At 56.6% G+C, this 139,123-nt stretch overlaps 3 protein-coding genes across 5 annotated transcripts; 2 read left to right on the forward strand and 1 right to left on the reverse strand.

Moving 5' to 3' along the window:
• Nucleotides 1-2,181: 2,181 nt before the first annotated feature.
• On the forward strand, nucleotides 2,182-62,205 carry LOC103166668 (protein mono-ADP-ribosyltransferase PARP14). 2 transcript variants are annotated; one of them, XM_029063304.1, is made up of 19 exons: nucleotides 2,182-2,381; nucleotides 3,499-3,623; nucleotides 10,544-10,577; nucleotides 13,993-14,196; nucleotides 14,876-15,142; nucleotides 15,464-15,697; nucleotides 18,023-20,229; nucleotides 22,907-23,143; nucleotides 27,013-27,237; nucleotides 29,406-29,496; nucleotides 32,741-32,866; nucleotides 33,255-33,317; nucleotides 44,462-44,629; nucleotides 49,083-49,298; nucleotides 52,439-52,923; nucleotides 53,987-54,098; nucleotides 58,078-58,220; nucleotides 60,119-60,293; nucleotides 61,740-62,205. In XM_029063304.1, the coding sequence occupies exons 1-19, from the start codon at nucleotides 2,195-2,197 to the stop codon at nucleotides 62,027-62,029; spliced, it is 5,589 nt and encodes a 1,862-aa protein (XP_028919137.1). In that variant the 5' UTR covers nucleotides 2,182-2,194; the 3' UTR covers nucleotides 62,030-62,205. The 2 variants fall into 2 exon arrangements, with proteins under 2 accessions (XP_028919137.1, XP_039769501.1); XM_039913567.1 differs by lacking the exon at nucleotides 58,078-58,220 and having other exon boundaries at nucleotides 61,740-61,866.
• An 11,471-nt stretch (nucleotides 62,206-73,676) lies between these two features.
• On the forward strand, nucleotides 73,677-102,210 carry LMLN (leishmanolysin like peptidase). The gene is made up of 17 exons (XM_029071266.2): nucleotides 73,677-73,987; nucleotides 80,625-80,725; nucleotides 80,815-80,845; nucleotides 85,151-85,233; nucleotides 85,395-85,512; nucleotides 87,366-87,544; nucleotides 88,841-88,946; nucleotides 90,105-90,199; nucleotides 92,121-92,238; nucleotides 92,414-92,521; nucleotides 93,423-93,499; nucleotides 95,783-95,893; nucleotides 96,006-96,138; nucleotides 96,594-96,756; nucleotides 99,375-99,505; nucleotides 100,270-100,483; nucleotides 101,079-102,210. Exons 1-17 carry the CDS (start codon nucleotides 73,712-73,714, stop codon nucleotides 101,177-101,179), a joined length of 2,145 nt encoding a protein of 714 aa, XP_028927099.1. The 5' UTR covers nucleotides 73,677-73,711; the 3' UTR covers nucleotides 101,180-102,210.
• LOC114813849 (glycerol-3-phosphate dehydrogenase [NAD(+)], cytoplasmic-like) lies at nucleotides 102,093-118,632 on the reverse strand. 2 transcript variants are annotated; one of them, XM_029071230.2, is made up of 8 exons: nucleotides 118,498-118,632; nucleotides 115,554-115,731; nucleotides 112,616-112,756; nucleotides 111,033-111,171; nucleotides 107,917-108,029; nucleotides 107,367-107,600; nucleotides 106,239-106,345; nucleotides 102,093-103,343 (listed from the first exon to the last, which is right to left on the reverse strand). In XM_029071230.2, exons 1-8 carry the CDS (start codon nucleotides 118,536-118,538, stop codon nucleotides 103,247-103,249), a joined length of 1,050 nt encoding a protein of 349 aa, XP_028927063.1. In that variant the 5' UTR covers nucleotides 118,539-118,632; the 3' UTR covers nucleotides 102,093-103,246. The 2 variants fall into 2 exon arrangements, with proteins under 2 accessions (XP_028927063.1, XP_028927057.1); XM_029071224.2 differs by lacking the exon at nucleotides 118,498-118,632 and adding an exon at nucleotides 117,418-117,539.
• Between the last annotated feature and the right edge of the window lie 20,491 nt (nucleotides 118,633-139,123).

Below are 139,123 nucleotides of genomic sequence, written 5' to 3' on the forward strand. Positions count from 1 at the left end.
ATTCTGCAGAATGGTCAACCTTTCCCCACTTCTGGGCCGTAGCAAGACTCCGAGTAGAGTTTTAGTTTGGCTTTTAGAGGGACAGGAAAACCAACAGTACGGTTGGTCCCGTGATTGAGCGGTGGAGAGGGAAGTACACAGATTAACCCCGATTTACCCCAGCTTGGGCACCAAGAGGCTCGGCACTTCCCAAAAAGCAAGTATCTTTCCCAGAAAAGGGGCCCAGGAGCTCAGGGGCTCCAGGAGGCAGTTTTTCATAGAGAAAGGAAAAGCAAGATGGAGTTGCTTGTGCTAAGACAGACCCTAACACTCATTCATTCAGTCGTCTTTCTTGAGCGCTTACTGTGTGCAGAGCACTGTACTAAGCGCTTGGAAAGTCCAATTCCACAACAAAGACAATGCCTGCCCACAATGGGCTTACAGTCCAGAAGGGGGGAGAAGACAGACAGCAAAACAAGTAACAGGATCCACCCCAGTGTTTAGTACAGTGGCTGGCACGTAGTTAAGCGCTCACCAAGTCTGCCAAATTCACTCTCTTCCCCCCTTCAAAGCCTTACTGAGAGGTCACCTCCTCCAGGAGGCCTTCCCACACTGAGCCTCCCCTTTTCCTCTGCTCCTCCTCCCCTCCCCATCGCCCCGACTCCCTCCCTCTGCTCTACCCCCCAACCCCTCCCCACGGCACCTGTGCATATTTGTATATATCATTTATTACTCTTTTTTTTAATGATGTGTATATATCTATCATTCTATTTGTTTTTATTGATGCTATCGGTGCCCGTCTACTTGTTTTGCTGTCTGTCTCCCCTCTTCTACTAATGTCGGTATCTGTTAAGCGCTTACTGTGTGCAGAGCACTGTTCTAAGCGCTGAGGTAGATACAGGGTACCGTTGGTATTTTTTTACTGTTGGTACTTATTAAGCGCTTACTATGTGCAGAGCACTGTTCTAAGCGCTGGGGGAGATACAGGGGAATCAGGTTGTCCCACATGAGGCTCACAGTTAATCCCCATTTTACAGATGAGGGAACCGAAGCACAGAGAAGTGAAGTGATTTGCCCACAGTCACCCAGCTGACAAGTGGCAGAACCGGGTTTCGAACTCATGACCTCCGACTCCCAAGCCGGGGCTCTTCCCACTGAGCCACGCTAGACTGTGAGGCCGCTGAGGGCAGGGACGGTCTCTCTTTATTGCTGAGTGCTCTGCACACAGTAAGCGCTCAATGAAGACGATTGAACGAAATACCATAATAATAATGATGATGGTATTTGTTAAGCGCTTACTCTGCGCCAAGCACTGTTCTAAGCGCTGGGGGAGCTACGAGGTCATCAGGTGGGGCTACACAGTCTCCAATCCCCCTTTGACAGGTGAGGGGCCCGAGGCCCAGAGAAGGGAAGCGGCTTGCCCAAGATCACCCAGCGGGCGAGCGGCGGAGGAGGGTTGCCGATTTGTCCATTCCAAGCGCTTAGTACAGTGCTCTGCACCTAGTAAGCGCTCAGGAAATACTATTGAATGAAGGAATGCCAGGCCCGGGCTCTCGTGCCGGAGCCTCGCTGCTTCGGGGGCGGGATGGGGACGGGGTTGAGGGGGAGGGGGAAGGGATGAGCAGAGCCGGGCTTGGGAGTCAGAGGTCATGGGTTCGAATCCCGGCTCTGCCCCTTGTCGGCTGTGTGACTGTGGGCGGGTCACTTCACTTCTCTGGGCCTCAGTTCCCTCATCTGCAAAATGGGGATGAAGACCGGGAGCCCCACGTGGGACAACCTGATTCCCTTGTGTCTACCCCAGCGCTTAGAACAGTGCTCTGCACCTAGTAAGCGCTTAACAAATACCGACATTATTATTATTATGAGCAGAGCCGGGCTTGGGAGTCAGAGGTCATGGGTTCGAATCCCGGCTCTGCCCCTTGTCAGCTGTTTGACTGTGGGCGAGTCACTTCACTTTTCTGGGCCTCAGTGACCTCATCTATAAAATGGGGATTAACTGACAACCTGATGACCCTGTATCTCCCCCAGCGCTTAGTACAGTGCTCTGCACCTAGGAAGCGTTTAACAAATCCCAACATTATTATACTGAGGAGGGATGGGAGGGATCGGGGAGGGATGGGGAAGGGGCGGAGACCCGCGGGTCCCGGGAAAGGAAACTGAAAGCGGCCCCGTAGAGGAAGAGCCTGCGGGCTCGGAGGAGCGGGCGTCGCCGACCATGGAGCCTCCCGACCCCTTCCCGCTGCTGGTGGAGGGACCCTGGGGTCCCCGGCCCCCCAAGAAGCTGCTCAACAAGCTGCGCCTCTACTTCCAGAGCGGCCGGAGGTCCGGCGGGGGCGAGTGCGTCCTGCGCCTCCAGCCGGGCGACCCCCCGACCCTCCTGGTCCTCTTCGCCCAGGACCACGGTAGGCCTGGGAGGGGTCTGGGGGGGAGGGTCTCTAGGATGGGGGAGGGTCTGTCGGAGGGGTAAGAGATTTCTAAGATGGGAGAGGGTCTCTAGGATGGGGAAGGGTCCCTCGGAGGGAGGAGGGGAGGGTTCCTAGGATGAGGGAGGGGAGCTCTCTAGGTTGGGAGAAGGTCTGTCGGGAGGGGTAAGGGGGTTTCTAAAGGGGGGAGGGTCCTTAGGATGGGGAGGGGTCTGAGGGAGGGAGGAGGGGAGGGTTCCTAGGAGGAGGGAGAAGAGCTCTCTAGAATGGGGGAGGGTCTGTCGGAGGGGTAAGAGGGTTTCTAAGGTGGGGGAAGGTCTCTAGGATGGGGAAGGGTCCGTCGGAGGGAGGAGGGGAGGTTTCTTAAGATGAGGGAGGGGAGCTCTCTAGGTTGGGAGAGGGTCTGTCTGGGGGGTAAGAGGGTTTCTAAGGGGGGGGAGGGTCCTTAGGATGGGGAGGGGGTCCATCGGAGGGAGGAGGGGAGGGTTCCTGGGATGGGGAAGAGGAGGTCTCTAGGATGGGAGAAGGACCGTCAGAGGGGTAAGAGGGTTTCTAAGGTGGAGGAGGGTCCTTAGGATGGGGAGGGGTCAGTCGGAGGGAGGAGGGGAGGTTCCTAGGATGAGGGAGGGAAGGTGGGTTGTGGGGGTGGGCCTGTCGGTGGGGTTGGGGGAGGTCTCTAGGATGGGAGAAGGTCTGTCGGAGAGGTAAGAGGGTTTCTAGGGTCGGGGAAAGCCCGTCGAAGGGGTGGGGGTCTTTAGGATGGTGCAGCGGCAGCAAGGGGAGCCTGATGGGGGTGAGGGAGAAAAGGGAAAGGGCCGAGCTGGAAGCCGGCGGTCTGGGAGGGGGAGTGACAGGCCCTGGGTTGGGGGGTGGGGGTCTGAACCCAGGATTCGGGGTGCCTGCTCAGGGGTGGGGGACGGGGGGCGTTTTTCATTCATTTCCCGACCTGGCGGGGCCCACCTGCCCCAGAGGACTGGACCCCCGGCCGGAGACAGGAAACCAGGGGCCCACTGGAGCGAGCCGAGGGCCCAAGGGTGGGGTCCCCCGGAACCCCCCGCCCACCCACGGTGGGCCAAGCCTCGGTCTCCCCGACCAGTGAGAAGCCGCGTGCTGCAGCAAGCCAAGCACGAGGCAGTGCTGCTGGACGAAGAGACCGTCCGCTTCTCCGTCCGCCTGCCCGATCACCACCGCGAGACCCCCCGGGAGACGACCCCCGCCCAGGTGAGGACCCCAGGACCCTCCCCGCCTCGCTACTCTGCGCCCCGACACGCTCCCCGCCCTCGAGGAGCTTCCAGTCTACTGTGTGCAGGACGCTGTGCTGAGCGCAGGCTTATAGTACATTGTAAGCTCCTTGAGGGCAGAGATCGTGTCTACTCACTCTACTGTCTTCTCCCAAGCGCTCAGTACAGCGCTCTGCACACGGTGTACTGAAAGCTCCTTGTGGTCAGGGGTCGTGTCTATTCACTCTGTCTTCTCCCAAAGCGCTCAGTACAGCGCTCTGCACACAGGAGACTGTCACCTTTTTGAGGGCAGGGATTGGGTCTACTAATTCTCTCGTCCTCTCCCAGTCGCTCAGTACAGTGCTCTGCACACGATAGGCTGTCAGCTCCTTATAATAATCATAATGATGGTCTTTGTTAAGTGCTTACTATGTGCCAAGCGCTGGAGGGATTCATATCTACTAACTCTTGTCCTCTCCCAGGTGTTCAGTGCGGCCACTGGAGAAGCCGCACGGCGTAGTGGATAGAGCCCGGGCCTGGGAGTCAGAAGGTCATTTGGTTATTCATTCAATTGTATTTATTGAGTGCTTATTGTGGGCAGAGCACTGTACTAAGCGCAATACAACAGTCACGTTTCCTGCCCACAACGAGCTGACAGTCTAGTTGGAGGGGTACAGGCGTGAATAGAAATAAAGTAATGAGGGAGATGGACGTAAGTGGCGAAGGACCTGGGAGAGGGGATGAAGAAAGGGAGCGAGTCAGGGCCAAGCAGAAGGGAGTGGGAGAAGAGGAAAGGAGGGTGCAGTCAGGGGAGGCTTCTTGGAGGAGGTGGGCCTTCACTAAGGCTTTGAAGGAGGGGAGAGTCATCATCGTCTGTGGGATTTGAGGAGGGAGGGCATTCCGGGCCAGAGGCGGGATGTGGGCCGGGCGTCGGTGGTGAGACGGAGGCCCGGGGAGGAGGTTGGCATTAGAGGAGCAAGTGCACGGGCTGGGTTGAAGGAGACTAGTGAGACGAGGTAGGAGGGGGCCAGCTGACGGACGGCTTTAAAGCCCGTGGTGACCAGTTATTGTTCGATGCGGAGGGGGATGGGCAACCATTGGAGTTTTTTGAGGAGACGTGTCCTGAACGTTCATGTAGAAAAATGCTGCGGGCAGCAGAGCGAAGTCCGGACAGGAATAGGGAATGACGGGAGGCTGGGAGGTCAGCGAGGAGGCCGGAGAGGATGAGTGACCGCATGAACGTGGCAGCGGTTTGGATGGAGAGGATTTTAGCCACGTTGCGAAGGTGGGGACCGACAGGATCTGGTGACGGATTTAGTTTGTGGGTTGAATGAGAGAGAAGAGTCAAGGATAACGCCAAGGTTACAGGCTCGTGATGCAGGAGGGACGGCGGTGCCGTCTACGGTGATGGAAAAGTCAGGGGAAGGATGGGGGCTGGGTGGGGAGACAAGGAGCTCTGTTTTGGACATGTCTGAGGTGACGGGAGGACATCCAAGTAGAGATGTGTTAAAGGCAGGAGGCGATGCGGGCCTGCAGAGAGGGAGAGAGATCGGGGCCGGAGAGGGAGATTTGGGAATCATCCGCAGAGAGGTGGGAGTTGAAGCCGTGGGAGCGGGTTAGTTCTCCGAGGGAGCGGGTGGAGACGGAGGATTGAAGGGGACCCAGAACTGAGCCACAGTTAGGGTGGGAGACGGAGGAGGCCGCAAAGGAAATTGAGAGTGAGAAGTGGCTTGGTGGCAAGAGCCCGGGCTTGGGAGTCGGAGGTCGTGGGTTCTAATCCCCGCTCCGCCACTTGTCAGCTGTGTGGCTTGGGGCAAGTCACTTCACTTCTCTGTGCCTCAGTTACCTCGTCTGTCAAATGGGGATGAAGACTGTGAGCCCCACCTGAGCCAACCTGATGACTTTGTATCTACCCCCGCGCTTAGAACAGTGCTTGGCACATAGTAAGCGCTTAACAAATGCCATCATTATGCTGCATGGGCCTCCTTTCTGATCTCCCAACCTCCTGTCTCTCCCCGCTTCAGTCCATACTTCACTCTGCTGCCCAGATTTTCTTTCTACAGAAAGGCTTTGGGCCTGTCACTCCCCTCAAAAACCTCCAGTGGTTGCCTATCGACCTTCGCGTGAAGCAAAAACTCCTCACTCTTGGCTTCAAAGCTGTCCATCCCCTGGCCCCTCCTCCCTCACCTCCCTTCTCTCCTTCTCCCTCCCAGCCCGCACACTCCGCTCCTCTGCCCCCGCTCACCTCCTCACGGTGCCTCGTTCGCAACCGTCCCGCCGCCGACCCCCGGCCCGCGTCCTGCCGCTGTCCTGGAAGGCCCTCCCTCTTCAAAGCTGCCAAACTCACTCTCTTCTCCTCTTCAAAGCTGAGAGCTCACCTCCTCCAGGAGGCCTTCCCAGACCGAGCCCCCCTTTTCCTTTGCTCCCCCTCCTCTCCCCATCGCCCCGCCCCGCCCCCTTTGCTCCACCCCCACCCTACAGCACTTGTGTATACATGTACATACTTATAATTAATTTTTATTACTGATGTATACATATCTATAATTCTGTTTATTTATAACGATGCTACTGATGCCCGCTTACTTGTTTTGATGTTTGTCTCCCCCCTTCTAGACTCTGAGCCCAATGCGGGCAGGGATTATCTCTATTTGTTGCTGAACTGTACTTCCCAAGCGCTTAGTACAGTGCTCTGCACACAGTAAGCACTCAATAAATACAATTGAATGAATAAATATAAATCCGTAAAATTACAGATATATCCATAAGTGCTGTGGGGCGGGGAGAGGGGGGAAGAGTAAAGAGAGCAAGTTAGGGAGACACAGAAGGGAGGGGGAGATAAGGAAATGTGGGGCTTAGTCAGGGAAGGCTTCTTGGAGGAGATGGGCCTTCAGTAAGGCTTTGAAGCGGGGGAGAGTCATCGTCAGTGGGATTTGAGGAGGGAGGGCGTTCCGGGCCAGAGACGGGACGCGGGCCGGGGGTCGGTGGTGAGACGGGCGAACCGGAGGCACAGGGAGGAGGTGAGCGGCGGCGGAGGAGCGGAGTGTGCGGCCCAGGCTGGAGAAAGAGAGAAGGGAGGTGAGGGAGGAGGGGATGAGGCGATGGACGGCTTTAAAGCAAATGGTGAGGGGTTTTTGTTTGATACAGAGGTGGGTAGGCAACCACTGGAGATTTTTGAGGAAGGGGGTGACGTGTCCTGAAGGTTTCTGTAGAAAGATAATCCGGGCAGCCGAGTGAAGTATGAAGTGGAGTGGGGAGAGGTCAGAAAGGAGGCCGATGCAGCCATCTTGGCGGGATAGGATGAGCGACTGTACTAACATGGTAGCGGTTTGGATGGAGAGGAAAGGGCAGATTTTAGCCGTGTGGTGGAGATGGGGCAATAACTGGAAGGAGCCATGGGATCAAGGGGGGGAGGTTTTGGGATAGGGAAGACATGGACATGTTTGAAGGCAGTGGGGAAGAAGCCACTGGAGAGCGAACAACTGAAGATGGCTCTTAGGGAGGGAAGAAGGGGGGGGGGGGGGGCGAGAGTTTGGAAGAGGTGCAAAGAAATGGTGCCCCATGAACAGTCCCGATTAGACTGTAAGCCCGTCTAAGGGCAGGGACTGTCTCTATCTGCTGCCGACTTGTTCATTCCAAGCGCTTAGTACAGTGCTCTGCACATAGTAAGCGCTCAATAAATACTATTGAATGAACAGGGGGAGGGGGTGGATTTTGAGAGGAGGCAGGAGATGTCCTCCAGAGAAAATGCTGGAAAGGATGGGAGAGTTGAAGAGGTGGCCGGAGCTGGGAGGGACTGAGGAGAGGCAGGGGAGATTTTAGGAAAATCACACTTGATAGTGTCCATTTTCTTAAAAGAAGTAGGTGGCCGGGTCTTTGGGGACAAGGGATGGGAGAGGCGGGGGGACAGGGAGCCTGAGGAGGGAGTTAAATGTCTGGAACCACTGGCGAGGGCGATGGGTGTGGGGGTCAATTTTCAAATCCTGGCTCTGCCATTTGTCTACTGTGTGACCTTGGGCAAGTCCCCTCACTTCTCTGGGCCTCAGTGACCTCATCTGGAAAATGGGGATTAACTGTGAGCCTCACGTGGGACAACCTCATTACCCTGTATCTCCCCCAGAGCTTAGAACAGTGCTCTGCACATAGTAAGTGCTTGACAAATACCAACATTATTATTATTACTAAGCACTTACTAAGTGCCAGGCACTGTACTAAGTCCTGGGGTGGATAAGAAGCAGCGTGGCTCAGTGGAAAGAGCCCGGGCTTGGGAGTCAGAGGTCATGGGTTCGAATCCCTGATCTGCCACTTGTCAGCTGTGTGACTGTGGGCAAGTCACTTCTCTGGGCCTCAGTTACCTCAATTGTAAAATGGGGATGAAGACTGTGAGCCTCACGTGGGACAACCTGATTACCCTGTATCTGCCCCAGCGCTTAAAACAGTGCTCTGCACATAGTAAGCGCTTAACAAATACCAACATTATTATTACAAACAAGTCGAGTTGGACGCAGTCTCTGTCCCACATGGGGCTCATAGTCTTAATCCCCATTTTGCAGGTGAGACAACTGAGGCCCAGAGAAGCAAAGTGACTCTCCCAAGGTCACACAGCGGACAAGTGGTGGAGCCGGGATAAGAACCCACGGCTTCCTGACTCCCATACACTGGTGGTCCACTACATATGGTGGTCCACTACACCGTAGTGCTTCCCTAATGGAGATCGAGGCTGTGAGTCCGACATGGGACAGGGATTGTGACCGATCCGATTTACCTGGATCCACCCCGGCGCTTAGAACAGTGCCTGGAACGTATTAAGCGCTTACCAAATGCCAAAATTACTTCTATTATTATTTGGTATCTTTTTCCAGATCTGGGAAGGGAGTTTTGAGTATTGACGCATTAAGGAATGTCTCAATTAATAGATGGGGTGGAGCTGTTTGGGAAGCAACGTGACGTAATGGATAAAACACAGACCTGAGAGGCAGAAGGACCTGGATTCTCATCCCGGCTCCACCGCTTGTCTGCTGTGTGACCTTGGGCAACTCACTTCACTTCTCTGGGCCTCAGTTCCCTCATCTGGAAAATGGGAATTCAGTACTTATTCTCCCTCCTACTTTTTTAATGGTATTTGTTAAGCGCTTACTATGTGCCAGGCACTGTGCTAAACGCTGGGGAAGCTACAGTAAGCCATGTACGTGAGAAGCAGCGTGGCTTAGTGGAAAGAGGCCGGGCTTGGGAGTCAGAGGTCACGGGTTCTAATCCCGGCTCCGTCACTTGTCAGCTGTGTGACTTTGGGCAAGTCATTTCACTTCTCTGTGCCTCAGTTACTTCATCTGTCAAATGGGGATTAAGATTGTGAGCCCCACGTGGGACAACCTGATGACCTTGTATCTCCCCCAGCGCTTAGAACAGTGCCTGGCACATAGTAAGGGCTTAACAGAGACCATCATTATTATTATTACGACAAGCTAATCGGGTTGGACACAGTCCCTGTCCCACATGGGGCTTACAGTCAGTGTGGACTAGTTCTCGTATTTATTGAGCGCTTACCTCCCCACCCCCGTTCACATCTGCCAAACTCGCTCTCTTCCCCTCTTCAAAGCCCTCCTGAGAGGTCACCTCCTCCAGGAGGCCTTCCCAGACTGAGCCCCCCTTTCCCTCCGCTCCTCCTCCCCTCCCCATCGCCCCGACTCCCTCCCTCTGCTCTACCCCCCTCCCTGCCCCACAGCCCTTGAGTATATTTGTATATATCATTTATGACCCTATTTATTTTATTAATGATGTGTTTATATCCATGATTCTATTTATCTTGATGGTAGTGAGGCATCAATACCTCAATGTTTTGTTGTCTGTCTCCCCCGTTTACACTGTGAACCCATCGTTGGGCAGGGATGGTCTCTATCTGTTGCCGAATTGTACATTCCAAGGGTACGATGCTCTGCACACGGTTAGCGCTCAATAAATACGATTGAATACAGAGCCCCTGGCTCTGTGTTTGAGAAAATATAATACAACACTAAACAGACTCATTCTCTGCCCACAACGAGCTTACAGTCTAGAGGCGTGGCTAGAGCCCTGGCCTGGGAGTCAGAAAGATCGGGGTTCTCATCCCGGCTCCGCCACTTGTCTGCTTTGTGACCCTGGGCAAGTCACTTCACGTGCCTCAGTTGCCTCATCTGTAAAATGGGGGGATTAAGACTATTATAATAATGTTGGTATTTGTTAAGTGCTTACTATGTGCAGAGCACTGTTCTAAGCGCTGGGTTAGATACAGGGTAATCAGGTTGTCCCACGTGGGGCTCCCAGTCTTCATCCCCATTTTACAGATGAGGGAACTGAGGCACAGAGAAGTTAAGTGACTTGCCCACAGTCACACAGCTGACAAGTGGCAGAGCAGGGATTCGAACCCATGACCTCTGACTCCCAAGCCCGTCCCCATGTGGGATAGGGGCAGTGCCCATCCTGATTAGCTTCTATCTACCCCGGCGCTTAGAAGAGTGCTTGACACCTAATAAACAGCGTGGCTCAGTGGAAAGAGCGCGGGCTTGGGAGTCAGAGGTCACGGGTTCTAATCCCGGATCTTCCGCTGCTCAGCTGTGTGACCTTGGGCAAGTCACTTAACTTCTCTGTGCCTCAGTTCCTTCACCTGTCAAATGGGGATTAAAACTGTGAGCTCCACGTGGGACAACCTCATCACCTTGTATCCCCCAGCGCTTAGAACAGTGCTTTGCACATAATGAACGTTTAGCAAATACCACAATTTCTATTTATCTTAATCCCCATCGTACTTAGAATGGCTGTCCAATGTGGGACAGGGACTGTGTTGGACCTAATCGTCTTGAGTACCTACCCCAGCACTGAGCACAGTGCTTGGCACAGAGTTCATGCTGAAGAAACAGCAAAATCATTGTTGACCTTGGTCTTTTTCAGGAATCCACGCCAGATGATGCGGCCCCGAATCCAGGTAAAGACCCTAAAGACCCCCTCTCTGCCATGTCAGTTTATTGTTGTATTGGACTCTCCAAAGCGCTTAGTCCAGTGCTCTGCACACAGTAAGCGCTCAATAACTATGATTGAATGAGTTGAATGAATGAATGAATGAATGGTGGTGTGCCTCAATTCCCCGTGGGCGAGGACCTGGGGTGGGTGAGCTGTGCCCCGGCCTGGCGGGTTGTCTCCCCCATTCTTTTTTTAATTAGTGTTTGTTAAGCGCTTACCGTGTTCCAGGCACTGTACTAAATGCTGGGGTGGATTAAAGCAAATCAGGTTGGACACAGTCCCTGTCCCACGTGGGGCTCAGCGTCTCATTCCCCATTTTACAGAAGATGGAGGAGGGAGGGAGGAAAATCGAGGAGGGAAGATGGAGGGAGGGAAGATGGAGTGGGGAAAGGAAGATGGCGAGGGAGGAGGGAAGATGGAGGAGGGAGAGGGAAGATGGCTGAGGAAGGAGGGAACATGGGAGGAAGCAAGATGGAGGAGGAAGGAGGGAAGATGGAGGTGGGAGGAGGGAAGATGGAGGTGGAAGGGTCGAGGAGGGTGGTGGAAAGGTGGAGGAAGAAGGAACCAAGATGGAGGAGGGAGGGGGAAGGTGGCTGAGGAAGGAGGGAAGATAGAGAAAGGAGGAAGCAAGATGCAGGAGGGAGGAAGGAAGATGGAGGAGGAAGGAGGGAAGATGGAGGAGGAAGGAGGGAAGATGGCTGAGGGAGGAGGGAAGATGGAGGAGGGAGGAAGAAAGATGGAGGAGGGAGGGGGAAGGTGGGAGAGGGAGGAGGAAAGATGGAGGAGGGAAGAAGCAAGGTGGAGAAGAGAGGAAGGAAGGTGGAGGAAGGAGGAGGGAGGGGGAGCAGAGCTGGATCCCACAGCATTTAGGTCCATATCTTTAAATTAGATAGAATCAATTATTGATTTTTATTAGCATCTCCCTCTAGATTGGAAGTTCACTGTGGGCAGGAAACGCGTCCGCTAACTCTGTTGCGTTGTCCTCCCCCAAGCACTCAGTTCAGTGCTCTGCACGTAGTAAGCGCTCAATCGATACCATCGATTGATGGATTGGGGCTGTCCTGTTTATGCTGACCCCTATTAATAATAATCATAATTATTATTATTATGGTATTTGTTAAGCACTTAACTATGTGCCAGGCATTGTAGTGAGCATTGGGGTGGATACAAGCAGATCAGGTTGCACCCAGTCCCTGTCCCACCTGGGGCTCACAGTCTCCATCCCCATTTTCCAGATGAGGGAACTGAGGCCCAGAGAAGTGACTGGCCCAAGGTCACACAGCAGACAAGTGGCGGAGCCGGGATTAGAATCCATGACCCTCTGACTTCCAGGCCCGGGCTTTGGAGTCAGAGGTGATGGGTTCGACTCCCGGCTCTGCCACTTGTCAGCTGTGTGACTGTGGGCGAGTCACTTCACTTCTCTGGGCCTCAGTGACCTCATCTGGAAAATGGGGACTAACTGTGAGCCTCACGTGGAACAACCTGATGACCCCGTATCTACCCCAGCGCTTAGAACAGTGCTGTGCACATAGTAAGCGCTTAACGAATACCAACATTATTATTATATGCCGAGCACTGTGCTGGGTGCCCGCCTCCTCTGTGCAGAGCACTGGCCTGGACATCTCCTGAGCGGAGAGCATTTGCTGGGTGCCTGTAGTGTGCAGAGCTCTCTGCTGGGCACCTGCTGGGAGGAGAGTGCTGTACTGAGCGCCTGCTGGATGTGGAGCACTGTGCCGGGTGTCTGTTGCGTACAGAGCCCTGTGCTTGCTGGCTGCTGTGTGCAGAGCACTGTTCTGGGACCCTACCGTGTGCAGAGTGATAATAATAAAAATAATTACGGTATTTGTTCAGCACTTAGTCTGTGCCAAGCACTGTTCTAAGCGCTGGAGCACTATGTACTGGGCACCTCCTCTGGGCAGACCACTGTTCTGGGCACCTCCTCTATGCAGAGTGTGGAGTGGGTACCTACTGTGTGCAGAGCTCAGACCCCTCTGGACTGTCAGCTTGTTGTGGGCAGGGAATGTGTCTATTTATTGTTCTATTGCCCTCTCCCAAGTGCTTAGTACAGTGCTCTGCACACATTTTGAAGCAGCGTGTGTAGTGGATAGAGTCCGGGCCTGGAAGTCAGAGAGCCGTGGGTTTTCATTCCGGCTCCACCGCTCGTCTGCTTTGTGACCTTGGGCCGGTCTTTTTGGACTTTTTAGAGAAGCAGCGTGGCACAGTGGAAAGAGCCCGGGCTTGGGAGTCCGAGGTCATGGGTTCGAATCTCGACTCTGCCCCTTGTCAGCTGTGTGACTGTGGACGAGTCACTTCACTTCTCTGGGCCTCGGTTCCCTCATCTGTAAAATGGGGTGAAGACTGTGAGCCTCACGTGGGACGACCTCATTCCCCTGTATCTCCCCCGGCGCTTAGAACAGAAGCAGCGTGGCTCAGTGGAAAGAGCACGGGCTTGGGAGTCAGAGGTCATGGGTTCGAATCTCGACTCTGCCCCTTGTCAGCTGTGTGACTGTGGACGAGTCACTTCACTTCTCTGGGCCTCGGTTCCCTCATCTGTAAAATGGGGATTAACTGTGAGCCTCACGTGGGACAACCTGATTATCCTGTATCTACCCCAGCGCTTAGAACAGTGCTCGGCACCTAGTAAGCGCTTAACAAATACCAACATTTTTACTGAGCGTTTGGAAAGTACAATTCAGCGATAAAGAGAAACAATCCCTGCCCACAGTGGGCTCACAGTCTAGAGGAGGGGGAAACAGGCATCAAAACAAGTCAACAGGCATCAATAGCATCAATAGAAATAAATAGAATTACAGATCTACTTGCATCTTTAATAGAAATAAATAGAATTATAGATCTATCTGCATCATTAATAGAAATAAATAGAATTATAAACATGAACATATATACACAAGTGCTGCGCCTCTGTACCTCATCTCTGTAAAATGGGGATGGAGACTGTCAGTCGCCCGTGAGAGAGGGACCGTGTCCGATCCAATTTGCTTGTATCCGTCCCAGCGCTTAGTGCAGTACCTGGCACGTAGTAAGCGCTTAACAAATACCGTGATTATTGTCACTACTGCTGGGTAAAGAACACTGTACTGGGCCCCTACTGAGCTCAGGGGCTCAGACCCCTTTAGACTGTAAGCTCGTCATGGGCAGGAAATGTGGCTATTTATTGTCCCATCGCCCTCTCCCACGCACTTAGGACAGCGCTCTGCACACAGTGGGCGTTCAATAAATAGGACTGACTGACTGACAGGACTTGTGCCGGGCGGACCAGCCGAGGGAGGGGGTTCCAGGCGTAGGGGAGGAGAGAGCCGCACGGCGGACGTTTGTGGGGGTCCGGCCCGGTCCTCCCGCCGGCCCTTTTCTGCCCGCAGGAGCCCCCGGGGTGGGCACAGAGGGCACGGAGGAGGCGGCGGCGGGCACGGCGGTGGTGGTGGTGAGCGCCGTGGGTGTGGAGGAGCCCCCCCAAACCCTGGTGGAGCTCTATTTTGAGAGCAAGAAGCACTCGGGCGGTGGCCCCATCCGATCTTGTCGCCCCGGGCAGCAGGGCCTCGTCGTCACCTTCGAAAACCCCGCAGGTACCCGCGGGTCGTCGAGGGGAGGGGGGGTCCGGCTCGGCGGGGCTCGGCCCGACTGTCGGCCCGTCCCGGGCGGGGAGGCCCCCGATGCCCTCCCAAGGGCTCCGTACGGTGCTCAGCAAGCAGTGAGCGCTCAATAAATGCCATCGACGGATGGATCGACGGGGCGCTGGGGTCGCGGCCGGGTTCAGAGCGGGGCTGACGGGGGGCTCGGGCGGGAGACGGGGGGCTCCGGCCTCCCCTCGCTTGGCCTGGATCAGTCGATCGATCGATAGCGGGATCTGTCGAGCGCGCGGCCTGGTGGCCAGAGCCCGGGCCTGGGAGTCAGAAGGTCACGGGTTCTAATGCCGGCTCCGCCACTTGTCCTCTGTGTGACCTTGGGTGAGTCCCTTCCCTTCCTTGGGGTCTCAGTGACCTCATCTGGAAAATGGGGATGGAGACTGGGAGCTCCACGGGGGACAGGGACTGTGTCCAAGTCGATTTGCTGGTATCCTCCCCAGCGCTTAGTACGGGGCCTGGCACGTAGTAAGCGTTTAACGGATACCATCGTGATTCTCATTACAACGGCGGGCTGCGGAGTGCCAGGGCCGGGCCGGGGGAGGGTCCGGCTCCCAGGAGCCCCTCTCTCTCACCGGGCCCCTCCGTCTCTCTCTGGGCGTCTCTGGGGGCGGCGGTCTAGACGCGCAGCACGTGTCGCGGAGAGGACGGCACGTGGTGGACGGCGTGGAGCTGTGCGTGCGGCCGTGGCCGGAGCCCGAGCTCCCCGAGTCCCCCGAGCCGGGACCCCCGAGGAACGTGGCGTTGCTGGACATCCCCAAGGAGGCCAGGCCCGAGTACCTGGCCATGCTAGTGGAGCGATACAGCGGACTGACCGAGGAAGACGACTTCTTCCTGGAGATGGTGCCCCAGCTGAGTCTCGCCGTGGTCACCTTCCGAGACGGCTCAGGTCGGCCCCGGCCCCCGCCGCCCGGACCCTCCGCACCCCCGGGGTGGGGGGCGCCGCCCCGCGGCGGGGGCCGGCCCGGCCCTTCGCCCAACGTAGACGACCGTTACTTTCTTCAGGGCGGGGATCGTGTCCACCGACTCCGTTGCCCTCCCCCGAGTGCTCAGTAAATAATAACGTTGGTATCCGTTAAGCGCTTACTATGTGCCGAGCACTGTCCGAAGCGCCGGGGGAGCTACAGGGTCATCAGGCGGTCCCACGTAGGGCTCACGGTCTTCTTAACCAACACCCCGGTTAGTGTGATTGTCATTATCCACCCTGTAGGGGTGGAGGAGTTCACCCGGAATTTCAACGAGAGGAAGAAGAACCAAAATCAAATCGTAGCAAAAACCCTGGAGCCCCTGGACAGCGTGATGGTGGAGGGCCTTCCCCCCGGCTCCTTCGAGGACTACCTCACCATTTACTTCGAGAGCCCCAAAAACGGCGGCGGCTCCGTCAGCGGCGTCACCCTTGACCCCGAGGAGAATTCGGCCATCGTGACCTTCGGCGACCCCGAAGGTAAGGGGATCCCCGGCCGGAGGAGGGGACGGGGCGCCCGACGGGGGGGATCTGGGGTCTCGTTTTCTCCACCTCCCGGGAATTGTCCTCAGCCCGACGCAACCCATCTCCCCCCACGCCCGTCCCGTCCACCTCGGAGGACTCGGGGTGAATGAGAGTAATAATAATAATGATAATAACGATGGTGGTATTTGTTCAGCGCTTACTACGTGCCCGGCACTGTACTGAGCCCTGGGGGGGTACAAGCTAATGGGATTGGACCCAGTCCCCGTGCTTCGTGGGGCTCGTGCTCTCCATCCCCATTTGACAGATGAGGAAACTGAGGCCCCGAGAAGTGAAGTGACTTGCCCAATCTCCCACAGCAGGCAAATGGCGGAGCGGGGATTAGAACCCAGGACCTTCTGATGCCCAGGCCCGGGCCTTTATCCACCAAGCCTTGCTGGGAGAGACTGGAAGTAAGAGGGCCTAGTGGCTAGAGCCCGGGCCTGGGAGTCAGAGGACCTGGATTCTAATCCCGGCTCCGCCACTCGTCTGCCGTGAGACCCTGGGGATGTCATTTCACTTCTCCGTGCCTCAGTTCCCTCATCTGTAGAGTGGGGATTGAGACCCTGAGCCCCATGTGGGACAGGGACCGTGTCCAAGCTGATGATCTCCTATCTACCCCAGCGCTTACTACAGTGCCTGGCACGTAGTCAGTGCTTAGCGCAGCGCTCTGCACACAGTAAGTGCTCAATAAATACGATCGAACAATTGAATGAATTAACAGATGCCCTAGCCGCCCCCCACCGCGCCCCCGCAAAGAAACACCCTGTTTTCTGAAGCAGTGTGGCCCAGTTGCTAAAGCCTGAGCCTGGGAATCAGGAGGTCGTGGGTTCTAATCCCAGCCCCGCCACTTGTCTTCTCTGTGACCTTGAGCAAGTCACTTCTCTGTGCCTCAGTTCCCTCATCTGTCAAATGGGGATTGAGACCCTGAGCCCCATGTGGGACAGAGACTGTGTCCGGGCTGATTGGCTTGTATCTGCCCCATTGCTTAGCACAGAGTCAGGCAATAAATTCAGTTGATTTTATGGAGCGCTTACTGTGTGCAGAGAACTGTACTGACCCACTGCGGGGGTGACAATAATGATAGTAATAATGTTGGCATTTGTTAAGCGCTTACTATGTGCAGAGCACTGTTCTAAGCGCTGGGGGGAGATACAGGGTCATCAGGTTGTCCCACGTGAGGCTCACAATCTTCATCCCCATTTGACAGATGAGGTCGCTGAGGCCCAGAGAAGTGAAGTGACTCGCCCTCAGTCACACAGCTGCCAAGCGGCGGAGCCGGGATTCGAACCCCTGACCTCTGACTCGCAAGCCCGAGCTCTTTCCACTGAGCCCCGCTGCTTCTCTGACGATTGAATGATAAACGCCCACAACGAGCTCACGGTCTAGATTACGGGCAGCAGCGTGGCGGAGAGGAGAGATCCCGGGCCTGGGAGTCACACAAGGTCATGGGTTCTAACCTCGCCTGGTCCGCTTGTCTGCCGTGTGACCGTGGGCCGGTCATTTTACTTCCTTGTGCCTCAGTTCCCTCATCTGTCAAATGGGGATTGAGCCCGTGAGCACCACGTGGGACAGAGGACCGTGTCCAACCCGCTTAGTTTGTATCCACCCCGGCGATTAGTTGTTGGGTAGGGATTGTCTCTCTCTGTTGCCAAAGTGTACTCTCCAAGCGCTTAGTACGGTGCTCTGCACACAGTAAGCACTCAGTAAATACGATTGAATGAACGATTAGTACTTCGCCTGGCGCATAGTAAGCGCTGAACAAAGACAAAATAATAATAATGATTATTGTTATGATTATTATCACTGAGCCAGAGAAGCAGCGTAGCTCAGTGGAAAGAGGCCGGGCTCAGGAGTCAGAGGTGAGGGGTTCTAATCCCGACCCCGCCACCTGGCAGCTGTGTGACTTTGGGCAAGTCGCTTCACTTCTCTGGGCTTCAGTTCCCTCATCTGGAAAAGGGGGATGAAGACCGGGAGCCCCACGTGGGGCAACCTGATCACCTCGTATCCCCCCAGCGCATAGATCGGTGCTTCGCAGATACTAGGTGCTTAACAAATACCATCCCTATCATGATTATAATCTTATTAGCGGTAGATTGAACGAATGAACAGATACCATAAACCCGCCTTGCGGAGAAAGCCCCCGCTTTCCGAAGCAGTGAGCGGACGGGTGGGGGCGGAGGGGCATCCGGCGGGGGGACGGCGGTGGGGGGGTCTCTCCCAGCGCCCCGGCGGACCCGGGGGCCCGGGCGGACCGACCGACCGGCTCCCTCGCTTCCGCAGTCCTGTCCGCCGTCCTGGCGAAGGAGCACTTCGTCAACAAGAAAGCGGTGTCCGTGCACGCCTACTGCAGGTCCCTGGGCACCGCGCTCTACGGGAAGGAGGGTCCCCCGCCCAGGCTGCCGGCCCCGCTGCCCCAGCCCGTGTGCCCTCACGCCTGGCGCCTCTTGCACCACGACGCCCGTCTGGCCGCGGAGCTGGAAGAGGAGATGCGCGCCCGTCTCTGCCTCCTGGAGTGGGCCCCGCCGGACGGCGCCCGCCCGGAGATCACCCTGCATCCGGCGCCCGCCTTGGCCGGGGAGAGGGCGGCCGCCATCCGGGGCTGGACGGAAGCGGCGGCCGCCGCCCTGGACGGCCACCTCGCCCGCTTCCGGGCGGCCCGGCTGGCCGTGACGCCGGCGGCCTGGGCGGCCGTCGGGGGCCGGCTGAGCGCCGAGGGCGTCCTGACCCTGCACGACCCGGAGGGGCACGTGGTGACCCTGGTGGGGCGGCGGGAGGACGTGGACCGGGTGGAGCCCGAGTGGCGGGCGCTGGTGGACAGGGAGCAGCGGAGCTTCGCCGAGGCGGTGGCGGTGCCCCCCGCCCAGCTGGACCTCCTGCGCCGCTGCGGCCTGGAGGAGGACATCCGCGCGGCCGGCCCCGACCTGCGGGTCGGCTTCGACGCCGGCCACGTGGCCCTGACCGGCCTGGAGGCCGAGGTCTTCCGGGCCAAGTGCCACATCCTGGAGCGGCTCCAGGGCCTGGCCCGGGGCCCGTGCGACCTGTGCCCCCGCCTCGTCAGCTTCCTGCGGCGGGTGGACAGCGCGGCCTTCTCCCGGACCCTGTTCGCCCCCTCGGGGATCTTCGCCTTCTACGAGCTGGACGGAGAGGCCGTGGTCATCACGGCCTCCTCCCCGCAGGCCCTGGCCGCCGCCCGGGAGGAGATGAGGAAGGGGGTGGGCTCCCGGTCCATCCCGGTGGCCGACCCCACCGTCCTGGATCTGTCCGGCTGGCGAGAACTGGTGGACGGCCTGCCCGGGCCCGACTCCCAGAGCCCGGTCCTGGTCGACGACCTCTCGAAGGGGCCGGGGGCCGAGGTGGTGGTCACGGGCCACTCCCCGGCGTTGGAGGCGGCCTACGGCCCGCTGGCCGGCTTCGTGGACGGCAACACCCTCGACTGGAGGCTGGTGCCCGTGGCCCTGCTGGTGACCCTCCGCTACCTGGAGCAGAGGGAGAAGCTCTTCTGGGACAAGCTGGAGAGGGAGGGCCTGACGGTGGCCTTCGTCCCCGACGCGGGCCGCAGGGGCGTCTTCCTGAGGGGGCCCCGGCTGGCGGTGGCCAGCCATCTGCCCCGCGTCCAGGAGGTCGTGGCCGCCCCGGTGTTCCGCGAGGTGCCCTTGGAGCGGCCGGGCGAGGACAGGTTCTTCAGGGACCAGGAGTCCCTGCTCACGGCCCTGGTCAAGGAGCAGTTCGGCTGCCTGATCCACCTGCGGGAGGAGGGGGAAGATCACCCCGGCGGGGCCGGCGGCCCGGGCCCGGTCCTCCTGCTCAAGGACCTGCCCGGGGGCGTCCGGCTGGTGGTCCGGCAGGGGGACCTGGCCCGCTACCCGGCCGACGCGGTGGTCAACCCGTCCAACGAGGACCTGAAGCACAGCGGGGGCCTGGCCGGCCACCTGGCCAGGCACGCCGGGCCGGAGCTGCAGGAGGCCTGCCGGCTCCTGGTGAGGAAGTCGGGGCCCGTGCCTCCGGGGGAGGCCGTGGCCACCGGGGCCTGGAGCCTCCCGTACGGCCAGGTGATCCACGCCGTGGGGCCCAGGTGGAAGCCGGACGACCCCAAGGGGTGCGCCGCCCTGCTGGGCCGGGCCGTCCGCCAGAGCCTCCGCCTGGCGGACCTCGGCGGCCACGGCTCGGTGGCCGTCCCGGCCCTCAGCGCGGGCATCTTCGGCTTTCCCCTGGCCTTGTGCGCGGAGACCATCGTGGAGGCCGTGGCGGAGACCTCCCGGGGCGGGCTCCGGGCCGTCCGGGAGGTCCATCTGGTGGACCTGTCCGAGGAGACCGTCCGGGCCCTCGCCGTGGCGGCGGCCCGCGGCCCCGGGGAGTTGGACACGGCCCCCGTCGCCGCCCCGAAGCAGAGGTCCCACCTCCAAGGTCAGCTGGAGGTGCTCTCTACCCTGCGCACCCAAGGAGGCCTGAAGATGGTCCTGGAGAGCGGGAGGATCGAGGCCGCGAAGGTGAACGTGGGGGCCCCGGGAGGCGGGGGGGGGGGCGTTGCGAGGTCCGAGACCCCCGCCCCTTACCCTCACCGCTTCTCTGGGCGGTGGAGGGATCCCGGGCCCCGGGAGTCGGAGGGACCCGGCTTCTAATCCCCGCTCCGCCACTTGTCTGCTGTGTGACCGTGGGGAAGTCGCTTCACTTCTCTGGGCCTCGTCTGGAAAATGGGGACTAAGAGGGTGAGCCCCTTGTGGGACTGTGTCCAACCTCATTAACTTGTCGTTTACTTGCCGATAATTATCGTTATTTTGATTACGGTGTGACCTTGGGCAAGTTCCGTCGCTTCTCTGGGCCTCAGATCCCTCAACCGTAAAATGGGGATTAAGACCGGGAGCCCCGTGTGTGACGGGGACTGTGTCCGACCTGATCGGCTTATATCTACCCTAGTGCTTAAAACAGCGCTCGGCACATAGTGAGCGCTTGAAGCAGCGTGGCGCAGTGGAAAGAGCACGGGCTTTGGAGTCAGGGCTCATGAGTTCGAATCCCAGCTCTGCCACTTGTCGGCTGTGTGACTGTGGGCGACTCACTTCACTTCTCTGTGCCTCAGTTCCCTCATCTGTAAAGTGGGGATTAAGACTGTGAGCCCCACGTGGGACGACCTGATTCCCCTGTGTTTACCCCAGCGCTTAGAACAGTGCTCGGCACATAGTAAGCGCTTAACAAATACCAACATTATTATTATTATTATTATTAATAAGTATCGTTATTATCATTATTATTATTACCGTTATTGCTGTGTGACCTCGGGTAAGTCTCTTCACTTCTCTGGGCCTCAATTCCCTCATCCGTAAACTGGGGATTGAGACCGGGAGCCCCGTTCTCTTGGTGGGCAGGGATCACGTCTACCAACTATGGACTCTCCCAAACGCCTAATACAGTGCCGTACACCCGGTAGGCGCTCAGCAAATAGTGGTACTTGTCACCGTGTGCCCCGCCCGGGGACCGTGTCTAGCGCGATTATCTCGGATAATAATAATAATGTTGGTATTTGTTAAGCGCTTACTATGTGCAGAGCACTGTTCTAAGCGCTGGGGTAGACACAGGGGAATCAGGTCGTCCCACGTGGGGCTCCCGGTCTTCATCCCCATTTTCCAGATGAGGTCACTGAGGCCCAGAGAAGTGAAGTGACTCGCCCACAGTCACCCAGCTGCCAAGTGGCAGAGCCGGGATTCGAACCCAGGACCTCGGACTCCAAAGCCCGTGCTCTTTCCACTGAGCCACGCTGCTTCTCGGATCCACCCCCAGGGCTTGGAACGGTGGCCTGGCACATAGCAAGCGCTTAACGAATAGCGTACTCTGTTCTGAGCGTGGGTTAGATGGACGATAATTGGGTTGGACAAGTCCCTGTCCCGCACGGGGCTCCCATCCTAAGTAGGAGGGAGTAGGATTGAATCCCCGAGGCGAGGAAACCGAGGCCCAGAGAAGTGGGGTGACTATCCCAAGGTCACACAGCAGACAAGCGGCGGAGCCGGGATTTAGGACTCGGGATCTCTCTGCTAGGCCGCCCCCTTCCCATAAATACGGCTGATCGATTATAATGATAGCACTCGTTAAGCACCTACTGCGAGAAGCAGCGTGGCTCGGTGGCCCGGGCCGGGGAGTCAGAGGACGTGGGTTCTAATCCCGGCTCCGCCACTCGTCCGCTGTGTGACCTTGGGCAAGCCGCTTCTCTTCTCTGGTCCTCAGTTCCCTCGTCTGGAAAGTGGGGATTAAGACCGTGAGCCCCAAGCGGGACAACCTGATGACCTTGGATCTCCCCCGGTGCTTAGAACAGTGCTTGGCACATAGTAAGCGCTTAACAAATGACATTATTATTCTGTGCCAAACCCTGTCCTCCGCTCCGGGGTAGATGTAAGATAATAAGAATTATAATAATGAGCAGCGTGGCTCAGGGGAAAGAGCACGGGCTTTGGAGTCCGAGGTCATGGGTTCGAATCCCGGCTCTGCCACGTCAGCTGCGTGACCTTAGGCAAGTCACTTGACTTCTCTGTGCCTCAGTTACCTCATCTGTAAAATGGGGATGAAGATTGTGAGCCTCACGTGGGACGACCTGATTCCCCCCGTATCTACCCCGGTGCCTAGAACAGTGCTCTGCACATAGTAAGCGCTTAACAAATACCAACGTTATTATAATAATTATAGTATCTCTTAAGTGCTCACTGTGTGCCAGACACTGTACTAAGCCCTGGGGGCGAGGGGGATACAAACAAATAGTGTTGGATACGGTCCCCGTCTCCCACGGGATTCCCGTTCTCAATCCCCATCTTACGGATGCAGTAACTGAGGCCCGGAGAAGTGAAGCGACTGGCCCAGGGTCACCCGGCAGGCGGGTGGCGGAGCCGGGATTATTCATTCATTCATCCAATAGTATTTATTGAGCGCTTACTGTGTGCAGAGCACCGTACTAAGCGCTTGCAATGGACAATTGGGCAACAGAACCCAGGTCCTCCTGGCTCCCAGGCCCGGGCTCCAACCACTAGGCCCCGCTGCTTCTCTGGGATCGTTTGGCGGGAAGAAAGGCGACGGGCGGGGGGATCCGAACGGACGCGTGCCCGGGCGTGGGGCCGGACGGTGGCCGCGGGGTCGGGGCGGGGGCTCCGGCCGCTCACCTCAGCTCTGTCCCCGGTGACCGTGTAGACGCAGGTGATCGTCAGCGGCGTGGCCCCCGATCTGCGGCTGGGGAACGGCGTCCTGGGTTCCGCCCTGCTCCGGGCGGCCGGCCCAGAGCTGCAGGTCCAGCTGGAAAGCTACGAGGCCAGAGAGAAGGTGGTCGAAGGGTCCGTGTTCCCCACCGTAGGCGGGAAGCTGTGCTGCACCACGGTGCTGCACGTGGTCATTCCCCAGTGGGACAACGGAGCCGGGACAGCGGAACAGGTAGCCCCGCCGGCCGGCCAGGGAAGCCTGGGGAAACGGGAAGACCCGGACGGGCGGGCCTGGGGGCGGGGGTAGCCGTCACCGGTCCGTGCGCGGTCACTGGGGGACGGTCGGGGCGGTCGCCCGCTCTACTGTATTCATTCAGCCCTTATTCAATGGTATTTATTGAGCGCTTACTATGTGCAGAGCACTGGACTGAGCGCTTGGAATGGACAATGCGGCAACAGGTAATGATAGTGTTGGTATTCGTTAAGCGCTTACTAGGTGCAGAGCGCTGTTCTAAGCGCTGGGGGAGATACAGGGTCATCAGGTCGTCCCCCGTGAGGCTCACAGTCTTCATCCCCATTTTACAGATGAGGGAACTGAGGCCCAGAGAAGTGAAGTGACTTGCCCACAGTACCTGGCACATAGAAAGCACTTAAATACCATTATTATTATTATTATTATTATTCCCACTCAAAGCCTGTCCTCTCCCGACTTTTCCATCCCTGTAGACGGCATCACCATCCTCCCTGTCTCGCAGGCCCATAACCTTGGCGTTCTCCTCGAACCATCTCTCTCGTTCCACCCACATATTCAACCCATCACTCAGTCCTGTCGGTTTGATCTTCACAACGTGGCTAAAATCTGCCATTTCCTCTCCGTCTAAAGTGCTACCACATTAATCCAGTCACTCCTCCTCTCCCACCTGGATGACTGCATCAGCCTCCTCGCCGACCTCCCTGCCTCCCGTCTCTCCCCACTCCGGTCCGTATTTCACTCCGCTGCCCGCATCATTTTCTACAAACCCGTGCAGTCGACATTTCCCTTCTCCTCAAGACCCTCCACTGGTTGCCCATCCACCTCCATATCACAGAGAAACCCCTCACCGTCGGTTTTAAAGCCGTCCATCCCCTGGCCCCCTCCTACCTCGCCTCCCTCCTCTCCTTCTCCAACCCAGCCCGCACACTCCGCTCCTCTGACGCCAAACTGCTCACTGTACCTCGTTCTCATCCATCTCGCCGCTAAACTCTGACCTCCATCCTGCCTCTGGACTGGAACGCCCTCCCTCCTCAAATCCCCCAGGCAATGACTCTCCCCCTGTTCAAAGCCTTCCTGAAGATCCACCTCCTCCAGGCGGCCTTCCCTGACTGCGCCCTCCTTTCCTCTTCTCCCGCTCCCTTCTACGTCGCCCCGACCCGTTCCCTTCATTCATCCCCCCCTCCCATTCCCACGCCACTTATGTCCATCTCCGTCATCTATTGATTTAATTCAACGTCCGTCTCCCCCCCCTAGACTGCCAGCTCGTTGTGGGCAGGGAATGTGTCTGTTGGTTGTTCTATTGTCCTCTCCCGAGCGTTTAGTACAGTGCTCTGCCCACTAGAGATGCTTGACCAAATGATCCAAGCACTTATTAAAATCCCATCTCCTCCAAGAGACCTGCCCTGACTAATCCCTCTTGGTCAGGGAAGCGGCACGGTCTGGGCGCTAGAGCCCGGGCCTGGGAGTCAGAAGGTCTTGGGGTCTGGTCCTGGCACCGCCACTTGTCACTTCGCTTCTCTGTGCCTCAGTTGCCTCATCTGTAAAATGGGAATTATGAATTTGAACCTCATATGGAACGTGGACTGTGGACCTGATTACCTTGAATCTACCCCAACACTGAGTACAGTGCCTGGCACCCAGTAAATATCAAATATCATTTATCAAATATTTTTTTAAAAAAACACAGAAATGCCTCATTTCCTCTTCTCCCGCTCCCTTCTGCCTCGCCCTTTCACTTGGTTTTGCATTTATTCACCCCTCCTTCAGATCCACAGCACTTAGGTCCAATATCCCGCGTTCATTTATTTCTTATTAATGTTTGTCTTCCCCTCTAGACTGTCAGCTCCTTGTGAGCTGGGAACGTGTCTACCAACTCTCTTCTACTGGACTCTCCCTAGTGCTTAATACAGTGCTCTGCGCACAGTAAGCACCCAGTAAATACCATTGATTGACCGATTGACTGAAGACCACTGTGGGCAGGGAATGTGTCTACCAACTGTGTTGGGTTGTCCTCTCCCAAGTGCTAGGCCCAGTGCTCTGCACACACTAAGCCCTCAATAAGTACAACTGATTGATGGATTGAACAGACCATTATTATTATTAATGAAAAAAAGGATCAATTACAGTCATAAATCATAGCAATAATAGTGATGATAAGAAGAATTTTTTAAAAATCATGGTATTTGTTAAGTGCTTACTATGTTCCGTACAAAACACAGGGGTGGGTGCCAGCACATCAAGTTATTATTATTATTAATATTAATAATAAAGTTAAACACAGTCCCTGTCCCATAGGGGGAGCTCACATTCTCAATCCCCATATTACAGATGAGGGAACTGAGGTACAGAGAAGGGAAGTGACTTGACCAAGGTCACACAGCAGACAAGTGTATCTCTATATTGTGTTGCTGTATTATGCCGTATTGCTGTATTGTGCTTCCATTCATTCAGTTGTATTTCATTCGATCGTATTTATTGAGCGCTTACTTTCATTCATTCAGTCGAGTTTATCGAGCGCTTACTGTGTGCAGAGCCCTGTCTTAAGCGCTTGGAACGTACGATTCGGCAACAGATAGAGACAATCCCTGCCCAGTGACGGGCTCACCGTCTACCAAGCTCTTAGTACAGTGCATTGCACACAGTAAGTGCTCAATAAATATGATCGAGTAATAATAATAATAATGGTGGTATTTGTTAAGCGCTTACTATGGGCCAAGCACTGTTCTAAGCACTGTGGTGGATTCAGGGTAACGAGGTTGTCCCACGTGGGGCTCCCAGTCTTAGTCCCCATTTTCCAGATGAGGTCACTGAGGCCCAGAGCAGCGAAGTGACTGCCCAGAGTCACCCAACTGACAGGTGGCAGAGCCGGGATTCGAACCCACGACCTCTGCCTCCCAAACCCGGGCTCTGGCCACTGAGCCACGCTGCTTCTCAGTGAATGAATGAATGAAAGTGGCAGAGCGGGGATCAGAGCGGAGGACCCCAGGCCCCCGCTCCGTCCACTCTGCTGTGCCGCTTAACGCATCCACCAGCACACAGTAAGCGCTCAATAAATTCATGCATTCATTCATTCAGTCGTATTTATTGAGCGCTTACTATGTGCAGAGCACGGTACTAAGCGCTTGGCACGTACAATTCAGGGCCCGTCCCTGCCCAGTGACGGGCTCACAGTCTAATCGGGGGAGCCAGACGGCAGAGCAGGACAGAACGGAACAAAAACAAGACAACGTTATCACGATAAATAGAATCAGGAATAAATACCATCGATCGATCGATGGAATGAAGATCGCTGTGGCCAGGGCACACGTCCACCCTCGCTTTTCTACCGGACTCTCCCCAGGGCATAGTACGGTGCTCTGCACCCAGTAAGCGCTTCCGGACCTACGGTCGACGGATGAGTCAGAGGTCATGGGTTCGAATCCGTGGCTCAGTGGAAAGAGCCCGGGCTTCGGAGTCAGAGGTCATGGGTTCGACTCCCGGCTCTGCCACCTGGCAGCTGTGTGACTGTGGGCGAGTCACTTCACTTCTCTGGGCCTCAGTTCCCTCATCTGGGAAATGGGGATTAACTGTGAGCCTCACGTGGGACAACCTGATGATCCTGTATCTACCCCAGCGCTTAGAACAGTGCTCTGCACATAGTAAGTGCTTAACCAATACCAACTGCACTTCTCGGTGCCTCAGTGACCTCATCTGTAAAATGGGGATTAAGACTGAGCCTCCTGGGGGACGACCTGATGACCCTGTATCTCCCCCAGCGCTTAGAACAGCACTTAAATACCAACATCATTATTATTATTGCTGGATTATTATCATTATTGCTGGATTGATGGATACCTGTGGCCTTTCAGATCCTCAAGGACGTCACGAAGAAGTGCCTGGACATGACCGAGGGGCTGTGCCTTCAGTCCGTGACCTTCCCGGCCATCGGCTCGGGAAACCTGGGCTACCCCCCGGCCCTGGTGGCCCGCACCATGGTCGAGGAGGTCGACCAGTTCAACTGGCTCAAGCAGTCGCTCGGCACGCTCTCCGAAGTCCGCTTCGTCGTGTTCCCCGAGAACGAGGAGAGCATCCAGGTACCGGCCCCGGCCGTTTGTCTTCCCCTCTGATAATAATAATAATGATAATAATAATAACGTTGGTATTTGTTAAGCGCTTGCTATGTGCAGAGCACTGTACTAAGCGCTGGGGGAGATACAGGGCCATCAGGTTGTCCCACGTGGGGCTCACAGTCTTCCTCCCCATTTTACAGATGAGGTAGCTGAGGCCCAGAGAAGTGAAGTGACTCGCCCACGGTCACCCAGCCGACGAGTGGCAGAGCCGGGATTAGAACCCATGACCTCTGCCTCCGAAGCCCGGGCTCTTGCCACTGAGCCACGCTGCTTCTGTATCATGAGTGTGGGCAACTCACCTACCTCATCTGTCAAATGGGGTTGAAGACCGTGAGCCCCACGTGGGACAACCCGATGACCCTGTATCTCCCCCAGCGCTTAGAACAGTGCTCTGCACATAGTAAGCGCTTAACAAATACCAACATTATTAGGATACCCAACGCTCGGTACAGTGCCTGGCACACAGTGAGCGCCTAACGAATACCGCAGTTCTCGTTGTCGATAATGATAACGTTAATAATAATATTGTGGTATTTGCTGAGCGCTGACTGTGTGCCGGGCACTGTACTGCTCTCTGGGGTGGATCCAAGCAACTGGGGTCGGACACGGTCCCTGTCCCCCGTGGGGCTCCCAGTCTCCACCCCCGTTCGACAGATGAGGGAACCGAGGCCCAGAGAAGCAAAGCGACTTGCCCGAGGTCACACAGCAGACGAGCGGCGGAGCCGAGATTAGAACCCGGGACCTTCTGACTCCTCGGTCGTGCTCTATCCTCTCTGCCCTGCTGATATTTGATATACAGTCATTCATTCAATCGTGGTTATTGAGTCCTTACCGTGTGCAAAACACACACGAGAAGCAGCATGGCCTGGTGGATAGAGCTTGGGCCTTGCAGTCAGAAGGTCATGGGTTCTAATCCCGGCTCTGCCCCTTGTCAGCTGTGTGGCCTTGGGCAAGTCACTTCACTTCTCGGTGCTTCAGTCACCGCATCTGTAAAATGGGGATTAAGACTGTGAGCCCCAGGTGGGACAGGGACTGTGTCCAACCCGATTTAAGTGTAGCCAACCCAGCGCTTAGTACAGTGCCTGGCACAAAGTAAGCGCTTAACAAATACCACCGTTATTATTATTATTACTGTACTAAGCGCTGGGGAGAGTACAATATAACAACAGACACATTCCCACGATGAGCTGACACTCTAGAAAGTCTATTTGATATTAATAACAATAATAATAATGGCATTCGTTAAGCAGCATGGCGTAGTGGATAGAGCGTGGGAGTCGGAAGGTCATGGGTTCTAATTCCGGCTCTGCCCCTTGACTGCTGTGTGGCCTTAAGCAAGTGGCTTCACTTCTCTGGGCCTCAGTTACCTCATCTGGAAAATGGGGATTAAAAATTCGAGCCCTATGCGGGACGGGGACTGTGTCTTGCTCACTTTGCTTGCATCCACCCCAGTGCTTAGCACGGTGGCTGGCACATAATAAGCGCTTAACAAGTACCATCATTATTATTATTACTGTTAAGCGCTTTTATTTCATGTCAAGCACGGGTCTAAGGTGTGGACGCAGTCCCTGTCCCTCGTCGGGCTCACAGATTTAATCCCCATTATGCTTATTATGTGCCAAGCACTGTACTAAGCACTGGATCCCCGTCCTGTGTCTAACAATAATAATAATGATGGTGTTCGTAAAGTGCTTACTATGTGTCAGGCACTGTAATAAGTGTTGGGGTGAATACAAGCAAACTGGATTGGCTACAGCCCCTGTCCCACATGGGGCTCCCAGTCTCAATCCCCATTTTCCAGGTGAGGGAACTGAGGCCCAGAGGAGGTGAAGTGACTTGCCCAAGGTCACACAGCAGACAAGTGACGAAGCCGGGATTAGAACCCATGACCTTCTGACTCCCAGGCCCCGGGCTGGAGCCACCAGGCCGTGCTGCTGTGACTGGGAGTCCTGTGAGCCCTATGCGGGACGGGGGCTGTGTCCAACCCAATTTGCTTGTGTCCACCTCAGCGCTTAGTACAGTGCCCGGCGCGTAGTAAGTGCTTAACGGGTACCATAATAATAATTTGTCTTGTCTTGTCTCATGCGATAAGTACTATTAATCATTATAAGTCACTATGTCTCCGTCTTTAGGCCTTTTCCTCCGAATTCCACAGCAGGAAGGGCAACGCTGTCCTCAAGCCCCAGCCGGTCCCCAGGTCCCTCAAGGCACCAAGTAACCCAGGTGACAATCAATCAATCAATCAATCAATCAATCAATCAATCCATCCATCAGTGGTCTTTATTGAGCACTCACTGTGTGCAGAGCACTGCACCGAGTGCATGGCAGTTAGTATGCCTACGATGAATTTAAACTGCTGGACTCTCCTGCCCTCATGAACCTCTCAATAGGGATGAAGCGGCGCCGTCTAGGGGAAAGAGCCTGGGCCCGGGAGGCAGGAGGACCCGGGTTCTAATCCCGGCTCCACCACCCGTCTGCTGTGTGACCGTGGGTGGGTCGCATCGTGGGTTCTAATCCCCGCTCTGCCACTTAGGTGTGTGACTTTGGGCAAGTCACTTCACTTCTCTGTGCCTCAGTTACCTCATCTGTAAAATGGGGATTAAGACTGTGAGCCCCATGGGGGACAACCTGATTACCTTGTATCTACCTCAGCGCTTAGAACAGTGCTTGGCACATAACAAGCACTTAACAAATGCCATCGTTATTATCACTTCTCTGGGCCTTTAGTTCCCTCATCTGTAAAATGGGGATTCAATCTTCCTCCCTCCTACTTAAACTGGAAGTCCCATGTGGGAACAGGGAACGTGTCTGACTTATCTGGTATCTAACTTAGTGCTCAGCACAATGCTTGGCACATAATAAACACTTAGAAAATAGCACTATTATTAATAGTATTATCCCTCTGCCTCTCCCTCTTCCTCCCTTTCACTCTCTTTAGGTCTCTCTAATAATAATAATAATAATGTTGGTATTTGTTAAGCACTTACTATGTGCCAAGCACTGTTCTAAGCACTGGGGTAGATACAGGGTAATCAGGTTGTCCCACGTGAGGCTCACAGCCTTCATCCCCATTTTACAGATGAGGTCACTGAGGCCCAGAGAAGTGAAGTGACTTACCCACAGTGACACAGCTGCCAAGTGGCAGAGAACGGGATTCGAACCCACGACCTCTGCCTCCCAAGCCCGGGCTCTTTCCCCTGAGCCACGCTGTTTCTCTATGTCTCTCCCTCACCCTTTCTCTCCCTCTGTGTATCTCTGTGTCTCCCTGTCTCTCTCATTAAACTGTGAGCCCCACGTGGGACAACCTGATTATCTTGCATCTACCTCAGCGCTTAGAACGGCGCTCGGCACATAGCGAGCGCTTAACAAATACCATAATAATAATTATTATTATATCATCTGTGTCTCTGGGTCTCTTCTCTTTCTCCCTCTCTCTTTCTCTCACTGTGTCCCTCTGCCTCTCTCATTCTCTCAACCTCTGTGTCTCTCACTGTCTTTTTCTCACTCTGTGTCTCTGTCTCTCATTCTCTCTGTCTCTCTGGGTGTCTCTCACTCTGTCTTTCACTGTCTGTGTCTCTCTGTGTCTCTCTGTCTCTGTCTTTCTCACTCTGTGTCTCTGTCTCTCATTCTGTCTCTCTGGGGGTCTCTCTGTCTTTCTCACACTGTGTCTCTGTTGCTCATTCTCTGTGTCTCTCTGTGTCTCTCTCTTTCTCCCTCTGTGTCTCTGTCTCTCATTCTCTCTGTCTCTCTGTGCATCTCTCTTTCTCACTTTGTGTCTCTGTCTCTCATTCTCTCTGTCTCTCTGGGGGGCTCTCACTCTGTCTTTCTCTTACTCTGGGTCTCTCTCTCTCTCATTCTGTCTCTCTGGGTCTCTCATTGTCTTTCACTGTCTGTCTCTCTCTCTGTCTCTCTGGGGGTCTGTCTTTCACTCTGTGTCTCTCTCTCTCATCCTCTTTGTCTCTCTGTGTGTCTCTCACTCTGTCTTTCACTCTGTGTCTCTCTCATTCTCTCTGTCTCTCTGGGAGTATCTCTGTCTTTCTCCCTCTGTGCCTCTGTCTCTCATTCTCTCTGTCTCTCTGTGTGTCTCTCTTTCTCACTTTGTGTCTTTGTCTCTCATTCTCTCTGTCTCTCTGGGTGTCAGTCACTCTGTCTTTCACCCTGTGTCTGTCTTTCTCTCATTCTCTCTGTCTCTCTGTGTGTCTCTCTGTCTTTCTCCCTCTGTGTGTCTCTCTCTCATTCTCTCTGTCTCTCTGGGTGTCTCTCACTCTGTCTTTCTCTTACTCTGGGTCTGTCTCTCTCTCATTCTCTCTGTCTCTCTGGGGGTCTCTGTCTTTCTCATTCTGTGTCTCTGTCTCTCATTCTCTCTGATTCTCTGTGTGTCTGTCTTTCTCACTGTGTCTCTGTCTCTCATTCTCTCTATCTCTCTGGGGGTGTCTCTGTCTTTCTCACACTGTGTCTCTGTTGCTCATTCTCTGTGTCTCTCTGTGTCTCTCTCTTTCTCCCTCTGTGTCTCTGACTCTCATTCTCTCTGTCTCTCTGGGTGTCTCTCGCTCTGTCCTTCTCTTACTCTGGGTCTGTCTCTCTCTCATCTTCTCTGTCTCTGGGGATCTCTCTGTCTTTCTCACTCTGTGTCTCTCAGTGTGTCTCTGTATTTCTCACTCTGGGTCTCTTTGTTTCTTTCCCTTTCTCCCCATCCGCAGCCCCCGTCTTTCTCTCTGTGTCTCTCTCCCTCTCGTTCTCTGTATCTCTTTCTCTCTCCCTTTCTCTCTGCGAGTCCCTCACTCCATCTTTCTCTCACTCTAGGTCTCTCCGGGTGTCTCATGCTGTCTTTCTCTGTGTCTCTGTTTGTCTCCCTCACTCCATGTTTCTCTCTGTGTCTCTCCGCCTTTCTCTATGTCTCTCCATGTGTGTCTCTCTGCCTCTCTCTCTGTCTCTCTGCCTCTCTCTGTCTCTCCATGTGTGTCTCTCTGCCCCTCTCTCTGTCTCTCTGCCTCTATGTCTCTCCATGTGTGTCTCTCTGCCTCTCTGTCTCTCCGCCTCTATGTCTCTCCATGTGTGTCTCTCTGCCTCTCTCTCTGTCTCTCTGCCTCTCTCTATGTCTCTCCATGTGTGTCTCTCTGTATCTCCGCCTCTTTCTATGTTTCTCCATGTGTGTCTCTCTGCCTCTCTTTCGATCCGCCTCTATGTCTCTCCATGTCTCTCCGCCTCTCTCTATGTCTGTCTATGTGTGTCTCTCTGCCTCTCGTTACCTGGGGAAGGTGAAATGAGAAGTTTCTTTGCTGTCAGAAGGTGCCCAGAGGGAGAGGGCCCGTTCCTTTGGGGAGGGATCACCCCTCCGCCACGTCCACATCTTTGGTATTTGGATGGGGGGGGTCCCCTCCGTTTCTGCCCATGGTCTCCCCCAGCAGGGTCAGGGGGTGGGTGACCTCTTCTTCGGGGGGCTTGAACTAACCCCTCACCCCCTCAGGCCACGTGGGAATCTGCAAAGCGGTGGTCGGGCCAGTCCAGCTGAAGGTGTCCTACGGAGACATCACCTGGGAGAAAGGGGACGCCATCGTCAACATCACCAACGCCTCCCTTACACTCCGAAAAGGTACCGCCTCCGGCCGGGGCCGCGGGGCTCTTGGGGTCAGTGACCCGGGGGGGGGGGGACGTGTGGGGAGGGGCAGGGGGCACGGGGAGGGCGGCACCCCCGCAGCCGCCCCCAGCTGCAGGCCGCGGGCCTGAGGCGGCCTGCCGGGCCTCACTCGGAGGGCAGGCCTCAGAGGAGTCGGGGGGCACTGGTGGGCGTTCCCGGGACTGGGTTGGGGGCTTCCCCTCATTCGCTTCACATGCGCGTAATCTTGTGCCTCGACCCGGCCCGACCCCGACCCCGGGCGTTGCCCCCCGACGCCCTCGCGACCTCTGAACTGCCCTGTGCCTGCCGGCGGTGCCCAGACGAGATGCCCCCCGAACTAACTCGGGTCTTGTGGTCCCCTCAGGCGTTTCCAAGGCGATCATGGAGGCTGCGGGCCAGGCCATCGTGGACCAGTGTGCCCAGTTGGGTAGGCGGCGGGGCGCCCGAGGGGTTCCGGGAGATCCGTTTTGGCCGGCCAGGAAACCGAGGCCGGCCTCGCCGCAGTGCCTGGCGTGGAGGTGGCCGGAGCCCCCACGGTCCCGGGCCCTGGCGGGGGGGCAGGGAGGCGGGGGTGTCCTTCGGGTGGTCGGGGGGGTCGACCGAGTCCACCCTGATCATCTTATATAATAATGTTGGTATTTGTTAAGAGCTTACTATGTGCAGAGCACTGTTCTAAGCGCTGGGTAGATACAGGGTAATCGGGTGGTCCCACGTGGGGCTCACAGTCTTCATCCCCATTTGACAGATGAGGTAACTGAGGCCCAGAGAAGTGAAGTGATTTGCCCACAGTCACCCAGCTGACAAGTGACAGAGCCGGAATTCGAACTCGTGACCTCCGACTCCCAAGCCCGGGCTCTTTCCACTGAGCCACACCGCTTCTCTATACATCCCTTTATATATCCCCTCGAAGGCTTCGCACATGGCAGATTCTCAGCTCCCGCCATTATTATGATCGCTATTATTGCGATTAGTAGAGAAGTGGCGTGGCTCAGTGGAAAGAGCCCGGGCTTGGGAGGCAGAGGTCATGGGTTCGAATTCCGGCTCTGCCACCCGTCAGCTGTGTGACTGTGAGCAAGTCATTTCACTTCTCTGGGCCTCAGTTACCTCATCTGGAAAATGGGGATTTAAGACTGTGAGCCCCACATGGGACGTCCTGATGACCCTGTATCTCCCCCAGCGCTTAGAACAGTGCTCGGCACACGGTAAGTGCTTAACAAATGCCAACATTATTATTATTATGAACTGGGACCGTCAAACCGAGGGTGTGTTCATTCTATCATATTTATTAAGTTCTTACTGTGTGCAGAGCACTGTACTAAGCACTTGTTCTATGTCGGGATTGGGTTGGGAGGCGGGCAAGTGGGGAGAGCCTGAGGACCCTGGAAGAGAGGTCAGGAATTTGCTGGTGGTCTTGGTTCATTCGTTCTTTTAATCGGATTTATTGAGCACTTACTGGTTTTAGATTCTAATCCCAGTTCTGCCACTTGCCTGCTGTGTGACCTGGGATGAGTCACTTCACTTCTCTGTGCCTCAGTTCCCTCATCGGTAAAATGGGGACTGAGAATGTGAGCCCCACATGGGACAGGGACTGTGTCCAACCCCATTTGCTTATGTTCACCTTAGTGCTTAGTACAGTGCCTGGCACATAGTAAGCGCTTAACAAATACCATAATAATTATTATTGTTATTAATTATATAATATTGTTATTATCATTAGATGCCAGAGCAGTGGTTGGGTGGATTCCAGTGGCTACATTTCTCAGAAGGCTTTCAATAAATACCGCTGATTGATGGCTCAGTCAATCAATGGTTTGGATCAGGTGCCTTTTCAATGGTATTTGTTAAGCACTTACTATATGCCAGGCATTGTACTAAGCACTGGGGTAGATGCAAAGTAATTAGGTTTTGTGCAGAGCACTGTACTAATAATCACTGTGATATTTGTTAAGCGCTTACTGTGTGCCAGGCACTGTACTGAGCATTCTAGAGAAGCAGCGTGGCTCAGTGCAAAGAGCCCGGGCTTGGGAGTCAGAGGTCATGGGTTTGAATTCCGGCTCTGCCCCTTGTCAGCTGGGTGACTGTGGGCAAGTCACTTCACTTCTCTGGGCCTCAGTTCCCTCATCTGTCAAATGGGGATGAAGACTGTGAGCCCCACGTGGGACAACCTGACAACCCTGTATCTATCCCAGCGCTCAGAACAGTGCTCCGCACATTGTAAGCGCTTAACAAATACGAACATTATTATTATTAAAGTCATTTGAGGGAGACAGGCACTAAGAGAAACCCCTTTCTCACCTTCCTTCTCTCCTTCTCTCTGCCCACTCTGATCCTTGGAGACTTCAACATCCATACGGATGTACCCGACGACTCCTCTGCCGCCCGCCCGCTATCCCTCCTCGACTCTGCCGACCTCCTCCTCCACCATACCGCGCCCACTCACCGACTCGGTCACACCCTCGATCTTGTCATCTCCTACCGCTGCACTATCTCCTCCCTCACCGACTCTGAAATCCCTCTCTCGGACCATAACCTTCTCACCTGCCTCATCTCTCACACTCCCTCCCCCTGCAAATCTTCGCTACTGCCCCACAGAGACCTCCGCTCTCTCGATCCCATCCGTCTTTCCAATAGCATCTCGCCTCACCTTGCCGCCCTGTCCTCTCTTCCCACTCTCGACGATCGGGTCTCCGCTCTCGACTCCACCCTCTCTACTCATCTCGACTCTCTCGCCCCCCTTTCCCTCCGCCGCTCTCGCGCCACTAACCCACAGCCCCGGATCACCTCCTCCGTCCGCCTCCTACGCTCCTATGCTCGAGCTGCCGAGCGCCGCTGGCGAAAGTCCAAGCACCGAGCCGACCTCACACACTTCAAATTTATCCTTTCCTGCCTTAACTCTGCCCTCTCCTCCGCCAGGCAAAGCTTCTTCTCCTCCCTCATCGACACCCATGCCCGTCACCCCCGCCGATTGTTCCGGACCTTTAACTCTCTCCTTAGGCCCCCTGTTCCTCCCCCTCCCCCATCTCTCACCCCTAATGATCTGGCCACCTATTTCCTCACGAAAATCAACACGATCGGGTCTGAGCTCCCCAAAGTCACCCCTCCGCCTCTCCCCTCCCCCCAACAACCCCCTCCCCTACTTTCCCATCCTTCCCCGCAGTATCCTCAGAGGAGATCTCCTCCCTCCTCGCAAGTGCCACCCCCTCCGCCTGCGCCTCGGACCCCATTCCCTCTCACCTTCTTAAAACCATCGCCCCTGCCCTCCTCCCTTCCTTAACTTCTATTTTTAACCACTCAATCTCCAAGGGCTCCTTCCCCTCTGCCTTCAAACACGCCCACGTCTCCCCCATCCTAAAAAAACCCGCTCTTGACCCCACTGCCCCCTCCAGTTATCGTCCTATCTCCCTACTACCCTTCCTTTCCAAAATCCTAGAACGAGTCGTCTACAATCGATGCCTAGAATTCCTTAACTCCCATTCTCTCCTAGACCCCCTCCAATCTGGCTTCCGTCCCCTCCGCTCTACCGAGACTGCTCTCTCTAAGGTCACCCGTGACCTCCTTCTTGCCAAATCCAATGGCTCCTACTCCATTCTGATCCTCCTTGACCTCTCTGCTGCCTTTGACACCGTCGACCATCCCCTCCTCCTCCATACCTTATCTCACCTCGGCTTCATGGACTCTGTCCTCTCCCGGTTCTCCTCTTACCTCTCTGGCCGATCATTCTCGGTCTCCTACGCTGGAGCCTCCTCCCCCTCCCATCCTTTAACTGTTGGAGTTCCTCAAGGGTCAGTTCTTGACCCTCTTCCGTTCTCCATTTACACTCACTCCCTCGGTGAACTCATCCGCTCTCACGGCTTTGACTACCGTCTCTACGCAGATGACACACAGATCTACATCTCCGCCCCTGTCCTCTCCCCCTCCCTTCGGGCTCGCATCTCCTCCCGCCTCCGGGACGTCTCCACCTGGATGTCGGCCCGCCACCTAAAACTCAACGTGAGCGAGACTGAGCTCCTCATCTTCCCTCCCAAGCCCGGTCCGCTCCCAGACTTCTCCATCACCGTGGATGGCACGACCATCCTTCCCGTCTCTCAGGCCCGCAATCTCGGTGTCATCCTTGACTCGTCCCTCTCGTTCACCCCACACATCCTATCCGTTACCAAGACCTGCCGGTTTCACCTCTACAATATCGCCAAGATCCGCCCTTTCCTCTCCACCCAAACGGCTTCCTTACTATTACGGGCTCTCGTCATATCCCGGCTAGACTACCGTGTCAGCCTTCTCTCTGACCTCCCTTCCTCCTCTCTCGCCCCGCTCCGGTCTATTCTTCACTCCGCTGCCCGGCTCATCTTCCTGCAGAAACGATCTGGGCATGTCACTCCCCTTCTTAAACAACTCCAGTGGTTGCCTATCGACCTCCGCTCCAAACAAAAACTCCTCACTCTAGGCTTCGAGGCTCTCCATCACCTTGCCCCTTCCTACCTCTCCTCCCTTCTCTCTTTCTACCGCCCACCCCGCACGCTCCGCTCCTCTGCCGCCCACCTCCTCGCCGTCCCTCGGTCTCGCCTATCCCGCCGTCGACCCCTGGGTCACGTCCTCCCGCGGTCCCGGAACGCCCTCCCTCCTCACCTCCGCCAAACCGATTCTCTTTCCCTCTTCAAAACCTTACTTAAAAATCACCTCCTCCTAGAGGCCTTCCCAGACTGAGCTCCTCTTCCCCCTCTACTCCCTCTGCCATCCCCCCTTTACCTCTCCGCAGCTAAAGCCTCATTTTCCCCTTTTCCCTCTGCTCCTCCACCTCTCCCTTCCCATCCCCACAGCACCGTACCCGTCCGCTCGACTGTATATATTTTCGTTACCCTATTTATTTTGTTAATGAATTGTACATCGCCTTGATTCTATTTAGTCGCCATCGGTTTTTACGAGATGTTCTTCCCCTTGACGCTGTTTAGTGCCATTGTTCTTGTCTGTCCGTCTCCCCCGATTAGACTGTAAGCCCGTCAAACGGCAGGGACTGTCTCTATCTGTTGCCGACTTGTTCATCCCAAGCGCTTAGTCCAGTGCTCTGCACATAGTAAGCGCTCAATAAATACTATTGAATGAATGAATGAATGAATGAATAAAATGAGGGAGAGGGACATAAGTGGTGCGGGTCCGCGAGGGGGGATGAATGAAGGGATCAAATCGGGGCGATGCAGAAGGGATAAGAATATAATTATATATATATAATATTATATTATATATAATTATATATTATATTATATTCTTATAATATAATAATATTATTAGCATTATATAAAGGGGGACAGGGGTTCCAGGCCAGAGGCAGGATACAGGTGAAAAATCGGTGGTGATGTCGAGGTGCGGTGTGTAGGTTGGCGTTAGAGGAGCGGAGTATGCGGGCTGGGCTGGAGGAGGAGAGCAGCGAGGTGAGGTAGGAGGGGGTGACCCGATGGACGGCTTGAAAGCCGATGGCGATGGGTTTCTGTTTGGTACGGAGGTGGACGGGCGACCACTGGCGGGTCTTGACGAGGGGGGAGACGTGGACTGAATTGTTCTGTAGAAAAATGATCCGGGCAGCAGAGTTGACATCCAGACTGGAGTGGGAAAGAGGCAGGAGGCAGGGAGGTCGGCGAGGAGGCTGATGCAGGAGTCGAGGTAGGATAGGATAAGTGCATCGGTCAGCGTGGAAGCATTCATTCAGTCAGTCAGTCGTATTTATTGAGCACTTACTGTGTGCAGAGCACTGTACTGAGCGTCAATTCTGCAGTAGAGACAATCCTTGCCCACAACGGGCTTACAGTCTAGAGCGGGGAGACAGGCATCAAAACAACTAAACAGGCATCGATATAAATAAGTAGGATTATAGATTATATACATATCAAAACCAGAAAATAGGCATCAATATAAATAGATTTATAGACATATAAATGCTGTGGGGAGGGGAAGAGCAAAGGGAGCGAGTCAAGGTGACGGGGAAGGGAGGGGAAGCTGAGGAAAAGGGGGTCAGTCTGGGAGGGCCTCTTGGAGGAGGTGACCCTTCAGGGGGACTTTAGAGGGGTGAAGAGTGACTGTTTGGTAGATTTGAGGAGGGAGGGAGTTCCAGGCCAGGGGTAGGATGTGGGCCAGGGGTCGGTGGCGAGACAGGTGAGATGGAGGCCCGGTGAGAAGGTTTGCACCAGGCGAGCAGATTAGCAGTTTAGATGGGGAAGAAAGGGCAGATTTTAGCAGTGTCGTGAAGCTTGAACTGATAGGATTTGGGGAACGGATGGAATATTCATTCATTCATTCATTCAATAGTATTTATTGAGCGCTTACTATGTGCAGAGCACTGTACTAAGCGCTTGGAATGGACAAATCGGCAACAGATAGAGACAGTCCCTGCCCTCTGACGGGCTTACAGTCTCATCGGGAGAGACAGACAGACAAGAACAATAGCAATAAATAGAATCGAGGGAAGAACATCTCATTAAAACAACAGCAAATAAGTAGAATCGAGGCGATGTACATCTCATTAACAAAATAAATAGGGTGATGAAGATATATACAGTTGAGCGGACGAGTACGGTGCTGAGGGGGGGGGAAGGGAGAGGGGGAGGAGCAGAGGGAAAGGGGGAGAAGAGGGTTTAGCCGCGGAAAGGCGAAGAGGTGAGGGGGGGTAGAGGGAGCAGAGGGAAAGGGGAGCTCAGTCTGGAATATACGGGTTGAATGGGAGATGAGTGGAAGATAATGTCAAGGTTACCGGCTTGTGAGGCAGGAAGGACGGTGGTGCTGTCTACAGTGATGGGAAAGTCGTGGGGAGGACAGGGTGTCGGCGGGAAGGTGAGGCGCTCTATGTCTGTTGTGTTAAGTTTGAGGTGTCAGCAGGACATTCAGATAGAGCTGAGGAGGGAGATTTGGGAATTTTCCGCATCGAGATGGGAGTGGAAGCCATGGAGCAAATGAATTCTCCAAGGGAGTGGGTGTAGACGGAGACTAGAAGGGGACCCAGAACTGAGCCTTGAGGGACCCCCCACAGTGAGGGGACGGGAGGCAGAGGAGGAGCCCGCCAAGGAGATGGAGAACGAGGGGCCGGAGAGCTAAGAGGAGAACCGGGACAGGACAGTGTCCGGGAAGCCGAGGTTGGACAAGGTTTCCAGGAGAAGGGGGTGGCCCACAGTGTCCAAGGCAGCCGAGAGGTCGCAGAGGATTAGGATGAAGTAGAGGCCATCGGAGTGGAGAAGAAGGAGATCTTCGGTGACTTTCGAGAGGGCGATTTATGTGGAGTGAAGGGGACGGAAGCCAGATTGGATTGGTCAAGGAGAGAGTTGGAGGAGAGGAAGTGGAGACAGAGCGTTTAGACAACTCAGTCAAGGAGTTTGGAGAGGAATGGTCAGAGGGAGATGGGGCGAAGAAGGGGTTTTGAGGAAAGGAGAGACATGAGAGTGTTTGAAAACAGTGGAGAAGAAACCAGTAGAGAGTGAACAGTTGAAGATGGCGGTAAGGGAGGGGACAAACGCTTTAATAAACTGCGAAGGAGTGGAGTCAGAAGCACAGGCGGAGCAGGCAGATTTTGAGAGGAGGTAGGAGATCGCCTCTTGAGATCCTGCTGGGAAGGATGGGAGAGTCAAAAAAGGGTGGGAGGAGGGACAGGATGGAGAGTAAGCCCACTGGGAGCAGGGAATGTGTCTGTTGATTGCTGTATAGTAATAATAATAATAACGATGGTATTTAAGTGCTTACTATGTGCTAGGCACTGGGTGGATATAAGCAAATGGAGTTGGGCCCAGCCCCTGTCCCATGTAGGACTCACAGTCTCAATCCCCATTTTACAGATGAGCACAGAGAAGTGAAGTGACTTGTCCAAGGTCACACAGGAGACAAGGGGCAGAGCCGGGATTAGAATCCATGACCTTCTGAATCCCAGGCCCGAGCTCCATCCGCTACACCAAGCTGCTTCCCAAGTACTCTCCCAAATATTGGAGAGAGTATTGGAAGAGTATTGTCCTATCCCAAGTGCATAATAATAACAATTATTATTATCGGATTTGTTAAGCACCTACTATGTGCCAAGCACTGTTCTAAGCGCTGGGGTACATACAGAGTAATCAGGTTGTCCCATGTCAGGCTCACACTTTTAATCCTCCTTTTACAGATGAGGTAACTGAGGCATAGAGAAGTTAAGTGAGTTGCCCAAGGTCACACAGCAGAAAGGTGGCGGAGCCGGGATTAGAACCCACATCCTCTGACTCCCAAGTCTGTGCTCTTTCCACTGAGCCACAACAGTGCTCTGTCCACAGTAAGGGCTCAATAAATACTATTGAATGAATGAATGAACGAAAGAGAGGAGCCGTGGAGATTTTAGAGAGATCATGCCTGGTGGTTTCCATTTTTTTCAATGAAATAGACGGCTAAGTCATCAGGGGCAAGGAAATCAGGGACTTTGAGGAGGGAGTTAAACATTTGGAACAACTGGCGAGGGCAATCAGCAAGGCAGTCAGTAAGAAGGGAGAGATAACGTTGCTGGGCGGAGGAGCCCGGGCCTGGGGGTCAGAAAGACCTGGGTTCCAATCCCGACTCGGCCACTTGTCCGCTGTAGGACCCCGAGCAAGTGACTTCACTTCTCTGGACCTCAGTTCCCTCACCTGTAAATGGGGGATTAAAACTGTGAGCCCCGAGGGGGACAGGGACTATGTCCGATCCGATCTGCCCCTATCCACCCCAAGCGCTTAGGACAAGTGCCTGGCCTAGAGTAAGCGCTTAACAAATACCACAATTCTCTTTCTCCGTGTCTTTCTAAGGCTCCCAGTGAACTCCTTAGAGCTGAATTCAGAGGGCGTTCTAATCCCCTAATCCTCCAAGCGCTCGATAAACCCCACTGACTGATCGATAATCCCTCTTGACCTCTCGGCCATCTTTATCTCTGGGACCACCTCCTTTCCTGTGAAGCACTCGGGTGGGCCTCGATTTTATCCTGGTTTGCCTCCCTCCCTCGTCTATCACACCGCCAACCTCTCCCCCAAATCCTGCCTCTGTCTCGGAATTGCCTCCCTCCTCGTATCCGACAGACGATGACTCTACCTGCCTTCGAAGCCTTCCTGAAGGCCCGTCTCCTCCAGGAGGCCTTCCCCGACTGCACCCTCCTCTCCTCTTCTCCCGCTCCCTTCCGCGTCGCCCCGACTCGCTCCCTTTCTTCATCCCCCCTCCCAGCCCCATCCCGCTTACGTCTATCTCCCTCATTTATTTATTTCTTTTCATGTCTGTCTCTCCTCTAGACTGTCAGCTCGTTGTGGGCAGGGAATGTATCTGTTCGTTGCTATATTGTCCTCTCCCAAGCGTTTAGTACAGTGCTCTGCACCCAAGAAGTGCTCAATAAATACGACCGACTGACTGGCTGGCGGACTCCCTCTCCGATTGTTCCCGTCTCGGTCTCTGGGCCTCCCGCCCCTCGCCTGGGGCGTCTCCCCCGGTCCCCCCAGGCTCTGCTCCAAATCCTCTCCTCGCTCTGCACTCCCTCTCTTGAGTCTTGAGGCGGACTCTCAATCTGCCTTGCGTCCAAGCATTTGGGCGTTGGATATTCCTTCGCCCCACCCTCATCTCCCCGGCACTCAAATTATATATCAATAATTGTGGTATTTGTTAAGCGCTTACTATGGAAGCAGCGTGGCTCAGTGGAAAGAGCCTGGGCTTCGGAGTCAGAGGTCATGAGTTCGACTTCCGGCTCTGCCACTTGTCAGCTGTGTGACCGTGGGCGAGTCACTTCACTTCTCTGTGCCTCAGTGACCTCATCTGTAAAATGGGGATTGACTGTGAGCCTCACTTGGGACGACCTGATGACCCTGTTTCTACCCCCAGCGCTTAGAACAGTGCTCTGCACATAGTAAGCACTTAACAAATGCCAACATTATTATAATTATTATTATTATTATTATTAAGTGCTTAACAAATACCAACATTATTATTATTATTACTACGTGCCAGCCACTGTACTAAGCGCTGAGGGCTGATCCAAGCCAATCGGGTCAGACAGAGAAGCAGCGTGGCGCAGTGGAAAGAGCACGGGCTTTGGAGTCAGGGCTCATGAGTTCGAATCCCAGCTCTGCCACTCGTCAGCTGTGTGACTGTGGGCAAGTCACTTAACTTCTCTGTGCCTCAGTTCCCTCATCTGTAAAATGGGGATTAAGACTTGTGAGCCCCACGTGGGACGACCTGATTCCCCTGTGTCTACCCCAGCGCTTAGAACAGTGCTCTGCACATAGTAAGCGCTTAACAAATACCAACATTATTATTATTATTAGACAGAGTTCCTGTCCCCCGAGGGGCTCGCAGTCTCCATCCCCATTGTACAGGTGAGGGAACTGAGGCCCAGAGCAGTGAAGTGACTTACCCAAGGTCACACGGCAGACGGGTGGCGGAGCGGGGAGAGTGCTCTCTAGAATGTCTCTACTAACTCTGATGGACTCTCCCAAGCGCTCCATACAGTGCTCCACTCGCGGTAGACTGTCAGCGCCTTGAGGGCCGGGGTTGAGGCTCCTGATGCTAATGTCCTCTCCTGAGCGCTCAGTACAGTGCTCTGCATCCAGTAATCGGGAAGCTCCTGGAGGGCAAGGGTTGTGTTGGCTAACTCTAAAATCCTCTCCCAAGAGCTCAGCGCAGTGGCCTACACCCAGTAGACCGGTAGCTCTGTGAGGGCGGGGGTTCCGTCTCTTAAGCAGCGTGGCTCAGTGGGAAGAGCCCGGGCTTGAAGTCATGGGTTCGAATCCTGGCCCTGCCACCTGTCAGCTGTGTGACTGTGGGCAAGTCACTTCACTTCTCTTTGCCTCAGTTCCCTCATCTGTAAAATGGGGATGAAGACTGTGAGCCTCCCGTGGGACAACCTGATGACCCTGTAATAATAATAATGATGGCATTTGTTAAGCGCTTACTATGTGCCAAGCGCTGTTCTAAGCGCTGGGGGAAATACAAGGTAATCAGGTTGTCCCACGTGGGGCTCACATTCTTAATCCCCATTTTACAGATGAGGTAACTGAGGCACAGAGAAGTGAAGGGACTGGCCCAAAGTCACACAGCTGACAAGTGCCGGAGCCGGGATTAGAACTCACGACCTCTGACTCCCAAGCCTGTGCTCTTTCTACTGAGCCACGCTGCGTCTACCCCAGCGCTTAGAACAGTGCTCTGCACATAGTAAGCGCTTAACAAATACCAACATTATTATTATTAGCGTGGCTCAGTGGAAAGAGCCTGGGCTTCGGAGTCCGAGGTCATGAGTTCGACTCCCAGCTCTGCCACTTGTCAGCTGGGTGACTGTGGGCGAGTCACTTCACTTCTCTGTGCCTCAGTTCCCTCCTCTGTAAAATGGGGATGAAGAGTGTGTGAGCCCCACGTGGGACAACCTGATTCCCCTGTATCTCCCCCAGCGCTCAGAACAGTGCTCGGCACCTAGTAAGCGCTTAACGAATACCAGCAAATACCAACATTATTATTATTAAGTCTAATGTCCTCCCCCAGGCGCTCAGTACAGCCCCCTGCAAGGACCTACACGGCGCGGAGGGCCGGTAAGAAACTCAGCCGTCTCGTCTTTGTCTTTTGGTCCCCCAGGGGCCCAATCCCCCAGGAGAATCGTGGTCACCTCAGGAGGAGCCCTGCCTTGCAAAAACATCATCCACCTCATCACCCAGGGGAACGTGAAGGCCATGGTCACCTGCGTGCTCCAAGAATGCGAGAAGTGCAATTTCAGCTCGGTGACCTTCCCGGCCATCGGCACAGGTCGGCGGGGGCGCGGAGATGGGCTCGGCCGGGCTAACGGAAGCCTCCCCGGCCTGGCCCGGGTCACCCGTTCGGGGGCCGGGTGGGAGACGGGTCCAGCGGCGGATCTGGAGCGGGCGGGAGGGAGGGTCGGGGGAGAATCGGGGTGGGCCGGGGGCAGCTCGGGGCCGGGCGGGGCGGGTTGGAGCCCGGGCCTGGGTAGCAGAAGGTCGTAGGGGCTCATCCCCCCTCCGCCCCTCGTCTGCCGTGCGTGACCTTGGACAAGTCACTTCACTTCTCTGGGCCTCAGTTCCCTCATCTGGAAAATGAGGATGGAGACTGGGAGCCCCAGGTGGGGGACGGTCTTTACTCGATCTGCTTCTAATGATGTTGGTACTTGTTAAGCGCTTACTATGTGCGGAGCACTGTTCTAAGCGCTGGGGTAGATACAGGGACCCCAGCGCTTAGTACAGTGCCCGGCACATAGTAAGCGCTTAACAAATACTATAATTCTCCTTATTATTATCATGATTTTTAAGTCATCACGTAGTAAGCACTTAACAAATACCATGGTTATTTTTATTATTACTATTATTAAGTCACTCTGCTTCTCTGGTCTCAGCTACCTCATCTGGAAATTGGGGGTTGAGACTGTGAGCCCTGCCTGGGACAGGGACTGTGTCCAACTTGATTTGCTTCTATCCACCCTAGCGCTTACTACAGTTCCTGGTACACAGTAAGCGCTTATGACATATGATCATCATCATTATTATAATTATAATAATAATAATGTTGGTATTTGTTAAGCGCTTACTATATGTCGAGCACTGTTCTAAGCGCTGGGGTAGATACAGGGTCATCAGGTGGTCCCAAGTGAGGCTCACGGTTAATCCCCATTTTACAGATGAGGTAACTGAGGCACCGAGAAGTTAAGTGACTCGCCCACAGTCACACAGCTGACAAGTGGCAGAGCCGGCATTCGAACTCATGACCTCTGACTCCCAAGCCCATGCTCTTCCCACTATTATTATTTTCATTAAGTTAAATGAGCACACAATAAGCACCTAACTTATTGTGTCCAACTTGAATTGCTTCCATCCACCCTAGCGCTTACTTCAGTTCCTGGTACACAGTCGATTAGACCGTAAGCCCGTCAAACGGCAGGGACCGTCTCTATCTGTTGCCGACTTGTTCATTCCAAGCGCTTAGTACAGTGCCCTGCACATAGTAAGTGCTCAATAAATACTATTGAATGAATGAATGAAGTAAGAGCTTATCACATACGATCATCATCATTATTATTATTTTCATTAAGTTAAACGAGAGCACAATAAGCACCTAACTTATCGTGTCCAACTTGAATTGCTTCTATCCACCCTAGCGCTTACTACAGGAGGAGCAGCGTGGCTCAGTGGAAAGAGCACGGGGTTTGGAGTCAGGGCTCATGAGTTCGAATCCCAGCTCTGCCACTTGTCGGCTGTGTGACCGTGGGCGAGTCACTTCACTTCTCTGTGCCTCAGTTCCCTCATCTGTAAAATGGGGATTAAGACTGTGAGCCCCACGTGGGACGACCTGATTCCCCTATGTCTACCCCAGCGCTTAGAACGGTGCTCGGCACATAGTAAGCGCTTAACAAATACCAACATTATAATTATTATTATTACAGTTCCTGGTACACAGTAAGCGCTTATCACCTACGATCATCATCATTATTATTATTTTCATTAAGTTAAATGAGCGTACAATAAGCACCTAACAAATACCACCGTTATTTTTATTATTACTATTAAGTCACTTCACTTCTCGGGGCCTCAGTTCCCTCATCTGTCAAATGGGGATGGAGACGGTGAACCCCACCTGGGACCGGGATTGGGTCCGACTCGATTCGCTTGTATCCACCCCATCGCTTAGTACGGTTCCTGGAACATAGTAAGCACTTAACAAAAGCTGTCATCGTTATCATTATTATTATTATTATTATTAGGTCAGAGGTGTTTCAGGGCAGGTTGGGGTAGGTTGGGGGGAGGGTGAGGGGCATACTTAGAACAGTGCCTGGCACATAATAAGCTCTTAACAAAAACCATAATTATTACTATCAGCGAAGCAACCTGGCTTAGCGGCAAGAGCCCGGGCTTGGGAGTCAGAGGACGTGGGTTCTAATCCCAGTTCTGCCACTTGTCTGCTGTGTGACCTTGGGCAAGTCACTTCACTTCTCTGGGCCTCAGTGACCTCATCTGTCAAATGGGGATGAAGGCCGGGAGCCCCACGTCATTAGACTCTAAGCCCATCAGTGGGCAGGGATTGTCTCTATCTGTTGCCGAATTGTCCATTCCAAGCACTTAGTACAGTCCTCTGCACATAGTAAGCGCTCAATAAATACTATTGAATGAATGAATGAATACCCCAGCGCTTAAAACAGTGCTTGGCACATAGCAAGCGCTTAACAAATAGAGTTATTATTATTATTATTACTCCCAGGGTGTGTTCAGCAAATGCCACCATGCTCAATTCTACTCTGACTAGATTCATTCATTCATTCAACCGTATTTATTGAGTGCTTACTATGTGCGGAGCACTGTAATAATAATAATGTTGGTATTTGTTAAGCGCTTACTATGTGCAGAGCACTGTTCCAAGCGCTGGGGGAGATACGGGGTAATCAAATTGTCCCACGTGAGGCTCACAGTTAATCCCCATTTTACAGATGAGGTCACTGAGGCCCAGAGAAGTGAAGTGACTCACCCACGGTCACCCGGCTGACAAGTGGAAGAGCCGGGAGTCGAACCCATGACCTCTGACTCCGAAGCCCAGGCTCTTTCCCCTGAGCCACGCTGCTTCCCACTGTACTAAGCGTGTAGAATACAATACAACAATAAACAGACACGTTCCCTACCCACGACGTGCTTACAGTCTAGAGGGGGAGATTGATATAAATAAATGACAGAAATGGACGTAAGCGGCGTGGGGCTGGGAGGGGGGGATGAAGACGGGGTGACGCAGAAGGGAGCGGGAGAAGAGGAAAGGAGGGCTCAGTCAGGGAAGGCTTCTTGGAGGACAGGGGTCTTCAATAAGGCTTTGAAGTGGGGGAGAGTCATTGTCGGGGGGATTTGAGGAGGGAGGGAGGTCCGGGCCAGAGGCGGGACGTGGGCCGGGGGTCGGCGGTGAGATAGATGAGATGGAGGCCCAGGGAGGAGGTTGTAATTAGAGGAGAGTAGCGTGCGGGCTGGGATGTAGTAATAATGTATTTGTTAAGCGCTTACTATGTGCAGAGCACTGTTCTAAGCGCTGGGATAGATACAGGGTCATCAGTTGGTCCACGTGAGGCTCACAGTCCTTTCACATATTTTACAGATGAGGTAACTGAGAGAAGTGAAGTGACTTGCCCACAGTCACACGGCTGCCAAGTGGCAGAGCCGGGATTCAAACCCATGACCGCTGTCTCCCAAGCCCGTGTGGGGTGAGGGAGGAGGGGGAGAGGTGAGGGACGCTTAGATAGGCACAGCCCTGGTGCCTCCGCCCGGCCCCACCCCATCGCGGCTCAGAGCATTGCCCTGTCCCCCCAGCTCGCCGAGCACGGGCCCAAACCGTATCCTCTGGCGGCTGGGCTGGGGCAAAACTCCTGGCCAAGTGTGGAGAGCCCGGACCTGGGAGTCAGAAGGTCATGGGTTCTGATCCCGGTTCCGCCACTTGTCTGCCGTGTGACCCTGGACAAGTCACTTCCCTGGGCCTCAGGGACCTCGTCTGGAAAATGGGGATGAAGACTGGGAGCCCCAGGTGGGACAGGAACCGTGTCCAACCCGCTTTGCCGGTATCCACCCCGGCGCTTAGAACAGCGCCTGGCACATAGTAAGTTCTAAACAAAGGCCACAGTAATATTGTTTTGGTATTTCTTAAGCGCTTACTATGTACCGAGCACTGTTCTACGCGCTGGGGTAGATACAAGATAATCAGGTTGTCCCACGTGGGGCTCACCGTCCTAATCCCCATTTTCCAGATGAGTTCCCTGAGGCCCAGAGAAGTGAAGCGGCTTGCCCAAGATCACACAGCAGATGAGTGGCGGAGCCGGGATTAGAACCCACGTCCTCAGACTCCCAAGCCCGAGCTCTTTCCACTAATAATAATAGTGTTGGTATTTGTTAAGCGCTTACTATGTGCTGAGCACTGTTCTAAGCGCTGGGGGAGATACAGGGTCATCAGGTTGTCCCTTGTCAGGCTCACAGTCTTCATCCCGTTTTACAGATGAGGGAACTGAGGCACAGAGAAGTGACGTGACTCGCCCACAGTCACACAGCTGCCAAGTGGCAGAGCCGGGATCAGAACCCATGACTTCTGACTCCCAAGCCCGGGCTCTTTCCACTGAGCCGTGCTGCTTCTCTCTTATTATTATTATCATTATTATTAAAACTCCTCCCAAACAGTGCCTGGCACAAGGTAAGCGCCCAACAAATACCGCAATTATTATCTCGTTCTGCAGGGGCGGCTCAACTGAACCCGGAAGAAGCAGCCGACAGCATGATCGGCGCCATCTTCAAATTCGTCGAGACCCAGAGGCTCCAGGCGTTGAGGAGCGTGAAGATCGTCATCTTCCAGCAGCATCTGCAGGCCATTTTCTGCGCTTCCTTGCAAAAACAAGTCGGGTTGCTCAAGCCCTCCAAGCCAGAGGACTCAAAGTTGAAGATCAGTTTTCCGTGTAAGTACACGCGAGGCCCAGCCCAGAGCGTCCCCCCTCCCGAAGGGTCACCTGTCCCGTGGCCGACCCTTCCCTCTCCTTGCATCACGTTTCATTCATTCCTTCATTCGATCCTATTTATTGAGCCCTTACTGAGCGCAGAACACCGTGCTAAGCGCTCGGGAGAGGACGGCACGTCAATGAACGGTGACATCCCCCGCCCCCGATGAGCTCCCCGTCCAGTGGGGGGGGGGGGGAGGCAGACGTGAATAGAAATAAATAAAATGGCAGCGATGGACATAAGCGGTGGGGGGCGGGGAGGGGGGATGAATAAAAGGAGCAAGTCGGGGCGACGCAGAAGGGAGTGGGAGATGAGGAAAAGCGGGGCTCAGTCTGGGAAGGCCCCAGCTTGGAAGGCGGGGAGAGTAATTTTGCTCCCTCTTTTCACCCCTCCCTCAGCCTCACAACGCTTATTCGCACGGATCTGTCGTTTATTTATTTATACTAATGTCTGTCTCCCCCCGCCAGACCGTAAGCTCCATTTTTTTTAAATAGTATTTGTTAAGCGCTTATTAGGTGCCTGGCACCGAAGTAAGCGCCGAGGTAGACGCGAGCTAATCGGGTTGGACGTAGTCACTGTTAAGCGCTTAGTACGGCTCTTTGCACACGGTAAGCGCTCAGTAACTATGATTGACGGTTCATAGTCTTAATCCCCGTTATACAGGTGAGATCACCGAGGCCCAGAGATGTCAAGTGACCGCCCAAGGTTACAGAGCAGAGGAGTGGCAGAGTGGGGCGATATGTTCTCGAGGGCAGGGAACTTGTCCACTCTGTTCTATTCTCCTCTCCCAAGTGCTCAGTCCAGTGCTCTTTCCCTCTGCTCCTCCCCCTCTCCCTTCCCCTCCCCTCAGCACTGTGCTCATCTGCTCATTTGTATATATCTTTATTACCCTATTTATTTTGTTAATGAGGTGCCCATCCCCTTGATTCTATTTATCGCTATTGTTTTTGTCCGTCTGTCTCCCCCGACTGATAGTAATAACGTTGGTATTTGTTAAGCGCTTACTATGTGCAGGGCACCGTTCTAAGCGCTGGGAGAGATACAGGGTCATCAGGTCGCCCCACGTGAGGCTCACAATTAATCCCCATTTTACAGATGGGGTAACTGAGGCCCAGAGAAGTGAAGTGACTCGCCCACAGTCACACAGCTGACGAGTGGCAGAGCCGGGAGTCGAACCCATGACTTCTGACTCCCAAGCCCGGGCTCTTCCCACTGAGCCACGCTGCTTCTGACTAGACCGTGAGCCCGTCAGTGGGCAGGGATGGTGTCTATCTGTTGCCGAATTGTCCATTCCAAGCGCTTAGTACAGCGCTCTGCACATAGGAAGTGCTCAATAAATACTATTGAATGAATGAATGAATGCTCTGCAAAAAATAAACACTCAGTAAATAATAATGTTGGTATTTGTTAAGCGCTTACTATGTGCCGAGCACTGTTCTAAGCTCTGGGGTAGACATAGGGGAATCAGGTTGTCCCACGTGGGGCTCACAGTCTCGATCCCCATTTTACAGATGAGGGAACTGAGGCCCAGAGAAGTGAAGTGACTCGCCCACAGTCACACAGCCGACAAGTGGCAGAGCTGGGATTCGAACTCATGAGCCCTGACTCCAAAGCCCGTGCTCTTTCCACTGAGCCACGCTGCTTCTCCACTGATCGACTGATATCCAGACATTCTCCCATTTCCCCTATGCCTAATTTCTTTTAAGAGAAGCAGCAGGGCCTAGCTCATTCATTCATTCACCCGTTCAATAGCATTTATTGAGCGCTTACTATGTGCAGAGCACCGTACTAAGCGCTTGCAATGGACAATTCGGCAACGGATAGAGACCATCCCTGCCCGATGACGGGCTCAGGGTCTAAGCTGGGGAGACGGACAGCAAAGCGAAACAGAACAGAACAAAAACAAGGCCACATCAGTGGCAAGAGCCCAGGCCTGGGAGTCAGAGGACGTGGGTTCTAATCCCGGCTCCGTCACTTGTCTGCCGTGTGACCTTGGACGAGTCATTTCACTTCTCGGGGCCTCAGTGACCTCATCTGTCAAATGGGGGTTTAGTCTGCGAGCCCCACGTGAGACAACCTGATGACCTTGTGTGTAAGAGAAGCAGCGTGGTTCAGTGGAAAGAGTCTGGGCTTTGGAGTCAGAGGTCATGGGTTCGAATGCCGGCTCGGCCACTTGTCAGCTGTGTGACTTTGGGCAAGTCACTTCACTTCTCTGTGCCTCAGTTACCTCATCTGTAAAATGGGGATTAAGACCGGGAGCCCCACGTGGGACAACCTGATTCCCCTGTGTCTAACCCAGCGCTTAGAACGGTGCTCGGCACATAGTAGGCGCTTACCAAATACCAACATTATTATTACCCCAGTGCTTAGAACAGTGCCTGGCACATAGTAAGCGCTTAACAAATACCATAATTATGAATTATTATCATTATCATCATTAATGTCGGTCTCCCCCTCTAGTCTGTATGCTTCTTTCAGGCAGCGAACACGTCTACCCACTCTCTTATATTCATTCAATCGTATTTATTAAGCGCTTACTGTGTGAAGCGCACTGTACCAAACGCTTGAAATTATGGTATTTGTTAAGCATTTACTCTGTGTCAGGCAGTGTACTAAGCGCTGGGGTGGATACAAGCAAATGGGATCGGACAAGTCCGCGTAGGGCTCACAGTCTTATTCCCCGTTTTACAGATGAGGTAACTGAGGCCCAGAGAAGTCAAGTGCCTTGCCTAAAGTCGCACAGCAGACAGGTGGAGGAGCCGGAATCAGAACCCATGACCTTCTGACTCCCAGGCCCGGGTTCTAGCCACTAAGCCTTGCTGCTTCCCCAAGTGGGACGGGGACTGTGTCCGACTCAATTATCTTGTATCTACCCCGGCGTTTAGTACGGCGCCTGGCACCTAGTAAGCGCTTAACAAATACCACCGTTATCGGCACCTTCCGCTCACTGCGGGCAGAGGACGTGTTACTGGGGTACCGGACTCTCCCAAGCGCTTAGTGCTCCGCAGACAGCACGAGCTCAATAAATAAAAGGGAATGAGTCCTTACTCGGAGCGAGCGCGCAATAAAGACGACCGACTGAACGATCGATCGATTGCAGCTCGGCTCCAGTCCAAACAAACCCAGAAGGCTGCTTCGAAAAAGAAAACCTTCCTCCAGAAGGAGTCGGAGGGGTCGGTCTTCCAGCTCTGCGGCCCGACGGAAAAGAAGGTCGACGCCGCGGCCTCCTGGCTCCGAGACCGGATCCTCAAGGAGTCGAGCGAGAACACCATCTCCGACGACTTGCTGGAGGAATTCGACCCCGGGGAGGAAGCCGCCTTGAAGGAGCTCCAGGAATTCCACCGGGTCCAGCTGAAGGAGGACAGCCCCACCTCCCTCCGGGTCTCCGGCCTGACCCGGGACGTCCTGGTGGTTTGCAACAAGATCCAGGAGCTGCTCAGGCAACTCCGGACGGCCAAGGAGGAGGAGGCCAAAGCCGAGCTCTGCTCCAGGTTGGTGAGGTGGCAACGAAGCGAGGGGGGCCAACCCGTCCCCTTTGACAAGCTGACCAACCTGGCTTTGGAGACCGCGCACAAGGAGGGCAAGGTAAGGGCGATACCCACGGTCGTCGTTCGGCGACCCCTCGGGAAACTCTCCCGGTCTCGACCTCGGCAGGGAGGGTCGAGCGGAGGCCGACCCGGGGCTAGCGGGCGGCAGGCCGTCTGCTGCAGGTCAGAACTCCCCCCGGGGCTCGGGAGAGGGTCCGGGGGCTCGAGCCGACGGCGGGGAAGGAGGCCACGGGCAACCGCTTCCGGATTTTTCCCGAGGAATCCCTCCGGATCCATCACCAATTCAATAGTATTTATTGAGCGCTCACTATGTGCGGAGCACTGTACTGAGCGCTTGGAATGGACAATCCGGTAACAGATCGAGACCGTCCCTGCCCGGTGACGGGCTCACGGTCCAATCGCGGGAGGCGGACGGACAAAAACGAGACAACGTAATCACGATAGATAGAATGAAGGGGATGGACACCTCATTAACAAAATAAATAGGGGGATAAAAACATGTACAAATATATACGCTGGGGAAGCAGCGTGGCTCAGTGGAAAGAGCCCGGGCTTGGGAGTCAGAGGTCAGGGGTTCGACTCCCGGCTCTGCCGCTCGGCAGCTGTGTGACTGTGGGCGAGTCACTTCACTTCTCTGGGCCCCAGTGACCTCATCTGGAAAATGGGGATCAACCGTGAGCCCCACGTGGGACCACCTGATTACCCTGTATCTACCCCATCTACTCAGAACAGTGCTCGACACATAGTAAGCGCTTAACGAACACCGACATTATTATTACAAATGAGCAGAGTGCTGAGGGGAGGGGAAGGGAGAGGGGGAGGAGCAGAGGGAAAGGGGGGAAAGGGGGCTTAGCTGGGGGGAGGTGAGGAGGGAGCAGAGGGAGAAGGGGAAGCTCAGTCTCGGAAGGCCTCTTGGAGGAGGCCTTCTGGGGAGAGAGTGGGCCGTGGCGTCGCCGCGGGTCGGACGCGGCGGCGAAAGACAAGTCGTGAAGCGCTGACTGTGTGCCAGGCGCTCTGCGGAGCGCCGGGGCGGGGGCGAGCAAATGGGGTCGGACGCGGTCCCCGTCCCACGCGGGGCTCACGGTCTCCTTCCCCATTAGGTCATCAGCGTCCTGGTCAACCAGCAAGAGCTCCAGGTGGACTTTAGTGCTATGCAGGTCACTGGCTATCAAGGGAACAGCTGGCCCATTCAGCGAGTCTCCCTGCAAGGAGGTGAGTCGGAGATAGCCGTTTGAATAATCGTAACGAATAATCACGGTACTGGTTATTGTCGTTATTAATGCTATAGTATTTGGGGAGCGCTTTCTATCCGCCTAGCACGGTACGAAGCACTGGGGTAGATCCAAGGTGATCGGTTTGGACACAGTCCCTGTCCCACATGCGGCTCACAGTCCCGATCCCCGTTCTCATTCCCACTGGGAAGCAGCGTGGCTCAGTGGAAAGAGCCCGGGCTTCGGAGTCAGAGGTCATGGGTTCGACTCCCGGCTCTGCCACTTGGCAGCTGGGTGACTGTGGGCGAGTCGCTTCACTTCTCTGGGCCTCAGGTACCTCATCTGGAAAATGGGGATTAACCGGGAGCCTCACGTGGGACGACCCGATTACCCTGTATCTCCCCCAGCGCTTAGAACAGTGCTCGGCACATAGTAAGCGCTTAACAGATACCACCATTATTATTATTATTCATTCTACAGATGAGGTAAACCGAGGGCCAGAGAAGTGAAGCGACTCTCCCCAGGTGACACAGCAGACGAGTGGCGGATCCGGGGTTAGAACCCAGGTCCTCTGACTCCCAGGCCCGGGCTCTATCCACTGAGCTGCAGTGCTTCTCTTATTTGGTTTTGAGGGGATGTGTGAAGCGCTTACTATGTGCCAGGCACTGTGCTAAGCGCTGGGGTAATAATAATAATGTTGGAGTTTGTTAAGCGCTTACTATGTGCAGAGCACTGTTCTAAGCCCTGGGGCGGTTACAAGGTCATCAGGCTGTCATTCATTCAATAGTATTTATTGAGCGCTTACTATGTGCAGAGCACTGGGCTAAGCGCTTGGAATGGACAAATCGGTAACAGACAGAGACGGTCCCTGCCCTCTGACGGGCTTACATCCACGTGGGGCTCCCAGTCTTCATCCCCATTTTAATAATAATGTTGGTATTTGTTAAGCGCTTACTATGTGCACAGCACTGTTCTAAGCGCTGGGGGAGATACAGGGTTATCAGGTCGTCCCACGTGAGGCTCACAGTTAATCCCCATTTTACAGATGGGGGTCACTGAGCACAGAGAAGTTAAGTGACTCGCCCAAGGTCACACAGCCGACAAGCGGCAGAGCCGGGATTAGAACCCACGACCTCCGCCTCCCAAACGTGTGCTCTTTCCACTGAGCCACGCTGCTTCTCTACTAAGCGCTTGGGAGAGTACAGCATACTAGCATCGTGAGAAGCAGCGTGGCGCAGTGGAAAGAGCCCGGGCTTTGGAGTCAGGGCTCATGAGTTCGAATCCCAGCTCTGCCACTTGTCGGCTGTGTGACTGTAGGCAAGTCACTTCACTTCTCTGTGCCTCAGTTCCCTCATCTGTAAAATGGGGATGAAGACTGTGAGCCCCACGTGGGACAACCTGATTCCCCTATGTCTACCCCAGCGCTTAGAACAGTGCTCGGCACATAGTAAGCGCTTAACAAATACCAACATTATTATTATTATTATTATTGCCACTGAGCCACGCTAACCCCTGGAGGTTCTTAAGGGGTGGGAAAAGATGGCCTGAACGCTTTCGAAGGGCAATGATTAGGCCAGCACAGTGGAATCTGGACTGGAGTGGGGAGGGACAGGAGGCAGGGAGGTCAGCGAGGAGGCCGATGGAGGCATCGAGGCGAGGTGGGAGAGGTGCTCGCGTTAACGTGGCAGCTGTTTGGACGCAGGGGAATTTCGCCGATGTCGTGACGGTGGAACTGACAGGATTTAGTGAGGCCTTCGATAAGTGGGGGGAACGAGAGAGAGGAGTCCAGGAAAACGCCGAGGTGCGAGACGGGAAAGACGGTAGCGCCTTCGACGGGGACGGGAGAGTGAGCGGCAAGACGGGGTTTGGGTGGGGAGATAAGACGGTCGGTTTTAGCCCTATTAAGTTGGAGGTGGCGGGAGGCCATCCACGTAATAATAATTATTACGATAATTATTAATGGATAATCACGGATATTATTGGATAATCCTTGTAATAATAATATCGTTATGGTATTTGTTAAGCGCTTACTATGCGCCGAGCACTGTTCTAAGCCCTGGGGGAGATACAAGAGAAGCAGCGTAGCTCAGTGGAGAGAGCCCGGGTTTGAGAGTCAGAGGTCGTGGGTTCGAATCCCGGCTCTGCCACTTGGCAGCTGTGCGACACACCTTATTAACAAAATAAATAGGGTAATGAATAATAGACACAACTTGCCAGCTGTGTCTGTTATTTGTTACCCTATTAATTTTGTTAACAAGGTGTGTATCTCCTTGATTCTATTTAGAGAAGCAGCATGGCTCAGTGAAAAGAGCCTGGGCTGGGGAGTCAGAGGTCATAGGTTCGAATCCCGCCTCTGCCGCTTGTCAGCTGGGTGACTGTGGGCAAGTCACTTCACTTCTCTGTGCCTCACTCCCCTCACCTGTAAAATGGGTATGAAGACTGTGAGCCTCACATGGGACGACCTGATGACCCTGTATCTACCCCAGCGCTTAGAACAGTGCTCGGCACATAGTAAGCGCTTAACAAATACCGACATTTATCTTGATGATGTCTTGTTTTTGTTTTGTTCTCTTTCGCTCTGCTGTCCGTCTCCCCCGTTTAGAACGTGAGCCCGTCAATGGGCAGGGACGGTCTCTCTCTGTTGCCGAATTGTCCATTCCAAGCGCTTAGACCAGTGCTCTGCACATAGTAAGCGCTCAATAAATACTATTGAATGAGTGAATGAATCCAAACAAATCGGGTTGGACCCAGTCCCTGCCCCACATGGGGCTCCCAGGCTCAATCCCCACTTTCCGGATGAACGATGCAACCTCATGACAGGCAGGGAACGTGTCCACCGGCCCTGCGATACTGTCCTCTCCCAGCCGCTTAGTACAGTCCTTCACACACAGTAAGGGCTCAATAAATATGATTGATGAATTGAGGGCCTGCTGAGGAGGACGAGGCAACTGCCAGCCATGCGGCCCCTGGCTCCTCCCTGGCTTGAAGGCCCACCTCCTCCAAGAAGCCTTCCCCGACCGCGCCCTCCTCTCCTCTTCTCCCCCTCCCTTCCGAGTCGCCCCGACTCGCTCCCTTTCTTCATTCCCCCCTTCCAGCCCCGCACCGCTTACGTCCACATCCCCCATTTCTTTCTTTCTGTTCATGCCCATCTCCCCCTCTAGCCTGTCAGCTCACTGTGGGGAGGGGATAAGCTCGTTGTGGGCAGGGAAGGTGTCCGTTTATTAGTGTAATAATGATGATGATGATGATGGTATTTAAGCCCTTACTATGTGCCAAGCAGTGTTCTAAGCACTGGGGTAGATAGAAGGTCACCAGGTTGTCCCACGTGGGGCTCCCAGTCTTCATCCCCATTTTCCAGATGAGGTCACTGAGGCCCAGAGAAGTAAAGTGAGTTGCTCCAGGTCACACAGCTGACAAGTGGCAGAGCTGGGATTAGAACCCACGATCTCCTGACTCCCAGGCCTACACCATGCTCAATATCATTGTCCTCTCTCCCAGCGTGGCTCAGTGGAAAGAGCCCGGGCTTGGGAGTCAGAGGTCATGGGTCGATTACAGTCGATTAGACTGTAAGCCCGTCGATTAGACCGTAAGCCCGTCAAACGGCAGGGACCGTCTCTATCTGTGGCCGACTTGTTCATCCCCAGCGCTTAGTACAGTGCTCTGCACATAGTAAGCGCTCAATAAATACTATTGAATGAAAGGTTCGAATCCCAGCGCTGCCACTTGGCAGCTGTGTGACTGTGGGAAAGTCACTTCACTTCTCTGGGCCTCAGTTCCCTCATCTGTCGAATGGGGATGAAGACTGGGAGCCTCACGTGGGACAATCTGATGACCCCGTATCTACCCCAGTGCTTAGAACAGTGCTCGGCACGTAGTGAGCGCTTAGCAAATACCAATATTATCATTATTATTATAACAACGCTCTGCATAGGGTAAGCGTTCAATAAATCCGATCGAATGACCCCTTTTCCGCTGTGCAGGAAAACTCTTTGAGTTGCCCAAAGAGTGGGAGGACATGAAGGAGCAGGAAGTGAAGGTGGTCCCACTGCGCCAGGGAAGCCGGGAATACCAAAACGTCCAGGCCAGATTCTGTCAGACCTGTTCAAAGTTCCGGATCATCACGGTAAAACGGCGGCGGGTGGGGAGACGCGGAGCCGGACCGCTGGTGCTTTATTGGGCTCCCCCCCGTCCCTTCTTGTCGGGCCTAGAATTGGACAGGGAGCAGTGCAGCCTGGTGGCTAAAGCCCTGGGAGTCAGGAGGACCCGGGTTCAAATCTTGGCTCCACAGCTTGTCTGCTGTGTGATCTCGGGCAAGTCACTTCACCTCTCTGGGTCTCGGTGGCGTCATCTGGAAAATGGGGACGGGGACTGGGTCCGACCCGATTGGCTTGGATCCATCCCAGCGCTTAGAACAGTGCCTGGCACATAGTAAGCGCTTAACAAATATCATTATAATAACAATAACGGGGTGGCCGACAGAGGATCCGGCCCGGAGTCAGGGTCCGGGCGTCCGTTACGTCTGCCCGTCGAGAGAGAGATCTTTCCGACTGAATTATTATTTTTTTGGAGGTATTTCATTCATTCATTCGGTCGTATTTAGTGAGCGCTTACTGTGTGCGGAGCACTGTACTAAGCGCTTGGAAAGTACTATTCGGCGTATTTGTTAAGTGCTGTAAGTGCCGGGGTAAATACAAGTTGATCACTCTGAGCACGATCCCTTTCCCACAGGGGGTTCACAGTTTAGGAAGATAGGGATTGAATCCCCAAGCTCACTGTGGGCGGGGAATGTGTCTGTTTATTGATATATTGTCCTCTCCCAAGTGCTTAGTACAGTGCTTTCCACACATTAAGTGCTCAGTAGATACAAATGAATGAATGAATTTGACAGATGAGAGAACTTGGGCCCAGAGAAGTGAAGCGATTCGCCAAGGTCACCCAGCAGACAGATGGCGGAGCCGGGATGAGAAGCCAGGTCCTCTCCCAGGCCTGACCTCTTTCTACTAGGAATATGTCTGTTTATTGATATATTGTCCTCTCCCAAGCGCTTAGTACAGTGCTTTCCACACATTAAGTGCTCAGTAAATACAATTGAATGAATGAATTTGACAGATGAGAGAACCTGGGCCCAGAGAAGTGAAGCGATTCGCCAAGGTCACCCAGCAGACAAATGGCGGAGCCGGAATGAGAACCCGGGTCCTCTCCCGGGCCTGACCTCTTTCTACTAGGCCACGCTGAGTGACTTGCCCAAGGTCACCCAGCAGACAAGCGGCAGAGCCGGGATTAGAACCCAGGTCCTCTGACTCCAAGCCCGGCGCTCGAGCCACTAGACCACACTGCGATGGAAGAGCCGCGGGTCAGAGAGTCGGACGTCCCGGGTTCTAGATCCGGCTCTCATGTGCGTTCCCTCTGCGGCCTCCGGCAAGTCACTTAACCTCCCCTTGCCTCAGTTTCCCCAGCTGTAAATTGGGGGTAATACTAACTAAATCCTACTTTCCCGGGGTGTTTTGAGGCGTGAATAACTAATATAAGGTGCTTTGGTAATACAAGCCCCACCTAGAAACACAGCGTGAGAAGCAGCGTGGCTCAGTGGCGAGAGCCCGGGCTTGGGAGTCAGAGGGAGTGGGTTCTAATCCCGGCTCCGCCACTCGTCGCTGGGCAAGTCACTTCACTTTTCTGGTCCCCGGTGACCTTATCTGTCAAATGGGGATTAAGAGCGGGAGCCCCACGTGGGACAAACTGATGACCTTATATCTATCCCAGTGCTTAGTACAGTGCTTGGCACGTAGAAAGCACTTAACAGATACCATTATTATTATTATTATTATGCGTACAGTAGGCAGATCCCCGCTCCCTGTTGGCGTTGTAGGGGAGGGAGTTCTTCCATTCGCTAAGGGGGGTTGCCCAGGGGCTCCCGGGGCCTCGCGGGAAGGGACGAGGGCGGCGCGGGGGAGGAAGCGGGCACCGGGCCGTGGGACCCGTGTCCGCGCTCGGCAGCCCGCTCTCTCTTCGATGCCCGCGTAGATCGACCGGATTCAGAACCTCTACCTGTGGCAAAGCTACCAGGTGAAGAAGCAGAGCATGGACACCAAGAAAGACGGAGCCAGCAACGAGCGGCAACTCTTCCACGGCACCGCCCCCAATACGATCGACCACATTAACAAAATGGGCTTCAACCGAAGCTACGCGGGCCTGCACGGTAAAGGGGCCCACCGGGCCGACGGGCAAGGGGGCCTTAGTAATAATAATAATGACGATTATTATTATTATTATATTTGCTAAATGCCTATCATGTGCCAGGACCTGTATTAGGCGCTGGGGTGGACACAAGCAAATCGGGGCTCATGGTCTCAATCCCCATTTGACAGATGAGGGAACTGAGGCCCAGAGAAGTGAAGGGACTTGCCCAGGGTCACAGAGCGGACCAGTGGCGGAGCCGGGATTAGAACCCCTGGCCGTCTGACTTCCAGGCCCGTGCTCTAGCCACTACGCCATGTTGCTTCTCCATAATAGGAATAAGAATAATAATAATAATAATAATGGTACTTGTTAAGCGCTTACTACATGCCAAGCACTGTTCTAAGCCCTGGGGTAGATAAGCAGCGTGGCTCAGTGGAAAGCGCCCGGGCTTGGGAGTCAGAGGTCATGGGTTCGAATCCCAGCTCTGCCACTTGGCAGCTGTGTGACTTGTGCCTCAGTTATCTCATATGTAAAATGGGGATTAACTGTGAGCCTCCCTTGGGATAATAACCTGATGACCCTGAATCTACCCCAGCGCTTAGAACAGTGCTCTGCACAGAGTAAGCGCTTAACAAATACCAACATTATTATTGTTATTATTATAAGAGAAGCAGCGTGGCTTAGTGGAAAAAGCCCGGGGTTGGGAGTCAGAGGACATGGGTTCTAATCCTGACTCCGCCTCTGGTCGGGAATTTGGGCAAGCCACCTTACTTCTCTGTGCCCCAGTTCCCTCATCTGTAAAATGGGGATTAAGACTGTGAGCCCCGCGGGGGACAAGCCGATGACTTTTTATCTACCCCAGCGCTTAGAACACTGCTTGGCACATAGTAAGCGCTTATTAAATACCATTATTATCATTACTGTTTTTACTAAGAATACATACCCAGTGTGCTGAGCACTGGGACGCACACATCTTGAATGCTGGGATGGTGGAGAAGAGGAGGAGGGAGGGTTTTACAGTCTAAGGGGGGGGAACAACAAGATCAAGCAATCAATGATATCTATTGAGCACTTACTGTGTGCAGAGCACCGTATTAAGCGCTTAGGAGAGTCTAATATAATAGAGTAGAGAAACACTTTCCCTGTCCACAACGACCTTACGGCCTAAGGGGGAAGAACCAAATCGGAGGACAAAGAACAGGGATCGAGTCCCCATTTTACAGATGAGGAAACTGAGGCCCAGAGAAATGAAGGGTCTGGCCCCAGATCACCCCACAGACAAGTGGCGGAGCTGGGATTAGAACCCAGGTCCTCTGACTCCCGGGCCCGGGCTTCTTCCGCTAGGCTGCACTGAGCGACTTAGCCCTGGTCACACAGTGGACCGGTGTCCCTCAGGTGGAGTGTGAATGGGGCGAGCACCTGACGTCACTGATTTCCCCTCTCATTTCCCCCCACCCCACCACAGCAGCCTTGTTGGGGAACGGTACTTACTTTGCTGTGAACGCCAACTACTCGGCCAACGACACGTACTCAAAACCCAACATACAGGGCATCAAGTTCATGTATCTGGCCCGTGTGCTCACCGGAGAGTTCTGCGTGGGATGGCAAGGACTCATCACGCCTCCGGCGAAAAACACTCAGGACCCCACGGACCTGTACGACACCGTGACCGACCAACTTACCGCCCCGTCCATGTTCATCGTCTTCAACGACACCCAGGCCTACCCCGAGTACCTCATCAAGTTCACCAAGTGACCCGGCCCTCCGATCGATCGATCGATAGATCGATCCGGGGCCGCCCGGCTCTCCCATCGGCCCGGGAGCCCCTCCGGGCCGGAAACCGGACCCACGAACTCACTTGGAGTGTCCCAAGTGCCTTATGCATTTTCTCCGCTCACAGTAACCACCCCCAATAAATGCCCCTGAATGAACAAGCAAGTCCTCTCTCGAGGGGAGGGACGGGGTTCAGTGACGTGATTCTATGTCTTACGAGTAGAGCGGGAAGGGCTAACACCGGCCACGCACCAAATAGGCTTTCTATTTATCCTATTTCCTGTGGCCATGGCTCAGCGGTACCGTGATCGTGGGACGATGAGCACCGACCAACAGAACCTTCGCCCTCGGGGATTTCCGACCAAGACCTTCTCCCTCAGGGGTTTACGGTCCAGGACCCTCTCCCTGAGGGTTTACAGACCAGGACGTTTTCTTTATGGGTTTAGAGGTCAGGGTCTTTTCCCTCGGGGGTTTACGGGTCAGGACCTTTTCCCTCAGGGTTTACGGACCAGGACGTGTCCCGGCCAGGACATTTCCCCCAGGGCTTAGGAGCCGGGACTTTTTCCCTCAGGGGTTTATGAGCCAGGACCTTTTCCCTTAAGGTTAGCGGGCACGGACCTTTTCCCTCAGGGTTTAAGGACCAAGGCATTTCCCCCAGGACATAGGGGCCAGGACCTTTTCCCTCAGGGTTTATGGGCCAAGATATTCCCCCTCAAGGTTTTAAGGGCCAGGACCTCTTCCCTGAGAGGTTTACGAGCCAGGACATTTTCCTTCAGGGTTTTACGAGCCAGGAACTTTTCCCTCAGGGGTTTATGAGCCCGGACCTTTCCCCTCAGGGATTTACCAGCCAGGACCTTTTCCCTCAAGGTTTGAGGACCAGGAACTTTTCCCTCAGGGTATACAGACCAGGACATTTCCCCCAGGGCTTAGGGGCCAGAACCTTGTCCCTCAGGGGATTAAGGGCCAGAACCTTTTCCTTCAGGGGTTTACGAGCCAGGACGTTTTCCTGTAAGGTTTGTGGGCCCAGACTTTTTCCCTCGGGGGTTTACGAGCCCGGACATTTTCCCTCAGGGGTTTACAGACCAGGACATTTTCTCTCAAGGTTGGTGGGCCCAGACCTTTTCCCACAGGGTTCACAAGTCAGGACTTCTCCCTCAAGGTCTGTGGGCCCAGACCTTTTCCCTCAGGGATTCACAAGCCAGCAACTTTCCCTCAAGGTTTGCAGGCCTGGACCTTTTTAACCCCAGAGCTTAGGGGCCAGGACCTTTTCCCTCGGGGTATACGGGCCAGGACGTTTTCCCTCAAGGTTTTAGGGACCAGGACTTTTTCCCTCAGGGTTTACCTTTTCCCTCAGGGGTTTACGGGACAGAACCTTTTCCTTCAAGATTCATGGGCCTGGACCTTTTCCTTCAGAGTTTGAGGACCAGGACTTTTTCCCTCAGGTAGGTGGGGAGAATCATTGTCTATCAGATAGGAAGAGGGATATGTGACTCTCCCCCATTGACCCAGCATGGACCATCCCACACCCCCTGATCCTCCCCTCTCCATCCCTGACTCTCCTCCAAGGACCCAGCACTGACCATCCCACACCCTCTGACTGTCCCCTCTCCATCCCTGACTCTCCCCAGTGACCTCCCTCAGACCATCCCACACCCCTGATTCTCCCCCGGTGACCCAGCATGGACCAAAGGGCCAGAGTTTGTCATGAGGTGTGGGGGGGCCTCCCCGGCCTCAGGCCCCCACAGCTGCCTCAATTCTCTCGGGCACAGAGGTCATGGGCTAGTCTGTCCTGGGGCTGGGCATGGGCATCTAGACTATAAGCTCCTTGTGGGCAGGTAACGTGACTGCCAAACCCTGTTGTATTATCCTCTCCTAAGCACTTAGTACAGTGCTCTGCACACAATAAGTGCTCCATAAATACTATTGACGATGACCATCTGCCCAGAATCTGCATGGGGACTGACAGTCATTCGTTCAATCGCATTTATTGAGAGCTTACTGTGTGCAGAGTACTGTATTAACCACTTGGAAAGTAAAATTCGACAACAAATAGAGACAATCCCTACCCAACAACGGGCTCACAGTCTAGATGAGTCCCTACTGTCTCCCGCTCTAGACGGTAAGCTTGTTGCGGACGGCGAACGTATTTACCATATTTTCTACTTCGCTCTGCTGCCCGGATCCCTTTTCTAGAAAAACATTCAGTTCATGTTGCCCCACTCCTCAAGACCCTCCAGTGGTTGTCCCATCCACCTCTGCGTCAAATAGAAACTCGTCACCATCCGCTTTAATGCCCTCCATTCAGGTCTCCCCCTCCTACCTCACCTGGCTGCTCTCCTGCTCCAGCCCGGCCCGCACGCTCGGCTCCTCCCACGCCAACCTCCTGGCTGCACCTCGATCTCATCTATCATCTATATCATCTATATTTATCAGGAGCAGCGTGGCTCAGTGGCAAGAGCCCGGGCTTGGGAGTCAGAGGTCATGGGTTCGAATCCCGGCTCTGCCACTTGTCAGCTGTGTGGCTGTGGGCGAGTCACTTCACTTCTCTGGGCCTCAGTGACCTCATCTGTCAAATGGGGATGAAGACTGGGAGCCTCACGTGGGACAACCCGATGACCCTGTATCTACCCCGGCGCTTAGAACAGTGCTCTGCACATAGTAAGTGCTTAACAAATACCAACATTGTTATTATTATCTCGCCGCCAACCTCTCGCCCACGTCCCGTCTGTGGCCTGGAACGTCCTCCTTCTTCATATCCGACAGATAGTGACTCTCCCCACCTTCAAAGCCTTAAGGCGGGCACATCTCCTCCAAGAGGCCTTCCCTGACTAAATCCTCAGATTTGCATCCTTTATTGACCCCTCCCTCCGCCCCACCGCACTTACGTGCAGTCGCTGTGGGCAGGGATTGTGCCTGTTCATTGCTCTGTTGTCCTCTCCCAAGCGCTCAGTACAGTGCTCTGCACACAGTAAGTGCTCAAAAAATACGAATGTACGAATGAATTATGTTTATATCCATAATTTATTTAAATTAATGTCTGCCTCCTCCTTCAGACTGTAAGCTCATTTGGGGAAGGGAATGTGTCTACCAACTCTGTTGTATTAGAATATCCCAAGTGCTCAATACAGTGCTCTGCACACAGTAAGTGCTCCATAAAAACTATTGATTAATTCATCAACCTTCTCATTCTCCACTACTTCAGACTGTAAGTGCTTTGTGGTCAGGGAATGTGTATCCCAACTCCGTTGTACTGGACTTTGGCAAGCACTCAAGAAATACCTGGACTGGTTGTTTTTTTTTATGGTATTTGTTAAGCGCTTACTATGTGCCAGGCACTGTACTAAGCGCTAGGGGTGGATACAGCAAATTGAGTTGGACTCAGTCCCTGTCCCATATGGCGCTCACAGTCTCAATCCCCATTTTACAGCCCATTTAGACTGTGAGCCCGTCACTGGGCAGGGATTGTCTCTATCTGTTGCCGAATTGTACATTCCAAGGGCTTAGTACAGTGCTCTGCACATAGTAAGCGCTCAATAAATACTATTGAATGAATGAATGAATGAAGATGAGGGAACTGAGGCACAGAGAATCGAAGTGACTCACCCAAGGTCACACAGCAAAGTGGCGGAGCCGGGATTAGACTGGTTGATTGCAGAGCACTGCTCTAAGTCCTTGGGAGGATCCAATTCATTCATTCATTTGTAATCGTTGAGTGCTTACTGTGTGCAAAGCAACTGTTCTAAGCGCTTGAGCACTGTACTAAGCACTTGTACAATCCAACAGAGTTGGGAGGCAAGTTGGGGGACATGATGGCCGAGTAAGCGTCTCCAGGTCGGAGCGCGAGCCCCCAGTGCTCCCGGGACCGTATCTCGGGGCCTACGCGGAGAACTTTGCATAGCCAAACCCGCCCAGTCAACACCTCAAGTCGCCACAGGCCCGCCATGCCGATGGGATGCCAGCGACGACAAATTCGTTCAGTGTTCCGCCTTTCATTCATTCATTCAACCGTACTTTTTGAGCACTTACTGTGTGCAGAGCACTGTACTAAGCGCTTGGGAGAGGACAATACAACAATAAACAGACACATTCCCTGCCCACAACCAGCCCCACACCACTTATGTATATATCTGTCATTTTATTTATTTATTTTCATGCCTGTCTCGCCCTTTAGACTGTGAACTCGTGTGGGCAGGGAATGTGTCTATTATATTGTTATAATATGACGGTCTAGTGGCGGGGAGACAGACGTGAATAGAAATAAATCAATGAGGGATATGGACATAAGTGGTGTGGGGCTGGGAGGGGGGAGCCCGTCGTTGGGCAGGGATTGTCTCTATCTGCTGCCGAATTGTCCATTCCAAGCGCTTAGTACAGTGCTCTGCACCCAGTAAGTGCTCAATAAATATGACTGAATGAATGAAAGGGAGCAAGTCAGGGCGACGCAGAAGGGGGTGGGAGAAGAGAAAAGGGGGGGCTTAGTCTGGGAAGGCCTTTTGGAGGAAGTGGGCCTTCAATAAGGCTTTGAAGGTGGGGAGAGTCATTGAGAGTAATTTCCTCCATCAATTGTAGAGAAGCAGCGTGGCTCAGTGGAAAGAGCACAGGCTTGGGAGTCAGAGGTCATGGGTTCTAATCCCAGCTCCGCCACTTAATAATGTTGGTATTGGTTAAGCGCTCACTATGTGCCGAGCACCGTTCTAAGCGCTGGGGTAGACATAGGGGAATCAGGTTGTCCCACGTGGGGCTCACAGTCTTAATCCCCATTTTACAGATGAGGGAACTGAGGCACAGAGAAGTTAAGTGACTCGCCCACAGTCACACAGCCGACAAGTGGCAGAGCTGGGATTCGAACTCATGAGCCCTGACTCCAAAGCCCGTGCTCTTTCCACTGAGCCACGCTGCTTCTACACTTGCCAGCTGTGTAACTTTGGGCAAATCACTTCACTTTTCGGTGCCTCAGTTACCTCATCTGTCAAATGGGGATTAAAACTGTGAGCCCCAGGTGGGACAACCTGATCGCCTTGTATCCCCCCAGCGCTTGGAACAGTGCTTTGCACATAGTAAGCGCTTAACAAATGCCATCATTATTATTCCTGAGTGCTTACTGTGTGCAGGGCACTGGATTGTATGATGCAGCATCTATCAGTCACCCAGTCATACTTACTGAGCACTTCCTGGATGCAGAGCGCTGTACTATATGACACAGCATTTGTCAGTCAGTCAATCGTATTGAGCAATTACTGTTCATTCAATAGCATTTATTAAGCATTTACAGCTTGGAGAGCGCTGTACTAAGCGCTTGGGAGAGTGCAATATAACAATAGAATAGGCACATTCCCTGCCCACACGAGCTGACAGTCTAATAAAGGGAGAGACAGACATGAATATAAAGAAAATGACAGATCTGTACATAAGCGGTGTGGGGCTGGGGGGCGGCAAGAGCAAAGGGAGCGAGTCGGGGGGACGCAGAAGGGAGAGAGAGGAGGGCTTAGTCAGGGAAGGCATCTTGGAGGAGGTGGGCGTTCAATAAGGCTTTGAAAGGGGGGAGAGTCACTGTCTGTGGGATGTGAGGAGGGAAGGTGTTCCGAGCCAGAGGCGGGACGTGGGCCAGGGGTCGGGGTGAGATAGGTGAGATGGAGGCCCAGGGAGAAGGTTAGATTAGAGGAGCGGAGTGTGCGGGCTGGATTCATTCATTCAGTAGTATTTATTGAGCCCTTACTATGTGCAGAGCACAGGACTAAGCGCTTGGAATGGACAATTCGGCAACAAATAGAGACAATCCCTGCCCAGTGTTGGGCTCCCGGTCTAATCAACTGTATTAGGAGAGTAGCGAGGTGAGGTAGGAGGGAGCGAAGTGACTACTTCAAAGGCGATGGTGAGGAGTTTTTGTTTGATGCAGAGGTGGATGGGCAACCATGGGCCTATCAATTAGTAGTAGTGATAATAATAATAATCGTGGTATTTGTTGAGCACTCTGTTCCAAGCATCGTACTAAATGCTGGGTTAGATACAAGATAATCGGGTCCCACGGGGGACTCACAGTCTAAGTAGAAGGGAGAACGGGGAGCAAATCCCCATTCTGCAGAAGAGGAAACGGAGGCACAGAGAAGTGTGCTCAAGTTTACAAAGCAGACGTGTGGCGGTTCCGGAGCTAGAACCAAGGTCCTCTAACTCCCAGGCCTGGGCTCTTTCCATTCATTTATTCATTTAATAGTATTTATTGAGCCCTTACTATGTGCAGACCACTGTACTAAGCACTTGGAATGTACAATTAGGCAACAGAGAGAGACAATCCCTGCCCAGTGATGGGGTCACAGTCTAAACGGAGGAGACAGACAGCAAAGCAAAACAGTACAAAACAAAACAAGACAATATTCATTCATTCAATAGTATTTATTGAGCGCTCACTATGTGCAGAGCACTGTACTAAGCGCTTGGAATGGACAATTCGGCAACAGATAGAAACAATCCCTGCCCAGTGACGACATCATCAAGATAAATAGAATCAAAGAGATATGCACCTCATTAACAAAATAAATAGGGTAATAAATAATATATGCAAATGAGCACAGTGTTGAGGGGAGGGGAAGGAGGAAGAGCAGGGCTTCCATGCTGCTAAGCCATGCGGCTTCTCTTATTGAGCGCTTACTATGTGCACAGCACTCTACTAAGTGTTTGGGGGAGTACAAAACAACAGAGTTCACAGGCCCATTCACTGCTCACAAGGAGCTTCGGATTTAGAGTCCTCACATAGTAACTGCTAAATAAATACTGTGAATAATAATAATTATGGCATTTGTTAAGTGCTTACTATGTGCAAAGCACTGTTCTAAGCGCTGGGGAGGATACAAGGTGATCAGGTTGTCCCAGGTGGGGCTCCCAGTCTTCATCCCCATTTTACAGACGAGGTAACCGAGGCACAGAGAAGTGAAGTGACTCGCCCAAAGTCACACAGCCGGCAAGCGGCTGGACTGGGATTTGAACCCGTGACCTCTGACTCTCCAGCCCGCGCTCTCTCCACTGAGCCACGCTGCTTCTCTATTACTCCGGCCCTGCACGCAGTCAATGCTCAATAAATACCACCGATTGATCGATTGGCTAATTAAGCCCTCTAAATTGTAAGCTCGTTGTGGGCAGGGAATGTGTCTGTAACATTGTCATTCAAACATTCACTCAATCACATTTATTGAGCGTTTACTGTGTGCAGAGCACGCTACTAAGCGCTTGGGAAGTACAATTCAGCGATAAAGAGAGACGATCCCTGCCCACAATGGGCTCACAGTCTAAAAGGGGGAAGTCGGACATCAAAACAAGTAAACAGGCACTTGTCCTCTCCCAACTGCTTAGTCCAGTGCTCTGCACACAGTAAGCACTCAGTAAATACGATTGATAATAATAACAATGATGTTGGTATTTGTTAAGCGCTTACTATGTGCAGAGCACTGTTCTAAGCGCTGGGGGAGATACAGGGTCATCAGGTGGTCCCACGTGAGGCTCACAGTCTTCATCCCCATTTTTACAGATGAGGTCACTGAGGCAGAGAGAAGTGAAGTGACTTGCCCACAGTCACCCAGCCGACGAGTGGCCGAGCCGGGATTCGAACCCCTGATCTCTGAATCCTAAACCCGTGTTTTTTCCTCTGAGCCACGCTGCTTCTCACAAATGACTAGTGATGGAGTGACTAGCTGACTGACTAAGAGTAGTCAGTGCTTAGAACAGTGGCTGGCACATAGTAAAAACTTAACAAATACCACAATTATTATTATCATCCTCATCGTTATTAACTCTTTCGAATCGTACTCTCTCGAGCTCCTTAGTACAGTGCTCTGCGAAAGGTAAGCACCCAATAAATACTGTTCATTGGCTGATTAATTTGCTCTAGCCCATAAAATAGCTGTGGGTAGGAAATGGGTCTGTTGTACTATTGTCCTCTCCCAAGCGCTTAGTACTGTGCTCTGCACACAGTCAGTGCGTCTCCTCCCGCCTTCAAGACCTCTCTACTCGGATGTCCTCCCGTCATCTCAAACTTAACACGTCCAAAACACAGCTCCTCATCTTCCCACCCAAACCCCGTCCTCCCCTTGACTTTCCCATCACCGTAGACGGCACCGCCATCCTTCCCGTCTCACGAGCCCGTAACCTCGGCCTTATCCTCGACTCCTCTCTCTCATTCAACCCACATATTCAATGCGTCACTAAATCCTGTCGGCCCCACCTTCGCAACATGGCTGAAATCCGCCCTTTCCTCTCCATCCAAACGGCTACCACGTTAATGCAATCACTCAGCCTCCTCGCTGACCTCCCAGCCTCCTGTCTCTCCCCGCTCCAGTCCGTACTTGACTCCCCTTCCCGGATCATCTCTCTACAAAAACGTTCGGGACATGTCACCCCGCTCCTCAAAAAACTCCAGTGGTTGCCCATCCACCTCCGCATCAAACAAAAACTCCTCACCATCGGCTTTAAAGCTCTCCACCATCTTGCCCTCTCCTCCCTCACCTCCCTTCTCTCCTCCTCCGTCCCAGCCGGCACATTCCGCTCCTCCGCTGCTGCTCGCCTTCTCCCCGGGCTTCCAGCTCGCCCGTTCCGCCGCCGACCCCCGGCCCACGTCCCGCCTCTGGCCCGGAACGTCCTCCCTCCTCAAATCCGCCAGAGAACGACTCTCCCTCCCCCTTCGAAGCCTTATTGAAGGCCCATCTCCTCCAAGATGCCTTCCAAGACTAAGCCCCATTTTCCTCATCTCCACTCCCTTCTGTGCCACCCTGACTTGCTCCCTTTGCTCTTCTCGCCACTCCTCCACCCCCCAATACCAGGCCCACAGCCCTCAAGTTCATATCTATAATTTATTTATTTCTACTGATGTCTGTCTCTCCCTCTAGACTTTCAGCTCGATGTGGGCAGGGAATATGTCTGTTTATTGTTCTATTGTCCTCTCCCAAGCAATGCAATTGATTGACTGACAGACTAAGAAGCAACATGGCGCAGTGGATAGAGCACTGGGAGTCAGAAGGTTTTGGGTTCTAATCCCTGCTCCACCACTTGTCTGCTGTGGATCTTGGGCAAGTCACTTCACTTTTCTGTGCCTTAGTTCCCTCATCTGTAAAATGAGGATGAGGACTATGAGCCCCATGTGGGAGAGGGATTGTGTCCAACATGATTAGCTTGCACCCCCCTCAAGTCCTTGGAACATTGCCTGGCACAAAGAAAGCGCGTAAACACTACAATAATTGCACTGTAAGTGTTCAATGAATATGATAGAAAAAAGGAAGGAAAGAAAGGAAGGAAGGTGGGAAGGAAGGAAGGAAGGAAGGAAGGAAGGAAGGAAGGAAGGAAGGAAGGAAGGAAGGAAGGAAGGAAGGAAGGAAGGAAGGAAAGAAAAGGAGGGAAAGAAAAGGAGGGAAGAAAGGAAGAAAGAAAGAAGGAAAGAAAGGAAAGAAAGGAAGGAAAGAAGAAAGAAAGGGGGAAGGAAGGAAGGTAGAAAAGGAGGAAAGGAAGAAAGAAGGAAAGAAGAAAGAAAGGGGGAAGGAAGGAAGGAAGAAAAGGAGGAAAGGAAGAAAGAAGGAAAGAAAGGAAAGAAGAAAGAAAGGGGGAAGGAACAAAGGAAGAAAAGGAGGAAAGGAAGAAAGAGAAAAAGAAAGAGGGAAATGAAGAAAAGGAGGAAAGAAATAAAGAGAAAAGAAAAGGAAGATAGAAAAAGAGAAAAATAAGAAAAGGAGTGAAGGAAGGAAGAAAAGGAAGGAGAGGAAGGAAGGAGGAAAGGAAGAGAGAAAGAAAGAAGGAAAGGAAGAAAAGCAGCGTGGATCAGTGGAAAGATCCCGGGCTTGGGAGTCAGAGGTCATGGGTTCTAATGCCGACTCTGCCACTTGTCAGCTGTGTGACTGTGGGCAAGTCACTTTACTTCTTGGTGCCTCAGTTCCCTCATCTGTAAAATGGGGATTAAGCATGTGAGCCTCACGTGGGACAACCTGATTACCTTGTATCCCCCCACCCCAGTGCTTAGAACAGTGCTTGGCACATAGGAAGCACTTAAAAGTGTCATCATAATTATTAATTATTATTATTAAAAGGAGTGAAGGAGGGGAGGAAGAAAAGGAAGAAGGAAAGAAAGGAAGGAGGAAAGAGAGAAAGAAAGAAGAAAAGGAGTAAAGGAAGGGAGGACGAAAAGGAAGATGGAAAGGAAGGAGGAAAGGAAGAGAGAAAGAAAGAAAAAGAGGAAAGGAAGGAAGAAAGGAGGAAGGGAAGAAAGGAAAGAAAGGAAGAGAAAAGGGAGGAAAGAAAGAAGGAAGGGGGAAGGAAGGAGAAAAGGAAGGAAAGAAGGAAGAGGAGGAAGGAAGGAGGACAGGAAGGAAGGAAAGAAGAAAGAGAATAGAAGGAAGGAAGGAAAGAGAATGAAGGAAGGAGGAAAAGAAGGAAGGAAAGAAAGAAGAGAAGATGGAAAGGAAAGGAAAGGAAAGGAAAGGAAAGGAAAGGAAAGGAAAGGAAAGGAAAGGAAAGGAAAGGAAAGGAAAGGAAAGGAAAGGATACTGTTGGTGTTTGTTAAGCGTGCACTATGTGCAGAGCACTGTTCATTCATTCATTCATTCATTCATTCATTCAATAGTATTTATTGAGCGCTTACTATGTGCAGAGCACTGTACTAAGCGCTTGGAATGAACAAGTCGGCCACAGATAGAGACAGTCCCTGCCGTTTGACGGGCTTACGGTCTAATCGGGGGAGACGGACAGACGAGAACGATGGCGATAAATAGAGTCGAGGGGAAGAACATCTCGTAAAAACAATGGCAACTGTTCTAAGCGCTGGGGGAGATACAGGGGAATGAGGTTGTCCCACATCAGGCTCACAGTCTTCATCCCCATTTGACAGATGAGGGAACTGAGGCACAGAGAAGTAAAGTGACTTGCATAGTCACATAGCTGGCAAGGGGCAGAGCTGGGATAAGGAAAGGGAAGAAACAAAGAAAGAAAAGAAAGAAAGAAAGAAAGAAAGAAAGAAAGAAAGAAAGAAAGAAAGAAAGAAAGAAAGAAAGAAAGAAAGAAAGAAAGAGAGAAGGAGAGAAGGAGAGAAGGAAAGAGAGAGAGAGAGAGAGAGAGGAAGGAAGGAAGGAAGGAAGGAAGGAAGGAAGGAAGGAAGGAAGGAAGGAAGGAAGGAAGGAAGGAAGGAAGGAAGGAAGGAAGGAAGGAAGGGAGGGAGGGAGGGAGGGAGGGAGGGAGGGAGGGAGGAAGAAAGAAGGAAAGAAAGAAAGAAAGAAAGAAAGAAAGAAAGAAAGAAAGAAAGAAAGAAAGAAAGAAAAGAAAGAAAGAAGGAAAGAAAGAAGGAAAGAAAGAAGGAAGGAAAGAAAGAAAGAAAGAAAGAAAGAAAGAAAGAAAGAAAGAAAGAAAGAAAGAAAGAAGAAAAGAAAGAAAGAAAGAAAGAAAGAAAGAAAGAAAGAAAGAAAGAAAGAAAGAAAGAAAGAAAGAAAGAAAGAAAGAAAGGAACGAGCGAATGGTGGTGCCGGGCGTGGTGCCCGCCCCCGTGGGCCCAGCAGGGGGCGCGCGGCGGGCGGGCGGGCGGAGGCGGCGGCCAATGAGAAGCGGCGGCGGGAGCCCGGCCCCGCCCCCTCCCGCCGCCCCTCCCCATCCCTCCGGCGGGCGCGGCGTCACGTGCTCCATGGCAACGGGCGAGGAGCGGCCATGGCGGCAGGACCGCCCCGGGACCCGGCACCGGCACCGGCCCCGGGAGCAGCAGCAGCAGCAGCAGCAGCAGCAGGACGACGACGAGGACGACGAGGACGAGGACGAGGAGGAGGAGGAGGAGGAGGCGGCCTCGTGCTCGGGGCTGCGATGGGGCTGGTGCTGGCGCTGCTGACGGGGCCGGTCCTGCCGCCCTCCCCGCCTCCCGCCGCCGCCGCCGCCGCCGCCGAGGAGCCCCCCGGGCCCTGCCGACACCACGTGCCCCCGCGCGCCGAGGTAACCCCCTCCCCCCCCACGCTCCCACCCTCACCCACGCGCTCCGCACCCCCCGGGACCGCCTAGGCCGGAGGGAGCCCCACGCCTCCCGCACGCTCGGCACATCGTGACTCTATTTACTGCCATCGTTCTCGTCCGGCCGGCTCCCCCGATTAGACCGTGAGCCCGTCAAAGGGCGGGGACCGTCTCTCTCTGTTGCCCAATTGTCCCTTCCAAGCGCTCAGCGCGGTGCTCTGCACAGAGGAAGCGCTCAATAAATACTACGGGATGATTAGACAGTAGGCCCGTCGGAGGGCAGGGACCGTCTCTCTCTGTTACCCATCTGTCCCTTCCAAGCGCTCAGCACAGTGCTCTGCACAGAGTAACCGCTCAATAAATACTATTAAATGATTACACCGTAGGCCCGTCGTTGGGCAGGGACCGTCTCTCTCTGTTACCCATCTGTCCCTTCCAAGCGCTCAGCCCGGTGCTCTGCCCAGAGTAACCGCTCAATAAATACTATGGAACGAATGAATGAGCACATACCACCGCACCGGCACCATTATTCATAATCATGTTGGCATTTGCTAACTGCTTACTAGGTGCCAAGCGCTGCTCTAAGCGCTGGGGGGGATACGAGGTGATCAGGTTGTCCCCCGTGGGGCTCACGGGCTTCATCCCCATTTTCCAGATGAGGTCCCTGAGGCCCAGAGAAGCGAAGGGACTGGCCCGAGCTCACACAGCTGACAAGTGTGGGAGCCGGGATTAGAACCCACGACCTCTGACTCCCCAGCCCGGCCTCTCTCCGCTGAGCCGCGCTGCTTCTGCTTGGAATAATGATAGTGTCTGTAAAGCGCTTACTCTGTGCCAAGCACTGTTCTAAGCACTGGGGGGATACAAGGACAGCAAGTTGTCCCCCATGGGGCTCCCGGTCTTCATCCCCGTTTTCCAGATGAGGTCACTGAGGCCCAGTGAAGTGACTTGCCCGAGGTCACACAGCTGACAGGTGCGGGAGCCGGGATCAGAACCCACAACCTCTGACTCCCAAGCCCGGGCTCTTTCCGCTGAGCCGCGCTGCTTCTGCTTGTAATAATGATAGTATCTGTTAAGCACTTACTCTGCGCCAAGCACTGTGCTAAGCACTGGGGGGATACAAGGTCATCAGGTTGACCCACATGAGGCTCCCGGTCTTCATCCCTATTTAATAATAATAATAATGTTGGTATTTGTTAAGCGCTTACTATGTGCAGAGCACTGTTCTAAGTGCTGGGGTAGACTCAGGGGAATCAGGTTGTCCCACGTGGGGCTCACAGTCTTCATCCCCATTTTACAGATGAGGTAACTGAGGCCCAGAGAAGTGAAGTGACTTGCCCACAGTCACCCAGCTGAGAAGCGGCACAGCTGGGATTCGAACTCATGACCGCTGACTCCAAAGCCCAGGCTCTTTCCATAGAGCCACGCTGCTCCTCCTATTTGACAGAGGAGGGAACTGAGGCACAGAGAAGTGAAGGGACTTGCCCGAGGTCACACAGCTGACAAGATTAGCCCGTCATTGGGCAGGGACGGTCTCTATCTGTTACCAAATTGTCCATTATGAGCACTTAGTGCAGTGCTGTGCACATAGTAAGCGCTCAGTAAATACTCTTGAATGAATTAGAACCCGTGACCTCTGAGTCCCCAGGCCGGGCTCTTGCCACTGAGCCACGCTGATGAGTGGCCAGAGCCCTGGCCTGGGACTCAGAAGGTCGTGGTTTCTCGTGCCACCTCCGCCGGGTGACCTTGGGCAAGTCGTTTCACCTCTCTGGGCCTCCGTCCCCTCATCCCTAACCAGGGGGTTCATTCATTCATTCGGTCATATTTATTGAGCGCTTACGGTGTGCAGAGCACTGGACTGAGCGCTTGGAAAGGACAATTGGACAACAGATAGAGCCCATCCCTGCCCGACGACAGGCTCGCGGTCTAAACGGACCAACCAACCTGCCAGCCGACAGCTCTCCCCCTCGTTCATTCATTCATTCAATCAATCGTATTTACTGAGCGCTTTCTATGTGCAGAGCACTGGACTGAGCGCTTGGAACGGACAATTGGGCAACAGAGAGAGACCATCCCTGCCCAGTGACGGGCTCACGGTCTAATCGGGGGAGACGGACGGACAAAAACAGGACAACAGAATCACGATTCATTCATTCAGTCGTATTTAGAGAGTGCAAAGCACCGTACTAAGCGCTTGGGAGAGGACAGCATCACAGACACACTCCCTGTCCACAACGAGCTCACAGTCTGGAGCGGAGACAGGCGAACTATAAAGAAATGACCGATATGGACATAAGGGCTGGGAAGGGGATGAAGAAAGGGAGCAAGTCAGGGCGATGCAGAAGGGAGCGGGAGAAGAGAAAAGCCTTACTGAAGGCCCACCTCCTCCAAGAAGCCTTCCCTGACTAAGCCCCCCCTTTTCTCTTCTCCCACTCCCTTCTGTGAGCTCTCCCTTACTTTATATTTTGCCTGTCTCCACTCCAGACTGTGAGCTCGTTGTGGACAGGGAGCGTCTGTTATAATGTCCTCTCCCAAGCGCTTAGTACGGTGCTTTGCACTCTGTAAATACGACTGAATGAATGAATCGTGATTCTGTTGTCCTGTTTGTGTCCGTCCGTCTCCCCCGATTAGACCGTGAGCCCGTCGTTGGGCAGGGATGGTCTCTCTCTGTTGCCCAATTGTCCGTTCCAAGCGCTCAGTCCAGTGCTCTGCACAAAGTAAGCGCTCAATAAATACTACTGAATGAAGGAATGAATGGGTCAGGGGTTGGGGGAGCTGGGCCCGTCGGGGGGCCGGGTCAGAGGAGCTGGGCTGGACAGGGCGGCGGTCCGTGGTCAGGGGAGCCGGGCCGGACGGCATAAGGCGGGTCGGTCAGCCGTATTTATTGAGCGCTTACTGTGTGCAGAGCAGCGGACTGAGCGCTTGGGAAAGTCCAATCCAACAATTAGCAGCCAAATTCCCTGCCCACAGTGAGTTCACCTGCTAAAGAAGGGAGGCGGGCATCAAATGAAATGAGGGATGTGGACATAAGCGGTGTGGGGCGGGGAGGGGGGAGGAAGAAAGGGAGCGAGTCGGGGGGACGCAGAAGGGAGGGGGAGAGGAGGAAAAGGGGGGCTTAGTCGGGGAAGGCCTCCTGGAGGAGGTGGGCCGTCAGGAGGGCTCTGAAGGGCGGGGAGAGGCACCGTCTGTGGGATTTGAGGCGGGAGGACGTTCCGGGCCGGAGGCGGGACGTGGGCCGGGGGTCGACGGCGGGACGGGCGAGCCGGAGGCCCGGGGAGAAGGTGAGCGGCGGCAGAGGAGCGCGGTGTGCGGCCCAGGCTGGAGAAGGAGAGAAGGGAGGGGAGGTAGGAGGAGGCCGGGGCATGGGGGGCTTGGAAGCCAAGAGTGAGGAGTTTCTGTTCGATCCGGAGGTGGCTGGGCAACCACTGGAGTCTTTTGAGGATGGAGGTGACATGTCTGGGTTGTTTTTGTAGAAAAACGATCGGGGCAGCTGAGTGAATTACAGCCTGGAGTGGGGAGAGGCGGGAGGCAGGGAGGTCGGCAAGGAGGCTGATGCCGTCATCCCGGTGGGAGAGGAGGAGGAGCGATTGTATTAATGTTGGAGCAGTTTGGATGGAGAGGAAAAGGCAGATTTTAGCGAGGTTGTCAAGGGGAGACCGACGGGATTTGGTGACGGATTAATGACGGTGAGGAGTCGAGGACGATGCCAGGGTTTCGGGCTCGCGAGACGGGAAGGATGGCGGTGCCGTCTACGGTGATGAGAAAGTCAGGGGAGGTTGGTGTTTGGGTTGGGAAGATGAGGAGCTCTGTTTTGGACGTGTTGAGTCTGAGGTGACGGAAGGACAGCCAAGTAGAGAGGTCTTGAAGGCCGGAGGAGATGCCAGCCCGGAGAGAGGGAGAGAGAGATCGGGGCCGGAGAGGGAGATTTGGGGTCCGTCCGCGGAGAGGTGGGAGTCGAAGCCGTGGGAGCGGGTGAGTTCTCCGAGGGAGCGGGTGGAGACGGAGACCAGAAGGGGACCCGGAACCGAACCTCGAGGGACCCCCACGGCGAGGGGGTGGGAGGCGGGTGAGGAGCCCGTAAAGGGAGATGGAGAATGAGCGGCCAGGGAGCTAGGAGGAGAACCGGGAGAAGACGGAGTCAATGAAGCCGAGCTCGGATAACGTTTCCAGGAGCAGGGGGTGGCCCGCAGGGTCGGGGCAGCCGAGAGGTCGAAGAGGATGAGGACGGAGTAGAGGCGGTTGGATATGGCAAGAGAGAGGGATCATCGGTGACCTCTGAGAGAGCGGTTTCTGCGGAGCGGAGGGGACGGAAGCCGGATCGGAGGGGGGCCGGGAGAGAATCAGAGGAGAGGGATTTGAGACGGCGGGTGTAGGCGACGCGCTCAAGGAGTTTAGAGAGGAAGGGTAGGAGGGAGATGGGGCGATCACTGGAAGGAGCTGTGGGGTCCAGGGTGAGTTTTTGACGATAGGGGAGACGTGGGCGTGTCTGAAAGCAGTGGAGAAGAAGCCATTAGAGAGTGAAGGGTTGAAGTTGGCTCTGTCTGTTGCGGAATTGTACGTTCCAAGTGCTCAGTACGGGGCTCTGCACACAGTAAGCGCTCAATAAATACGACTGGCTGAATGAATGAATGAAGATGGCTCTTAGGGAGGGAAGACGTGAGGGGGCGAGAGTTCTGATGAGGCGAGAAGGAATGGGGTCGGATGCACAGGTGGAGAGGGGTGGCTTTTGAGAGGAGGCAGGTGATCTCCTCTGGAGAAACCGCTGGGAAGGATGGGAGAGTTGAAGAGGCGGCCGGAACGGGGAGGGACCGAGGAGGGGCAGGGGCAGATTTTAGGAAGCTCACGCCTGATGGTGTCCATTTTCCTATTAAAGTAGGTGGCCAAGTCAATGGGGCCAAGAGATGGGGAGGCGGGGGGACGGGGGGCCCGAGGAGGGAGTTAAGTGCCCGGAACAACTGGGGAGGGCAACGGGCAGGGGGGATCAATAAGGGCAGAGAAATAGTTTTGTCGGGCAGAGATAAAGCATGCAAGGAGAAATGCGAATCGGCCTGATAAGTTAGATTTCCGTCAGCTTACGGTTTAGAGGTGGTGACAGGTGTTAATAGAAATGAATAAATGACGGACGTGGACATAAGCGGTGTGGGGCTGGAAGGGAGGGATGAATGAAGGGAGCAAGCCAGGGTGACGCAGGAGGGAGTGGGAGAAGAGGAAAGGTGGGCGCGGTCAGGGGAGGCCTCCTGGATGAGGTGGGCCTTCAGTAGGGCTTTGAAGGGGAGGAGAGTCATGGTCTGTCGGCTACGAGGAGGAGGATGCGGGCCAGAAGGGATCGGGGGTCGGGGGCGCTGGGCCTAATAATAATAATAATAATAATGTTGGTATCTGCTAAGGGCTTACTATGTGCCGAGCACTGTTCTAAGCGCTGGGGGGATATAGAGTAATCAGGTTGTCCCATGTGAGGCTCACAGTTAATCCCCATTTTCCAGATGAGGGAACTGAGGCCCAGAGAAGTGAAGTGACTCGCCCACAGTCCCACAGCTGACAAGTGGCAGAGCCGGGACTCGAACCCACGGCCTCCGACTCCCAAGCCCGGCCTCGTTCCCCTGAGCCACGCTGCTTCCGGTCCCTGTTCCACAGAGGGGTCACGGTCTTGGACAGATGAGGTCACTGAGGCCCAGAGAAGCCAAGTGACTGGCCCAAGGTCACCCAGCAGACCAGCGGCGGAGCCGGGATGAGAACCCAGGTCCTTCTGAATCCCAGGCCCGGGCTCTACCCACTGGGCCACGCTGCTTCACGCTGCTGCCCGCTTGCCTGTGAGCCCCCCATGGGCCAGCAAGCAGCGCGGCCTAGTGGTTAGAGCCCGGGCCCGGGAGTCAGAAGGTCATGGGTTCCAATCCCGGCTCCGCCGCTTGTCGGCTGTGTGGCTGTGGGCGAGTCACTTCGCTTCTCTGGGCCTCAGTTCCCTCATCTGGAAAACGGGGCTGAAGACTGTGAGCCTCACGTGGGGCAACCTGATGACCCTGTATCTCCCCCAGCGCTTAGAACAGTGCCCTGCACAGAGTAAGCGCTTAACAAATACCGACATTATTATTATTTCACTTCTCTGGGCCTCGGTTCCCTCATCTGTCAAACGGGGATGGAGACTGGAGACCGATGGGGGACAGCCCGATCGGCTCGTATCCACCCCAGCGCTTAGAACAGTGCCTGGAGCATGGTAAGCGCTTAACGAATGCCGTAATCGTTATTATTAGGTCTGACCTGGTGAGTCCAGTGGTCGGCAGACAGTGGGCACCTAACAAGTAGTCTGATTATAGCTGCCGTCACGGCAGGGCACCCGTCCCAGCAGCGAACTGTTCCAAACGCTGGGGTGGATTCAAGACCCAGTCCCCGTCCCACCTGGGGCTCCCGGTCTTCAGCCCCGTTTCCCAGATGAGGCCCAGAGAAGTGAAGTGACTTGCACAAGGTCACACAGCAGACACGCGGTGGAGCCGGGATAAGTCCGATCGACTGGTTAGTTGGGTGCGCTCGACAAATAGCTAAACCGCGGCAGGGGTGAAGCCGGGGGGCGGGGAGGGGGACCGTCCGGCCGTCCGGCCTCTCCGACGCGCCCTCCTCCGCCCGCCCCCAGGTCCTCTACCAGGTTCCCGTGGGAGCCGAGCGCGTCTCCCGGCGGGCGGCCGGCGACCAGCGCATGAGGATCCGGGTCGTCTACGACGGGAGCGTCCAACAGTAAGCCGGGCCTGCCGTCCCTCCCCCCGGCCGCCCCCCCCCCGGGGCCGGCTCCGCGTGACCCACCGTTTCTCTCCTGTCGCTTCCAGGTTGCTTTTGGAAAAGAGGCGTCTCGTACAGGTACGTGGCCCTCGGCGACGTTATTTTTCGTATTTCTTAAACGCCTACAGAGTGCCAGGCACGGTACTGTGCACTGGGGTGGATAAAGCAGCGTGGCTCGGCGGGAAGATCCCGGGCTGGGGAGTCAGAGGTCACGGGTTCTAATCCCGGCTCTGCCGCCTGTCCGCTGTGTGACTTGGGGCAAGTCACTTCGCTTCTCTGGGCCTCAGTTCCCTCCTCTGTCAAATGGGGATGAAGACTTTGAGCCCCACGGGGGACAACCTGACGACCTTGTATCTCCTCCAGCGCTCAGAAGAGTGCTTGGCGCATAGTAAGCGCTTAACAAATACCATCATCATCATCATTACTGTTATTGTTATTTATACAAGGTGAATGGGTTGGACCCGGTGCCTTTCCCTCATGGGGCTCACAGTCTTAATCCCCATTTTATAGATGAGGGAGCTGAGGGACAGAGAAGTGAAGTGAGTTGCCCAAGGTCACACAGCAGATGAATGGTGGAGCCGGGATTATTATTATTATTGTGGTATATAATAATAATGTTGGAATTCGTTAAGCGCTTACTATGTGCAGAGCACCGCTCTAAGCGCTGGGGGAGATACAGGGTCATCAGGTTGTCCCACAGGAGGCTCACGGTCTTCATCCCCATTTGACAGATGAGGGAACGGAGGCACAGGGAATAATGATAATAATGTTGGTATTTGTTAAGCGCTTACTCTGTGCAGAGCACCGTTCTGAGCGCTGGGGGAGATACAGGCTAATCAGATTGTCCCACAGGAGGCTCACGGTCTTCATCCCCATTTGACAGATGAGGTCACGGAGGCCCAGAGAAGTGAAGTGACTCGCCCACAGTCACACAGCTGACAAGGGGCAGAACCGGGATTCGAAACCATGACCTCTGACTCCCGAAGCCCGGCTCTCGCCACTGAGCCACGCTGCTTCTCTATGTGAAGCACTTACTATGTGCCGAGCACTCATATAAGCGTTGGGGTAAATACAAGGTAGGTTGTCCCACTTGGGGCTCACAGTTTTAATCCCCATTTTACAGAACTGAGGCCCAGAGAAGTGAAGCGGCTTGCCCAAGGTCACACAGCAGACAAGTGGCGGAGCCGGGATTAGAACCCAGGTCCTTCTGACTCCCAGGCACGGCCTTTACCCACTGGGCCACCCTGGAAAAAACGTCCTGAGCCGGAATTTATTTATATTCCCATTTCCCTTCCCCTCTAGACTGTCTGCTCGTGGTGGGCAGGGAAAGTGTCTACTAGGTCTGTTGCGTTGGACTCTCACTAGCGCTCAGTACAGTGCTCTGCACACAGTAAGTGCTCAATAAATACTGTGGATTGATTATCCCCTTCTAGACTGTCAGCTCATTGTGGGCAGGGAACACGTCTACCAACTCTGTTGTACTGTACTCTCCTAAACGCTCAGTACAGTGCCCTGCCCAAAGTCAGCGCTCAATAAATATGAGCGCGGCCGAGTGGAAAAAGCCCTGGGAGTCAGGATCCGGGTTCTAGTACCGTCTCTGCCATTTTGCTGGGCCTGGGAGTCGAAAGGTCATGGGTTCTAATGTCGACTCCGCCACTTGTCTGCTGGGTGATCCTGGGCAGGTCACTTCACTTCTCCGGGCCTCAGTTCCCTCATCTGGAAAATGGGGATTAAACCTGTGAGCCCCACGTGGGACACCCTGATGACCCTGTATCTGCCCCAGCGCTTAGAACAGTGCTCGGCACATAGTAAGCGCTTAACAGATACCAACCTTATTAATAATCGTAGTTGTTAAGCACTTATGTGCCGAGCACTGTTCTAAGCGCTGGGGTAGATACAGGGTCATCAGGTCGTCCCTCGTGAGGCTCACAGTTAATCCCCATTTTCCAGATGAGGTCACTGAGGCCCAGAGAAGTGAAGTGACTCGCCCACAGTCACCCAGCTGACAAGTGGCAGAGCCGGGAGTCGAACCCATGACCTCTGACTCCGAAGCCCGGGCTCTTTCCACTGAGCCACGATTATTATTATTATCCACGAAGCCACGCTATGAAAGAACAGAAGCAGCTGTGTGCCAAGCACCTAGTGGATTGAGCCTGGGAGTCAGAGGACCTGGGTTCTAATCCTGACTCGGCCACTCGTTTGCCGTGTGACCCGGGGAAAGTCACTTCGTTTCTCTGGGCCTCAGTTCCCTCATCTGGAAAATGGGGATTAAGACTGTGAGCCCCGTGGGGGACAGGGTCTGTGTCCAACCTGATTAGCTTCTACCTACCCCAGGGTTTAGTACAGTGCCTGGCACATAGTAGAAGCAGTGTGGCTCAGCGGAAAGAGCCTGGGCTGTGGAGTCAGAGGTCTTGAGTTCGAATCCCGGCTCTGCCACTTGTCAGCTGTGTGACTGTGGGCAAGTCACTTCACTTCTCTGGGCCTCAGTTACCTCATCTGTAAAATGGGGATTAAGATCGTGAGCCCCACGTGGGACATCCTGATTCCCCTGTGTCTACCCCAGCGCTTAGAACAGTGCTCGGCACATAGTAAGCGCTTAACAGATACCGACATTATTATTTTAAAAAAAAAAGGCGGTTACAGGCTTGTTGGGCAGGAAGAGTGGTGGTGTTGTGGAGAGAGTATGGGCCTGGAAGTCAGAAGGATCTGGGTTCGAAACCCAGCTCCACCGTGTCCAATCTGATTGTCTTATATCTATCCTGCTGCTTAGAACAGTGTTTGGCACATTCATTCAATAGTATTTATTGAGCGCTCACTATGTGCAGAGCACTGGACTAAGCGCTTGGAACGGACAAATCGGTAACAGATAGAGACGGTCCCTGCCCTTTGACGGGCTTACGGTCTAATCATAGTAAGTACTTAACAAATACCATAATAGCAGTAATAATTATTATTATTACGTCTGCTCGGTGACCTCGGGCGAGTCCCTTCACTTCTCTAGGCCTCAGTTCCTTCATCTTTAAAATGGGAATCATGAGGGCCAGAGACTGCATCTGACCCGATTACCTTGTATAATCATTCATTCAATTGTATGTAATGATGATGATGATGATTCTAATGTATAGACATATTATGATATAATATAATAATATTGGTATTTGTTAAACTCTTAGTATGTGCCAAGCCCTGTTTTCAGCTCTGAGGTAGATACGGGGTCTTCAGGTCGTCCCCCGTGGGGCTCCCAGTCTTCATCCCCATTTTCCATATGAGGTCACCGAGGCCCAGAGAAGAGAAGGGACTTGTCCGAGGTCCCACAGCAGGCAAGTGGCGGAACCGGGATTAGAACCCACGTCCTCCGACTCCCAAGCCTGGCCTCTTTCCACTCGGCCAGGCTGCTTCTCTAAGCAGGGTTGTATCTACCCCGACGCTTAGAGCAGTGCTTGGCACGCAGTAAGCACCTAAGTACCACGATTATTATTATTACGTCTGCGGCGTGACCTTAGGCAAGTCACTTAACTTCTGCGGGCCTCCGCTCCCTCGTCTTTAAAACGGGGGGTTAAGACCGTGAGCCCCACGTGGGCCGGGGACTGACCTGATTAGCTTGGACCTACCTCAGCGCTTAGCACAGTGCCGGGCACACAGTGAGTGCTTAACAAGTACCGCCATTGAGATTATTATGTCTGCCGAGGGACCTCGGGCAAGTCTTGGCGGGTAGTGAGCGCTTAACAGGTACCATCGTGGCTCAGTGGAAAGAGCCCGGGCTTCGGAGTCAGAGGTCATGGGTTCGACTCCCGGCTCCGCCACTTGTCAGCTGTGTGACTGTGGGCGAGTCACTTCACTTCTCTGTGCCTCGGTTACCTCATCTGTAAAATGGGGATTAACTGTGAGCCCTCACGTGGGACAACCTGATTCCCCTGTATCTCCCCCAGCGCTTAGAACAGTGCTCTGCACATAGTAAGCGCTTAACAGATACCAACATTATCATTATTATCCTTATTATTCTCCGGGCCTCAGTTCCCTCATCTGTAAAAACGGGCATTGAGACCGTGAGCCCCACGTGGGACAACCTGAGCACCTCGTATCCTCCCCAGCGCTTAGAACAGTGCTCTGCGCATAGTGAGCGCTTAACCAGTGCCGTCTTTTTTTTTTTTTTTTTAACAAGTACCACGGTTATTATCATCATCGTCATTTCGGGGACGGGAAAGACGGACACGTGGACAGAAGCGTCCGGGGCGGGAAGGCGGGCCGAGCCCGGCCGGCGGGCAGAAGCTCGGCGGGGTTTGGGGGACGGAGCGGAGGAGACCCACCCCCTCCCCGGTTCCGAGCGCGTGGGGCCGGGCCACCGGGCATCTCCTCACCCCCCGCCCCGTCTTCTCCCTCCAGAACAAGCTGTTCCCCCAGGCCGTCTCCTACCTGGAGGAGACGTTCCAGGTGCGCCGGCCCTCCGGCACCATCTTACTGAGCAGGTGAGCGTCGGCGGGACCCCTCCCCGGGTCACGGGCCCGGTCCGCTCGGGCGAGGGGCGGCCCCGGGGGACCCAGGCGCCGTGGTCCGGAGCGGCGGGCACGGGGGGCCCCCGAGGGCGGCGGCGCCCGCCGGGGCCCCTGACGGGGACCCGCCGCCGCAGACAGTGCACCAGCAACGAGTTCCTGAGGAAGAGGGGAGACCCTCACCGCTACTGCCGAGGGGCCTGCGCCCAGCTCACCCGCTGCGGCCCCGTGACGGTGCCCGAGGGGCACCTGCAGGTGGGTCCGGAACCCCCGTCCCGCCCTCCCCCAACCGGTCCCCGGCCGGCCCTGCCCCTGCCCTGTTCGGCGGCGGTAGGAGAACCGGCTTATTCATTCGGTCGTATTTTTTGAGCGCTTTCGGTGTGCAGAGCACTGTATAAAGCACTCGGGAGAGGGCAGGGCAACAATAAACAGGCACGTTCCCTCCCTACAGTGAGGTTACAGTCTGGAGGGGGAGACGGACAGGAATAGAAATCACTAAACGAGGGAGACGGACCTAAGCGGCGCGGGGCCGGGAGGGGGGACGAAGAAAGGGAGCGGGTCAGGGCGACGCAGGAAGGAGTGGGAGGAGAGGAAAGGAGGGCGCAGTCAGGGAAGGCCTCTCGGAGGAGGGGGGCCTCCAGGAGGGCTCTGAAGGGCGGGGAGAGGCATCGTCGGGGGGATCTGAGGCGGGAGGGCGTTCCGGGCCGGAGGCGGGACGCGGCCCGGGGGTCGGCGGCGGGACGGGGCGAGCCGGAGGCCCGGGGAGGAGGCGAGCGAGCGGCGGCAGAGGGGCGGAGCGTGCGGGCCGGGGACGGAGGAGGAGGGGAGGGAGGTGCGGGAGGAGGGGCCGAGGGGATGGACGGCTTCAGAGCCGACGGCGAGGAGTTTCTGTTCGATGCGGAGGTGGATGGGCAACCCCTGGAGCCAGCCTGGGGCACCGGTGCCCAGCCCCACATAGGCAGGCCGGTGGGTTAAGAGGGGGAGCCTTATGACCGTTATCATCGTCATCGTCATGGTGCCTCTCAGGTGCCTATTATGTAGCAAGCACTGTACTAAGCCCTGGGGTAGAGGCAAGATAATCAGGTCGGACGCAGTCCTCGTCCTACATGGGGCTCAGAGAGGCGGCAGGGCATGTGGAGCCCGGGCCCGGGAGTCAGAAGGTCACGGGTTCTCATCCCGGGCCTCCGTCCCCTCATCTGGAGAACGGGGATCGAGACCGTGAGGCCCACACGGAGCGGGGACCGTGTCCCACCCGATTTGCTGGCCTCCGTCCCGGCGCTTAGTAGAGTGCCCGGCACAGAGTAAGCGCTTAACACGTACCACAGTTACCGTGAGAAGCGGCAGGGCACGGTGCGTAGAATCCAGACCTGGGAGTCAGAAGGTCGTGGGTTTTAATTCCGGCTCTACCGCCTCTCTGCCGTGTGACTTTGGCTAAGTCGCCTCACTTCTCTGGGCCTCAGTTCCCTCATCTGTAAAATGGGGAGGGAGACCGCGAGCCCCACGTGGGAAAGGGACTGTGTTCAACCCCGTTCGCTTGTATCCACCCTAGCGCTTAGTAAGGTGCCTGGCACACGGTAAGTGCTCAACAAATACCGTAATTATTATTATTAATAAAGTCTAAGGAGGTGGGAGAACAGGGATTGAAGCCCCGTTTTGCAGATTTTTAGGTGGGCCTGGTAGGCCAAGGGAGGATTGGTGGGCTGGGGGACTAAACGGGCCGGAAGGCTTGGGGGGCTACGTGGGCTGGGACTTGGGCTAAATGGGCCGGAAGCCTTGGGGGGGCTACGTGGGCTGGGGACTCGGGGGGCGAGGGGGGCTAAACGGGCTAGGGACTAGATGACCTACATGAGCTAGAGGGGCTCGGTGGTCACGGTGGGCTAAACGGGCCGGGGGACTTGGACTCGGGGGGGGGGGGGGGGGGAAGTGGGCGGGGGTGCGGTGGGCAAGGAGGTTAAATGGGCCGGGGGCTTGGTGGGCTAAGGGCGCCTCCGGGCGGGTTGCCCAGGGGAAATGGGCCGGTGAACGGCGCCGGGGGCGCCGGGTCCCGGGGGGCGAGGTCGGAGCCCCCGCGCCTGACTCGTGGTGTCGGCGGGGCCCCGGGCGGGCAGCAATGCCGCTCGTGCAGCGAGGGCGAGTGGCAGTGCGGGCCGTCGGGCCCCCCGGACGGCGAGGGCGTCCGCGACGCCGACTTCGTGCTCTACGTGAGCGCCCGGACCACCGCCCGCTGCCTCCGCCAGACCGTCATCGCCTACGCCGCCTACTGTCAGCAGGAGGCCCACACCGACAGGTGACCCCCGACCCCGGGGACCCCCGACCCCTCAGACCCACCCCTGAGATCCCCAGATTCCTACCTCCCCGGGACCCCCGCCCCTGGAGACCCCCGGACCCCTGCCTCGCCAGGACCCCCGCCCCCCGGAGAACCCTGACCCCGGAGACCCCCGGACTTCTGCCTCACCAAGACCCCCACCCCCTGGACCCCTGAACCTCCAACCCCTGAGACGCTCCCCGGACCCCTGCCTCGCCAGGACCCCCGCCCCCCAGGGGAACCCTGAACCTCTGACCCTGGAGACCCCCGGACTCCTGCCTCACCAAGACCCTCACCCCCTGGACCCCAACCTCCAACCCCTGAGACCCTCGCCGGACCCCTGCCTCACCAGGACCCCACCCCCTCCCCCCGGGGAACCCTGAACCCCGACCCCGGAGACCCCCAGACTCCTGCCCCCCCAGGGCCCCGACCCCACAGGACCTCTGGACCCCTCCGGGGCCCCCACCCTGCCCACCCCAGGACCCCCACGCCCCCCCTTGGATCTCCAGACACCCACCCCCTCCAAACCGAGACCGCTGGCCGTCGGGACCCCCAGACCACCTCCCCGCCTCCGCCGGAAGAAGCGGACCGGGCCAGTCCCCCCGGACCACCGACCCCCCGAGTTCAGAGCTGGAACTGGGGGAGGGCAGAGTGCCCCACCCCACCCCTCCGCATCCTCTTCCCCTTCCCCCAGGGGGCCAGGTCAGTCCTTCCCTCTCCCCCTCCCCGTTTCCTGTCCGCCCGACTCTGACCCGGCAATAGTAGTCGACCGATCAATCCACGGTTCACCCGGGTCCCCTGCTGTGTGCACAGCTCCGTACTGAACGCCTGGGAAAGGACGTGACACTTAGTACACGCCATCCTTGCCCTCAAGGGGTTCCCAGTCTACCGGGTGCAGAGCACTGTACCGAGCAACCTCAGAGAAGACAACAGAATTACTAGGCCCCATCCTTGCCCTCCGGGACCTCACAGTCCACAGCGTGCAGAGCACTGTGCTGAGCGCTTGGGATTGGGCGAGTCACTTCACCTCTCCGGGCCTCAGTTCCCTCATCTGTCAGATGGTTGAAGACTGGGAGCCCCGTGTGGGACGAGGACTGTGTCCAACCTGATTAGCTTGGATCCACCCCAGGGTTTAGTACAGTGCCTGACACATAGTAAGCGCCTACCGAATACCGTCAAAAAAGAGCAAACCGAAAAAAAAAAAGGGCAAGGCCACGGAGGCCGTCCGGCCCTCGTCTCCAGGCCGGGGCCGCCGCGGAAACGCCCGTCTGCCCCCAGGCCGGTGGCCGGCTACGCCAACCTGTGCCCCAGCGCCATCTCCGCCCGGCCGCAGGAGTTCGACGGCCTGCTGTCCACCGTGAAGCACGAGGTCGTCCACGCGTTGGTGAGTCTGGGCCTCCTCCTCCCCCGGCTGCCCCCCGGACTCCCCTCCCAGCGCCTCTTCCCCCAAACCCCTCCCCAGCCCCGTCCCCCGCTCTCCTCCCCGCCCGCTCCCTCCATCCTGCCGGGCCCGGCGCCACCCGCGGCCCGAAAGCCAACCGACGGTTCCACGCTGGCACCTCGTCGCGGCCTTCTGGGACCCAAGCGCTGTGGGAAGGCGGATGGGGGGGACTCCCTGCCTCGAGGGGTGCCGGGGGAGAGGAGAGGAGGGCGCTCAGCACGTAGCAGAGTAACGAGAGAGCGACTCTGGAGGAGTCGCGCTCTGCGGCGAAGGCGTGGCCGCGAGGCAAGGAGGAGCGGCACGTCCGGCGGTATTCGTTCACCCGGTCGTATTTATTGAGCGCTTACTATGTGCGGGGCACCGTACTGAGCGTTTGGGAGAGGACTCTGTAAAAACAGATTCCTTCCCTGCCCTCAGTGAACTTCCAGACTAGAGGACTTATTCATTCAGTTGTATTTATTAAGCGCTTACTGCGTGCGAATACGAAGGGCTTGAGAAGGTTCGATACAGCGATAAATAGGCACATTCCCTGCCCACAGTGAGCTCTCAGTCTACAGCCGGGGGAGGCAGATATTAATACAGATAGATTGAATGAGAGATCCGGACCTAAGCGGCGCGGGGCCGGGAGGGGGGACGAAGAAAGGGGGGCGAGTCGGGGCGACGCGGAAGGGAGCGGGAGATGAGGAAAAGGGGGGTTTAGAGTGGGAAGGCCTCCCGGAGGAGGCGGGCCTCCAGGAGGGCTCTGAAGGGCGGGGAGAGTCATCGTCGGGGGGATCTGAGGAGGGAGGGCGTTCCGGGCCGGAGGCGGGACGCGGGCCGGGGGGGCGGCGGCGGGACGGGCGAGCCGGAGGCCCGGGGAGGAGGCGAGCGGCGGCCCGGGATGGAGGAGGACGGAAGGGAGGGGAGGGAGGAGGGGGCGAGGGGATGGACGGCTTCGAAGCCGACGGTGAGGAGTTTGTGTTTGATGCGGACGGGGAAGGGCAACCCCTGGAGATTTTTGAGGAGGGGGATGACACTGGGCGAGCCCTGAGCGGGGAGGATCGGGGGTGAAGGAGGAAGGAGGATCGTGACCCCGGCCCCTCCGCCCGCCCCCTCGCCCAGGGCTTCTCCGCGGGCCTCTTCGCCTTCTACTACGACGACGCCGGCCAGCCCCTGACGCCCAGATATGCCAACGGCCTGCCGCCCTTCAACCACAGGTCAGACCCTCGGTCCCGCGCTGACTCTGCGCCCGGCACCGCGCCCAGCGCCATCAGATGGGATGCGGTCCCCGGCCCCCCGCGGGGCTCACGGTCAAAGGGGGATGGGGAGGAGGTCTGGTTCCCACCTTCGTCTGGGAAATGGGGTTGAAGTCTTTCATTCACTGATTCGGTCATCTCTTGAGCGCTTACTCTATGTAGAGCAGCGCGGTCTAGTGGTCAGAGCCCAGGCTTGGGAGTCAGAGGGTCCTGGGTTCTAATCTCCGCTCCGCCGCTTGTCTGCTGTGTGACCTTGGGAAAGTCACTTCACGTCTCTGGGCCTCAGTCACCTCATCCGTAAAATGAGGATCGAGGCCACGAGCCCCACGTGGGACGGGGACCGGGTCCGAGTCCGATTTGCTTGCATCCACCCCGGTGCTTAGAAAGGTGCCTGGCATATAGTAAGCGCCTAACAAATAGAAGCAGCGTGGCTCAGGGAAAGAGCCCGGGCTTGGGAGTCAGCGGTCGTGGGTTCGAATCCCGGTTCTGCCACTTGTCAGCTGTGTGACTGTGGGCGAGTCACTTCACTTCTCTGTGCCTCAGTGACCTCGTCTGTCAAATGGGGATTAAAACCGTGAGCCCCACGTGCGCCAACCTGATCGCCTTGTGTCCCCCAGCGCTCAGAACAGTGCTCTGCCCATAGTAAGCGCTTAACGAATACCGACATTATTATTATTCTTCTCTGGGCCTCAGTGACCTCATCTGGAAAATGGGGAGGAAGACCGTGAGCCTCCCGTGGGACCACCCGATGACCCCGTATCTGCCCCAGCGCTTAGAACAGTGCTCGGCACGTAGTGAGCGCTTCAACATTATTAAATACCGAAGTTACGGTTATTATTATGATATATAATATATGAGTATTGTAATTAATAATAATATTGTTGATATTATGGTCAATACAAAAAACACCTTCCCTGCCTGCAGGAAGCTGACAGTTTAGAGAGGGAGACGGACGTGAATAGAAATGAATAAATGAGAGAGATCTGGACATAAGTGGTGGTGGGGCTGGGAGGGGGGATGAAGAAAGGGAGCAAATCCACGCGCCCATGTGGGACAGGGACCGGGTCCAACACGATGATCTTAATAATAATAATAATAATGTTGGTATTTGTTAAGCGCTTACTATGTGCAGAGCACTGTTCTAAGCGCCGGGGGAGATACAGGGTCATCAGGCTGTCCCACGTGAGGCTCACGGTCTTCATCCCCATTTTCCAGATGAGGTAACCGAGGCCCAGAGAAGTGAAGTGACTTGCCCACGGTCACACAGCTGACAAGTGGCAGAGCCGGCGATCGAACTCGTATCCGCTCCACCGTTTAGTACGGTGTCCAGCACCTAGGAAGCGCTCGACAGATTCCGTTCATTCACGGGAAGCAGCGAGGGTCAGTGGAAAGAGCCCGAGCTTGGGAGTCAGACGTCATGGGTTCAGATGCCGGCTCCGCCGCTTGTCAGCTGTGTGACTGTGGGCGAGTCACTTCACTTCTCTGGGCCTAAGTACCCTCATCCGGAAAATGGGGATTAACTGTGAGTCTCAGGTGGGACAACTGGATGACCCTGTATCTACCTCAGCGCGTAGAACAGTGCTCTGCACGTAGTAAGCGCTGAACAAATACCAGCATTATTATCCATTCATTCCATCGGATTTAAGGAGCGCCTACTGAGGGCAAAGCACCGTACTACGCGCTTGGAAGGGGACAGTTCAGCAACAAACGGATTCATTTTCCCGCCCACAGCGTTTCCCCAGCCCTGGGATAACTCAGGAGGTCCTGGGCGCAGGCGGCCGGTGGAGGGGCGGGGACGTGGTGGGGAAGGGGACGGCGGGGGGCGGCTGGGGGGCAGTCCCGGGTCGGGGGGCCGGGGCTGACGGGCCGCCCCTCCCCGCAGCCTCGGCCTGTACCAGTGGAGCGACAGGGTGGCCCGGGCGGCCGAGCGGCTGTGGCACGTCCGTGGCCGGAAGGTCCTGCGTCACCGGGTCACCCTCCTGGTCACCCCCCGCGTCGTCGTGAGTACCCCCCCCCCCCGCGCCCGCCGCGCCGGAATGAAACGAGGGCCGGGAGAGACGGGGGAGGTGGGCGGGTTGGGGGAGGACGGTGGCGGTCCTCACGGTGGGCGGGTGGTCCCCCGGGGAGGGCAGGGGTCCCCACGGGGCCCAGACGGACGCCGCGTGTGGCCCCCAGGCGGAGGCCCGGGCCCACTTTGCCTGCCCGAGCCTGGAGGGGCTGGAGCTGGAAAACCAGGGCGGCCCCGGGACGGAGCTCAACCACTGGGAGAAACGCCTGCTGGAGGTCAGTGCCGAGGGACGGGACGCCCCCCCCCCGACCCCGACCGCCCCCGCCGCCGACCCCGTCCCCATCCACCCCCGACCCGGGCGGCCCACGTCCCGCTCCGCCGCCGGAGTCGCCCATTCATCCGGCCGGCCGTATCTCTCGAGCGCTACCGCGCGCAGAGCACTTGGGAGAGGAGACGGAGGCCCAGGGAGAAGGCTCGCGGCGGCAGAGGAGCGGAGGCGTGCGGCCTGCGAGGGAGGAGGAGAGGAGGGAGGGGAGGGAGGAGGGGGCCGGGGGATGGGGGGCTTTAAAGCCCACGGTGAGGGGAGGTGGATGGGCGACGACTGGAGATCTCTGAGGAGCGGGGTGACGTGTCCCGCGTGGTTTTCGTAGAAAAACGATGCAGGCAGCGGAGCGCAGTCTGGACCGGAGCGGGGAGAGACGGGAGGCGGGGAAGGTCAGCGAGGAGGCTGATGCCGTCGTCCAGGCGGGAGAGGAGGAGGAAGAGTGATTGTATTAACGTGGTAGCCATCGGGATGGAGAGGAAAGGGTGGATTTTATTCATTCGGGAGTATTTATTGAGCGCTCACTCCGGGCAGAGCACTGTGCTAAGCGCTCGGAACGGACAGATCCCCAGGTTGTGAGGGAGGGGCCTTCAGGGAAGCGGCGTGGCCCGCGGGATAGAGCCCAGGCCTGGGAGTCGGAAGACCGCTTGTCCGCTGCGTGACCCGGGGCAGGGAACTTCACCTCTCTGGGCCTCAGTTCCCTCATCTGTAAAATGGGGGGGTGAAGACCGTGAGCCCCACGCGGGACAGGGACCGAGTCCAACCCGATTACCTCGTGTCTGCCCCAGCGCTTAGAACCGTGCTTGCTGTACAGTAAGCGCTTAACAAGTACCACGATAAGAATGTTATTTCAGAACGAAGCAATGACCGGCTCCCACACCCGGAACCGCGTCATGTCTCGTCTCACGTTGGCGCTGATGGAGGACACGGGGTAAGTGTCCCCCGGACCCTCGTCCGCTAGGGGGGGTCTCCGGCCCGCTCTGCTGGCCCGCTGGTCGCCCCGACCGGGCATCCTCTCCCTCGCCCGTCACCCCCTCTGGTTCCCCGCCGGGTTCGAGGTTGGCGCCTGGCGCCGCGATCGGGGGGCACGGCGGGTGAGCCGCCCGCGACCGGCGGGGCCCGGGGTGGTGACCGCCCCCCCCCGGCCGTCACAGGAGGGGACCGGGCGGCCCGGTGGGCGGAGAGCGGGGCCGGGCGCCGGCCCCGGGTTTCGAGCCCAGGCTCCGTCCCCGGACCGGCCGTGGTGACCGCGGACCGGCCGGCTGAATGTCTCGGGGCCTCAGTCCCTCATCTTCGCCGTGGAGAAGCAGCCGTGGCTCCGGGGGGAAAGAGGCCAGGCTTGGGAGTCAGAGGTCACGGGTTATCAAATCCCGGCCCTGCCGCGTCAGCCGGTGTTGACCAGTGGGCGAGTCCTTCACTTCTCTGGGCCTCAGTTCTCTCATCTGGTCCAAATGGGGATGAACTGTTGAAGCCTCACGTGGGACGACCCGATGACCGCCGGATCTTCCCCCGGCGCTTACAACGGTGCTCTGCACATAGGAAGCGCTTAACGAATACCAACATTATCATCTGTACGGTGGGGTGGGGTGGGGTGGGGTCCCTCCCTCCCGCCCAGCCAGTGACCCGTGTCCCGTCCGACTGTCCTGGGCCCGCCCTGGGGTTGAGCAGAGGGCTTGGCACAGAGTCAGCACCGGACTGTCCCCCCGCTCTAGACTGTGACCTTGCTGTGGGCAGGGACGGTGTCTGTTTAGAGAAGCAGCGTGGCTCAGTGGAAAGAGCATGGGCTTTGGAGGGCAGAGGTCAATGAGTTCGAATCCCGGCTCTGCCACTTGTCAGCCGTGTGACTGTGGGCGAGTCACTTCACTTCTCTGGGCCTCAGTGACCTCATCTGGAAAATGGGGATGAAGACTGTTAGCTCCACGTGGGACAACCTGAATTCCCCTGAGTCCTCCCCCAGCCGCTTAGAAAGTGCTCGGCACATAGTAAGCGCTTAACAAATACCGACGTTATTGTATCGTAGGCTCCCAAGCGCGTAGTACAGTGAAGCGGCAGCACGGCCCCGTGGCTAGAGCCCCGGCCCGGGAGTCAGAAGGTCCTGGGTTCTAATCCCGGCTCCGCCACTCGTCTGCTGTGTGACTTTGGGCAAGTCACTTCATTTCTCTGGGCCCCGGTTCCCTCATCTGCCGAATGAGGATCGAGACCGTGAGCCCCACGGGGGACAGGGACCAAGACCAACCCGATGGTCTATCTGCCTCGGCACTTAGTACAGTGCCTGGCACGTAGTAAGCGCTTAACAGGTACCATCATCATTCTAATTATTATCACAGTGCCCCGCACCCGGGAAGTGCTCAGTAAATACGATCGAATGAATTGAGTCCGGTCCCCCGTCATTAACTCTTGGGGTCAGACACCATATGCAGAGCACTGTGCTATGTCAGACGATGGGAATTCAGCGCTTACCGCGTGCCAGAGCACTGTGCTATGTCAGACGACGGTATTCCAGCGCTTACCGCGTGCAGAGCACTGTAACTAAGTCAGACGATGGTATCTGTTCAGCACTTACTGTGTGCGGAGCACTGTACTAAATCAGATGATGGTATTTATTGAGCGCTTAGGTGTGCAGAGCACAGTAATGTGGTCAGACAGTGGTATCCTATTCAGCGCTCACTGTGTGCAGAGCACTGTACTACGTCGGGCAGTGGTATCTATTCGGCACTTACTGTGTGGCAGAGCACTGTACTAATCAGATAATGGTATTTACTGAGCGCATTATGGTATGCAGAGCATTGTACTAAGTCAGACAATGGTATTTATTCAGCACTTACTCTGTGGCAGAGCACTGTACTGAGTCAGACGATCGGTATTATATTCGGCGCCTTACTGTGTGCAGAGCACTGTACTAAATCAGATAATGGTATTTATTGAGCGCTTAGGTGTGCGGAGCGCTGTACTGTGTCAGACAGTGGTATTTATTCAGCGCTTACTGTGTGCGGAGCACTGTATTATGTCAGACAGTGGTATTTATTCAGCGCTTACCGTGCGCAGAGCACCGTACTCAGCGCTTGGGAGAGGACACTACGAGATAGCCACATCCCCTGCCCACAACGAGCTGACGGTCCAGAGGGTCCCGGGGGCGGGCGGGCGGGGCGTCCCGGCTGCCCGGCCGGGGCCGTCCTGACGGCGGGTCTCTCCCCGGCCCCGCGGCCGGGCCCAGCTGGTACCGGGCCAACTACAGCATGGCCCAGAGGCTGGACTGGGGCCGCGGGCAAGGTTGCCACTTCGTGACCAAGAGCTGCAAGTTCTGGATCGACCAGCAGAAACAGAGGTGAGGCGCCGGGCCCTCCCCCCCCCCCCCGCCCCCCAGGAGGCCCCTGGGGTCCGGGCGGGCCACCCTCCAACCTCCCTCCAACCCCCCCGACGGCGCCTGTGTGCGGCAGGGGACTGGCGCCCGGCCCGTTCTGCGACGTCCTGCGCGGCGACCCCCTGCAGCTGACCTGCCGGCAGGACCGGACCGCGGTGGCCGTTTGCAACCTGCAGCGTTTCCTGCGGCCACTGCCGCCCGAGTACCAGGTGACCGAGGGCCGCCCGGCAGCCCGGCGGGGGGCGGCGGGGGCAGGCCGGGCCCCGGCAGACGAGGCGGGGCGGGAGCCGAGGAGCGGGGGGGAATGGGCCGTCCCGGCGGGTCCCCCGAGGCCTCGGCGCGTGCTCCGCCGTCCCGCGTCGCGTCCGGGCGATCCACCGGATCCCCCGTCCTCCTCCGGACCCTCCGCGCCCCCCGACTCGGTCGACCCCGCCTGGGCCGCCCCGGGACAGGGCCTCGAGCGGGGCACCTCCCGGATCCCCGGCCCCGTCGCGGTCGGTCGGCGGACCCGTCGACGGACCGAGCGCTTTTCCGAGCGCGGAGCGCCCGGTGTCCCGGGCCCGGGGGGCCCGATCCCCGCCCGCGGGGAGCCCACGGTCTGGAAGGGGCTCCTCCCCGGGGCCCGGGCCGCCCGACGGAGACACCGCCGGCCGTGTCCCCGCAGTACTTCGACGAGCTGAGCGGCGTCCCGGCGGCGGACCTGGCCTACCACGGGGGCTCGGTGGAAAATCGCCGACTACTGCCCGTTCGGTGCCAGGAGTTCAGCTGGCACTCCAGCGGAGAGTTCAGCGCAGCTCCGACTGGCAGGCTGCGCGAGGAACCAGCCGGTCGGAGGCCGTGCGCAGACCAGTCAGGTCGGTCGTTATTACGGGGCCCTTGCTGGCGTGCCGAGCACTGGAGTAATCATAACCGTAATGGTCTTGGGTCAGCACTTCTTATGTGCCAGGCACCATAATAATAATAATAAGAACGAGGGCATCTGTTACGTGCTTGCCGCGTGCACAGCACTGTTCTGAGCGCTGGGTTGCGTCTACATAGCCCCAGCCTGGGGATCAGAAGGACCTGGGTTTAATCAGATACCGTCGTCATTATTCTCGCTTCTAAGAGAAAGCGGCGCGGCTCAGTGGAAAGAGCCCGGGCTTTGGAGTCAGAGGTCGTGGGTTCGGATGCCGGCTCCGCCACTCCGTCCGGCTGGGTGACTTTGGGCAAATCACTTAACTTCTCGGTGCCTCAGCGACCTCATCTGGAAAATGGGGATTAAGACCGTGAGCCCCACGTGGGACGACCCGATTCCCCTGTGTCTACCCCAGCGCTTAGAACGGTGCTCGGCACATAGGAAGCGCTTAACAGATACCAACATTATTATTATTATTATTATTATTAATCCCTGCTCCTCCGCTTGTCTGCTGTGTGACCTCGGCCAAGTCGCGTCACTTCTCTGGGCCTCAGTTCCCTCATCTGTCCAATGGGGATGGAGGCTATGAACGACACAATGGGACGGGGACTGTGTCCGACTTCGATTTGCTTGTATTACGTTCATCCCTCCAGGTCGCATTTATTGAGCCTTACCGTGTGCAGAGCACTGTACTAAGCGCTTGGATTGTACAATTGGGCAACAGATAGAGACAATCCCTGCCCAACGACGGGCTCCCGGTCTAAACGGGGGAGACAGACAACGAAACCAAACAAGTAGTCAGGCATCAGTACCATCAAGATAAATAGAATCACAGATATATACACATCATTAATAAAAGAAATAGGGTGATAAAGAATCGTTTCCACCCCGGCGCTTAGTACAGTGCCTGGCACACAGTAAGCGCTTAACAGATACCGCCGTCGTCATTATTATCATTACGCGCTTGACCGATGTCACCATTAGCATTTTTATCATGAAGCGCTTAACAGATACCATCATCGTTCTTATTATTATTATGCGCTTAACAGATGTCATCATCATGCCTTTAACAGATACCGTCGTCATCATTATTAAGCGCTTAACAGATACCGTCATTAAGTGCTTAACAGATACCATCACTATTAAGCGCCTAGCAGATACCATTATTGTTATTATTTTTAGGCACTTAAATACCATCGTCATTATTATTAAACGCTTAACAAATACCATCATCATCAAGTGTTTAATAAATACCATTATTATCATTACTATCATTTTTAGGCACTTAAATGCCGTCATCATTATTATTAAGCACTTTAGAGATACCGTCACTATTAACTACTCAACAAATACCATGATTATTATTATTATTATTATTATTATTATTATTTTTAGGCGCTTAAATGCCATCATCATTATTATTAAGCGTTTAAACACCATCATCATCATTAAGTGCTTAGCAAATACCATTATTATTATTAAGTGCTTAACAAAGACCCTTATTATTGCGATTGTTATTATTACCCGATCCATCCCTGGGCATCCCGCCCGGCGCGGGAAAGGAGACGGAGCTGCCTGACAGCCCTCTCCCCCACCCCGTATTTTCTCTTTTCTCCTGTTTGAGGGGACCGTCTGCCTCCTCCTCCTCGTCCTTCTCTTCCTCCTCCTCCTCTTCCTCCTCCTCCTCTTCCTCCTCCTCCTCTTCCTCCCCTCCCCCTCCTCCTCCTCCCCTCCACCTCCTCCTCCTCTCCACCTTCTCCTCCTCCTCCTTCCCTCCTCCTCCTCCCCTCCTACATCTCCTCCTCCACCTCCTCCCCTCCTCTTCCCCCCTTCTCCCCCCTCCTCCTTCCCCCTCCTTCTCCTCCTCCCCCCCCTCCTCCTCCCCCTCCTCCTCCCCCTCCTCCTCCCCTCTTCCCCTCCTCCTCTCTCCACCTCCTCTTCCCCCCCCTCTCTCCACCTCCTCCTCCCCCTCCCTGCTCCACCTCCTCCTCCTCCTCCCCCCCTCCTCCCCTCCTCCTCCCCTCCACTTCCTCCTCCTCCCCTCCACCTTCTCCTCCTCCTCCTCCCCTCCTCCTGCCCCCTTCTCCTCCTCCCTCCTTCCCCCTCCTTCTCCTCCTCCTCCCCCTCCTCCTCCCCCCTCCTCCCCCTCCTCCTCCCCTCTTCCCCTCCTCCTCTCTCCACCTCCTCTTCCCCCCCTCCTCTCTCCACCTCCTCCTCCCCCTCTCCTCCTCCTCCCCCTCCTTCTCCTCCTCCTCCTCCCCTCCTCCCCCCCTCCTCCTTCTCTCCACCTCCCCCTACTCCCTTCCTCCTCTCCTTCTCTTCCTCCTCTCCTCCTCTTCTTCCTCCCCTTGTCCTCCTCCTCCCCTCCTCCTCCTCTCCCTCCCCCTCCTCCTTCTCCCCTCCCGCTCTCCTCCTCTTCCTCCTCCCCCTCCTTCTTCTCCTCCCCTCCTCCTCCTCTCCTCCTCTCCTCCTCTCCTCCTCTCCTCATCTCCTCCTGTCCTCCTCTCCTCATCCTCGTCCTCCTCCTCCCCCTCCCGTCCCCGCCTCCAGAGCCGGCCAAGAACCTGGGAGTGGAGAAGTACGGTCCGCGCTCGGCCTGCGTGCTGCAGGAGAGCCCCTTCATCATGGAGCGCTGCGAGCAGAGCCTCAGCTATCCCGACTGGGGCAGCGGCTGCTACCAGGTGGGTCGGGGCGGACACCCCCCCCCCCCGCCCTCGCCGCCCCCCCGCCGGTGGCCCGGGACTCCCAAGGACCCCGGTTCTGATCCCGGCCCCGCCACGCGTCGGCTCTGTGACCTGGGGCGAGTCGCTTTGCTTCTCCGGGCCTCAGTCCCCTCTTCCGTTTAAAAAAAGAAAGGGGGGGATTATTATCGTCAATAGTAATGACGGTACTCGTTAAGCGCTCACTGTGTGCCAAGCACCGTTCCAAGCGCCGGGGTAGATACGAGGTCATCAGGCTGTCCCACGTGGGGCTCACCGTCTTCGTCCCCCATTTTACAGAAGAGGGAACTGAGGCACAGAGCAGCAGCGTGGCTCAGTGGAAAGAGCCCGGGTGAGGGGTCAGAGGTCGTGGGTTCAAATACGCAGCTTGTCAGCTGTGTGACTTTGGGCAAGCCGCTTGCCTTCTCCGGGCCTCGGTTCCCTCATCTGTAAAACGGGGATGAAGACCGGGAGCGCCCCCCCGTGGGACAACCCGATGACCTCGTATCTCCCCCGGCGCTTAGAACGGTGCTTGGCACATAGGGAGCGCCTAAGAGATACCGTCACTGTCATCGTGAATAAAGGGAGCCAGTCGGGGCGAGGCAGAAGGGAGTGGGAGAAGAGGAAAGGAGGGTTCGGTCAGGGAGAGGGGGTGAAGAGGTCACCCTTCGGTCGGATCGGGAGGAGGGCCGGCGGCGGGAGGGGGCATCCGGGGCATCGGGGCTCCGGCCGCCTTCCTCCGCCAGGTGACCTGCTCCCCCCGCGGCTTGGACGTCTGGGTCCGGGACTCGGCCTACCCGTGCAGCCGGGCCGGGCAGGTCCTGCCGGTCAGCACCCGGGCCGACGGCTGGATCCACGGCGGCAGCCTGCTCTGCCCGCCCTGCCGGGACCTGTGCGACCACTGCCCCCCGGAGCGGGAGCCCCCCACCCTCCCCAACGTCACCCGGACCTCCCCGCTGGGTGAGTGGCATCGGGCGGGGGAGCCGGGCCGGGGGCCGACGGTCACCGGTGGGACGCCGGCGGAGGGGCCGGGCGGGGGGCCGAGGAAGAGCGGAACCCCGGGGGCGGCCCGCCGGCACCGGCTCCCGGCCAGCGTCGCCACGGAAGGGCCGCACCCCGGGAGTCGGAAGGACCCGGGTTCTGTGTCCCCTTGGGCCAGTCATTTCACCTCTCCGGGCCTCCGCTCCCTCATCTCTAGAACGGGGATGAAGAGCGCGGGCCCCGTGTGGGACGGGGGCCGGGGCCACCCTGCTTGTCTCTGTGTCTACCCCAACGGTGCTTGGCACCCGGGGAGCGCTTAACGGATACCGTCGTTATTAATGGTTATTGACGCACCAGACCCTAGGAGCATCCGGAGGGCAACGGTTTGGGGGGTGAGGGGGCTCTGCGACGGTGACCCCCTTCGGGCAAGTGGCTCTCGGTGCCCGGTGGCTCCGGAGCCCGCCTCTCCAGCCCGTCCGAGGGGCCTGGGGGGTCCCGGGGGGGCACGGGACGGGGTGGGGCCTCACCCCGTCCGACCTCACCTCTCGGCCCTCCTCTTCTTCCTCTTCCTCAGATCTCTGTTCCCGTTCCTCCAGCCTGGTGGCCACCCTCTGGCTTCTGGTGGCCAACCTCCTCCCGCTGCTGGCCGGCTTCCTGCTGTGCGTGTGGCACTAGCGGGCCCGTGATTCCGACGGCCCCCCTCCGGCAGCCCCTGGCCGACCTCCTCCCTCTGCCGTGCGTGCGGCTCGGCGGGTGGGGGGTGGGTCCAGATGGCAGCGAGACCACCTCAGCCGGTCTCCGGACAGCCCCCCGGGGCCCAGCGGACCGGAGGCCCTCAGACGCGGCGGGCACCGGCTACTACCCCCGGGCTGCCCTCGGGGAGCCCCGGGAGGGCACGGGCACCGCGCCGGTCTACGCCCGGGGAGCCCCGGAGGTCGGGTCGCGGTGCGGGGCGGTTCCGGCCGGGCTCTCCACCCAGTCAGGTTGGGCTCGGGCCCCCATCGACCCCCTAGGGCCTGTCGCAGACGTTGGCCGCGGCGAGGGGTCGCCGCCCGGGCTGGGCAGCGCGAGAAGAGGAGCGGCTCGGTGCTCCCGTCCGGTGCTCCTCCTCTCGGAACGCTGCTGCGGTTCCCCTTTCCCGAGGAGAAGAACTTGGCACCGACGGGTCGGTTTCCCCGGCCGCCACTTTCACCCGGGAGTCGGTTCAGCACGGCCTGGAGCCGGGCGCCGGCCGGGCCGGGGCCGGGCTCACCGACTACCTCAGTTTCCCTTTCCTCTCCCCCACCCCCGACCTTCCCGAGCGGTAGGACCAGGAGTGAAGCTCAGGATCCCGAGACGGGGAAAGCCGACGGACACAAGCCATTTCCGACCCCGGCCGGCCGCACGAGCCCGGAGGGTCACAGAGGCGAGGGGTTCACCGGGGCCTCGGTGGGCGTCCTCCTCGGGGTCCCCCGTGGCCGGGCCGGGGGGGGGGGGGGCACGAGGGACAGCGCGGCTGGTCCGGGGAGCCCGCCCGGCCCGGCCCGCCGGTTGACGGACGGGACGAGCCTCTCCCACCCGTGTTTACATCTCGTAGACGAGACTGAGATTTTTAAGGGCTAATTTGCTTTATTTCCGGAGCAGAAGAAGTCGTTTGGTTTTTAACGTGAGATTCCCGCAGGAGGGACCCAGGGTGACGTACGGTTCAATAAAAACGGACTCGGCCGCGTGCGCGTCTCTTCTCCCCCGCCACGTCGTCGTCGCCGGGCCTCGGGGGGAGGCCGGGCGGCCCACCGGGGAGGTGGGACGCGCTCAGACGGCGGCGACCGAAGCCCCGACGGCCCCCGGAGCCTGCCGGAACCGGGCCCGGAGCGGTCGCCCCCCGCGTCCCCGGCCCCCCTCGGAGACCCCTCGGGAGTCTCAGGACGGGAGGCCCGTTCTCGGGGTCGGGGGGAAGGGGCCGGGGGGCCGGGGGGACCCCCTTCCCTCCCCCAGCGGTCGGAAGGCCATCAGAGGGCCCCGGGGCACGGGCTCTGAGGCCTAGAAAACAGAAAGTTGAGTTCAGGGACTCGGGGGAGCGATGGTGGAGGGGAGAGGGACTCTCAGGCCTCCCCTCCCTCAAACCCCTCCGCACCCGACCCCGCGGCCTCGGCCGGAGGAGTCGGGGGTGTCGCCGGCCCCCCCGCCCCGTTCCCCGCAGGGCGGGCCGGGGCGCGGATGATTGAAACCCACGGATAACCCAGGGCTCCGACGGTAGCCTCGGGTTGGGGCCGGCCCGGATGGCGGGGTTGAGATCCACCCCGCCCCGGGAACGGACGGTCAGTGGGGGGCGGAGGGGGTCGCCGGTCCGTCCCCTCCCCCCCCCCCAGGTTAAAGGCAGCAGAGCCCCATGGCTGAGGCAGCGTCCCCCCCTCCCCCTCCCCAATTTGTGCGTGTGCGGCAGCCCAGCCCGGAGTCGGGACCCGGCGGGCGTTAAGACAGCGGAGACCTCGGGCCGTGGCCGGCGGCTAACTGGGGGGGTCTCGCCCCCGGCCCCCGGCCCCCGGCCCGGGGGCCGTCGGCGAGCCGAAGGCCTCGAACGGATCCCCCCGACGGGAGGCGGGGGCAGGACGGCGGCCGGGGAGGCCCCGGGCCTACCCGACGGGACCGGGGTCCTCCGCCGAGGTCGGGGCGGGGGCCGGGGGCGGGAGGGAAGCAGCTCTGAGACTCGCTCTTAGCCCGGAAAGGGCCTCTGCTGCCTTTATGGGACGGGGGGGGCGGCGGTTACACGTGCTCGGGGTGCTGTTGCAGACACTCAATGAACCGCTGGACTGACTTCCCCTCGTAGCAGATCTGGTAGACGGTGACGAACAGCGGGAACCTGCAGCGGAGGTGACGATCGTGATGCTGTGGTCGAGCACTTACGACTTACCTGCCCCTCGAGAAGCCGCGTGGCTCGGTGGCGAGAGCCCGGCCTTGGGAGATCAGAGATCGTGGATTCGAATCCTGCCTCCGCCTCTTGTCAGCTGGGTGACCGTGGGCAAGTCACTTCTCTGGGCCTCAGTGACCTCATCTGTCAAATGGGGGTGAAGACTGGGAGCCCCACATGGGGCAGCCGGATCACCTTGTATCCTCCCCGGCGCCCAGAACAGTACTTGGCACACAGTAAGCGCCTAACGTGCCATCGTTATCATTATTATTATTACAGACCAGATACCGTACTAAACGATGGGGTGGACGCAAGCCAATGGTGTTGCACCCAGTCCCTGTCCCTTGTGGCTCTCAGTCTCAATCCCCATCTTCCAGATGAGGTCACCGAGGCCCAGAGAAGAAGAAGGATTTTCGTATTTGTTAAGCGCTTACTACGTGCCAAGCACTCTTCTAAGCGCTGGGTACATACAAGGTAAGCGGGTTGTCCCACGCGGGGCTCACGGTCTTAATCCCCACTTTCCAGATGAGGCAACCGAGGCCCGGAGAAGCGAAGTGACCTGTCCAACGTCGCGCGGCGGACAAGTGGCGGAGCCGGGATTAGAACCCACGACCTTAATAATAATAATAATAATAATGTTGGTATTTGTTAAGCGCTTACTATGTGCCGAGCACTGTTCTAAGCGCTGGGGTAGACACAGGGGAATCAAGTTGTCCCACGTGGGGCTCACAATCTTAATCCCCATTTTACAGATGAGGTAACTGAGGCACCGAGAAGTTAAGTGACGTGCCCAAAGTCACACAGCTGACAAGTGGCCGAGCGGGGATTCGAACCCATGACCTCTGACTCCAAAGCCCGTGCTCTTTCCACTGAGCCACGCTGCTTCTCCATCTGACCTTCTGATGCTCAGGCCACTACGCCATGCTGCTCGTCTAAGGAGCGGACGCCCCCGGGCTCCGGGCAGCCGTCCGCCGCCACGGGGGGCGGGGGGGGGGGGGCGGGAATAGGATGGCGGCTGGAGTTGGAATCTGGAATTTCCCCCGTCCACCCCGTCTCCATCTCCGCCTCTCTGTCTCTGTCCTTCTCTCTGTGTCTCCATTGTTCTCTCTCCATCCTGCCTGTTCTCTGCCGCGCTCCCGGCCCGTCTCCGGTCTGTCCCTCTCCCTCGTGATTACTGTTCTGTCTCTGTGGTCCTCTGTCTCTCTGACGATGATGATAACGCCGGTATCTGCTAAGCGCTTACCGTGTGCCAGGCACCGTACTAAACGCTGGGGCGGAGACCGGCCGACCGGGTTGGACGCGGTCCCTGTCCCGCCTGGGGTTCAGTCTCCATCCCCGTTTGACAGATGAGGGAACCGAGGCCCAGAGAAGTGAAGCGACTTGCCCGAGGCCACGCGGCGGGCGGAGCCGGGATTAGAACCCGGGACCTCCTGACTCCCAGGCCCGCCGGAGGGTCTCGGGGAGCGGGGAGACGTGGACTGAACGTTTTCGTCGGAAAACGACGCGGGCGGAGACGGGAGGCGGGGAGGTCGGCCAGCCGGCCGCCGGATGTCCCAGCCCGCGAGCTGGCCGTCGACGGGGAACGTGGCCGTTCTACCGTGCTCTCCCGAGCGCGTAGCGCGGTGGTCTGCACGCAGTAAGCGCTCAGTAAATACCACCGATGGATCGGCGCAGGGGGTCAGGGCGGGATAGGACAAAGGCTCGGATCAGCGTGAGAGCAGTTTGGACAGAGAGGAGAGGGCGGAGAGGAGCGATGTTGTGAAGGTCCAACCAACGGTGTTTTAAATATAATAATAATAATAATGGCATCTGTTAAGCGCTTACTATGTGCCAAGCACTGTACTAAGCACTGGAGATACAAGGTTATCCCACATGAGGCTCCCAGTCTTAATCCCCATTTTACAGATGAGCTGAGGCCCAGAGAATAATAATAATAACGTCGGTATTCGTTAAGCGCGTACTACGTGCCAAGCTCCGTTCTAAGGGCTGGGGGGGATACAAGGTCATCGGGTTGTCCCATGTAGGGCTCACGGTCTTCATCCCCATTTGACAGATGAGGTCACTGAGGCACAGAGAAGTGAAGCGACTTGCCCAAGGTCACACAGCTGCCTAGCGGCGGAGCCGGGACCAGAACCCGTGACCCCTGACTCCCAAGCCGGAGCTCCTTCCACTGAGCCACGCTGCTCCGGTGGTATCTGTCGAGTGCTTACCGTGGGCCGAGCACTGTACTGAGTGCTGGGGAGAGTCCGATACAATAGAGCCGGTGACGTATCCCGCCCACAAAGGGCTTACAGTCTAGAATAAATTAAATTCATCGAGAGCTTGCTAAGTGCAGGGCACTCTACTGAGTGTTTGGGAGAATCCAATTTAACAGACACACAGGAAGCAGCACGGCGTAGTGGGTAGAGCCCGGGTTCTAATCCCGGCTCCGCCACTTGTCGGCTGTGCGGCCTTGGCTAAGTCACTTCGCTTCTCCGGGCCTCAGTTCCCTCACCTGTCAAACGGGGCTGGAGACCGTGAGCCCCACGGGGGACGCGGACTGTGTCCAACCCGATTGGCCCGGATCCACCCCAGCGCTCAGTACAGTGCCCGACACACAGTAGGCGCTTAACGGACGCCGTAATTATTATTACTCCCTGCCCGCAAGGAGCTTGCAGTCTAGAGGGGGAGACATCGCTCTGTCTGGGACCCGGAATTTCGGGAGCCGGTCGGGACCCCCTTGGCGTCACCCACTCCCACCCGGCCCCTTCCCGGCCTCACGGTCAGTGAGGTTTGAAGGAGGGGCTCCGAGGGGGCGCGGAGTCTCCCCCATCCCCTCGCCCCAGGCCGGCGGTGGGGGTCACTCACTTGTCCACCATCTCCTTCTGGGTCAGGACCTTGTACACCTCGGCCGCGGTCTGGGGGCCCTGCAGCTTCTGACCGTTGAGCATCTCCCGTTCCAGCTCCTCGATGGTCTGCGGGGCGGGGGGGGCGGGGGGGGGGGGGGGTAATAATAATGTCGGTATTTAAGCGCTTACTATGTGCAGAGCACCGTTCTGGGGTAGGTACAGGGTCATCAGGTCGTCCCACGTGAGGCTCCCAGTCTTCATCCCCATTTGACGGATGAGGGAACTGAGGCCCAGAGAAGTGAAGCGACCGGGCCACGGTCACACAGCTGCCAAGCGGCGGAGCGGGGATTCGAACCCGTGACCTCTGACTCCCAAGCCCGGGCTCTTTCCACCGAGCCACGCCGCCCTCCCCCATCCCCCGCCGGACTGGGCCCCGTGTCTCCCGGGAAGCGGGCAGGGTGGAGCGGGCCTCGAGACAGGAGTTCTGGAGGCTGCCGGGGAGGGGTGGGTTTCTGGGCAGAACCGAGGGCCGCCGGCCTGACCCCGTGGGTAATGATGACGATTATTGTGATTATTCTGGTATTTGTTCAGCGCTTACTATGGGCCAGCCACTGGATTAAGCGCCGGGGTGGATCCAAGCAATTCGGGCTGGACACGGTCCCTGTCCCGCGAGGAGCTCCCGGCCCCCGTTCCCATTTGACAGACGAGGGAACTGAGGCCCAGGGAAGTGAAGCGACTTGCCCGAGGCCACCCGGCAGACAGGCGGCGGAGCCGGGTTTAGAACCCGTGACCTTCTGACTCCCAAGCCCGGGCTCCAGCCACTACGCCCGGCTCCGAGGGCCACCGGCCCGGCCCCGATGGGCACCGACCCGGCCCCGAAGGCCACCGGTCCAGCTCCGAGGGTCTCCGGCCCGGTCCCGAGGAGCGCCGGCCCGGCTCCGAGGCCCAGCGGCCAAACTCGGAGGGTCTCCGTCCCGGCCCCGCCGGCCACCGGCCCGGCCCCGAGGGTCGCCGGCCCGGCCCCGAAGGCCACCGGTCCGGTTCCGAAGACCACCGACCCGGCCCCGAGAGTCGCCGGCCCATCCCCGAGGGTCCCCGGCCCCCGGCCCCCCGGCCCCTCGCCCTCGGGGCCCGGGGCGCCCCTCACCTTGCCGGAGCGCACGAAGGCCTCGGCCACGCGGCGGTTGCGGCCGCCGTAGCAGGTGGCGATGAGGTCGGCCACGCCGCAGCTCTCCAGGAAGGTGGCGACGGCCACGGGCCCGCGGCAGAACAGCTTGGCGAAGGCCACCATCTCCATGAGCCCCAGCCGGATGACCGCCGCCTTGGTGTTGTCGCCGAAGCCCAGCCCGTCGCAGAAGCCGGCGCCCACCGCCACGACGTTCTGCGCCCGGGAGCGGGGGAGGTCGCGCTGCGGCCGGGCGCCCGGGGAGGAGGCCCGGCTCCTCTCCGCCGCGCTCGCCCCCGCCTCGGCCCACGACCCGGATCGGCGGACCTGGATCTACCCCGGCGCTTGGCACGCGGTAGGGGCTCAACGGGTACCGTGATTGTCGTCGAGGACACGGGGCGCCCTTTGGGCCCCCCCCAGACCTCGGACCCTCTCGGGCGCTCCTCTCGCCCCCGGCCGGGCAGGACGACCTGAGCTCGGGTGGGCCGGGGGGTCGGCGGCGAGCTGAGACCACCTGCCGCCCCCCTCTTACCTTCAGGGCTCCGCAGATCTCCACCGTGTCACAGTCTTCCACCACGGTCACCCGGAAGTTGGGGGTCTGGAAGAGCTCCTTGTAGATCTGCCCGTGTTCCGGGTTCTTACAGCCTGGAGGGGCGGGCGGGACGGGGGGCTTCGGGGCGCCACCCTGGCCCCGGCAGCTCCCCCCGCCCCTCTAGACCGTGAGCTCCTTGTGGGCGGGAAATCTGTCTTTCGTTTAGATGGTCCTCTGCCAAGCGCTTAGTACGGTGCTTTGCACACGGGGAGGCCGGATAGGGGGACATCGGGGCGCCAGCCTCGCCCAGCTCCCCCTACCCCACTGGACTGAGAACTCCTCTAGACCGTGAGCTCACTGTGGGCGGAGAATCTGTCTGTTGTTCTATTGTCCTCTCCCAAGCGCTCAGTACAGTGTTTTGCACGCAGTCAACGCTCGATAAATACGACCGAACGAACGAGCTAGCAGGGGGACCGGCTGGGTCAGGGAGGGGGACGGCCAACTGTCTTCAGGACTGATCACATTTGGTGACCCCGGAAGGGTCAAGCTTGTTCTCCATTGAGAGGATTTTTTTTTTTTTAATGGTACTGGTTAAGCTCTTATCTACCAATGAGTCAATCCATCAGTGGCATTTACCGAGCAATAATAATGTTGGTATCTGTTAAGCGCCTACTATGTGCCGAGCACCGTTCTAAGCGCCGGGGTAGACACAGGGGAATCGGGTCGTCCCCCGTGGGGCTCACGGTCTTCATCCCCATTTTACAGATGAGGTCACTGAGGCACAGAGAAGTGAAGTGACTCGCCCAAAGTCACCCAGCCGACAGGTGGCCGAGCCGGGATTCGAACCCGTGAACTCTGACTCCAAAGCCCGTGCTCTTTCCACCGAGCCACGCTGAGCACTTACTAGGTATCGAGCCCTGTACTAAGCGCTGGGGTAGATACAAGCTAAGCAAGTTGGATTGAGTCCCTGTCCCACGCGGGGCTCGAAGTCTTAATCCCCATCTTCCGGATGAAGGAACCGAGGCCCGGAGGAGTCGAGTGACTCGCCAAGGTCACCCCGCGGACAAGTGGCGGAGCCGGGATTAGAACCCAGGTCCTCCGACTCCCAGGCCCGGGCTCTCCCGCGCTAGGCGGGATCACGGGGGTGGCTGAGGACCTCTGATCTGGAAGTCATCTCGGAAAGAGCCCGGGCTTGGGAGTCAGAGGTCATGGGTTCGAATTCTGGCTCTGCCGCAGGTCAGCTGTGTGACCTCGGGCAAGTCACTTCACTTCTCTGCGCCTCCGTTCCCTCATCCGTAAAATGGGGATTGAGTGTGAGCCCCACGTGGGACAACCCGATGACCCCGTATCCCCCGCAGCGCTTAGAACAGTGCTCTGCACGTAGTAAGCGCTCAAGAAATACCAACATTATTATTAATCCCCAGCCTCCGGGCGACTGTTGCGGCCCACCGCCGGGCAGACCACCCCCAGCCCTCCCGGCCAAGCCCTCTGCCGAGGGCCGGACCAGCCGGGCGGGATCACGGTGCGGGGAGACGGTGGGTGAGGGGGGAGGGACCCCCAGGAGGCCTTAAAAGAGGGATTGAGACCGTGACCCCCTCAAGGGGCAGGGACTGTGTCCCCTCCTCGCCCTCTCCTGCCATTCCCGCCCCGGTCCCAGCCTCGGGGGTGAGGCCTCGCCTGGCACAATGCGGGGACGGGGCAGGGCACCGGAGGGGAAGCCCCCGCCGGCCTGAATCGGCTCCTTTTCCCCCGCCACCCCCGGTGAGGCCGTGGGCATCGCGGGCCCTGCCTCTCGCCGGGGCCCTGCCTCTCGACGGGGCTGCGGGCCCGGTGATAATTATAATAATAGTGTTGGAATTTGTTAAGCGCTTACTATGTGCAGGGCACTGTTCTAAGCGCTGGGGGAGATACAGGGTCATGAGGTCGTCCCACGTGAGGCTCACAGTTAATCCCCCTTTGACAGATGAGGTCACTGAGGCCCCGAGAAGTGAAGTGACTCGCCCACCGTCACGCAGCTGACAAGGGGCCGAGCCGGGATTCCACCCCATGACCTCCGACTCCCAAGCCCGGGCTCTTGCCACCGAGCCACGCTGCTTCTCTAAGGGCAGACAGTCCCGCACGGTCAAAGTTCGGCCGCTCCCCTCCCGGGCCCGGGCCAGCCGGGGTCGGGGGCGTCGGGCCGGGGCCCCCGGGGCCCTCGGGGGACCCGGGGTTGGGTGGGTGGCGGGGGCTTTGTCCAACCGCGAGCGTGTTAAGCCAAGCACCCGTCCTCTCCGGTCTGGACGACGGCATCGGTCTCCTGGCTGACCTCCCTGCCTCCTGCCTCTCCCCGCCCCGGTCCACAGTCCGCTCCTCTGCCCGAATCATTTTTCTAGCGCAAGGTTCGGTCCACCTCTCCCCACTCCTCAAGACCTTCCAGGGGTCGCCCGTCCACCTCCGCCTCACACAGAAACCCCTCGCCGGCGGCTTTTCAGCCGTCCATCGGGTCGCCCCCTCCTACCTCACCTCGCTACTCTGCTACTTCACCCCAGCCCGCACCCTCCGCTCCTCCCATGCCGGCTCTCTCACCGTACTTCGATCCCGTCCGTCTGGCCGCCGACCTTCTCACCCACATCCCGCCTCTGGCCCGGAAGGCCCTCCCTCCTCGGATCCTACGGACGGTGACTCTCCGCTCCTTCGAACCCTTATTCAAGGCCCATCTCCTCCAGGAAGCCTTCCCTGACTGCGCCCTCCTCTCCTCTCCTCCCTTCCGCGTCGCCCCGACTCGCTCCCTTTCTCCGTCCCCCCTCCCGGCCCCACGTCACTCCCGTCCGTCTCCCTCGTTTATTTCCTTCTATTCGTCAGCAGCTCATGACGGGCAGGGAATGTGTCCTCTTTCTGTTGTATTATACGCTCCCTAGCGCTTCGTACGGTGCTCGGCACACAGTAAGCGCGCTCAATAAACCCGACCGACTCCAACAAGCCTCCCCCTGCCCCCCAGGGGGGCCCGGGACGCCCGCCTCCTCCCTTGGCGAACCCGTGCAGCGCTGGGTCGGTCTGACCTGACTGCACCGGGTCTTTCCCAGCGACTCCGGCGCTTAGCACGGTGCTGGGCGCGGGTCCGGGGGGTGTCTCACCGATGGTCGTCTCGCAGAACTTCTCCTCGGCCACCTCGTTGGCGATGTTGGCGCCCATGAGCACGCTCACCTCGATGCTCAGCTTCTCGCGGATCAGGTCCGAGATGAGCTTCAGGCCCCCGGGACCCTCGTCCACCCCCTGACCGGAGGCGACCGTGAGCGGGCGAGGGGGCGGCCGGGCCGGCCCGGGGATGGGGGGCCGCCGGACCCCTGGGGCCCCCGGACGGGTCAGAGGGGCTGCCCTCCGCACCGATACGCAACCGCCAATGCGGCCCGGAGGGGATGATGATGATGATAAAAATAATAAATAACGACGGTATCTGTTAAGCGCTTACTACGTGCCAGGCACTGTTCTAAGTGCCGGGGGAGATACGAGCCGATCGGGCCGGACACAATCCCTGTCCTACGTGGGACTCACGGTCTCAATCCTCCCCATTTTACAGATAACTGAGGCGCAGAGAATCAAATTAATAATAATCGTGATATCTGTTAAGCGCTTACCATGTGCCAGGCACTGTACTAAGCGCTGGGGTGGATACAAGCAAATGGAGTTGGACACAGTCCCTGTCCTCCGTGGGGCTCACAGTCTCCATCCGCATTCTGCAGAGGAGGGAAGTGAGGCCCAGAGAAGTGAAGCGGCTTGCCCAAGGTCCTACAGCGGACAAGCGGCAGAGATGGGATTGGAACCCATAAATGTTGGTATCTGTTAAGCGCTTACTATGTGCAGAGCACTGTTCTAAGCGCTGGGGGAGGTACGGGGTCATCGGGTTGCCCCACCTGAGGCTCACAGTTGATCCCCATTTGACAGATGAGGTCACTGAGGCCCAGAGAGTTGAAGTGACTCGCCCACAGTCACACAGCTGACAGGTGGCAGAGCTGGGATTCGAACCCATGACCTCTGACTCCCAAGCCCGGGCTCTGTCCACTACAAGGGCTGGGGATGACCGGTAGGAGTAAGAAAGGGTGATGGGCTGAGGCGGGGGGGGGGGAACGATAGAGGTTTAGCGGAGCGTGTTGTTCTAAGAGAGTGGCAGGGGATCGTGGGAGAGGCAGGGAGAGCCGGGAGGTTAAAGGAGGGCTGGGTGGGGGGTGACGGGGGGCAGGGGGCAAGGGGCCGGGGTCGATGGGAAGCAGGGGGTGATGGGGGGCAGGGGCGAGGGGGTTGGGGGTGATGGGAGGCTGGGGATGATGGAGGGCAGAGGGCAAGAGGGCTGGGGGTGATGGGAGCCAGAGGGTGAGGGGGGCAGGGGCCGAGGGGGCTGGGGGTGATGGGGGGCGGGGGTGATGGGAGGCAGGGGATGATGGAAGGTGGGGGGCAGGGGGCAAGGGGGTTGAGGGTGATGGGGGCAGGGGGCAAGGGGGTTGGGGGTGATGGGAGGCAGGGGTTGATGGGGGGCAGGGGGCAAGGGGGTTGGGGGTGATGGGAGGCTGGGAATGATGGAGGGTAGGGGGCAAGGGGGCTGGGCGTGATGGGAGGCAGGGGGTGATGGGGGGGCAGGGGCAAGGGGTTTGGGGGTGACGGGAGGCTGGGGGTGACGGGAGGCAGGGGGTGATGGGGGGCAGGGGGCAGGAGCGGGGCATACCTTGATGAGGGAGATGCCAAAGGCCCCGGGTTTGAGGTGGCCCACCATCTGGGCGCAGGTGGGCGCGATGAACTGATGGGGCAGGACGAAGACCAGGACGTCGGCCTCCTCCACGGCGGCCACCACGTCCGGCACGGCCACCTGGGCGGGCACAGGGGACACCGCCCCGGGTCAGAGGGCGGGCGCGGCCGGCAAGGCCACCCGGGCCCGGCTCAGGGGAGGCCAGGGCCAAACGTGGCTACGGCGCGGCGCGGCGCGGCGCGGCTCAGTGGCAAGAGCCCGGGCCGGGGAGTCCCAGGCCGCGGGTTCTCGTCCCGGCTCCGCCACCTGCCAGCCGGGTGACTTGGGGCCAGTCCCTTCACTTCTCTGGGCCTCAGTGCCCTCATCTGGAAAATGGGGATGAAGACCGGGAGCCCCACAGGGGACAACCCGATGACCTTGTATCTACCCCAGCGCTAAAGTGCTTGGCATATAGTGAGCACTTAACAGATATCAACATTATTAGTAGTAGTGGTAGTACATCTGGCACACACATCCTGGGTGGGGAGAGGTAGGACCGGCTCGGGTCAGAGAGGTTCGTCACAACGGTAACCATTATTATTAAGAATAATAATGTGTGAGCACTTACTAAGTGCATGTAAGTATAGATCTGTCTATATCTGTTTATCTATAATAATGTGCAGAGCACTGTTCTAAGCACTGGAGGAGATACAGGGGAATGAGGTTGTCCGACGTGAGGCTCCCAGTCTTCATCCCCATTTTCCAGATGAGGTCACCGAGGCCCAGAGGAGTGAAGTGACTCGCCCCCAGTCACCCAGCTGACAGGCGGCAGAGCCGGGATTCGAACCAAGAAGCAACATGGCCCAGTGGCTAGAGCCCGGGCCTGGGAACGGAGGCCCAGAGAAGTGAAGTGACTTCTCCGAAGTCACACGGAAGACAAGCGGTGGAGGCGGGATTAGAACCTGTGACCTTCTGACGCCCAGGCTCGCGCTCTAACCACTAGGCTGTGCTGAATGAATGAATGAATGAATGAATGAATGGATCCTGGGAAGTGGGGGAGGGTAGAGGGAGGGGGCTCCCGGCCAGAGACCAGAGTGGGGTGTACGCTGTGCTTCAACAGTGGGGGAGGATGGGGGTTCGAAGTAGGGTGGCTTAATGGGTAGAGCCCGGCCCCGGGAGTCAGAAGGACCTGGGTTCTCATCCCGGTTCCGCCGCTGGTCTGCTGTGTGACCTTGGGCAACTCGCTTCACTTCTCTGGGCCTCAGTTCCCTCATCTGGAAAATGGGGATGAATAATAAGAATAACAATGTGGGTATTTGTTAAGCGCTTACTATGTGGGGAGCACTGTCCCAACGCTGGGGGAGATACGGGGTCATCGGGTTGTCCCGTGTGTCAACCCCGTTTTCCAGATGAGTTCACTGAGGCCCAGAGAAGTGAAGCGACTCGCCCACAGTCACCCAGCTGCCCAGGGGGCCGAGCCGGGACTCGAACCCATGACCTCGGACTCCCAAGCCCGGGCTCTTTCCACTGAGCCACGCTGCTCCCCCTGAAGACTGGGAGCCCCAGGGGACGGGGACTGTGTCCAAGCTGATTAGCTGGCACCTGCCCCAGCGCTTAGTACAGTGCCGGGCACATAGTAAGCGCTTAACAAATGCCCTCATCATCATTATTATGGAGGGGAGAGGCTGGCATGGAGGGAAGATTCTGGAAAGTGGAGCTGGGAGGGCTTCTAGGTGCAAAAACTCTCTTTTACGGGGGGCTAATAATAACTGTGATATCTGTTCAACACCTACTAGGTGCCAAGCACTGTATTACCACACTAATAATAATAATTATGGCATTTATTAAGCACTTACTACACGCTGTTCTAAGCACTGGGGCAGACACGGGGTCATCAGACTGACCCACGTGGGGCTCCCGGTCTTCATCCCCATCTGGCAGAGGAGGCCACTGAGGCACCGCGAAGTGGAGCGACTTGCCCGAAGTCACCCGGCAGACGAGCGGCGGGGCCGGCATTCGAACCCACGACCTCCGACGGCCAAGCCCGGGCTCTCGCCACCGAGCCACCCTGCTTCTCTAAGCACCGAGGTGGGGCCAGAACCATCAGGCTCCACCCGGCCCCTTTCCCACACGGGGTTCAAGAGTCTAAGCGGGAGGGAGAACGGGGATCCAATCCCCATTTTCCAGACGCGGAAACGGAGGCCCAGAGGTGGGCAGCGATCCGCCCCAGGTCACACAGCAGGCCGGGGATCGGAACCCGGGTCCCGGAAGATGCGGACGGCGCAGGAAAGGAGTCGGGCCGGCCCCTTATCGGCGCTCGCGTGGCGGGCGGCGATGGAGCGATCGATCCCTGACCCCGGGGGGGCCCCGCTCGCCCGGCGACGCCGAAGGTGATGACGACGGCAACCGAGGTGACTCAACCTCTTCCCGGCAACGGCGGGGACCCAAGCCCCGCTGGTGGTTTCCAGGTGCCCGGCGCCCACCCGGCCGCAGGAGCATCAGACCCGTGAGCGGGAGGGTATTTGCTAAGCCCTTACTATGTGGCAGGCACTGTACTAAGCGCTGCGGTGGAGAGAGGCAAATGGGGTTGGACGCGGTCCCCGGCCCACCTGGGGCTCACGGTCTTCGACCCGTGAAAAGCCGCGTGGGGCACAGTGGCAAGAAACCCGGGTCGGGGTGACGGAGGCCGTGGGTTCCCGGCTCCGCCACCGATCCGCCGTGTGACTGTGATCCCCGGCGCTTAGCACCCAGGAAGCGCTTAACCAACACCGACGTTATTATTAACAAACGCTATCGTCATTAGTATCATCAGTGACCGGCCCAAGGTCACGCAGCGGGCCGAGGCCGGGTCGGGTACAGGGCGACGAGCCGGGGGCGGCCCCGGGCCCTCCCCTTGGCCGGCCGGGGCGTGGGCCGGCCGTGGGCCGGGCGGACTCACCACGTTGGGAGGCAGCTTGTGGCCCGGCAGGTACTTGACGTTCTCGTGGTCCTGGTTGATGATGTCGCTCAGCTTGCGGCCTCCCACCGTCTCCTCGAAGACCCACAGCCGCACGGCCGGCGAGAAGCGGCCCGAATGGCACACGTTGCGCCCGACGATTTTGGAGATGGCGGAGCCCCTGGGGAGAGGGAGGGGATTCTATTTAGTCGCCATCGGTTTTTACGAGATGTTCTTCCCCTCGACGCTGTCTAGTGCCATCGTTCTCGTCTGTCCGTCTCCCCCGATTAGACCGTAAGCCCGTCAAACGGCAGGGACCGTCTCTATCTGTTGCCGACTTGTTCACTCCAAGCGCTTAGTACACTGCTCTGCACATAGTAAGCGCTCAATAAATACTATTGAATGAATGAATGAATGAATGAATGAATGAATGAATGAATGAATGACCCGGGGAGAGAGGCGGGGGGTGACGTCTCCCCTCCGTCCGCGGCCCCCTCGGTCGGGAGACCCCCACGGCGTCCCGGGGCTCGGCCCGGAGGAGACCCCCCCCCCCAGTCCCCACCCCCCGACACACACACACACACACACACACACACACACTCAATCGTATTTACGGAACGCTTACTGCGTGCAGGGCCCCGCGGCGGTAATAACTGTAATAACTGTGCTATCCGTTCAGCGCTTACTATGTGCGGGGCACTGTACTAAGAGCTGTGGCGGAGAAGGGTAAGGATAATTAGTAAGATAGTCCCGTTAAGACGGTGAGCCCGCCGTCGGGCGGGGACGGTCTCTCTCTGTTGCCGAACTGTCCATTCCCAGCGCTTCGTACAGTGCTCTGGGCGTAGTAAGCGCTCGATAAATACTAGCGAATGAAGGGATCATAACGGTAGTGAAGCGCTTACTAGGTGCCAAGCACCGTCCTAAGCGCTGAGGGAGATAGAAGGTCATCAGGTTGTCCGTCCCCCGCGGGGCTCCCGGTCCGCGCCTCAGTGGCCAGAGCCCGGGCTTGGGAGTCAGAGGTCACGGGTTCGACTGCCGGCTCTGCCACCTGTCAGCTGGGTGACCGCGGGCGAGTCACTTCACTTCTCCGGGCCTCAGTGACCTCATCTGGAAAACGGGGATTGGAAAACTGGGAGCCTCACGCGGGACGACCTGACTACCCTGTATCTCCCCCAGCGCTTAGAACGAGTAAGCGCTTAACAAAGACCAACGGGATTATCCCCATTTTCCAGATGAGGGAACTGAGGCCCGGAGAAGCGAAGGGACTTGCCCCAGGTCACACAGGGATAAGCGGCAGAACCGGGATTAGAACCCAAGCCCGGCCTCTGGCCACTAAACCGCGCTGTTTTTCAGCTCGAATTGGACCGGATCCGAGCCGGTGGCGCGGGGACCCGGTCCCCGTCTCACGTGGGGCTCACCGTCTCACTCCCCGTTTTACGGAAGAGGGAACGGAGGCCCAGAGGCGCGGAGCGACCCGCCCAAGGTCACCCAGCAGACAAGGGGAGGAGCCGGGATTGGAACCCACGACCTTCTGACTCCCAGGCCCGGGCTCGGTCCGCTAGGCCAATTCTGGGCCCCGGCCCCCGACCCACTCGGACATAACGCCATCTGCTCACGTCGCGTCCACCCCGACTGGCACGCGGTGAATACCGAACAAAGTCCGGTTCACGGTCCCGGTCGCCCACCCCGACGCACCCGCAAGGCCCGCGCCGGTCGACGCGTGACCGCCTACCTCTAGACTGTAATCTCCCCCCGGGTAGGGAATTTGTCTGTTGTAGCGTCGTCGTCCCCCCGCCCCCCCGGAGCGCTCGGTCCAGCGCCCCGCACCCGGTGAGCGCTCGGTAAGTACCACCGAGCGAATGCATACCCAAAGACGGGGTGCGGACCAGCTGGCCTGAGCGGAGGCCCACGTGTACCCGCAGGAGCGGCGCGGCTCGGTGGAAAAAGAGGCCGGGCTTGGGAGTCCGAGGTCATGGGTTCGAATCCCGCCTCTGCCACTTGCCAGCTGGGTGACCTCGGCCGAGTCACTTCCCTTCTCCGGGCCTCAGTGACCTCATCTGTCAAATGGGGATGAAGACCGGGACCCCCACGGGGGACCCCCCGATGACCCCCGTATCTCCCCCGGCGCTTAGACCAGTGCTCGGCACATAGGAAGCGCTTAACAAATACCCGCATTATTATTATTATTATTATTATTATTAGGCTGCGGGGTCTGCGGGTCCGGGGTCAGCACCGCGGGCACGGAGAGCTCCCTTCCCCCTTCCTCCGGCCGCCGGGACGGAAGATGGGTCCCTGCCCCGCTCCTCCTCCTCCTCCTCCTTCCCGGGACGGTGGGGATGGGACAGGGGATGGGGGAGACGCCCCGGGCCGTCCCCAACACCCCCTTCAACCCCCCGGGGCGGGGGGGGGGGCGCCGTCTCCAAAAATCCCGGCCTCCTAAGCCCGTCGATTAGACCGTGCCCCCGTCACAGGGCAGGGACCGTCTCTCTCTGTTACCCATTTGTCCCTTCCAAGCGCTCAGCCCGGTGCTCTGCCCCGAGTAAGCGCGCACTAAATACGATGGAATGAATAAAGAGAACCGGAGGCGCCTCCCGAGATCCCGGGGCTCCCCCCGCTCCCCGGGCCGCCTCCAAATAACCCGGGGTGGCTCAGAAGAACGGGGGGAGAGGGGGAGCGCCACAGAAGCGTCTACACAAGTCGCCGGGCCGTCCCCCCCAATGCCGAGGTGGCGGAAAAGACAGGTGCATCTGCCAGACCGCCGGGCGCGGGAGGTCTAGGCCATCACCGGGCTGGCACAGAAATTTTAAAAAACGGGGTTGCTGTCAAGTCGTCACCTCCCCCCCCCCCCCCCCGCCCCACGCCCCCCAAGATCCGAGGTGTCCGCAAAGAGGTCCGGCGGAATCGGGGAGACGGGGCGGGGAGGTGGGGGCAAAGCCCCGGAGCTCACCAGTTCCCCGAGCCGACGATGCAGACCCCGAGGCCGGGCATGGCGGCGGCGGCGGGGGGTCCGGGCGGGGGTCCGGGCGCGGAGAGGCGGCGGACGATCCGCACCGCCAACGCCGACAGCAGCAGCTCGGCCGGGGCCGCGGCCCCCGGGCTCCCCGCGGGCCGGAGGCCGGGGGCGGGGCCGGGGGCGGGGCCGGGGCCCGGCCCGAGCCCTCGGCCAATCGGAGGGCGCCGCCCCAGCCCGGCTCCGCCCCTCGCCGGAGGCGCCGGGCCTAAGGACCAATGGGAGAGGGGGATGCAAATGAGACGGGGACGGGGAACCCGCCGAAAGGGCCGGGGTCCGTCTGAGCCGGCGGCCGATCGGAGGGCGCCGCCCCCGGGCCTGCGGACCAATGGGAGAGGGGGATGCAAATGAGCGGGGGATAGGGAACCTGCCGAAAGAGGGGGGGGGGGGGGCCTGTCCGAGCCGGCGGCCAGTCGGAGAGCGCCGCCCGAGGCCGGTCCCGCCCCTCGCTAGAGGCGCCGGGCCTGCGGACCAATGAGAGAGGGGGGATGCAAATGAGCGGGGGATAGGGAACCTGCCGAAAGAGGTGGGGGGGGGGGTCTGTCCGAGCCGGCGGCCAGTCGGAGAGCGCCGCCCGAGGCCGGTCCCGCCCCTCGCTAGAGGCGCCGGGCCTGCGGACCAATGAGAGAGGGGGATGCAAATGAGCTGGGATTGGGGAACCTGCCGAAAGGATTGGGGGCGGGGTCTGTCTGAGCCGCCGACCAATCGGAGAGCGCCGCCCGAGGCCGGCTCCGCCCCTCGCTAGAGGCGCCGGGCCTGCGGACCAATGAGAGAGGGGGATGCAAATGAGGGGGGGATGGGGAACTTGCCGAAAGGGCCGGGTTGGGGGCGTGGCATGGGGCGGGGCCTGGCCTGAACCGTCAGCCAATCGGAGAGCGCCGCCCGAGACCGGCTCCGCCCCTCGCTGGAGATGCCGGGGCCTGCGGACCAATGAGAGAAGGGCATGCAAATGAGGTGGGGATAAAAAAATAAATAAACGTTGGTATTTGTTAAGCGCTTACTATGTGCCAAGCTCTGTTCTTAGCGCTGGGGTAGATCCAAGGTGTCAGGTGGTCCCACGTGAGGCTCCCAGTCTTCATCCCCATTTTCCAGATGAGGGAATTGAGGCCCAGAGAAGTGAAGTGACTTGCCCAAGGTCACACAGCTGACGAGTGGCGGAGCTGGGATTCGAACCCATGGCCTCTGACTCCCAAGCCCGGGCTCTTTCCGCTGAGCCACGCTGGATGGGGAACCTGCCAAAAGGCCTGTGTTGGGGGTGGGGTTTCATGGTCCAGCGGGGCAAGGGAGCGGAGCCAACGGTGCCAAAGGGCACCCAAGGGCGGCAGGGGTGGAATAAACATAACAATAATGATCATGGTACTAATAATAATACTGTTGGTATTCTGTTAAGCGCTTACTATGTGCACAGCACTGTTTTAAGCGCTGGGGCAGATACAGGGTCATCAGGTTGTCCCACGGGAGGCTCACGGTCTTCATCCCCCTTTTACAGATGAGGAAACCGAGGCCCAGAGAAGTGAAGTGACCTGCCCACGGTCGCACAGCGGACAAGCGGCAGAGCCGTTGGCAGGATAGTAATGATAACGATGGTATCTGTTAAGCACTTACTCTGTGACAAGCCCGGGGGTAGGTAGAAAGAGCCCGGGCTTGGGAGTCAGTGGTCGTGGGTGCTAATCCCAGCTCCGCCGCTTACCGGCCGAGTGACTTTGGGCGAGTCACTTCACTTCTCTGGGCCTCAGTGGCCTCATCTGGAAAATGGGGGTGACGACCGGGAGCCCCACGTGGGACGACCTGATGACCTTGTATCAGCCCCGGCGCTTAGAACAGTGCCTGGCACCTAGTAAGCGCTTCACAAATACCATTATCATTATAGAATAATCAGGTTGTCCCACGTGGAGCTCCCGGTCTTCATCCCCATTTTCCAGATGAGGTCCCTGAGGCCCAGAGAAATGAAGGGACTTGCCCCCCGGTCACAAGCAGGCAGGTGAGGGAGCGGGGATTAGAACCCAGGACCTTCTGACTCCCAAGCCCGGGCTCGATCCACTAGGCCGTGCTGCTCTACACAGAGTGAGCGCTCAATAAATAGGACTGAATCAGGGAATGAAAGGCTTGATCCCCATTTCCCAGAGGGAGGTGGGGGAATACCTACTCCCCAACCCACTTTGACCCTGAGCCCACCGGCCCCCGCTGGGGTCACCCCATAAGCAGAGAGGCAGCGTGGCTCAGTGGAAAGAGCCCGGGCTTTGGAGTCGGAGGTCACGGGTTCGAATCCCAGCTCTGCCCCTTGTCAGCTGGGTGACTTGTGGGGGAGTCACTTCACTTCTTGGGCCTCCGTTCCCTCATCTGGAAAATGGGGATGAAGACCGGGAGCCTCACGTGGGACGACCTGATTCCCCTGTGTCTCCCCCAGCGCTTAGGACAGTGCTCGGCACGGAGTAAGCGCTTCACGAACACCGACGTCATTATCATCTCGTTATCCCCTTTCCACCGAGGAGACGGGAAGTGACTCGAGCGCGGTCTCGCCCACCGGGTCCCGGACAGAGCTGGGATTCGAAACGTGGCCTCCTGCCCCTTCCCTGCCCCCCAGTGCCCTGGCCTTTGCTCGTGCCGGCCTTGCCCGCCCTGGGCGTCCGGGACACCGGCAACTCACCGGGGGCAGGGAACGTGCTACCAACTCTGTCGTACTGTCCTCTCCAAGCTCAGCGTCCTTGGGAGAGGACAAAATGACACCGAGCAGACACATTCCCGGCTCAAAAGGAGCTTCCGGGTGGGCGAGGGGGCGTCGGGGGCGAGACGGATGGGTCCGAAGCACAGCGAGAAGGGCGGCACCGGAGGAGCGGAGCCTGCGGGCCGGGGATGGAGAAGGAGAGCAGCGGAGCTCAGTGGAAAGACCACGGGCTTTGGAGTCGGAGGTCATGAGTTCGAATCCCCGCTCCGCCCCTTGTCAGCTGTGTGACCCTGGGCAGGTCACTTCACTTCTCTGGGCCTCAGTTACCTCATCTGGAAAATGGGGATGAAGACCGGGAGCCCCACGTGGGACATCCTGAGATTCCCCCGTGTCTACCCCAGCGCTCAGAACAGGGCTCGGCACATAGCGAGCGCTTAACAAATCCCAAATCCCAAGGAGAGAAGGGAGGCGAGGTCGGAGGGGGGCCAGGGGATGGACGCCTTTAAAGCCGACGGTGAGTTTTTTGAGGAGCGGGGTGACACGTCCTGAGCGCTTCTGTAGAAAAACGATGCGGGCAGCGGGGTGAAGTGTGGACCGGAGTGGGGAGAGACGGGAGGCGGGGAGGTCAGCGAGGAGGTGGGAGAGGATGGGCGACCGGATGAACGCGGGAGCAGTTTGGACGGAGGGGAGAAGGCCGACGTTAGCCACGTTGGGAAGGTGAGACCGACAGGATTCGGTGACGGATCACGTGGGTTGAATTGAGGGCGAGGAGGCAAGGGTGACGCCAAGGTTACGGCCTTGGGGGACGGGAAGGATGGCGGGGTCGTCCACGGTGATGGGAAAGTCACGGGGAGGACGGGGTTTGGGTGGGAAGATGAGGAGCTGCGTGGCACAGTGGAAAGAGCCCCGGCTTGGGAGTCCGAGGTCGTGGGTTCGAATCCCGACTCGGCCCCTTGTCAGCTGGGTGACTGTGGGCGAGCCACTTCACTTCTCTGGGTCTCGGTTTCCTCATCTGGAAAATGGGGATGAAGACTGCGAGCCTCACGTGGGACAACCTCAGTGCCCTGTATCTCCCCCAGCGCTTAGAACGGTGCTCTGCACGCGGTAAGCGCTTAACCAGTACCAACATTTTGTTAATGAGATTGTTAGAGAAGCAGCATGGCCCAGTGGAAAGAGCCCGGGCTTTGGAGTCAGAGGTCATGAGGTCGAATCCCAGCTCTGCCACTTGTCAGCTGTGGGACCGTGGGCAAGTCACTTCACTTCTCTGGGCCTCAGTGACCCCATCTGTAAAATGGGGGTGAAGACTGTGAGCCCCATGAGGGACAGCCTGATCACCTTGTATGCCCCCCAGCGCTTAGAACAGTGCTCTGCACATAGTAAGCGCTTAACAAATACCAACATTATTAATGAGATGTACATCGCCTTAATTCTATTTATTTGCTATTGTTTTAATGAGACGTTCATCCCCTCGATTCTATTCATCGCCATCGTCCTCGTCCGTCCGTCTCCCCCGACTAGACCGTGAGCCCGTCGGAGGGCGGGGACCGTCTCTATCCGTCGCCGATCTGTCCGTTCCAAGCGCTTAGTCCGGTGCTCTGCACATAGTAAGCGCTCGATAAATACTATCGGATGAATGAATGAACATTATTATTTTGGACATGGGGAGTTAGAGGCGACGGCAGATCGTACAGGCAGAGAGGTCTCGAAGGCAGGAGGAGATGCCAGCCTGGAGAGAGGGAGAGAGATCGGGGTTGGCGATGTCTGTCTTCCCCTCTAGACTTCAAGTTCCTCATGGGCAGGGAACGTGTCTGTTCTACTGTTATATCGTACTCTCCCAAGCGCTTAGTACACTGCACACAGTAAGCGCTCGATAAATACGACTGACGGACTGCTTGAGCGGGGGAGGGACTCCATTCCAGCGTCAAAACCTTAAGGGAACCTGCTTTGTTCTGTTTTGCTCTGCGGTCCATCTCCCCCGTTTAGACCGTGAGCCCGTCGTTGGGCAGGGATGGTCTCTTTCTGTTGCCGAATTGTCCACTCCAAGCGCTCAGTACAGTGCTCTGCACAGCGCAAGCGCTCAATAAATCCTATGAAATGAATGAATGAGGGGTCTTTTAGCCGTCTCGGGCAGGGAGGTCATCCAGTGCATCCCCCTGTCTCAGAACAAGGCCTCCCTACTCCGTACCCCGGCCTGCCAGCACTTGGGGGTGGGGGAGGAGGGGATGCCTTCAGAGAAGCCGCGTGGCTCAGTGGAAACAGCACGGGCTTGGGAGTCAGGGTTCATGGGTTCGAATCTCGCCTCTGCCACTTGCCAGCTGGGTGACTGTGGGCAAGTCGCTTCACTTCTCTCTGCCTCAGTTCCCTCACCTGGAAAATGGGGATGAAGACTGTGAGCCTCACGTGGGACGACCTGATCAGCCTGTATCTCCCCCAGCGCTTAGAACAGTGCTGTGCAAATAGTAAGCGCTTAACAAATACCAACATCATCATTATTATTATTATTATTAGAACCCATGCCTTCCGACTGCCACGTCCGGGCTCTTTCCACTGCACCACGCTGCTTCTCAAGCGCTTCCCGTGTGCAGAGCACTGTACTAAGCGGTTGGGAAAGCACAATACACCAATAAAGAGTGATAATTCCTGCCCCCAGTCACGAATCCACCAATCCATTCCCGGCTCTGCCACTCCAATCCCGGCTTCGCCACTCTAATCCCTTCTCTACCTCTCCAAACCTGACTCTCACGTGCTTATCGCGTTCCCACCACCAGAATCCCGGCTCTGCCACGCGAATCCCAGCTCCGTCACAAAAAGTCACGGCCTAGTGGATAAAAGCCAGCCCCGGGACTCAGAAAGACCTGGGTTCTAATCCCGGCTCCGCCACTTTATAATGGTATTTGTTACGGTATCTGGGAAGCGCTCACTATGTCCAAAGCACTGTTCTAAGCGCTGGGGGGATACAAGGTGATCAGGTCGTCCCACGAGGGGCTCACCGTCTTCATCCCCATTTTCCAGACGAGGGAACTGAGGCCCAGAGAAGTGAAGCGACTTGCCCAAAGTCACACAGCTGGCAAGCGGCGGAGCCGGGATTCGAACCCATGACCTCTGACTCCCAAGCCCTTGCTCTTTCCACTGAGCCACGCTGCTTCTCTGCTTCACATTTGTCTGCTGCGTGACCTTGATCAAGTCACTTCGCATCTCTGGGCCTCAGTTCCCTCAACTGTAAAATGGGGATTAAGGCTGTGAGCCCCACGTGGGACACGGACTGTGTCCAACCCGATTAGCTTCTGTCGACCCTGGTGTGCTTAGTACGGTGTCGGGCTTGTAGTAAGCGCTTAACGTATACCATAAAGAGCAACTTCTCTGGGCCCCAGGTACCTCATCCGTAAAAGGAGGTTTACACTGAGAGCCCCATATGGGACACAGATCGTGCCCAACCCCATTAGCTTTTATCTACCGCAGCGTTTAGTACAGTGCCTGGCACAAGTAAGCGCTTAACCAATACCGTTAAAAAAAAGAAAAGAATCGGATAGGAAGTTGAAGACTTTCCCCGGGTTCAGAGAAGATGTCATAGCCTCCCGTGACCCCTTTGCTAGCTTCTCTCACTCCTCCCTACCAGAAAGCTCTTCCCGCTGACTTGAGTCCCTCCTGCCGCGCCATATTTCCTCTCCCCCTAGACTTTATGGATTTATATTTATTCATTCAATTGTATTTATTGAGCGCTTACTGTGTGCAGAGCACTGTACTGTAGAGAAGCAGCGTGGCTCAGTGCAAGGAACCCCGGGCTTGGGAGTCAGAGGTCAGGGGTTCGAATCCCGGATCTGCCACTTGTCAGTTGTGTGACTGTGGGCGAGTCACTTCACTTCTCTGGGCCTCAGTGACCTCATCTGTAAAATGGGGATTAACTGGGAGCCTCACGTGGGACGACCTGATGACCCTGTATCTACCGCAGCGCTTAGAACGGCGCTCTGCACAGAGTGAGCGCTTAACAAATACCAATATTATTGAAATGGGGATGAAGACCGTGAGCCTCACGTGGGACGACCTGATGACCCTGTATCTCCCCCAGCGCTTAGAACGGCGCTCTGCACAGAGTGAGCGCTTAACAAATACCAACGTTATTATTATTATTAGACTTGCCCTCCCCCTCCCCGCATGGGTCCAACAGCCTTCTCTTCTCCAGGCCAGGGGATTCCAGCTCCTTTGGGCTCCCCCTCCTCAGATGCGCTCTAGCCATTCCGCCACGCTGCTTCTCCTTGAGTCAGCGGGAGAGAGCCGGGGAAGGAGGGGGAGAGGGGAGGTTGAGTCACGGGGCCAAGAAGGGCAGAGGGGAGCGGGGAAAGTGGGGGTGGGTGGGGTGGGCAGGGCAGCCGGGGGAGGCGAGGGAGGAGGAGGGGGGCAGGATGGGCTATTTGGGAGAAGTTGGGTGGGGGCGGAGAGGAAGAGGACGGGGCGGGGAGGAGGAGCTGCGGAGCCCAGTGAGTAGAAGGGCCAAGGTTGGCATGAGGCCGAGGCTGGCATCGGCCCTGGCGGCAGGAGGAAGGGGAGGGGGCTGAGACGGCGGAGTGGCTAGAGCGCCCAGGCCCGGGAGTCAGAAAGATCCGGGTTCTAATCCCGGCTCCGCCACTTGTCCTCTGTGGGGCCTTGGACGAGTCGCTTCACTTCTCTGGGCCTCGGTTCCCTCGTCGGTCAAACGGGGATGGAGATCGGGAGCCCCACGTGGGGCGGGGACTGTGTCCGACCCGATCTGCTCAGCGCTTAGTACAGTGTCTGGCATATAGCAAGCCCTTGTTAAATACCAGAACTGTTATTATTATTATCATTATTATATCGTACTCTCCCGGGACCTGGTGGTCTAGAGCCCGTGTTCCCACCGTCCCCGCAACCATCCCCCCCACCCTCACCAGGCCGGGTGGTCCCGGGGTTTGGGGGCCACGTCTACACTGACAAAATCACCGGATCGCTTGGCTCCCAAATCCAAGGGCTTCTCAACTCCTCGACTAGGCGGGTCGTCGGCCGGTGGAGAACCGGCCTCGGTCCCTCGTTTCACAGAGGAGGTCGCCGAGGCCCAGAGAAGTGAAGTGACTGGCCCGAGGTCACGCAGCAGACAAGGGGCAGAGAACCCAGGCGGGACAGGGATTGGGTCCAATCGGATGACTTCGAATCTAGCCCGGGGTTTAGAACACTGCATGGCCCAGAGGGAGAGGAGGGCTCACCTCCTCCGGGAGGTCTTCCCAGACTAAACCCCCCTTTTCCTCAGCTTCCCCTCCCCATCACCCCGACTCACTCCCTCTGCTCTACCCACCCTCCCCACCCTACATCACTTGTCTATATATGTACATATCTAGAATTCTATTTATATTAATGCCTATTCGCTTGTTTTGTTGCGCCTCTTTCTCTAATTCTATTTATTTCTAGTGATATTACTGATGCCCGTTTACTTGTTTTGATGTCTGCCTCCCTCCTTCTAGACTGTGAGCCCGTTGTGGGCAGGGATTGTCTCTCTTTGGCGCTGAATTGTACTTTCCAAGCGCTTAGTACAGTGCTCTGCACATATTAAGGGCTCAATAAATACGATTGAATAAATGATGAATGAATGTTATATTGTACTCCCCCCACGCGCTTAGTACAGTGCTCTATACGCAGTGAGCGCTCAAAATATACGATTTGAATGAAGGAAGGAAATACCATGAAAAAACAAAACAGAAAAAAGGGCACAAAATGCAGCACGAAGGTGTCATCCCCAGACCGAGCTGCAGAGAACTCCCGTCCCTCCCACATCCGGCAGCGGGTCGGGGGATGGGAGTGGGGAGGGCAGGTCCAGAGGCAGGGGCATGGACAGAATGACAGGGACTGTGGACAGGGGACTGTGTCCAACCTGACTGTGTCTCACACGATCTCTTAGTACAGTGTCTGGCACATAGTAAGTGCTTAACCCATACAAAAAAACCCCCAAACTTAAATGCCCCGCCAAGCTCCCCCCTTCAGCGTGGCTCAGTGGAAAGAGCCCGGGCTTGGGAGTCAGAGGTCATGGGTTTTAATCCAGACTCCCCTGCTTGCCGGCTGTGTGACTTTGAGCCAGTCACTTAACTTCTCTGTGCCTCAGTTACCTCATCTGGAAAACGGGGATGAGGATTGTGAGCCCCGCTTGGGACAACCTGATTATTCTGCATCTGCCCCAGCGCTTAGAACAGCGCTTTGCACTTAGTAAGCACGTGACGAATACCAACATTATTGTTATTATTATTATGGGCCGGGATCGGGAGCCCAGCATGACCCCAGGCCCCAGACTGCCTAAATCCAGGCCTCCGTCCGAGGAAGAAAAATTCCCGAGACGCAGATCGCGCCCGGACCTGGGGACTTGGCCCCAGGTCACGCGGCAGACGAGAGGCAGAGGCAGCGTTAGAACCCAGGTCCTCTGACCCCCGGGCCTGGGCTCTTTCCACTAGGCCACGCTGAGTGACTTGCCCAAGGTCACTCAGCGGACAAGTGGCAGAGCCCGGATTAGAACCCAGGTTCTCGGACTTCCTAATCCACCCTGTCTTCTCCATCCAAACCGCTTCCGTGTAGAGAAGCAGCGTGGCTCAGTGGACGAAGCACGGGCTTTGGAGTCAGAGGTCATGGGTTCGAATCCCGGATCAGCCACTTGTCAGCTGTGTGACTTTGGGCAAGTCACTTCACTTCTCGGTCCCTCAGTGACCTCATCGGGAAAATGGGGATTAAGACCGTGAGCCCCACGTGGGACAACCTGATAATCTTATCTTTACCCCAGCGCTCAGAACAGTGCTCGGCACAAAGTAAGCGCTTCACAAATACCAACACTATTATTATTATTATTATTAATCCAAGCATTTCTCCCCTCCCACCTTGATGACTCTATCAGCTTCCTTGCTGACGCCCCCGCCTCCTGTCTCTCCCCACTCCGGTCCAGACTTCACTCTGGTGCCTGGATCGTTCTTCTACAAAAACGCTCAAGACATGTTTCCCCGCTCCTCAAGGCCGTCCAGTGGTGGCCCATCTACCTCCCTATCAAACGAAAACTCCTCACCAGCGGCTTTAAAGCCGTCCACCGCCTCGCCCCCTCCTACCTCCCCTCCCTTCTCTCCTGCTCCAACCCAGCGGGCACACTTTGCTCTCTGCCCGCACTCTTGGCTCCTCTAGTGCTAACCTTCTCCCTGGGCCTCACTCTCGCCTATGTCACCATCGACCCTTCACCCATTTCCCGCCGCTGGCCCGGAACGCCCTCCCTCCTCAAATCCACCAAACCATCACTCTTCCCTCCTTCGAGGTCCTACTGAAGGGTCACCTCCTCCAAGAGGCCTTCCCTAAGCCCCGCTTTTCCTCATCTCCCGCTCCCTTTCTTCGTCCCCCCTCCCGGCCCCACGCCGCTCATGTCCACATCCCTCATTTATTCATTTCTATTCATGTGTGTCTCCTCTAGACTGCAAGCTTGTTGTGGGCAGGGCAAGAGTCTGTTGTACTGTTATATTTTACTCTTCTGAGCGCTTAATGCGGGGCTCTGCACACAGAGAGTGCTCAATAAAGATGACTGATTGATTGACCGAGGTTGGACCCAGTCCCTGTCCCACTTGGGGTTCACAGACTTGATCCCCATTTTCCAGATGAGGTCACTGAGGCCCAGAAAAGTGACTCCTTCTGACTCCCAGGGCCGGGGGGTCTATCCACTAGGCCACGTCGCTTCTCTATAGAGTGCTATACTAAGCACTTAAGCAATAAATACGATGGAGTGAACCAACGAAGCGCTCGGGAGAGACCAGTACAACAGAGTTGGTAAACCCGTTCCCCGCCCACAAGGACCTTCCGGTCTGGAGGACCAGCGTGGCCGAGTGGAAAGAACCCGGGCCTGGGAGTCAGAGGTTGTGGGTTCTAATCCCGGCTCTGCCACATGTCTCCTGTGTGATCTTGGGCAAGTCACTTCACTTGTCCGGGCCTCAGTTCCCCCAGACGAAGCCGGTGAGCCCCACGTGGGACAATCTGATTACCTCGTATCCAGCCTGGGGCTTAGAATAGTTAGAGCACACATAGTAAGCGCTTTACAATTACTACAATTATTATTATGAGAGGGAGACGACCAGCCAGAATTAGTTCCCAAACAGCAGGAGCAGGCAGAAAAGCAAGGCAGAAATGACATGCCCCCCTCCCCCAACCACGCCCCTCCTTGTACTTGGATCTAGGACCTTTGGGCATTTGATATTTGCCCCACCCTCAGCCCCACAGCATTTTTTACTTATCTCTAGATTATACATTATAAATTATTTATATTAGTGTCCGTCCCCCCTTGCCCAATGGTAAGCTTCTTTTTTCCTTCATGGCATTTGTTAAGCTCTTAGTATATGCCGGGCAATGTACTAAGCGCTGGGGTAGATGCGAGGCTGGATACAGTCCCCGTCCCACGTGAGGCTCAAAGCCTCTGACCCCATTTTACAGATGAGGTCACTGAGGCCCTGAATAGGGAAGTGACTGGCCCAAGGTCACGCAGCAGAATAAAGTGACGGAGCTGGGATTAGAAGCCAGGTCCTTCTGAGTCCCAGGACTGGGCTTTCTCCACTAGATCACGCTGGTCCTCGTGGGCAGGCAACATGTCTTTGAACTCTGAGGCACTGTCCTCTCCCAAGGGCTTAATACAGGGCTGTACTAATAATTCCAATTAGTACAAATAACAGTAGTATTTTTTAAGGGCTTCCTATGTGCCAGGCACTCTACTAAGTAATGGGGTGGAGACAAGCAAAATCGGGTCGGACACAGTCCCTGTGCCACATGGGGCTCACAAGTGTGGCTCACTGGAAAGAGCCCGGGCTTTGGAGTCAGAGGTCATGAGTTCAAATCCCAGCTCTGCCACTTGTCGGCTGTGTGACTGTGGGCAAGTCACTTACCTTCTCTGTGCCTCAGTTACCTCATCTGTAAAATGGGGATTAAGACTGTGAGCCCCACGTGGGACATCCTGATTCCCCTGTGTCTACCCCAGCGCTTAGAACAGTGCTCGGCACATAGTAAGCGCTTAACAAATACCAACATTATTATTATTATTATTCTTGGTCCCCATTTCCCAGATGAGGACACTGAGGTCCAGCAAAGAAAAGTCACTTGCCCAACTTCACACTGCAGACAAGTGGAGGAGTGAGGATTAGAACTCCTGACCTCCTGACTCCCAGGCCCGGGGTCTAGCCACTAGGCCACGCTGCCTCTCGAGCGCTCAATCAATACCATCGACGGATGGATGGATTGGAGTTTTATGAGATGAAGGGTTAAAAAGGTTCTCTTTGAGAAAGGGGTTTTCATTCTCCGAGTTCAGAGGGGATGGAGAGCGGGGGGATTCTGGGGAGGGGCGTGTGAGCAGGTGGGTGTGTCTCTGTGTACCCGTGGAACGTGTCTCAACGTGAGTTTGAGTGTGTTTGGACAGGGGAGAGTGTGCAGGGGTGGGGGAGAGGGTGGGGAGCTGGGGGAGAGTGTGAGGAGGTGGGGGAGTGCGTGGGGGGCTGGGGGAGAGCGTAAGGAGGTGGGGCGAGTGTGGGAGGCTGAGGGAGAGTGGGAGAGGATGGGGGAGAATGTGGGGGGCTGGGGGAGAGTATGGGGAGCTGGGGAGAGTGGGGGGGGGGGGAGGGGAGAGTGTGAGGAGGTGGGGGAGAGGGTGGGGGGCTGGGGGAGAGTATGGGGAGCTGGGGGAGAGTGGGAGAGGATGGGGAAAGTGTGGAGTGCTGGGGGAGAGTGGGAGAGGATGGGGAGAGTGTGGGAGGTTGAGGGACAGTGGGAGAGTGTGGGGAGCTGGGGGAGAGTATGGGGAGCTAGGGGAGAGTGGGGGGGCTGGGGGAGAGTGTGAGGTGGGGAGAGCATGGGAGGTTGGGGGGGGGAGTGGGAGGAGGTGGGGGGAGAGTGTGAATGGGCAGAGGAGCGTGTGGGAGGGCAGAGTGTGGGGTTGGGAGAAGGGTTTGGGGTTGGGGATGAGGGTGGGAGGGGGTGAGAGTCAGTGGGAGAGGGGTGTACGGGGCCCCGCAGGTCAGAGGGGTCCATCCGAGGGGGCTCCTCAGATCTCACAGACAATGACTCTCCCCCCATTCAAAGCCTTAGTGAAGGTCTACCTCCTCCAAGAAGCCTTCCCCGACTGCACCCTCCTTTCCTCTTCTCCCACTCCTTTCTGCGTCACCCTGCCTCGCTCCCTTTTTTCATCCCCCCTCCCAGCCCCACACCCTCATTTATTGATTTCTATTCATGTCTGTCACCCTCTCTAAGCTGTCAGCTCCTTGTGGGCAGGGAATGTGTCTGACTATTGTTCTCTTGACCTCTCCCAAGTGCTTAGGACAGTGCTCTGCACACAGTCAGCGCTCAATAATTATGCTTGAATGAACAAATGAAAGGTGGGACTGGGATCGGGGAGGGCAGCTGGGGAGGGCGGGGAGGTAATAATAATAATGATGATGGTATTTGTTAAGCGCTTACTTTGTGCCAGGCACTGTACTAAGCGCTGGGGTGGGCACAAGCAAATCGGTTTGGACACAGCGCCCGTCCCACGTGGGGCTCACGTTCTCAATCCCCGTTTGACAGGCGAGGGAACCGGCAACGGCATCAGGATCAGCTGGGAATCAGCGTGGCCTAGTGTCAAGAGACCGGGCTTGGGAGTCAGAGGTGGTGGGTTCTAATCCCAGCTCCGCCACTTGTCGGCTGGGTGACCTTGGGCAAGCCATTTCACTTGTCTGTGCCTCATATGTGCTTTGGCACGTAGTATGGGCTTAACAAACGCCATAATTAGGTAACTGAGGCCCAGAGAAGTGAAGTGACCGGCCGAAGGTCACACAGCAGACATGTGGCGGAGCCGGGAAGAGAACCTACGACCTCCTGACTGCCCGGCCCGGGCTCTGATCCATTACGCCATGCTCTGAGGGGGAAGGGAAGGGGAGTGGGGAGGGGGGCAGAGAGCAGGGGCCGGGCTGGGTCGGGCTGGGCCGGGCGCGTTGAGCAATCTGGGGGTGTGGAGCAGTGACGGGGGTGCGGGGTCAGAGGTCAGCGGGGCAGAGGGGTGTGGCGGGGCCGGAGAGTGGGTCCTGTGGTTGCCCCCTCCCCCCTTGTCGTGTGTGTGTGTGTGTGTGTGTGTGTGTGTGTGTGTGTGCCTGGGGGCGGGGGGGCTCCTTCTTCATTCATTCATTCAATCAATCGTATCTATCGAGCGCTTACTGCGTGCAGAGCACTGGACTAAGCGCTTGGAATGTACAATCTGGTGACAGATAGAGACAATCCTTGCCCAACAATGGGCTCACAGTCTAAAAGGGGGAGACAGACAGCAGAGCAAATCAAGATAGATAAAATAAACAGAATCATAGATATATATATACATCATTTATAAAATGAATATCCCGTCCTGGCCTCTTTCCACTAAGCCACCCTGCTTCTTTAGCCATGCTGCTTCTCTGCTGGACTGGGTGCCTAGGAATACTATTACCACTACTAATAATAATAATAATAATTGCGGTATTTGCTAAGCGCTATGTGCCAGGCACTGTCCTAAGCGCTGGGGTGGATCCAAGCAAATCGGGTCGGACGCAGTCCCGTCCCCATGGGGCTCACGGTCTCCATCCCCATTTTACAGATGAGGAACTTGAGGTCCAGAGAAGTGAAGGGACTCGCCCAACTTCACATAGCAGACAAGTGGAGGAGCCAGGATTAGAACCCATGACCTTCCGACTCCAGGGCCTGGGGTCTAGCCATTAGGCCCCGCTGCTTCTCATAAATGCGTTCTGAGCGCTGTCCTGGGCACTTGCCGGGTGCCTAAGGTGGGAAGAGTGCTGTACAGGACACCTACTGGGTGCAGAATACTGTTTGGGGCACCTACTGTGTGATGAGCACTGTACCAGGAGCCTATTGGGTACAAAGCAATGTAGTGGGTGCCTACTGCAGGAAGAGTGTTGTACAGGGCGCCACCTGGGTGCAAAATACTGTATTGGACACCTACTGCCTGAAGAGCACCCTACCAGGAGCCTATTGGGTAAAATGCCTTGCACTGGGCACCTAATGTCTCTTCCTCTTCATTTCTGCCTCTCCCTCTTCATTTCTATCTTTCCTCTTCATTTCTATCTCTCCCTCTACACTTCTACGTCCCTCTCTACAGTTCTGTCTCTCCCTCTACACTTCTGTCTCTCCCTCTTCACTTCTGTCTCTCCCTCTACACTTCTGTCTCCCCCTCTACACTTCTGTCCCCCTTTCTACACTTCTATCTCTCCCTCTTTACTTCTATCTCCCTCTCTACATTCTGTCTCTCCCTCTACACTTCTGTCTCTCCCTCTAACACTTCTGTCTCTCCCTCTATACTTCTGTCTCTCCCTTACACTTCTGTCTCCCCCTCTAACACTTCTGTCTCTCCCTCATTACTTCTGTCTCTCCCTTACACTCCTGTCTCTCCCTCATTACTTCTGCCTCTCCCTCATTACTTCTGTCTCTCCCTCTAACACTTCTGTCTCTCCCTCTAACACTTCTGTCTCTCCCTTACACTTCTGTCTCCCCCTCTAACACTTCTGTTTCTCCCTTACACTTCTGTCTCTCCCTCATTACTTCTGCCTCTCCCTCATTACCTCTGTCTCTCCCTCTAACACTTCTGTCTCTCCCTCTAACACTTCTGTCTCTCCCTTACACTTTTGTCTCCCTGTCTACACTTCTATCTCCCTCTCTACACTTCTGTCTCTCCCTCTACACTTCTGTCTCCCCCTCTACACTTCCGTCTCCTCCTCACTTCTATCTCTCCCTCTTCATTTCTGTCTCTCCCTCTTTACTTCGGCGCCCCCTCTACACTCTGTCTCTCCCTTACACTTCCGTCTCTCCCTCTCTACTTCTGTCTCTCCCTCAACACTTCTATCTCTCCCTTTACACTTGTCTCCCCCCTAACACTTCTGTCTCTCCCTTACACTTCTGTCTCTCCCTCCACACTTCTGTCTCCCTCTCTACACTTCTATCTCCCCCTCTACACTTCTATCTCCCTCTCTACACTTTCATTCATCCATTCGATCCTATTTATTGAGCGCTTACCATGTGCAGAGCACCGGACTAAGCGCTTGGAAAGTACAATTCGGCAACAGATAGAGACCATTCCTACCCAACGCTGGGCTCACAGTCTAGAAGGGACGGACAACAGAACGAAACAAGTAGAAGGGCATCAGTAGCATCAGAATAGATAAATACAATCATAGATATTAATGAAATAGAGTAATAAACAATGTATACAAATATAGACAAGTGCTGTGGGGAGGGGAAGGAGGGTAGAGCAGAGGGAGGGAGTCGGGGCGACGGGGAGGGGAGGAGGAGAGGAGGGAAAGGGAGGGCCCAGTCTGGGAAGGCCTCCTGGAGGAGGTGAGTTCTCAGGAGGGCTTGGAAGGGGGGAAATGTGCTAGTTTGACACTTCTGTCTCTCCCTCCACACTTCTATCTCCCCCCGTCACTTCTATCTCTCCCTCTACATTTCTGTCCCCCCCCACCCCAGACTGTAAGCACATTGTGGGCAGGGAACATGTCGACCAACTCTGTTACAGTGTCCTCTCACAGGTGCTTAGTATTCATTCATTCAGTCATTCAATCAGTCGTATTTATTAAGCTCTTACTAGGTGCAGAGCGCTGTACTAAGCGCTTGGGAAAGTACAATACAACAGCACAGGACAGTGCTTAGTACAGCGCTCTGCACCCAGTAAGCGCTCAAGAAATACAGCTGATGATGATGATTGTAGAGCTGGGCACAGATCATAGACTTACAAAGGGAATAAGAGAGAAAACAGATTCAGCTTAGAGAAGCAGGGCGGCTTTGCGGAGAGAGCCCGGGCTTGGGAGTCAGAGGTCAGGGGTTCTAATCCCGCCTCCGCCGCTTGTCAGCTGGGTGACCTTGGGCAAGTTACTTCACTTCTCTGGGCCTCAGTGACCTCATCTGGAAAATGGGGATGAAGACTGTGAGCCCCATGGAGGACAATCTGATCACCTTGTATCTACCTCAGCGCTTAGAATAGTGCTTGGCACATAGTAAGCACTGAACAAATACCAACATTATTATTATTACTCACTGAACAAGTACCATTATTAATATTATTATTTAACTTGGGACTGATTATAATAATAACACCAATAGCTACGGCATTAGTTAAGCCCCGAGGAGGTATCAAGCACTGTATTAAGCACTGGGACAGATCCCAGCCTAAACCCCGTTTTTCCTCAGCTCTCCCTCCCTTCCACGTCACCCCGACTCACACTCTGCTCTTCCCCCCTCCCCCCACCCCACAGCCCTTGTGTATATATCTGTAATTCTATTTATTTCTATTTTGATGCCTTTTTTCTTGTGTTGATGTCAGCCTCCCCTCCTCCAGTCTGTGAGCCTGCTGTGGGCAGGGATTGTCTCTCTTTATTGCTGTATTGGACTTTCCAAGCGCTTAGTACAGTGTCCTGCACACAGTAAGCACTTAATAATAATCATAATAATAATAATATCAGTATTTGTTAAGTGCTTACTATGTGCCGAGCACTGTTCTAAGCTCTGGGGGAGATACAGGGAAATCAGGTTGTCCCATGGGAGGCTCACAGCGTGGCTCAGTGGAAAGACCCTGGGCTTGGGATTCAGAGGACATGGGTTCGAATCCCAGCTCGGCCACTTGTCAGCTGTGTGACTGTGGGCAAGTCACTTCACTTCTCTGTGCCTCAGTTACCTCATCTGTAAAATGGCGATTAAGACTGTGAGCCTCATGAGGGACAATCTGATGACCTTGTATCTCCCCCAGCGCTTAGAATAGTGCTCTGCACATAGTAAGCGCTTAACAAATACCAAGATTATTATTATTATTATTAAGATGAGGTAACTGAGGCACCGAGAAGTTAAGGGGCTTGCCCAAGGTCACCCAAGTGGCGGAGTTGGGATTAGAACCCACATCCTCTGACTCCCAAATCCGGGCTCTTTCCACTAAGCCACGCTGCTTCTCATACAATTGAATGAATGAATATAATAATAATAATGACAATTACGGTACTTATTAAGTGCTTACTGGGTGCCAAGCACTGTTGTAGATACATATTCATTCATTACAGAGTACATATTCATTACATATTCGTTACATATTAATCAGGTTGGATACAGTCCCAATCTCCCACGGGGCTCACATTTTTAATCCCCATTTTTTACAGATGAGGGAACTGAGGCTCGGAGAAGTGAAGTGACTTGCCCAAGGTCACACAGCAGGCAAGTGGCGGAGCCGGGATTAGAACCCAGGTCCTTCTGACTGCCAGGCCCGGGGTTCTACCCACCACACCGTGCCGTTTCTCGTTAACCAGGTCCAAACAGGTTGGATGAGACCTGTTGGGAAGGAGATCGAGAAGCAGTATGGCCTAGCGGCAAGGGCCCTGGCCTAGGAGTCAAAGGACCTGGGTTCTAATCCTGACTCTGCCACTCGTCTGCAGCCTGGCTCGGTGGAAAGAGCCCGGGCTTGGGAGTCAGAGGTCATGGGTTCTAATCCTGGCTCCGCCGCCTGTCAGCTGTGTGACCTTGGGCGAGTCTCTTCACTTCTCTGTGCCTCAGTTCCCTCATCTGTAAAATGGGGATGAAGACTGTGAGCCTCACGTGGGACAACCTGATGACCCTTTATCTCCCCCGGCGCTTAGAACAGTGCTCTGCACATAGTAAGCGCTTAACAAACACCAACATTATTACTTCACTTCTCTGGGCCTCAGTTCCCTCATCTGCAAAATGGGGATGAAGACTGTGAGCCCCACGTGGGGCAACCCGATTGTATCCACCCCAGCGCTTAGAACAGTGCTTGCCACATAGTAAATGCTTAATAAATACCATCATCATTATTATTATGAGGGAAAGCTTCCTGGTGTAGAGGTGGGTGCCTAGTGGCAAGACCCCGGGCTTGGGAGTCAGAGGATGTGGGTTCTAATCCCTGCTCCTTCACTCGCCTGCTGTGTGATTTTGGGCAAGCCGCTTCACTTCTCTGTGCCTCAGTTGGGGATTTAAGACGGTGAGCCCTTGTGGGATAGCCTCAATAGCTTGGATCTCCCCCAGCGCTTAGATCAGTGTCTGGCACAGAGTAAGTGCTTAACAAGTACGGTCATTATTACTATTATCATTATTAATAGTAATAAAAAGGTGTCAGAGCGGTCATCCCCCTGCCCCCCGGGGATCGGTCCTTGACCTGAGCGTCTCTGCCCCCTCCCCTGCCCGCAGCCTTCGGGGTGGAGGGAGTGGGCTGGTCGGGGGGTTAGGGGTCGGGGGGTCAGGGGTCGGGGGGTCAGGGGTCGGGGGCCGGAGGTCGGTTACCGTTCGGAGCAGGGTGTCGGGGAGGTGGGTCGGTGCAGAGTGCGGTCGGGTCCGGACGCCCCCGGCCCAGGCCTGGGACACCCGGGGGGGGGCGTCACAATGCAGGCCCCCTCCCGCCCCCCATCCCCGGACCCCGGAGGGACCAATGAGAGGGAAGAGACTGAGAGCCCCTGATGGTCCCCCCCAGACCATCCCCTACTCCTCGTCCCCCTCCCCATTCCCTCCTTCAGGCCCCCCAAATCTCCAGCCCCCACCCCTTCTCCCCTCCAGGACCCCCACTCCTCGCCCCCCACCCCTTCCCTCCTGCAGGCCCCCCAAATCCCCACCCCACCTCCAGGCCCCCCCATTCCTCGTCCCCCTCCCCCTTCCCTCCTGCAGGCCTCCCAAATCCCCACCCCCCAATCCCTCTCCCCTCCAGGCCCCCCAACTCCTCACCACCCACCCCTTCCCCTCCTCCAGGAGCCCCAAATCCCCACCCCCCAATCCCTCTCCCCTCCAGGACCCCCAACTCCTCACCCCCCCCCCCACTCCAGGCTCCCCAAAGGGCCTCTCCCCACCCCACAGCACTTATGTACATATGTATGTATCTATCATTTTATTTATTTCTCTTAATGCCTATTTACTTTTATTGATGTCTGTCTCCCCCCCTACTAGACCGTGAGTCCATTTTGGGCAGGGATTGTCTCTCTTTATTACTGTACTGGACTTTCCAGGTGCTTAGTACAGTGCTCTGTACATAATAAGCACTGAATAAATACGATTGGATAAATGAATAAATGACTGAACCCCCCCCCCCGGTCCCCTCGCCCCCCACCCCCAAAGGGAGATGTGGAGGGTAGGGCCTTTGAGGGAGAGGACCCTTTTCCCGGACACATTATCCAATCAATCGATCCATGCTATTTATTGATCACTTACAGAGCACTATGTTGAGCACTTGGGAGAGGACAATGGAAGAGAGTTGGTAGACCCGTTCGTCACCCACCACGAGCTTCCTTGACTTCTCCTCCTGTCTCTCTGGCCGCTCCTTCTCCTTCCTCCTCCTCTGCCTCCCACCCCTCACTGTGGGGGTCCCTCAAGACTAAGTTCTGGGTCCCCTTCTGGTCTCCGTCTACACCCGATCCCTCGGACTCATTCGCTCCCGCGGCTTCGGCGACTTATTACGTGCCGGCGAGTGGTTTCCGATTCATAGCGACTCCGTGGATCTATTTTCTCCAGAAGGTCCCGTCCTCTGCCATACTCCGCAACCTTTCTAACGGTTCTTTCCTTACGGTTGGTACGGTCTGTACCCATCTAAACTGCTGATCTGCCTCTTCCTCGGTTACCCTGGACTTTTCCGAGCGTTAGTCTCTTCACCGGAGAATTAGTCCTCCTGATGATCCCAAAATATGCCAATCTAAGCCCAATCATTTGGCCTTCCAAAGACCACTTTGGCTTCATTTGCTCCAAAATGTATTTGTTCTGGGGGTCCGTCCATGGGATTTGCAAAAGCCTTCTCCGACACCACATTTCGAAAGAATCGATGCTCTTTCTATCCTGTTTCTTCACTGTCCGGCTTTCGGATCCATCCGTTGTCACGGAAAAAAATCATATTTTTGTGGCAGTCTTTACATC

Source organism: Ornithorhynchus anatinus, chromosome 1, assembly GCF_004115215.2.
Source record: "Ornithorhynchus anatinus isolate Pmale09 chromosome 1, mOrnAna1.pri.v4, whole genome shotgun sequence".
Classification (NCBI taxonomy): Eukaryota; Metazoa; Chordata; class Mammalia; order Monotremata; family Ornithorhynchidae; genus Ornithorhynchus; species Ornithorhynchus anatinus.

Coding starts and splice junctions, on each gene's coding strand:
- LOC103166668 (XM_029063304.1), top strand. CDS start 2,195: ATGGAGCCTCCCGACCCCTTCCCGCTGCTGGTGGAGGGACCCTGGGGT. Junction 23,144..27,012: donor GAGCCGGGACAGCGGAACAG/GTAGCCCCGCCG, acceptor GTGGCCTTTCAG/ATCCTCAAGGACGTCACGAA. Junction 52,924..53,986: donor CCGCGCACAAGGAGGGCAAG/GTAAGGGCGATA, acceptor CTTCCCCATTAG/GTCATCAGCGTCCTGGTCAA.
- LMLN (XM_029071266.2), top strand. CDS start 73,712: ATGGCGGCAGGACCGCCCCGGGACCCGGCACCGGCACCGGCCCCGGGA. Junction 80,726..80,814: donor TACGACGGGAGCGTCCAACA/GTAAGCCGGGCC, acceptor TGTCGCTTCCAG/GTTGCTTTTGGAAAAGAGGC. Junction 85,513..87,365: donor TGCCCGAGGGGCACCTGCAG/GTGGGTCCGGAA, acceptor CCGGGCGGGCAG/CAATGCCGCTCGTGCAGCGA.
- LOC114813849 (XM_029071224.2), bottom strand. CDS start 117,524: ATGACCTCGGACTCCCAAGCCCGGCCTCTTTTTCCACCGAGCCGCGCC. Junction 107,601..107,916: donor AGATCTGCGGAGCCCTGAAG/GTAAGAGGGGGG, acceptor TCCCGGGCGCAG/AACGTCGTGGCGGTGGGCGC. Junction 103,344..106,238: donor CAGAAGGAGATGGTGGACAA/GTGAGTGACCCC, acceptor CCTCCGCTGCAG/GTTCCCGCTGTTCGTCACCG.